The following is a 144,179-nucleotide window of genomic DNA, read 5'->3' as shown; positions in this document are numbered from 1 at the left end:
AGCTATTAAATAGTTAAGAACTATTTAATAGCTAAAATAGTTAAAATAATTACAAATTTACCTGTAAAATAAATCCTAACCTAAGTTACAATTAAACCTAACACTACACTATCAATAAATGAATTAAATACAATATCTACAAATAAATACAATTAAATAAACTAACTAAAGTACAAAAAATAAAAAAGAACTAAGTTACAAAAATAAAAAAATATCTACAAACATTAGAAAAATATTAAAACAATTTTAAACTAATTACACCTACTCTAAGCCCCCTAATAAAATAACAAAGCCCCCCAAAATAAAAAAATGCCCTACCCTATTCTAAATTACAAAAGTTCAAAGCTCTTTTACCTTACCAGCCCTGAACAGGGCCCTTTGCGGGGCATGCCCCAAGAAATTCAGCTCTTTTGCCTGTAAAAAAACACATACAATACCCCCCCCAACATTACAACCCACCACCCACATACCCCTAATCTAACCCAAACCCCCCTTAAATAAACCTAACACTAAGCCCCTGAAGATCTTCCTACCTTATCTTCACCTCACCAGGTATCACCGATCCGTCCTGGCTCCAAAATCTTCATCCAAGCCCAAGCGGGGGCTAGACATCCATCATCCGACGGCTGAAGAAGGCCAGAAGAGGGTCCAAAGTCTTCATCCTATCCGGGAAGAAGAGTAGATCCGGACCGGCAACCATCTTCTTCCAAGCGGCATCTTCTATCTTCATCCGATGAGGACCGGCTCCATCTTGAAGACCTCCATCGCGGATCCATCCTTCTTCTCTGACGACTAGACGACGAATGACGGTTCCTTTAAATGACGTCATCCAAGATGGCGTCCCTCGAATTCCGATTGGCTGATAGGATTCTATCAGCCAATCGGAATTAAGGTAGGAATATTCTGATTGGCTGATGGAATCAGCCAATCAGAATCAAGTTCAATCCGATTGGCTGATCCGATCAGCCAATCAGATTGAGCTCGCATTCTATTGGCTGATCGGAACAGCCAATAGAATGCAAGCTCAATCTGATTGGCTGATTGAATCAGCCAATCGGATTGAACTTGATTCTGATTGGCTGATTCCATCAGCCAATCAGAATTTTCCTACCTTAATTCCGATTGGCTGATAGAATCCTATCAGCCAATCGGAATTCGAGAGACGCCATCTTGGATGACGTCCCTTAAAGGAACCGTCATTCGTCGGGAAGTTGTCGTCGGAAGAAGATGGGTCCGCGGTGGAGGTCTTCAAGATGGAGCCGGTCCTCATCGGATGAAGATAGAAGATGCCGCTTGGAAGATGATGGTTGCCGGTCCGGATCTACTCTTCTTCCCGGATAGGATGAAGACTTTGGAGCCTCTTCTGGACTTCTTCAGCCGTCGCATGATGGATGTCTAGCCCCCGCTTGGGCTTAGATGAAGATTTTGGAGCCAGGACCGATCGGTGATACCTGGTGAGGTGAAGATAAGGTAGGAAGATCTTCAGGGGCTTAGTGTTAGGTTTATTTAAGGGGGTTTTGGGTTAGATTAGGGGTATGTGGGTGGTGGGTTGTAATGTTGGGGGGGTAGTGTATGTTTTTTTTTACAGGCAAAAGAGCTGAATTCTTTGGGGCATGCCCCGCAAAGGGCCCTGTTCAGGGCTGGTAAGGTAAAAGAGCTTTGAACTTTTGTAATTTAGAATAGGGTAGGGCATTTTACCTCGTGACTGCGGGTAATGCTATGGGAGAAATAAAAATAGAACTGGAAGGGTTCAGGAACGCTGTGATTGTCCATTGGCATAAGCAGAAATAAAAGCTAATATGGAAGTAGATATAGCCACTAAATAAGGCAAACAAAGTTTAGTCTCTATGTCGAGCCACAGTCACTCTATACCTGATTTTAGGTAGGCCTTATAAAAGCTCGTAGAAGCGCTAAGACCAAGCGCCTTCACGGTCTGGTTAACCCACTCCGCATCTCTGACAGCCAACTCCAACTTTGATAGCTCTTGTCACACAGAAAGGTATACATACATTGATAGGGAAAAGGCCACTTTGCATATCAGGGGCAGGAAGCATGCTACCACATTGGGTCCCCAAGTATCTTGAATTCTGCCACCCTGGCGCAAGGAATCTCACTTCTTTTTGAGTACTATGAGGCAACAGTATATTGGGCTGCGGATTCTGAGAAATTTCTATGACCTCAGAGCTAGGTAGGGGGACCGCTGCCTGTTTCGCCAGATCCCCGTAGGTCATTGCACCGATCTTAACTGGGTCCCTGGAACCAAATCTGTCACCTTCGATCGCGGACTGCACGGAGCCCCTTATGCATGTCTCAGACACTATGTGTACCTTTGGACTTATGGGCCCTCCATGGCGTCTGTGCGGTAGCGGTGTGGTAAGTTGGTGAACCTGAGTTATCAACATTGTCGTAGTAATGATCAGGGTATCATCTGTCTTTCCTGGGCAAAACCCATAGAGCCTGTCACCCGCGTTGAGAGGATCTCTAGGTTTGGCTCCGGCGTCCTCCACTGTTGGAAGTATATCCCCGCTCGCATCTGTGTCACGCTGCAAGCGTGGCTTTTCACTCTGGCTGTTTAAATGCCTTTTAGGAGACATTTCTTCGAACGCTGCTATCAGCAGTTGTTTCATTCTTTGGAAGTGGTCATCTAGAAGATCACGGATTTCCTCTTCTCTTAAAGGTAGCGCCATCTTAGTGTCCCTTCTATAGAATGTTTGAACTTGCGAAAGGTAATTGCAGTTGTATTTTGTAAAATTGAATTATGCAAGGTAGTAGCAGTAATAATTATCTGAGTCCATTTGGCTGCCTAACCCGTGTTACCGGGGGTGTTGAACTCTTCGTGGTAGGCCGCCGCCTGAAGTTACAACGGTCCAGATCTGGGCTGGAGGGACACAAGCACAGTGATCCTAGGATCGATATATTCAGTGGGGTATAAGCGTACTTCATACACAAGTTTTTTGGGGATATGCTGTAAATTCCCCTAGTTAATCAGCAGATTAATAAGATCTCCTCAGCAGCCTCAAATATTGCGACCGAAGATGGCCGCTGCCCGGACATGCCCCCCTAATTCTCATTTTTTATTAAGTAACTGATATTATCAAATGGTTAATGACCATTGGGCCACTTATTTCACTATGAATATATACAGGGTAGATCTCCCTCCATGACATGCAATTGTTTTTAGCCTGGCCCAATGGTGTTTTGGGCACAGACATTGATGCCAACACTGGCATAGGTGCTCTAATTCTCATTTTTGAACAAGTAACTGATATTTTCAAAGGGTTAATGATGAGTGGGTCACTTATTTCACTATGAATATATACAGGGTAGGTCCCCCTCCATGAGATGCAATTGTTTTTAGACTGGCCCAATTGTGTTTTGGGCACAGAGATTGATGCCAACGCTGACATTGGTGCTGTAATTACCATTTTTGAATCAGCAACATATATTAAGGGTTAATAACCATTGGGCCACTGATTTCACTATGAATATATACAGGGTAGATCCCCCTCCATGACATTCAATTGTTTTTAGCCTGGCCCAATGGTGTTTTGGGCACAGAAATTGATGCCAACACTGGTATTGGTGCTTTAATTACCATTTTTAAATAAGTAACAGATATTTTCAAAGGGTTAATAACCATTGGGCCACTGATTTCACTATGAATATATACAGGGTAGACCCCCCTCCATGACATGCAATTGTTTTTAGCCTGGCCCAATTGTGTTTTTGGCACATAAATTGATGGCAACACTGGAATTTGTACTGTAATTACCATTTTTTAATAAGTAACAGATATTTTCAAAGGGTTAATAACCATTGTGCCACTGATTTCACTATGAATATATACAGGGTAGATTCCCCTCCATGCCATGCAATTGTTTTTAGCCTGGCCCAATGGTGTTTTCGGCACAGAAATCGATGCCAACACTGGCAGAGGTGCTCTAATTCTAATTTTTGAATAAGTAACATATATTTTCAAAGGGTTAATAACCATTGGGCCACTGATTTCCCTATAAATATATACAGGTTAGATGTCCATCCATAAAAAAGAAAATTAGGAGCGCTTAAGGTAAAGGTAGGTGTATTACAAATAGGGTGTATCAACTGAAAATCTAAAATCCCAATATATAGGAGACAATATAAGGCCAAAGAAAGATGAAAAATAGATGAATGGCTATGCCAGATATATTAAAACATATTGAACAATATGTACACATAAGCTAAAACAAAAATAACAATAAAAAACAGACGTCTCCTTTATAAAAAAGTTGCCACCACATAAAATATACCCAAAAAGAAGAAATAAGTCAATACGAGTTCCAAGGAGAAAGTATAAAGTTAACTCCCGAAGAGTTCCAGGTAACACGGTGTCTATTACCTTGTTTGTCCGGATATCGATCCAAATCTCAATGGCTAACCAGAGTAGCACCTCCGTCAAGACACACAAGCGCAACCGTTGACGTCACACGTGTGGGAGCTGTCCCGTTGCTGCAGTCCTATTGGTCCGATCAGCTCTCTCAGCCGGGTAGTGTTCTCTGCCGATTCCGATGCAAATGATGTATCCGCTCTTTAGTGCATACAGCACGCAGGATATCTATGATGTTTGCGAAATCTGTGAGGTTTGACAGAGATGGTCTGTGTCGGTCAAAAAACACTGCAGACTTTGTCAGCAGTCTATTCAGCAGTCGTTTACAATTACAAGCGCCAGGTGTATTTCTCGGTTGTTAGGCTTTCAATTCGCCTATATCGAGCTGTCAGCACACCACGGCAATTATGTGTCAATTACCCAGAAGTCCATAACCAAGTTAGGAATAGTAGATACTGAAAATAATACACATTGTGACGAGACCAATCTCGCCACATTGCATTGGAGAAGCCTGGTTGCCCGCCTGCTGCCTTTAGACTATGGCCCCATGTTGAAACGCTTGATTTTCCTCTGCAAAGACACGAAAGCCGGGTCATTCGGTACTTGCCCTATTTGAACAGTGATATCCCAGATAGCTATGCCATGGAGCCCATTTGTATAACGAAAGACTATGTGAAAGACTTTGGCTCCATGGCAATTGAACTGTATTTTCTGAGACAGGTTTCCTGGCATCAGCTATTGTTTACTGTAATTAGGTTTAGGTGATATGCTTTCACCTTGTTTAATCACAGCCAGAGTCCAGACTGCTAGGTGCCAGGAAAGAATCCATTGTTTTCTTGTGTTTGATTGTTTATTTGTTTACGTAATGTAAGTTTTATGTGAATGTGATGTATATTTTTAAAGTTATGAATAATGTGGAAAAACTGTAATTGTATCGCAGGCAGAGGGGAGGATTTTGTGGGGGAATGTTTGAGTGTATTGTATGTGTTTATTGGTTGTTTTACAAAACACTGTGGGTGCTACTAATGTGTAAGAATGTGTATAAGAACAATATACCCACAGCTCTGAGTGTTCACTGCTTGACCCTCAACACGGTGTGTTGTCTCGTCTTTGGGGGGGGGATTTACTGTATGCTGTTACAGACTGATTGCCAAGAGTGTAAGCCGCTTGGGTGATTTTCCTGTTCGTCTGCTAGCAGCTATTTGTGAGGTTCCAGTTCGGGAGTTTGGTGTTCTGCAATAGCTGTGCCTGTGTATCTGGAAGGGAAGATCTACTAAACGGCGGTTTAACCCCTTGGGTGCAAAACGGTCAGTTACACACATCAACGCATTTCTCCCTTTGCAGGGCTTTTAAAAAAAAAAAAAGCCCTGCAAAGTGAGAAACGCGTTGATGTGTATTAGTTACAGTATCTACTATTCCTAACTTGGTTATGGACTTCTGTGTAACTGACACATAATTGCCGTGGTGTGCTGACAGCTCGATATAGGCAAATTGAAAGCCTAACAACCAACAGAGAAAAACAGACAACTGGCGCTTGTAATTGTAAACGACTGCTGAATAGACCGCTGACAAAGTCTGCAGTGTTTTTTGACTGATACAGACCATCTCTGTCAAACCTCACAGATTTCGCAAACATCATAGATATCCTGCGTGCTGTATGCACTAAAGAGCGGATACATTATTTGCATCAGAATCGGCAGAGGATACTACCTGGCTGAGAGAGCTGATCGGACCAATAGGACTGCAGCAACGGGACAGCTCCCCCAAGTGCGACGTCAACTGTCACGCTTGTGTGTCTTGACAGAGGTGCTACTCTGGTTAGCCGTTGAGATTTGGATCGATATCCGGACAAACAAGGTAATAGACACCGTGTTACCTGGAACTCTTCGGGAGTTAACTTTATACTTAGTCCTTGGAACTCGTATTGACTTATTAAGTCTTTTTGGGTATATTTTATGTGGTGGCAACTTTTTTATAACGGAGACCCGTTTTTTATTGTTATTTTTTATTTAGCTTATGTGTACATATTGTTTGATATGTTTTAATATATCTGGCATAGCCATTCATCTATTTTTCATCTTTCTTTGGCCTTATATTATCTCCTATATATTGGGATTTTAGATTTTCTGTTGATACACCCTATTTGTAATACACCCACTTTCAGCTTAAGCGCTCCTAATTTTCTTTTTTATGGATAGAGATCTAACCTGTATATATTTACAGGGAAATCAGTGGCCCAATGGTTATTATTAAAATATCTGTTCCTTATTAAAAAATTAGAATTAGAGCACCTTTGCCAGTGTTGGCATCAATTTCTGTGCCCAAAACACAATTGGGCCAGGCTAAAAACAATTGCATGTCATGGAGGGAGATCGAACCTGTATATATTTATACTTAAATCAGTGGCCCAATGGTTATTAACCCTTTGAAAATATCTGTTACTTATTCAAAAATGAGAATTATGTCACCTATGCCAGGGTTGGCATCAATTTCTGTGCCCAAAACACCATTGGGCCAGGCTAAAAAAAATTGCATGGCATGGAGGGGGGTCTACCCTGTATATATTAATAGTGAAATCAGTGGTCCAATGGTTATTAATCCTTTGAAAATATCTGTTACTTATTAAAAAATGAGAATTAGAGCACCTATATGCCAGTGTTGGCATCAATTTCTGTGCCCAAAACACCATTGGGCCAGGCTAAAAACAATTGCATGCCATGGAGGGGAATCTACCCTGTATATATTCATAGTGAAATCAGTGGCACAATGGTTATTAACCCTTTGAAAATATATGTTACTTATTCAAAAATGGTAATTACAGCACAAATTCCAGTGTTGCCATCAATTTATGTGCCCAAAACACATTTGGGCCAGGCTAAAAACAATTGCATGTCATGGAGGGGGGTCTACCCCGTATATATTCATAATGAAATCAGTGGCCCAATGGTTATTCACCCTTTGAAAATATATGTTACATATTTAAAAATGGTAATTAAAGCACCAATGCCAGTGTTGGCATCAATTTCTGTGCCCAAAACACCATTGGGCCAGGGTAAAAACAATTGCAGAGCATGGAGGGGGATCTACCCTGTATATATTCATAGTGAAATCAGTGGCCCAAATGTTATTAACCTTAATATCTGTTGCTTATTCAAAAATGGTAATTACAGCACCAATGTCAGTGTTGGCATCAATTTCTGTGCCCAAAACAGAATTGGGCCAGGCTAAAAACAATTGCATCTCATGGAGGGGAATCTACCCTGTATATATTCATAGTGAAATAAGTGGCCCAATCGTCATTAACCCTTTGAAAATATCAGTTACTTATTCAATAATGAGAATTAGAGCACCTATGCCAGTGTTGGCATCGATTTCTGTGCCCAAAACACCATTGGGTCAAGCTAAAGACAATTTCATGTCATGGAGGGTGGTCTACCCTGTATATATTCATAGTGAAATCAGTGGCCCAATGATTATTAACCCTTTGAAAATATATGTTACTTATTGAAAAATGAGAATTAGAGCACCTATGCCGGGGTTGGCATCATTTTCTGTGCCCAAAACACCATTAGGCCAGGCTAAAAACAATTGCATGTCATGGAGGGAGATCTACACTGTATATATTCATAGTGAAATAAGTGGCCCAATGGTCATTAACCCTTTGAAAATATCAGTTACTTAATAAAAAATGAGAATTAGAGCACCGATGCCAGTGTTGGCATCAATTTCTGTGCCCAAAACACCATTGGGCCAGGCTAAAAACAATTGCATGTCATGGAGGGAGATCTAACCTGTATATATTTATACTTAAATCAGTGGCCCAATGGTTATTAACCCTTTGAAAATATCTGTTACTTATTCAAAAATGAGAATTATGTCACCTATGCCAGGGTTGGCATCAATTTCTGTGCCCAAAAAACATTGGGCCAGGCTAAAAACAATTGCATGTCATGGAGGGGGATCTACCCTGTATATATTCATAGTGAAATCAGTGGCACAATGGTTATTAACCCTTTGAAAATATGTTACTTATTCAAAATGGTAATCACAGCACAAATTCCAGTGTTGCCATCAATTTATGTGCCCAAAACACATTTGGGCCAGGCTAAAAACAATTGCATGTCATGGAGGGGGGTCTACCCTGTATATATTCATAGTGAAATCAGTGGCCCAATGGTTATTCACCCTTTGAAAATATATGTTACTTATTTAAAAATGGTAATTAAAGCACCAATGCCAGTGTTGGCATCAATTTATGTGCCCAAAACACCATTGGGCCAGGCTAAAAACAATTGCAGAGCATGGAGGGGGATCTACCCTGTATATATTCATAGTGAAATCAGTGGCCCAATGGTTATTAACCCTTAATATCTGTTGCTTATTCACAAATGGTAATTACAGCACCAATGTCAGTGTTGGCATCAATTTCTGTGCCCAAAACAGAATTGGGCCAGGCTAAAAACAATTGCATCTCATGGAGGGAAATCTACCCTGTATATATTCATAGTGAAATAAGTGGCCCAATCGCCATTAACCCTTTGAAAATATCAGTTACTTATTCAATAATGAGAATTAGAGCACCTATGCCAGTGTTGGCATCAATTTCTGTGCCCAAAACACCATTGGGCCAGGCTAAAAACAATTGCATGGCATGGAGGAGGATCTACCCTGTATATATTCATAGTAAAATCAGTGGCCCAATGGTTATTAACCCTTTGAAAATATCAGTTACTTATTCAATAATGAGAATTAGAGCACCTATGCCAGTGTTGGCATCAATTTCTGTGCCCAAAACACCATTGGGTCAGGCTAAAGACAATTTCATGTCATGGAAGGTAGTCTACCCTGTATATATTCATAGTGAAATCAGTGGCCCAATGATTATTAACCCTTTGAAAATATATGTTACTTATTAAAAAATGAGAATTAGAGCACCTATGCCGGGGTTGGCATAATTTTCTGTGCCCAAAACACCATTGGGCCAGGCTAAAAACAATTGCATGTCATTGAGGGGGATCTACCCTGTATATATTCATAGTGAAATAAGTGGCCCAATGGTCATTAACCCTTTGAAAATATCAGTTACTTAATAAAAAATGAGAATTAGAGCACCTATGCCAGTGTTGGCATCAATTTCTGTGCCCAAAACACCATTGGGCCAGGCTAAAAACAATTGCAAGTCATGGAGGGAGATCTAACCTGTATATATTTATGCTTAAATCAGTGGCCCAAAGGTTATTAACCCTTTGAAAATATCTGTTACTTATTCAAAAATGAGAATTATGTCACCTATGGCAGTGTTGGCATCAATTTCTGTGCCCAAAAAACATTGGGCCAGGCTAAAAACAATTGCATGGCATGGAGGAGGATCTACCCTGTATATATTCATAGTAAAATCAGTAGCCCAATGGTTATTAACCCTTTGAAAATATCTTACTTATTCAAAAATGAGAATTAGAGCACCTATGCCAGTGTTGGCATCAATTTCTGTGCCCAAAAAACATTGGACCAGGCTAAAAACAATTGCATGTCATGGAGGGGGATCTACCCTGTATATATTCATAGTGAAATCAGTGGCCCAATGGTTATTAATCCTTTGAAAATATCTGTTACTTATTCAAAAATGAGAAGTACAGCACCTATGCCAGGGTTGGCATCAATTTCTGCGCCGAAAAACACCATTGGGCCAGGCTAAAAACAATTGCATGTCATGGAGGGGGATCTACCCTGTATATATTCATAGTGAAATCAGTGGCACAATGGTTATTCACCCTTTGAAAATATCTGTTACTTATTCACAAATGAGAATTAGAGCACCTATGCCGGGGGTTGGAATCAATTTATGTCCTCAAAACACCATTGAGCCGGGCTAAAAACAATTGCATGTCATGGAGGGAGATCTAACCTGTATATATTTATAGGGAAATCAGTGGCTCAATGGTTATTAACCATTTATGCTTAAATTTATGCTTACCTGATAAATGAATTTCTTCTATGGTAAGACGAGTCCACGGATTCATCCTTTACTTTTGGGATATTATCCTCCTGCTAACAGGAAGTGGCAAAGCGCACCACAGCAGAGCTGTCTATATAGCTCCTCCCTTAGCTCCACCCCCCAGTCATTCGACCGAAGGTACAGGAAGAAAAAGGAGAAACTACAAGGTGTAGAGGTGACTGAAGTTTAAATAAAAAAAATATAATCTGTCTTAAAATGACAGGGCGGGCCGTGGACTCGTCTTACCATAGAAGAAATTAATTTATCAGGTAAGCATAAATTTAATTTTCTTCTATAAGGTAAGACAAGTCGACGGACTCATCCTTTACTTGTGGAATACAATACCAAAGCTACAGGACACGGATGAACGGGAGGGACAAGACAGATGGTTAAACAGAAGGCACCACTGCTTGAAGAACTTTTCTTCCAAAAATAGCCTCCGAAGAAGCAAAGGTATCAAATTTGTAAAATTTGGAAAAGGTATGAAGCGAAGACCAAGTCGCAGCCTTACAAATCTGTTCAACAGAAGCATCATTTTTAAAAGCCCATGTGGAAGCCACCGCTCTAGTAGAGTGAGCTGTAATTATTTCAGGAGGCTGCTGTCCAGCAGTCTCGTATGCCAAACGGATAATGCTTTTCAGCCAAAAGGCAAGAGAGGTAGCCGTAGCTTTTTGACCTCTACGTTTTCAATAATAGACAACAAACAAAGAAGATGTTTGATGGAAATCTTTGGTCGCTTGCAAGTAAAATTTAAAAGCACGAACCACGTCCAAGTTGTGCAACAGACGCTCCTTCTGAGAAGAAGGATTAGGACACAGAGAAGGAACAACAATTTCCTGATTGATATTCCTATTAGTAACAACCTTAGGAAGGAATCCAGGTTTGGTACGCAAAACCACCTTATCAGCATGGAAAATAAGATAAGGCGAGTCGCATTGCAATGCAGATAGTTCAGAAACTCTTCAAGCCGAAGAGATAGCAACTAAAAACAGAACTTTCCAAGATAGAAGCTTAATATCTATGGAATGCATAGGTTCAAACGGAACCCCTTGAAGAACTTTAAGAACTAAATTCAAACTCCATGGCGGAGCAACAGGTTTAAACACAGGCTTGATTCTAACTAAAGGAAGAAGTAGAGAGCAGCGCAGCTCCAAAAGCCGTCCCCGGGAACTAACAACGGTAACAAACAAACCCACTCTCAAAAGCGTACTGAAGGCGGTCAGCTGGTATTGAAGAGGTGCTCGCCACAAAAAGAAAATAGAAGAAATAGGCGGCACATCAAGTATAATGAAAGCCAAAGTGGAAGTTTATTCCAAGCTTGTAGTCGCTACACACACTAACAACAACGGAGGAAGGGGGGCGTGCCCTTACGCGTTTCGTGCCGTGCGGTGTGCCGCCTATTTCTTCTATTTGATTCTAACTAAAGCCTGACAGAACGACTGAACGTCTGGAACATCTGCCAAACGTTTGTGCAGTAGAATAAAGCTATCAATAAAGTTGATAAAGCAGATATCTGTCCCTTTAAGGAACTAGCTGATAGCCCCATCTCCAATCCTTCTTGGAGAAAGGCCAAAATCCTAGGAATCCTGATCTTACTCCATGAGTAGCCTTTGGATTCACACCAATAAAGATATTTACGCCATATCTTATGATAAATGTTCCTGGTGACAGGCTTTCGAGCCTGAATCAAGGTATCTATGACCAACTCCGAGAAACCCCGCTTGGATAAGATCAAGCGTTCAATCTCCAAGCAGTCAGCCGCAGAGAAACTAGATTTGGATGCTGGAACGGACCTTGAATCAGAAGGTCCTGTCTCAGTGGCAGAGTCCATGGTGGAAGAGATGACATGTCCACCAGGTCTGCATACCAAGTCCTGCGTGGCCACGCAGGTGCTATCAAAATCACCAAAGCTCTCTCCTGTTTGATTCTGGCAATCAAACGAGGAAGCAGAGGAAATGGTGGAAACACATAAGCCAGGCTGAACGACCAGGGTACTGCTAGAGCATCTATCAGTACTGCCTGAGGATCCCTTGACCTGGACCCGTAGTGAGGAAGTTTGGCGTTCTGACGAGACGCCATCAGATCCAATTCTGGTGTGCCCCATTGCCGAATCAATTGTGCAAACACCTCCGGATGGAGTTCCCACTCCCCCGGATGAAAAGTCTTGACGACTTAGAAAATCTGCTTCCCAGTTCTCCACTCCTGGGATATAGATTGCTGATAGATGGCAAGAGTGAGTCTCTGCCCATTGAATTATTTTGGTAACCTCTATTATCGCTAGAGAACTCTTTGTTACCCCCCTGATGATTGATATATGCTACAGTCATGTTATTGTCCGACTGGAATATTATGAATCTGGCCGATGCCAGCTGAGGCCACACCTCAAGCGCGTTGAATATCGCTCTCAGTTCTAGAATATTTATCGGGAGGAGAGCCTCCTCCTGAGTCCACAAACCCTGTACTTTCAGGGAATTCCAGACTGCACCCCAGCCCAATAGGCTGGCGTCCGTCGTCACTATGACCCACGCTGGCCTGCGAAAACACATTCCCTTGGACAGATGATCCTGTGACAACCACCAAAGAAGAGAGTCTCTGGTCTCTTGGTCCAGATTTATCTGAGGAGATAAATATGCATAATCCCCATTCCACTGTTTGAGCATGCATAGTTGCAGTAGTCTGAGATGCAAGCGAGTAAACTGAACTATTTCCATTGCCGCTACCATTAAACTGATTACCTCCATACACTGAGCCACTGACGGCTGAGGAATGGAATGAAGAGCTCGGCAGATGGATAAAATCTTTGATTTCCTGACCTCCGTCGGAAAAATTTTCATGTCCACCGAATCTATCAGAGTTCCCAGGAATGGAACTCTTGTGAGAGGGATAAGTGAACTCTTTTTTTACGTTTACATTCCACCCGTGAGATCTTAGAAAAGCCAACACGATGTCCGTGTGAGACTTGGCTAGTTGGTAAGTCGACGCCTGGATTAAGATATCGTCCAGATAGGGCGCACAGCTATGGCCCGCGGCCTTAGAACCGCCAGAAGGGACCCTAGCACCTTTGTGAAAATTCTGAGAGCTGTGGCCAACCCGAAGGGAAGAGCCACAAACTGGTAATGCTTGTCCAGAAAGGCTAACCTGAGGAACTGGTGATGATCTTTGTGGATAGGGATGTGCAGTCCACGGTGTCCATGGTGGTCATATATTGACCCTCCTGGATCATTGGCAAAATAGTCCGAATGGTCTCCATCTTGAAGGATGGGACTCTGAGGAAATTGTTTAGGATCTTGAGATCCAAAATTGGTCTGAAGGTTCCCTCTTTTTTGGTAACCACAAACAGATTGGAGTAGAACCCTTGCCCCTGTTCTGCTTTCGGAACTGGGCAGATCACTCCCATGGTATATAGGTCTTCTACACAGCGTAAGAACGCCTCTCTTTTTGTCTGGTTTACTGACAATTGAGAAAGATGGAATCTCCCCCTTGGGGGAGAATTTTTGAAATCTAGAAGATACCCCTGGGTTACGATTTCTAAAGCCCATGAGTCCTGAAGTCTCTTGCCCAAGCCTGAGAAAAGAGAGAAAGTCTGCCCCCTACTAGATCCGGTCCCGGATCGGGGGCTACCCCTTCATGCTGTCTTGGTGGCAGCAGCGGGCTTCTTGGCCCGTTTACCCTTGTTCCAAGTCTGATTAGGTCTCCAGAGTGACTTGGATTGAGCAAAATTCTCCTCTTGCTTTGCGGCAGGGGTAGAGGAAGAGGGACCACCTTTGAAGTTCCGAAAGGAACGAAAATTATTTTGTTTGGTCCTCATCTTATTTGTCTTATCCTGAGGAAGGGAATGGCCTTTTCCTCCAGTGATGTCTGAAATGATCTCTTTCAGTTCAGGCCCGAATAGGGGCTTACCCTTGAAAGGGATGGCTAACAGCTTAGCTTTTGATGACACATCAGCAGACCAGGACTTAAGCCATAACGCTCTACGCGCTAAAATGGGAAAACCTGAATTCTTCGCCGCTAATTTAGCTAGTTGAAAAGCGGCATCTGTAATGAAAGAATTAGCTAGCTTGAGAGCCCTAATTCTATCCAGAATATCATCTAATGGGTTCTCAACCTGAAGACCCTCCTCCAAAGCCTCGAACCAAAAGGACGCTGCAGTAGTTACAGGAACAATGCACGCTATAGGTTGCAGAAGAAAACCTTGATGAACAAATATTTTCTTCAGGAGACCCTCTAATTTTTTATCCATAGGATCTTTGAAAGCACAACTGTCCTCAATAGGTATAGTTGTACGCTTAGCCAGGGTAGAAATAGCTCCCTCCACCTTAGGGACCGTCTGCCACGAGTCCCGCATGGTGTCTGATATGGGAAACATTTTCTTAAAAGTAGGAGGGGGAGCGAACGGAATACCTGGTCTATCCCACTTCTTAGTAACAATGTCCGAAATCCTCTTAGGGACCGGAAAAACATCAGTGTAGGCAGGAACCTCTAGAAATCTGTCCATTTTACACAATTTCTCTGGAACTACAATAGGGTCACAATCATCCAGAGTCGCTAAAACCTCCCTGAGCAATAAGCAGAGGTGTTCTAGTTTAAATTTAAAAGCCGTCATATCTGAGTCTGTCTGAAGGAACATATTTCCTGAATCAGAAATCTCTCCCTCAGCCAGCAAATCCCTCACCCCCAACTCAGAGCATTGTGAGGGTACATCGGATATGGCTAATAAATCGTCAGAGGGCTCAGCGTTTGTTCTCACACCAGACCTACTGCGCTTCCCCTGCAACCCAGGCAGCTTAGATAAAACCTCTGTGAGGGTAGTATTCATAACCGCGGCCATATCTTGCAGGGTGAAAGAATTAGACGCACTAGAAGTACTTGTCGTCGCTTGTGCGGGCGTTAATGGTTGTGACACTTGGGGAGAATTAGATGGCATAACCTTATTCCCTTCTGACTGAGAATCATCCTGCGACATACTTTTAGTAGCTAAAATATGTTCTTTGCAATTTATTGACCTTTCAGTGCATGAGGGACACATTCTAAGTGGAGGTTCCACAATGGCTTCTAAACATATTGAACTTCTAAACATATAGAACATTGACTCTCCTCAATGTCGGACATGTTGAACAGGCTAGTAATGACTACAAACAAGCATGAAAACACTTTTTCTTTCATGTAATTGGCAAGAGTCCATGAGCTAGTGACATATGGGATATACAATCCTACCAGGAGGGGCAAAGTTTCCCAAACCTCAAAATGCCTATAAATACACCCCTCACCACACCCACAATTCAGTTTTACAAACTTTGCCTCCTATGGAGGTGGTGAAGTAAGTTTGTGCTAAGATTTCTACGTTGATATGCACTTCTCAGCATTGTTGAAGCACGATTCCTCTCAGAGTTCAGCGAATGTCAGAGGGACATGAAGGGAGTATCACTTATTGAATACGATGATTTCCCTAACGGGGGTCTATTTCATAGGTTCTCTGTTATCGGTCGTAGAGATTCATCTCCTACCTCCCTTTTCAGATCGACGATATACTCTCAATTTACCATTACCTCTACTAATAACTGTTTTAGTACTGGTTTGGCTATCTGCTATATGTGGATGGGTGTCTTTTGGTAAGTATGTTTTTTATTTCTTAAGACACCTCAGCTATGGTTTGGCACTTTATGCATTTATATAAAGTTCTAAATATATGTATTGTACTTACATTTGCCATGAGTCAGGTTCATGTATTTCCTTCTGAAGACTCTCAGTTTCATATTTGGGGAATATAAACATCTTTTAAATATGAAATTTATTTCTTACCTGGGGTTTAGTCTTTTTTTTAATTGACTACTTCTTACAAATTGCGGGCGGTATTAGGCCCGCGGGTGCAACAAATGCTAAACTTTATTGCGTCATTCTTGGTGCGAAATTTTTTTTGGCGCGGAAAAGTACGTCTATGACGCAAGTTCGTCACTTCTGGCGTCATACTTGATGCCGAGACCTTTCACACTGTTGCGTCAATAGTGACGCGAGTGTGTCATTTCCGGTTATTTTTTTGGTGCCAAAAAAAGTTTAGTTACGTTGTGCGTCATACTTGGCGCCAAACTTTTTTTTAGCTAGAAGAGCTTTGTGGCTTAAATCCTGGAATGCTGATATGACAACTAAATCTAGATTACTATCTCTTTCTTTCCAAGGTAATAATTTATTTGGGTCCCAGTTGGATTCTATTATTTCAACTGTTTCTGGGGGAAAGGGAGTTTTTCTGCCTCAGGATAAAAACCTAAGGGTAAATCTAAGGATTCTAACCGTTTTCGTTCCTTTCATCAGAATAAGGAACAAAAACGCAATCCTTCCCCCAAGGAATCTGCCTCCAATTGGAAGCCTTCCTCAAATTGGAATAAATCCAAGCCTTTTAGGAAACCAAAGTCAGCCCCTAAGTCCGCATGAAGGTGCGGCCCTCATTCCAGCTCAGCTGGTAGGGGGCAGATTAAGGTTTTTCAAGGATATTTGGATAAAATCTGTTCAAAATCAATGGATTTAGAGCATTGTCTCTCAAGGGTATCAAATAGGATTCAGAGTAAGACCTCCTGTGAGAAGATTTTTTCTCTCACGTATCCCAGTAAAAGCTCAGGCTTTCCTGAAGTGTGTTTCAGACCTGGAGTCTTCAGGGGTAATCATGCCAGTTCCTCTTCTGGAACAAGGTTTGGGGTTTTATTCAAATCTATTCATTGTACCAAAGAAGGAAAATTTATTCAGACCAGTTCTGGATCTGAAAATTTTGAATCGTTATGTAAGAGTACCAACTTTCAAGATGGTGACTATAAGGACTATTCTGCCTTTTGTTCAGCAAGGACATTATATGTCCACAATAGACTTGCAGGATGCATACCTTCATATTCCGATTCATCCAGAACATTATTAGTTTCTGAGATTCTTTTTTCTAGACAAGCATTACCAATTTGTTGCTCTTCCATTTGGCCTAGCAACAGCTCCAAGAATCTTTTCAAAGGTTCTGGGTGCCCTACTCTCTGTAATCAGGGAACAGGGTATTGCGGTGTTTCCTTATTTGGATGATATCTTGGTACTAGCTCAGTCTTTACGTTCTGCAGAATCTCACACGAATCAACTAGTGTTGTTTCTTCGGAAACATGGTTGGAGGATCAATTTACCAAAGAGTTTCTTGATTCCTCAGACAAGTGTCACCTTTTAAGGCTTCCAGACAGATTCAGTGTCCATGACTCTCTCTCTAACAGACAAGAGACGTTTAAAATTGGTTGCAGCCTGCCAGCACCTTCAGTCTCAGTCATTTCCTTCAGTGGCTATGTGCATGGAAGTTTTAGGTCTCATGACTGCAGCATCGGACGCGATCCCCTTTGCTCGTTTTCACATGAGACCTCTTCAGCTTTGTGTCAGTATATTTATGAAAATCTTAGTAGTGCTCTCCAAATAATATATCAGCTTATGGCAGGGTTATAACACAATACAAATAATAATTATCCTTAAAAATAGAAACCCTTAACCAACATGCATCTACTAGAAACCATACAATTAATATAAATATCTGAATTCTTTTATTTAGTTAATATCCATGAACATTTTTGAAATATATTTGCAATACCAGAATATGACACAATATTATATACGTTAAAACCAACTACTAAGATATGCTATCCTTCTAATAAAATCCAGAAAAATTTACCTTCACAAATCAGCCTTATTTACAAATAGCCTTTTATTTAGTTAACACAATGGGACTAAAACCTTTAACATCCAAGCAATACAATTCTAAACAGTGCTTATAAACAATAGGATAATATATATATTATGCTATTTAAATGCAATTTATCCTAATACAATATTGATTTAAAACACCAGAACTTTCACAGATAAATCACTTAGTCTACCAGATACAAATTTAAACAATAATACAATATACACTTCTGAATTATTATTATATATTTGCATAGATAAACAATTTAAGATTGGGATTAGTTTAACAATACATAGGCTATGAAATGCTAACTTGAAATATAAACTATTTCCTTAAATCTGCTTATTATAATTTAACTGTAGTGACTATGCATATAACTTATCTTACCAATAACCTTGTATACTTTACCAAATAAACCAGACGATATCCAGTTTCCAATGTTTGTCAACAGATCCAATTTCACCTCAGAAATTCAAAATTGGGGATATTGCACATGGAGTCCAATAGTAGGTGTGTGCTTTAATAATAATAACCACAGTAGTTATTCCTTCAGGATTAGCCAGCAACTTCCTCTATCAGTCTCTATGCTTGGGGTTAAATCATCTGATTTCACCTCTCCCCTTTCTTGATCATTATCAGTCATTGGTGAGTATTGGAAACGCCCACGGAAGCCTTGTCTCGGATTGGCCCTCGTGCTTGTCCCGGCTGATTGGTTTATCTGGGAATGTGTTGCCAAGGAGATGCATCCCTGCAACAACCTATCATCTCATGGTTGCAATTCTCGCATCATAACACTGGGTGGCAGCATTACAAACAGACAGCACAAAACAATGCAGCATGACAAACAAATACAGCTACACATTTAAACATCTTTCTTTAAAATGTGTAATAATTGCCATAATTTCTTGTATTAATCTCTCCCAATATTAATTATAGATGGAGCAGCATCAGATCAATTTCCTGATCATTTTGATATGAAACGTCATGTTTTTTTTTTTTTAATATTACATTATATTAAAAGAATTATGCTGCTAATTATTTTGAAATTAATGGCATTTATATATCTAATATGTTTTCAGAGCCGCGTTTAAACTTTCATAACCATCTTGTATATAATCATATGACATGATTCAGGTATCCCATGCAGGCACTCCATCTGAAATAAAGTAATAAGTGTCATTTATTATTTCTTTTTAGGTTCACAAATATCTATTCATATTCTTAAAAACACAGAGGCTGAGGTATTTAGTGCACCTTTTTCTAAGTGCATAAATTGATGCCCATGACCAATGGTTGTCTGCAATAAAAATAGAAATAATTATTAGAAATGATCCAAGCATTCATATGTATTTGATGTAGTCATTACTCAACATAGCAATCATTCATTTAATATAAAATGTCTCAGTCCCATATATATACATATATGGGTTATTTGAATTATTCCAAACAAATATGAAACTAGTATTGTTCCCTTTGCAAAAATGTATTTATTTTTATCTGTGTTATACAGGGGTTGTAAATGTTAATTCTTCAACCCACACTGCTTTCAGTAATTTTAAATTCACACCATAGCATTTGTCTTTTGTTTCCTAAGGTCTTCACTGTCCCACTCACATAGCATGGGATCAATCCACGAGTAGTTGTAAAAGTCACAATACAACATATTTTCTGTTTAGCTAGCAATGCAGAAGTGTATTTGATGTTTAGGGATAACTAACACCTATGTGCATAAAAACTATTTCCCTATGATTTTGACCAGCTTCAAGAGGGTATTCCAGACACCTCGTCTCCATACACTGTGTGGTGTCACCTATCTGACAATCTATCCTCTTAAATTACCTTTTATGACTCATCCTGTTTCAAACTGTAAGTTGATTAGAGCAGATGTTTCAGTTTCAGTGGGAATGTCTTTCTGAATTAAATGAATCTTTTTCTACTGACCAGCCAAACATCTGAATATATATTTATTAACTGTAAACCTTACATGTACCTTGACATTTGTATGCTGAATCAATGGTGCAGGGTCTCTCAGGTTGGGGAGCTGTTTGGGGATCTCTGACAGCACAAGGGGTTTGGAAATCTCAAGAGGCGAGATTACCAATAAATATTTTAGAACTCCGTGCAATTCTCAGAGCTTGTCAGTTTTGGCCTCTGTTAAAGAGAGAACTGTTCATTTGTTTTCAGACAGACAATATCACAACAGTGGCATATGTCAATCATCAGGGTGGGACTCACAGTCCCCAAGATATGAAAGAAGTATCTCGAATACTTGTTTGGGCGGAATCCAGCTCCTGTCTAATCTATGCGGTGCATCTCCCAGGTGTAGACAAATGGGAAGCGGATTATCTCAGCCACCAGACTTTACATCCAGGGGAGTGGTCTCTCCATCCAGATGTGTTTTCTCAGATTGTTCAGATGTGGGGTCTTCCAGAGATAGATCTGATGGCCTCTCATCTAAACAAGAAACTTCCCAGATACCTGTCCAGGTCCAGGGATGTTCAGGCGGAAGCAGTGGATGCGCTGACACTTCCTTGGTGTTATCATCCTGCTTACATCTTCCCGCCTCTAGTTCTCCTTCCAAGAGTGATTTCCAAAATCATCATGGAACAATCATTTGTGTTGCTGGTGGCGCCAGCATGGCCACACAGGTTTTGGTATGCGGATCTGGTTCGGATGTCCAGTTGCCCGCCTTGGCCACTTCCGTTACGGCCAGACCTACTATTTCAAGGTCCGTTTTTCCATCAGGATCGCAAATCATTAAATTTGAAGGTATGGAAATTGAAAGCTTAGTACTAAGTCATAGAGGTTTCTCTGACTCAGTGATTAATACTATGTTACAAGCTCGTAAATCTGTCTCTAGAAAGATTTATTATAGAGTTTGGAAGACTTACATTTCATGGTGTTCTTCTCATAAATTTTCTTGGCATTCTTTTAGAATTCCTAGAATTTTACAGTTTCTTCAGGATGGTTTGGATACGGGTTTGTCTGCAAGTTCCTTGAGAGGACAAATCTCTGCTCTTTCTGTTTTATTTCACAGAAAGATTGCTATACTTCCTGATATACACTGTCTTGTACAGGCTTTAGTTTGTATTAAGCCTGTCATTAAATCAATTTATCCTCCTTGGAGTCTTATTTTGGTTCTGAAGGCTTTATACGCTCCTCCATTTGAGCCTATGCATTCTTAGGGCATTAAACTACTTTCTTGGAAAGTGCTGTTCCTTTTGGCCATCTCTTCTGCTAGAAGAGTTTCTGAGCTATCTGCTCTTTCTTGTGAATCTCTTTTTCTGATTTTTCATCAGGATAAGGCGGTTTTGCAGACTTCTTTTGAATTTTTACCTAAAGTTGTGAATTCTATCAACATTAGTAGAGAAATTGTTGTCCCTTCCTTGTGTCCTAATCCTAAGAATCCTTTGGAAAGATCCTTACATTCTTTGGATGTGGTGAGAGCTTTTAAATATTATGTTGAAGCTACTAAAGATTTCAGGAAGACTTTATAGTCTATTTGTTATATTTTCTGGTCCTAGGAAAGGTCAGAAGGCCTCTGCTATTTCCTTGGCCTCTTGGTTAAAGCTTTTGATTCATCAAGCTTATTTGGAGTCTGGTCAAACCCCGCCTCAGAGAATTACAGCTCATTCTACTAGATCAGTCTCCACTTTGTGGGCTTTTAAGAATGAAGCTTCAGTTGATCAGATTTGCAAAGCAGCAACTTGGTCCTCTTTGCATACATTTACTAAATTCTACCGTTTTGATGTATTTGCTTCTTCGGAAGCAGTTTTTAGTAGAAAAGTTCTTCAGGTAGCTTTTTCAGTTTGATTCTTCTGCTTTTGATTTAAGTTTTTTTCTTTCAAATGGAAGTAAACTTATTTTTTTGGGTTGTGGACTAATTTTTTCACAGGTATATGGCTGTTTTTATTTTATTCCCTCCCTCTCTAGTGACTCTTGAGTGGAGATCCACATCTTGGGTATTGATATCCCATATGTCACTAGCTCATAGACTCTTGCCAATTACATGAAAGAAAACATAATTTATGTAAGAACTTACCTGATAAATTCATTTCTTTCATATTGGCAAGAGTCCATGAGGCCCATCCTTTTTATGGTGGTTATGATTTTTTGTATTAAGCACAATTATTTCCAAATTTCCTTTGTTGATGCTTTCTACTCCTTTCTTTATCACCCCACTGCTTGGCTATTCGTTAAACTGAATTGTGGGTGTGGTGAGGGGTGTATTTATAGGCATTTTGAGGTTTTGGAAACTTTGACCCTCCTGGTAGGATTGTATATCCCATATGTCACTAGCTCATGGACTCTTGCCAATATCAAAGAAATGAATTTATCAGGTAAATTCTTACATAAATTATGTTATTTTGTGAAAAAAATAACAATCTTAAAAAACGGTACTGCGCCTTTAAGAGAAAAAAAGCATACACGTTCTGCAAAACAGCTTTAAAATGCACCAAATTTTTAAAAATTTTGCAAGCAGACACAATATATGTAGTTAAGATTGCCCCACAAGGAATTTTAACATTTAACCCTTTGATGTGCAAACCGGATTGAAATTAGGCCTAAATCCGGAAAAAAAAACTCAGCACCTTGCCACAGCCCTGCTGTGGCCCTACCTGCCCTCAGGGATAGTAAATATGGGGTTAAAGCTTCGATTTGGCCCAAAACATTCACCAGGGCCCTCAGGAGTTAGAGCTTGCTGCCAGAAAATAACTGCGCATCTGAGGCGCGAAAATAGGCCCCGCCTATCTCACTTGATGTCTCTACAGCCTAAAAGAACCGCACCAGAGTGGTTTTCAACTAGCCATGTGGGTTCTGAGACCCAAAAAAATAAGCCAAGTGTACCCTCAAATAAAGTTTCCAAAAACGTTATTGCCCACAAAACGTTAACAGCACTCCCAGTTCATAAAAAGTTTGCCCACAAACATTTACAACTCAGTGTCAACCATTTTTGTAATTAGTCCCTTATGCAAGCTTAGTAATGCCCTTCTTATTAGCTCTTAGGATTACTGCTTACCCATACCCTCATGGGGATACTGTCAGCCTCAAGAAAAATATGACTGACCATACCTCACTGCTGCATAGCATGAAAACGTTCCTCACACTGACGTTTCCTGTACTCCTCAGCCTCTGTGGGAACAGCACTGGATCTTAGTTACAAATGCTAAGATCATCATCCTCTAGGCAGAAGTCTTCATCCATCTGCTGCCTGAGAGTAAATAGTACACACCGGTACCATTTAAAATAACAAACTCTTGCTTGAAGAAATTAAAAACTTGCGCCTAGATTTAGAGTTCTGCGGCCAAAGGGGTGCGTTAGCTACGCTGGCTTTTTTCTGGCCGCACCTTTTAAATACCGCTGGTATTTAGAGTTCACAGAATGGCTGCGTTAGGCTCCAAAAAAGGAGCGTATAGCATATTTACCGCAACTTCAACTCTCGATACCAGCGGTGCTTACGGACGCGGCCAGCTTCAAAAACGTGCTTGTGCACGATTCCCCCATAGAAAACAATGGGGCTGTTTGAGCTGAAAAAAAAAACCTAACACCTGCAAAAAAGCCGCGTTCTGCTCCAAACGCAGTCCCATTGTTTTCTATGTGGAAACACTTCCTAACACTCTAACATGTACCCCGAGTCTAAACACCCCTAACCTTACACTTATTAACCCCTAATCTGCCGCCCCCGCTATCGCTGACCCCTGCATATTATTTTTAACCCCTAATCTGCCGCTTCGTACACCCCCGCCACCTACATTATCCCTATGTACCCCTAATCTGCTGCCCTAACATCGCCGACCCCTATATTATATTTATTAACCACTAATCTGCCGCCCCCAACGTCGCCTCCACCTAACTACACTTATTAACCCCTAATCTGCCGACCGGACCTGAGCGCTACTATAATAAATATATTAACCCCTAATCCGCCTCACTCCCGCCTCAATAACCCTATATAAATAGTATTAACCCCTAATCTGCCCTCCCTAACATTGCCGACACCTAACTTCAATTATTAACCCCTAATCTGCCGACAGGAGCTCACTGCTACTATAATAAATTTATTAACCCCTAAAGCTAAGTCTAACTTTAACCCTAACACCCCCTAAATTAAATATAATTTAAATCTAACGAAATAAATTAACTCTTATTAAATAAATTATTCATATTTAAAGCTAAATACTTACCTGTAAAATAAACCCTAATATAGCTACAATATAACTAATAATTATATTATAGCTATTTTAGGATTTATATTTATTTTACAGGTAACTTTGTATTTATTTTAACCAGGTACAATAGCTATTAAATAGTTAAGAACTATTTAATAGCTAAAATAGTTAAAATAATTACAAAATTACCTGTAAAATAAATCCTAACCTAAGTTACAATTAAACCTAACACTACACTATCAATAAATAAATTAAATAAAATACCTACAATTACCTACAATTAAACCTAACACTACAGTATCAATACATTAATTAAATACCTACAAATAACTACAATTAAATAAACTAACTAAAGTACAAAAAATAAAAAAGAACTAAGTTACAAAAAATAAAAAATATTTACAAACATTAGAAAAATAATACAACAATTTTAAACTAATTACACCTACTCTAAGCCCCCTAATGAAATTACAAAGCCCCCCAAAATAAAAAAATGAACCCAAAAACGGAACAGCCAATAGAATGCGAGCTCAATCTGATTGGCTGATCGGATCAGCCAATCGGATTGAACTTGATTCTGATTGGCTGATTCCATCAGCCAATCAGAATTTTCCTACCTTAATTCCGATTGGCTGATAGAATCCTATCAGCCAATCGGAATTCGAGGGACGCCATCTTGGATGACGTCCCTTAAAGGAACCGTCATTCTTCAGTTGGATGTCGTCGGAAGAAGATTTATCTGCGCTGGAGGTCTTCACGATGGAGCCGGTCCTCATCGGATGAAGATAGAAGATGCCGCTTGGATCAAGATGGTTGCTGGTCTGGATCGCCTCTTCTTCCCGGATAGGATGAAGACTTTGGAGCCTCTTCTGGACCTCTTCAGCCGCAGGATTATGGATCGCCAGCCCCCGCTTGGGTTGGATGAAGATTTTGGAGCCAGGACCGATCGGTGATACCCGGTGAGGTGAAGATAAGGTAGGAAGATCTTCAGGGGCTTAGTGTTAGGTTTATTTAAGGGGGGTTTGGGTTAGATTAGGGGTATGTGGGTGGTGGGTTGTAATGTTGGGGGGGGGGGTATTGTATGTGTTTTTTTACAGGCAAAAGAGCTGAATTTCTTGGGGCATGCCCCGCAAAGGGCCCTGTTCAGGGCTGGTAAGGTAAAAGAGCTTTGAACTTTTGTAATTTAGAATAGGGTAGGGCATTTTTTTTATTTTGGGGGGCTTTGTAATTTCATTAGGGGGCTTAGAGTAGGTGTAATTAGTTTAAAATTGTTGTAATATTTTTCTAATGTTTGTAAATATTTTTTTATTTTTTGTAACTTAGTTCTTTTTTATTTTTTGTACTTTAGTTAGTTTATTTAATTGTAGTTATTTGTAGGTATTGTATTTAATTAATGTATTGATAGTGTAGTGTTAGGTTTAATTGTAGGTAATTGTAGGTATTTAATTTAATTTATTTATTGATAGTGTAGTGTTAGGTTTAATTGTAACTTAGGTTAGGATTTATTTTACAGGTCATTTTGTAATTATTTTAACTATTTTAGCTATTAAGTAGTTCTTAACTATTTAATAGCTATTGTACCTGGTTAAAATAAATACAAAGTTACCTGTAAAATAAATATAAATCCTAAAATAGCTACAATATAATTATAATTTATATTGTAGCTATATTAGGGTTTATTTTACAGGTAAGTACAGGGAGTGCAGAATTATTAGGCAAATTAGTATTTTGACCACATCATCCTCTTTATGCATGTTGTCTTACTCCAAGCTGTATAGGCTCGAAAGCCTACTACCAATTAAGCATATTAGGTGATGTGCATCTCTGTAATGAGAAGGGGTGTGGTCTAATGACTTCAACACCCTATATCAGGTGTGCATAATTATTAGGCAACTTCCTTTCCTTTGGCAAAATGGGTCAAAAGAAGGACTTGACAGGCTTAGAAAAGTCAAAAATAGTGAGATATCTTGCAGAGGGATGCAGCACTCTTAAAATTGCAAAGCTTCTGAAGTGTGATCATCGAACAATCAAGCATTTCATTCAAAATAGTCAACATGGTCGCAAGAAGCGTGTGGAAAAACCAAGGCGCAAAATAACTGCCCATGAACTGAGAAAAGTCAAGCGTGCAGCTGCCAAGATGCCACTTGCCACCAGTTTGGCCATATTTCAGAGCTGCAACATCACTGGAGTGCCCAAAAGCACAAGGTGTGCAATATTCAGAGACATGGCCAAGGTAAGAAAGGCTGAAAGACGACCACCACTGAACAAGACACACAAGCTGAAACGTCAAGACTGGGCCAAGAAATATCTCAAGACTGATTTTTCTAAGGTTTTATGGACTGATGAAATGAGAGTCTTGATGGGCCAGATGGATGGGCCCGTGGCTGGATTGGTAAAGGGCAGAGAGCTCCAGTCCGACTCAGACGCCAGCAAGGTGGAGGTGGAGTACTGGTTTGGGCTGGTATCATCAAAGATGAGCTTGTTGGGCCTTTTCGGGTTGAGGATGGAGTCAAGCTCAACTCCCAGTCCTACTGCCAGTTTCTGGAAGACACCTTCTTCAAGCAGTGGTACAGGAAGAAGTCTGCATCCTTCAAGAAAAACATGATTTTCATGCAGGACAATGCTCCATCACACGCGTCCAAGTACTCCACAGCGTGGCTGGCAAGAAAGGGTATAAAAGAAGAAAATCTAATGACATGGCCTCCTTGTTCACCTGATCTGAACCCCATTGAGAACCTGTGGTCAATCATCAAATGTGAGATTTACAAGGAGGGAAAACAGTACACCTCTCTGAACAGTGTCTGGGAGGCTGTGGTTGCTGCTGCACGCAATGTTGTGAACAGATCAAAACACTGGCAGAATCCATGGATGGCAGGCTTTTGAGTGTCCTTGCAAAGAAAGGTGGCTATATTGGTCACTGATTTGTTTTTGTTTTGTTTTTGAATGTCAGAAATGTATATTTGTGAATGTTGAGATGTTATATTGGTTTCACTGGTAAAAATAAATAATTGAAATGGGTATATATTTGTTTTTTGTTAAGTTGCCTAATAATTATGCACAGTAATAGTCACCTGCACACACAGATATCCCCCTAAAATAGCTATAACTAAAAACAAACTAAAAACTACTTCCAAAACTATTCAGCTTTGATATTAATGAGTTTTTTGGGTTCATTGAGAACATGGTTGTTGTTCAATAATAAAATTAATCCTCAAAAATACAACTTGCCTAATAATTCTGCACTCCCTGTATTTAGCTTTAAATAGGAATAATTTATTTAATAAGAGTTAATTTATTTCGTTAGATTTAAATTATATTTAACTTAGGGGGGTGTTAGGGTTAGACTTAGCTTTAAGGGTTAATCCATTTATTACAGTAGCGGCGAGATTCGGTCGGGAGATTAGGGGTTAATAATTGAAGTTAGGTGTCGGCGATGTTAGGGAGGGCAGATTAGGGGTTAATACTATTTATTATAGGGTTATTGAGGCGGGAGTGAGGCGGATTAGGGGTTAATAACTTTATTATAGTAGCGGTGCGATCCGCTCGGCAGATTAGGGGTTAATAAGTGTAGGCAGGTGGAGGCGACGTTGAGGGGGGCAGATTAGGGGTTAATAAATATAATATAGGGGTTGGCGGTGTTAGGGGCAGCAGATTAGGGGTACATAAGGATAACGTAGGTAGCGGCGCTTTGCGGTCGGCAGATTAGGGGTTAATTATTGTAGGTAGCTGGCGGCGACGTTGTGGGGGGCAGGTTAGGGGTTAATAAATATAATATAGGGGTCGGCGGTGTTAGGGGCAGCAGATTAGGGGTACATAAGTATAAAGTAGGTGGCGGTCGGCAGATTAGGGGTTAAAAAAATTTAATAGAGTGGCGGCGATGTGGGGGGACCTCGGTTTAGGGGTACATAGGTAGTTTATGGGTGTTAGTGTACTTTAGAGCACAGTAGTTAAGAGCTTTATAAACCGGCGTTAGCCCAGAAAGCTCTTAACTACTGACTTTTTTCTGCGGCTGGAGTTTTGTCGTTAGAATTCTAACGCTCACTTCAGACACAACTTTAAATACCGGCGTTAGAAAGATCCCATTGAAAAGATAGGATACGCAATTGACGTAAGGGGATCTGCGGTATGGAAAAGTCACGGCTGCAAAGTGAGCGTTAGACCCTTTCCTGACTGACTCCAAATACCGGCGGTAGCCTAAAACCAGCGTTAGGAGCCTCTAACGCTGGTTTTGACGGCTACCGCCCAACTCTAAATCTAGGCCTAATATTTTATCACCTCTTTCACTTTACCCTTCCTAGTACTTAGAGCAGGCAAAGAGAATGAATGGGGGTGGAGCTAAGGGAGGAGCTATATAGACAGCTCTGCTGTGGTGCTCTTTGCCACTTCCTGTTAGCAGGAGGATAATATCCCACAAGTAAAGGATGAATCAATGGACTCGTCTTAACTTATAGAAGAAATATCTGTTACTTATTAAAAAATGAGAATTAGAGCACATATGCCAGTGTTGGCATCAATTTTTGTGCCCAAAACACCATTGGGCCAGGTCAAAAACAATTGCATGTCATGGAAGGAGATCTAAACTGTACATATTTATAGTGAAATCAGTGGCCCAATAGTTATTAACCTTTTGAAAATGTCTGTTATTTATTAAAAAATTAGAATTATGTCACCTATGCCAGACTTGGCATCAATTTCTGTGCCCAAAACACCATTGGGCCAGGCTAAAAACAATTGCATGGCATGGAGGGAGATCTACCCTGTATATATTCATAGTGAAATCAGTGGCCCAATAGTCATTAACCCTTTGAAAATATATGTTACTTATTAAAAAATGAGAATTAGTGCACCTATGCAAGTTTTGGCATCAATTTATTTGCCAAAAACACAATTGGACCAGGCTAAAAACAATTGCATGTCATGGAGGGGGATCTACCCTGTATATATTCATAGTGAAATCAGTGGCCCAATGGTTATTAACCCTTTGAAAATATCTGCTACTTATTCAAAAGTGGTAATTACACCACAAATGCCAGTGATGCCATCAATTTATGTGCCCAAAACACAATTGGGCCAGGCTAAAAATAATTGCATGTCATGGAGGGGGGTCTACCCTGTATATATTCATAGTGAAATCAGTGGCCCAATGGTTATTAACCCTTTGAAAATATATGTTACTTATTTAAAAATGGTAATTAAAGCACCTATGCCAGCGTTGGCATCAATTTCTGTGCCCAAAACACCATTGGGCCAGGCTAAAAACAATTGCATGTCATGGAGGGGGATCTACCCTATATATCTTAATAGTGAAATCAGTGGCCCAATGGTTATTAACCCTTAATATCTGTTGCTTATTCAAAAATGGTAATTACAGAACCAATGTCAGCATCAATGTCTGTGCCCAAAAACATCATTGGGCCAGGCTAAAAACAATTGCATGGCATGGAGGGGGATCTACCCTGTATATATTCATAGTGAAATACGTGGCCCAATGGTTATTAACCCTTTGAGAATATCTGTTACTTATTAAAAAGTGGTAATTACACCACAAATGCCAGTGATGCCATCAATTTATGTGCCCAAAACACCATTGGGCCAGGCTAAAAACAATTGCATGGCATGGAGGGAGATCTACCCTGTATATATTCATAGTGAAATCAGTGGCCCAGTGGTTATTAACTCTTTGAAAATATCTGTTACTTATTCAAAAATGGTAATTACAGCACAAATGCCAGTGTTGGCATCAATTTCTGTGCCCAAAACATCATTGGGCCAGGCTAAAAACAATTGCATGGCATGGCAGGAGATCTACCCTGTATATATTCATAGTGAAATCAGTGGCCCAATGGTTATTAGCCCTTTGAGAATATCTGTTACTTATTAAAAATTGAGAATTAGAGCACCTATGCCGGGGTTGGCATTATGTTCTGTTCCCAAAACACCATTGGGCGAGGCTAAAAACAATTGCATGTCATGGAGGGGGATCTACCCTGTATATATTCATAGTGAAATAAGTGGCCCAATGGTCATTAACCCTTTGAAAATATATGTTACTTATTCAAAAATGAGAATTAGAGCACCTATGCCAGTGTTGGCATCAATTTTTGTGCCCAAAACACCATTGGGCCAGGCTAAAAACAATTGCATGTCATGGAGGGGGGTCTACCCTGTATATATTCATAGTGAAATCAGTGGCCCAATGGTTATTAACCCTTTGAAAATATATTTGTTACTTATTCAAAAATGAGAATTATGTCACCTATGCCAGGGATGGCATCAATTTCTGTTCCCAAAACACCATTGGGCCAGGCTAAAAACAATTGCATGTCATGGAGGGGGGTCTACCCTGTATATATTCATAGTGAAATCAGTGGGCCAATGGTTATTAATCCTTTGAAAATATCTGTTACTTATTAAAAAATGAGAAGTACAGCACCTATGCCAGGGTTGGCATCAATTTCTGCGCCCAAAAACACAATTGGGCCAGGCTAAAAACAATTGCATGTCATGGAGGAGGATCTACCCTGTATATATATTCATAGTGAAATAAGTGGCCCAATGGTCATTAACCATTTGAAAATATCAGTTACTTATTCAAAAATGAGAATTAGAGCACATATGCCAGTGTTGGCATCAATTTATGTGCCCAAAACACCATTGGGCCAGGCTAAAAACAATTTCATGTCATGGAGGGAGATCTTCCCTGTATATATTTATAGTGAAATCAGTGGCCCAATGGTTATTAACCCTTTGAATATATTTGTAACTTATTCAAAAATGAGAATTATGTCACCTATGCCAGGGATGGCATCAATTTCTGTGCCCAAAACACCATTGGGCCAGGCTAAAAACAATTGCATGGCATGGAAGGGGATCCACCCTGTATATATTCATAGTGAAATTGGTGGCACAATGGTTATTAACCCTTTGAAAATATCTGTTACTTATTCAAAAATGAGAATTAGCACACCAATGCCAGGGGTTGGCATCAATTTCTGTCCTCAAGACACAATTGGAATGGGCTAAAAACAATTGCATGTCATGGAGGGAGATCTAACCTGTATATATTTATAGGGAAATCAGTGGCCCAATGGTTATTAACCCTTTGAAAATATCTTACTTATTCAAAAATGAGAATTAGAGCACATATACCATTGTTGGCATCAATTTCTGTGCCCAAAACACCATTGGGCCAGGCTAAAAACAATTGCATGGCATGGAGGGGGAACTACCCTGTATATATTCATAGTGAAATCAGTGACCCAATGGTTATTAACCCTTTGAAAATATCAGTTACTCATTCAAAAATGAGAATTAGAGCACCTATGGCAGTGTTGGCATCAATATCTGTTACAAAAACACAATTGGGCCAGGCTAAAAACAATTGCATGTCATGGAGGGGGATCTACCCTGTATATATTTATAGTAAAATGAGTGGCCCAATGGTTATTAACCCTTTGAAAATATTTGTTACTTATTAAAAAATGAGAATTATGTCACCTATGCCAGGGATGGCATCAATTTCTGTGCCCAAAACACCATTGGGACAGGCAAAAAACAATTGCATGGCATGGAGGGGGATCTACCCTGTATATATTCATAGTGAAATCAGTGGCCCAATGGTTATTAATTCTTTGAAAATATCTGTTACTTATTCAAAAATGAGAAATACAGCACCTATGCCAGGGTTGGCATCAATTTATGCGCCCAAAAAGCACCATTGCGTCAGGCTAAAAACATTTGCATTTCATGGAGGTATATCTAACCTGTATATATTCATAGTGAAATACGTGGCCCAATGGTTATTAACCCTTTGAGAATATCTGTTACTTATTAAAAAGTGGTAATTACACCACAAATGCCAGTGATGCCATCAATTTATGTGCCCAAAACACCATTGGGCCAGGCTAAAAACAATTGCATGGCATGGAGGGAGATCTACCCTGTATATATTCATAGTGAAATCAGTGGCCCAGTGGTTATTAACTCTTTGAAAATATCTGTTACTTATTCAAAAATGGTAATTACAGCACAAATGCCAGTGTTGGCATCAATTTCTGTGCCCAAAACATCATTGGGCCAGGCTAAAAACAATTGCATGGCATGGCAGGAGATCTACCCTGTATATATTCATAGTGAAATCAGTGGCCCAATGGTTATTAGCCCTTTGAGAATATCTGTTACTTATTAAAAATTGAGAATTAGAGCACCTATGCGGGGGTTGACATTATGTTCTGTTCCCAAAACACCATTGGGCGAGGCTAAAAACAATTGCATGTCATGGAGGGGGATCTACCCTGTATATATTCATAGTGAAATAAGTGGCCCAATGGTCATTAACCCTTTGAAAATATATTTGTTACTTATTCAAAAATGAGAATTATGTCACCTATGCCAGGGATGGCATCAATTTCTGTGCCCAAAACACCATTGGGCCAGGCTAAAAACAATTGCATGTCATGGAGGGGGGTCTACCCTGTATATATTCATAGTGAAATAAGTGGCCCAATGGTCATTAACCATTTGAAAATATCAGTTACTTATTCAAAAATAAGAATTAGAGCACCTATGCCAGTGTTGGCATCAATTTTTGTGCCCAAAACACCATTGGGCCAGGCTAAAAACAATTGCATGTCATGGAGGGGGGTCTACCCTGTATATATTCATAGTGAAATCAGTGGCCCAATGGTTATTAACCCTTTGAAAATATATTTGTTACTTATTCAAAAATGAGAATTATGTCACCTATGCCAGGGATGGCATCAATTTCTGTGCCCAAAACACCATTGGGCCAGGCTAAAAACAATTGCATGTCATGGAGTGGGGTCTACCCTGTATATATTCATAGTGAAATAAGTGGCCCAATGGTCATTAACCATTTGAAAATATCAGTTACTTATTCAAAAATAAGAATTAGAGCACATATGCCAGTGTTGGCATCAATTTCTGTGCCCAAAACACCATTGGGCCAGGCTAAAAACAATTGCATGTCATGGAGGGAGATCTACCCTGTATATATTCATAGTGAAATCAGTGGCCCAATGGTTATTAATTCTTTGAAAATATCTGTTACTTATTCAAAAATGAGAAATACAGCACCTATGCCAGGGTTGGCATCAATTTATGCGCCCAAAAAGCACCATTGCGTCAGGCTAAAAACATTTGCATTTCATGGAGGTATATCTAACCTGTATATATTTATAGTGAAATCAGTAGCCCAATGGTTATTAACCCTTTGAAAATATCTGTTACTTATTCAAAAATGAGAATTATCTCACCTATGCCAGGGTTGGCATCAATTTCTGTGCCCAAAACAACATTGGGACAGGCTAAAAACAATTGCATGGCATGGAGGGGTATCTAAACTGTATATATTCATAGTGAAATCAGTGGCCCAATGGTTATTAACCCTTTGAAAATATCTGTTAATTCAAAAATAAGAATTAGAGCACCTATGCCAGCATTGGCATCAATTTCTGTGCCCAAAACACCATTGGGCCAGGCTAAAAACAATTGCATGGCATGGAGGGAGATCTAACCTGTATATATTGATAGTGAAATCAGTGGCCCAATGGTTATTAACCCTTTGAAAATATCTGTTACTTATTCAAAAATGAGAATTTTTTTTTTTTCTTTATTAAATTTTTTATTGTACAAAAAAAAAGAAAAAAGACAAATACAAGCAACACACACATAACACACATTTCTCCATGCATGGAGATTACAGCATAAGAAAAAACAATATATAAAAAGGGACAAAAGCCAAGTAGCCATGACCCTTTCCCGGACAACTCAATAATAATAATAAAATACAAAAAAAAAAAAAAGGTAGTAGTAATGAAGAATATTCCCTCTCTCCTCTCACCCCCCATATCCCCCCACCCCTCCCCTAATCTAATTTAATGTTGATGATTTGTTCTATATATTGTACGAAGTCGTTTCCCTGAAAGCCCATGAAAACTCTCCACCTTCTACAGGATTTCTCTCCTGAGGGCCCCTCCAATTTTGATTCACATGCTGCTTTAATTGATGAGTCTAATAATGCTTTCCTCACTTCTGGGATAGTGGGTGTCTTACAAGAAATCCAATATTTAAAGAGAAGTGTTCTAATAATTGTTAATGCTATTAGTATAAAATCAACATCTTTATCCCAAGCGGTATGGGATCTTAAAAAAAGAATAGAGTCTCGTGTTAGCTGGATCTTTTTTTTTACTATGTTAGAGAGAAAATATTCTACCTTCATCCAAAATTGATTTACCTTAGGGCATCCCCAGACTAGATGAATCAAGTCAGGGTCATGAAAGTGGCATTTAGAGCAGATATTAAACACATTTTTGTTCCACTTGGCCACTCTCCGAGGAATTAAATAATCTCTGTGTATCACCCTAAACTGAATTTCCCTATAATAAGACGAGGAAAACAACCTCTGTGCAGTTTTCACACTCTTTAACCCCTTAATGACCACAGCACTTTTCCATTTTCTGTCCGTTTGGGACCAAGGCTATTTTTACATTTTTGTGGTGTTTGCGTTTAGCTGTAATTTTCCTCTTACTCGTTTACTGTACCCACACATATTATATACCGTTTTTCTCGCCATTAAATGGACTTTCAAAATATACCATTATTTTCATCATATCTTATAATTTACTATAAAAAATATTATAAAATATGAGGAAAAAATGGAAAAAAACACACTTTTTCTAACTTTGACCCCCAAAATCTGTTACACATCTACAACCACCAAAAAACACCCATGCTAAATAGTTTCTAAATTTTGTCCTGAGTTTAGAAATACCCAATGTTTACATGTTCTTTACTTTTTTTGCAAGTTATAGGGCTATAAGTACAAGTAGCACTTTGCCATTTCCAAACCACTTTTTTTCAAAATTAGCGCTAGTTACATTGGGACACTAATATCTTTCAGGAATCTCTGAATATCCATTGACATGTATATATTTTTTTTTTAGTAGACATCCCAAAGTATTGATCTAGGCCCATTTTGGTATATTTCATGGCACCATTTCACCGCCGAATGCGATCAAATAAAAAAATTATTTTACTTTTTCACAAATTTTTTCACAAACTTTAGGTTTCTCACTGAAATTATTTACAAACAACTCATGAAATTATGGAATAAATGGTTGTAAATGCTTCTCTGGGATCCCCTTTGTTCATAAATAGCAGACATATATGGCTTTGGCTTTGCTTTTTGGTAATTAGAAGGCTGCTAAATGCCACTGCGCACCAACCGTGTATTATGCCCAGCAGTGAATGGGTTAATTAGGGAGCATGTAGGGAGCTTCTAGGGTTAATTTTAGCTCTAGTGTAGTGTAGTAGACAACCCCAAGTATTGATCTAGGCCCATTTTGGTATATTTCATGCCACCATTTCACCGCCAAAAGCAATCAAATAAAAAAAAATTGTTCACTTTTTCAAACTTTAGGTTTTTCACTAAAATTATTTACAAACAGCTTGTGCAATTATGGCACACATGGTTTTAAATGCTTCTCTGGGATCCCCTTTGTTCATAAATAGCAGACATATATGGCTTTGGCGTTGCTTTTTGGTAATTATAAGGCCGCTAAATGCTGCTGCGCATAACATGTGTATTATGGCCAGCAGTGAAGGGGTTAATTAGGTAGTTTGTAGGGAGCTTGCAGGGTTAATTTTAGCTTTAGTGTAGAGATCAGACTCCCACCTGACACATCCCACCCCCTGATCCCTCCCAAACAGCACTCTTCCCTCCCCCACCCCACAATTGTCCCCGCCATCTTAAGTACTGGCAGAAAGTCTGCCAGTACTAAAATAAAAGGTATAAAAAAAAAAAAAAAAAACTTTTTTAAGCATATTTACATATGCTGCTATGTAGGGTCCCCCCTTAGCCCCCAACCTCCCTGATCCCCCCAAAATAGCTCCCTAACCCTCCCCCTCTGCCTTATTGGGGCCATCTTGGGTACTGGCAGCTGTCTGCCAGTACCCAGTTTGCAAATAAAAATGTTTTTTTTTTTATGTTTTACTATTTGTTTCTGTAGTGTAGCTTCCCCCCCACAGTCCAATACCCCACCAGCCAAACCGATCACTAAAAAAACCATAATAACCCTTTGATCCCCACTTCTAAGAAAAACATTTTCTGTAGCTTAGTGGTTCCCACCCGCTCCCTCCCCGTGCACGCGCGCGCGTCCGTGCGCGTCCCCCCGGTCGTCCCCGCCCCCGATCCCGCCCCCCTCCGCATCACAAAGGCCATCGATGGCCGCCACCCACCTCCCACACCGGCTCCCACCCACCAACGAAGGTAGCCGTTAATGTCCGGTGCAGAGAGGGCCACAGAGTGGCTCTCTCTGCACCGGATGGCTACAAATGGTTATTGCAGGATGCCTCGATATCGAGGCATCACTGCAATAACCGGAAAGCAGCTGGAAGCGAGCAGGATCGCTTCCAGCTGCTTTCCAAACCGAGGACGTGCAGGGTACGTTCTCAGGCATTAACTGCCTTTTTTTTGAGGACGTACCCTGCACGTCCTCGGTCATTAAGGGGTTAAGAGTATTGTTTCAAGATCAGGAGAGTCAACCAGTGTTAGCCACTGGGAAGTCAAATCTGCTAGAACCGATGTTTCTTCCAGGGATACCAAAAATTTATAGATAAAGGATAATAATCCCTTCCTAACCTTTACCAGATCCACCAGCGGGTGTTGTTCCCACAACTGGGGATCCAAATTCACTAGTTTAAGTATATAGCCTTTTACTTGAATAAAATAGAATATATGTTTTTTCTGAACTTCCGGAAAAATCTCTTGAAATCTATCAAATGTGAAAACTTTATTTGACTCAGGGTCATAGAAGTCTTTCACTATAAGTGGTCTTCCTGGTGACCATTTTTCAAAAGTGTCCACCATATTGCCTAAAGGAAAGTGTGTATTGCCAGTTATCGGCAACCATTTTGAGATATTCTGCCTCATTCCAATCGATTTAGTTAACCTTCTCCAGACTATTATTGTATCTCTATACAGAGGGTGTTCCATTAATCTCTTTCCTAATTCTTTATTTCAAGCAAATAGGATATAATTTAAGGAGAGCGGGGTACAAACTTGATTCTCGAGAATCTCATCCGAGTATACAAAGGATCTTGTTAGCCAATCTATAGGGAATCTTAAGATGGCAGCCTGATTATATCTCTCTAGATCGGGTAAAGCGAGCCCGCCTTTAAAATAAGGTTGATATAACTTGGCTAGTTTCAATCTTGGCTTTCTCCCGCTCCAAAGAAATGCTCTCAGAGGTTGATTAAAGAGACGTAGATCAGTCTTATTTATTAAGAGAGGAAACATCCTCAAAGTGTACAGAATCTTAGGGACAATGAACATCTTGTAGAGAGCTATCTTACCTGTAAGTGAAACCGGGAGTGAGACCCATGATTTTAATTTTTCTCTGCTATCCCTCAGTGTTGATACAAAATTATCTTTATACCAATCTGCTGTATTAGCAGAGATCTTCAACCCCAGATATTCCAGCGAGTTCGTTTCTATAAACTGAAAAGGTTGTGCTTCCCCTGGATCGTGCTTCAGCCACAAGATTTTGGACTTCAAGAGGTTTGTTTTATACCCTGAAGCTCTACCATATTGTTCAAGCAGATTAATAATAGCACTAATCTGTTTTCTTGGCTCAGCAACAAATAGCAGAAGGTCATCTGCGAATAGAGCAGTTTTAAATTTTACCTGGTCTATATTTATTCCGATCAACATATTCCTTAATTTAATAGCCAGAGGTTCTATTATAAGATCAAACAATAACGGAGACATCGGGTATCCCTGACGGGTGCCTCTAGTTAGCATAAATGAGTTAGACATAGAGTTATTAATCAACAAAGAAGCCTTAATATCTGAATATACCTTAACAATAAAATCCCTAAAGAGGCCCCTAAATCCAAATCTCTCTAGAACCTGGATCAAGAAGGGCCACTCCACCCTGTCGAAGGCCTTCTCTGCATCCAAGGATAGCAGGAAGGCCTCCGGCAGGGCAGTACAGTCTCCCCCAAACCGGTTGATGACCTGAAGAATTTTCCTTACATTAAATTCAGACGCTCTCCCCATAACGAAGCCTGCCTGGTCCTGATGCACTATCGCTGGTAGCAAAGATTTCAGTCTTTCCGCCAGAAGTTTCATCAGTATCTTGTAATCAAGGCCGAGAAGTGAAATGGGCCTATATGAAGTCATATCCGAAGGATCTTTATTGATCTTTGGAATTAAGATTATATTAGCCCTCTTAAAGTTCTCCGAAATTTGTTTATCTGTTCCATAATATGTATTATAAAGATCGGTCAGTACCGGGCCTATCTCTGTTCGCAGGATTTGGTAAAATTCGACCGGTAAACAGTCTGGGCCAGGAGCTTTTCCTCTAGCCATTGAATTGATGGTTCTTTGTATTTCCTTCTCTGTTATTGGTCGATTCAGACCCTCACTATCCTCTCCTGTAATTTTTGGGAAATTGATATCTTCCAAAACTTTTTTAATGTCTTCTAAGTCCAGACATTGTGAAGTATATAAGTTAGTGTAAAACCTCTGAAATAATTGCAGTATTCGGCCTTGATCTGTATATACTTGATCCTTCTCTCTAATTGCTGCTATTGATTTCCTCCTAGACTGTCTTTTAAACAGAGAGGCCATATATTTGCCAACTTTATTTCCATATTTAGCAAATCTAGCACTACTCTTATATGAGAGTACCTGTGCCTCTCCCAGAAGGAACGTCTCTCTTTCTTTCTTTGCCTGGAAGTATTTATCTGTATTCAATTTACAGGGTCTTTCCCTAAACAAGATATATGCCTCCCTCACTTTATCTGAGAGGTCTAAATCTTTCCTCGTGCTCTCTTTCTTTACCTTTGCCACGTAGTTAGAGATTTCCGCTTTTAGATAGGCTTTAGCAGCTTCCCAGAAAAGCTGGACATCCCCTCTGCAGTGGCTGTTAAACGAGCTATAGTCTTCCCACGCTTTAATTAAAAAGTCTTTAAAGCTGGTAGAATCTCGCAGATAAGCTGGAAAGAAAAAAGAATTGAATGAGAACTTCTTTTTTCCCGCGATAGATAAAGTAACCGGAGCATGGTCTGATAGACTAAAATCTCCAATGCTACATTTCTCAACTTTAGAGATTAATGCGTCTGAGATCAAAAAAAGATCTAACCTTGATAACGTATTGTGAGTTTTAGAACAACACGTGTATTCAAGACTATTTGGATTCAATAGTCTCCATATATCAACTAATTTTAGTGAGTTATGAAGTAGATTAAATATTTTCTTCTCGAAATTCAATTGAGCAGATTTGAATTTAATCTCCCCACTTCGGGCCCCCACTTTCCTTCTATCCAAGTATGAGTTTGGTGTGACATTAAAGTCCCCTACCAGTACTATCTTAGCTTTAGGGAATCTGAACATCTTCTTCACTAATAAATTCCAAAATTTCTCATTAGAGACATTAGGACCATAAATATTAACCAACAGGTATTCTTCCCCCTCAATAGAAAACCTAATGATCAAATATCTTCCCTCACTATCTTGAGAGATATTAAGAATTTTATATTCCAACCTTGTGTGGAAAAGAACCATCACTCTAGACGCTTTCGTATATGATGAAAAGAAAGATTCTCCCAGCCAGCGAGCTTTGATCTTTCTATGCTCTTTATCTGATAGGTGAGTTTCCTGTAGACATACTATATTGAAATCTTTTTTCCCTAGTAGGTTCAAGATTGCTTTCCTCTTTATAGGGGAGTGTATCCCCCCTATATTCCAAGTCAGTATTTTAACCATCTAACTTATAAGAGGGGATCCTCGGGGAGAAGGATAGGGGAGGGGGGAGGGAAAGGAGAGGAAGGAGAAGAAAAAACAGGAAGAAGAGGGAGAAAAAAAAAAAGATATAAATGAGTAAATAAATTGTGTTTTTAACACCTTGTGAACAGAATCATACCTTATTTTACCCTTAACTATAATGTATTTCTATCTATACAGATACTAATAAAACTTTTTAGGCATATACCCAATCCTTCTCTACTTAGAGGAGTAGACATGTTTCTCATTCGTCCTAATATTACAGTGATAAACAACATTTCACAAATATCAAACCAGAAATATATAAACCACCTGTGTTCAGCATCATATATTACTTGATACATAGCTATACATTCTTTGTAAGTGTATATAGAAAAAGAGGGCAAAAAAAGTATATTGCCCTTTGTGAGAAAAAAAAAATAATTTTTTTTTTCCTTTTCTTTCTTTTTCTTCCCTTAAAAAAATAAGTAAATTGTGTTTTAACCTCTTGTGATCAGACTCATACCTTATTTTACCTATAGCTATAATGTCTTTTTATCTAAACAAATACTAATAAAACTCTTGGACAAATACACAATCTTTCTCTACTTAGAGGAATAGGCTTGTTTCTCATTCGTCCTAATATTACAGTGATAAGCAACAATTCGCAAATATCAAACCAAAAATATATAAACCACCTGTGTTCAACATCATATATTACTTGATACATAGCTTTAGGTCTATACACAATATTTTCTCTATTTAAAAGAGTGGCCTTGTTCCTTATTCGTCCTAGTATTACATAGTGATACACATCGTTGTGCAAAAAAAAAAAAAAGAAGAAAATTTTTTGATCTCTTGAGCAAACATAGAGAGACCAGAAAAAAATAAAATAATGTTTTCTGTCCGGGGGAGAAGAACAAAAAAAAAATATATTTTCTGTCCGGGGAAGAGGAAAAAAAAAAAAATAGATAGAAAAAAACAAAAAAATCTTTGTTAAATGGCATCTTTAGACACACAAAAACAATTACAAAAACCATATAATGTAAAGAAGACTCTCATTAAGCCATCCCCTTCTTCGATTCATTATCCAAGAATGAAAGGGCTGCTTCTGGGGAGTCAAAAAAGAAAAAGTCCAGGCCTGATTTTATCCTGAGTCTGGCTGGATACAGCAGGGAGAAAAACCTTTTTTCTGCCACTAGGCGAGAGCAGATAGGCGAAAATTGTTTCCTTTTCAACGAAACTTCAGAGGAAAAGTCCTGGAAGAGCAGTATCTTTACTCCTTGATGGTGTAGATTCTGTTGTTTTCCTATAGGCTCTCAAGATCTCACTTTTTCCTTGGAAGTTCAAGAATTTCGCCATGACTGGTCTTGGTCTCCTATCAGTTGTCGTTGATTGGTCTCTTTCTCTTCCCATTCTGTGCACTCTTTCAATTATGAATATGTTCTGCTCTGGATTTAAGCCCAATAACTCAGGAATAGACCATTCCACAAACTTTTTTAAGTCCTGGGGTTTTATTGATTCGGGGATGCCAATCAGGCGTAGATTGTTCCGCCTGGCTCTATTCTCCATCCCATCAATTTTGTTAGATAGTGATAGATTTTGTTTCATTAAGGTCTCCATCTGAAGTTGTGCTTTAATCTGAGTATCTTCGCAATTTGAAATCCGTTGTTCCATCTCTTTTATTCTCTCTGCCTGATTTTTTAACTCCTCCAGTATTATATTTAATCTGGTATGAATCTCTTCCAATTTGGGCCCTATCAGGGCCGAGACCAGTGTTGCAATTTCCCCTGCATAAGAAGTGTCAGGGATCTTTTCTTCCCTAAGTGATTTGTTTGGGGAGTTAATTGAATTGGCAGTCTTATTGCCTTTTTTATCTGTTTGTTTCCTTTTTGGTGACATCTTCCCCTGGTTGAGATACTTCTCCATATATCTGCTGACTTAATTCAGGCTCTGACCTGCTAGCTCCCAGTTGTAATCAACACTCAACAGGGTGTCATCTCACAGGTCTTTTTCACAATGAGTGCAGTTTACAACCAAATCACTTTGAAAGAGGAGGGCTTTGAAAAATAATGAAGAGAGAAAAGAGAAACTTGTACCAGTCCCTGAGCAACTCGAATCTTTATCAAATTCAACTTTTTGAGCAAGAAATTTTTAGGGAAGGTAGGGAGATGAGGAGGGAGAAAAAAAGTAAACCAAGAGCCAAGGAAAAAGTAAGCTGAGCTCCTATACTCTCTGGTTCAACACCCCTTTTACATATGAGGGACAAACAGGAAACAAAAACAGCAGCAGTCAGTAAAATATGTTCCTACCTTCCCTTGTTCCTTCCTTTCTCCTCCATTTACTCCGCTCTGTTCGCCCGCAATTTTTCAGGGCCTCTCTCCTTACTCCTTTCTTTCTTTCAGGGGGGGCGAAGGCCTCCTCTAGGAAGGCAACTCTGTGGCTTCCCAAGTGCACCCCCTCACACCTTCTGCACCCGGAACAAACCTCAGGGTTAGTCGGTAGCCCAATAGATCCTGGGCCCCTAGACCCTTCTTGTGTCGCTGTGGGTAGTAGCTTATCCCAGCCTTGCCGTATCCTGCTGTGGAGGTGCCAGGCCAGGTGTAGCCCACAATTCGAGCCGCCTCCCCTCCTAGCGCTCCTGGCAGAGAAACTTCCCAAGGGCGCTCCAAACCCCAAACTCGGCACTGGACGCGGTTTCCTCCTCAAAAATGAGAATTATGTGACCTATGCCAGGGTTGGCATCAATTTCTGTGCCAAAAAAAACATTGGGCCAGGCTAAAAACAATTGCATGGCATGGAGGGGGATCTACCCTGTATATATTCATAGTGAAATCAGTGGCCCATGTTATTATACCTTTGAAAATATCTGTTACTTATTCAAAATAGTAATATTTGTATTGGTGCCAATGTATGCCCTTTTTCCAGTTTGTATTTTCCAATTGTTGTATAAAGGGATTCCACCTCTGTGTAACTACATTATATGAATCATATTATTATGTAAATAAAACTTTTTTTTTTATTTTAATGTCAATTTAAAGCAGTCTGACAAAAAAAATGAAAGAAACCAACTTCCATGAATAAGAAACAGAATTTCACGAATAAGAAACAGATTGAATAAGAAACCAACTTCCTTGTCGTTTTACTTATGACATTTTTGAGAGGGGCCTGGAACCTATCTCCCTCACTTCCCATTGACTTACATTATAAACTGGGTTTCAATTTACAACGGTTTTGATTCAAAACCATTCCTTCTAGAGCCTAACCCCGGCGTAAACTGAGGGCTACCTGTACTGTAATTTGGGTCATTTCAATTGTGTCGTTATAAACATAATAACATTTCAGATAGAAAGTGTTACAAATACCAACAGCTGCTGAACAAAGCCGCCTAAGAACACGTGACAACGGCCAGCTACCACTCTCACGCTGCTTTGCCTGGGATTTGTTAGACACTTACATGCAGATGCTATCACAATGACAGTTGTGGGTCAATCAAAATTCTTTGAGAAAAAAAACTATCAAATAGTTTAGCTACAAAATTTGCCATATACATTAATTGTGATTTTCTGTAGAAAACCATTAGATGAGTGTTTCTAAAGGATTGTGATCGAACTCAAAGTATATATGGTTTGCAAGTGATTTAGATATCAACCTTCTCTGTCGGCCAATGGTTAAAACGCATTTCGTTGCTCTTGTTATTTTCTGTAGTTTCATGTTGTGATACAGCCAGGTAATCCTGTACATTTCACAAAAGTTGGATAAAATGCGTTTCGTATTAAACGGTAAATGTACAGAGGAATCTACACCCCCCATTGCCTGCCTGATTAAACTTGAGTAGAAGCCATTACAGCACCAACTCCCGCAACGTATTATTTTTATGAATGGAAACAAACCTGTCTCCTATACAACACAACACTATTGTGACGTCATCGCCTCGCCGCCACTGTATAGACACGCTCCTCCCCTATCTGGTTTTACCCTTATGAACCGCGGGAAGAAGGAGCGGTCGCCATTTTGCGAGTTGTCGGTGGATTGGTATTAGATCTGGAAAGAAAATACGCGACGAGAATCTACGTTGAAGAGGGGGGTGCACGCAGATCATTGGAGAGGCAGAACGCCCATATAGTGTTTATTGTTTTGTCCGACTTAAACCTCTGGTAAAGTCGCAGCCATGAGCGATGTTGAGGGCAGAGTAAGTATCTGTAGGCCGACCTCTAATCATTTATAATATAACTAAGTTCGAGTAACAATGGTCGCGTCAGTTACTTTTTTTTCCCCTTCAAATTGAACCTGGTTTTAAATCAATGCTCACCGTTGGTATAGACCAAAGTAATTATAGCGTTATAGTCTGTGTAGCGCAAGATGGCTCCGCTTTGTTCGATTCAAGCAGGAAAGCTGGGGGTGCTTTGTACTGACCAAGTTATATGTGCGTCCGCTTATCGTAAATTGTGCGACACTTGTAATTTTTATTTTTTCATTTCCTTAGACAAGTTATTTTTACCAAGCATGATGAACGGTGGCAGACGTTTTTAGTCACTCAAGATGTTTTTCCCTTGTTCTAAGTTCAATTATGGTAGCCTTTGGGTTAATAGTAACGTAGGTGCCCGTTTTTATATAATAAAAATATAATATAAAATGTTATCATTTCGTTTATAAATTGGGAGAAATTAAACTGGTATGTTTTGACACATTAGCAAAACCAATGGGCACACATAGTGCTAGTGGCTAAGTTTAAAAGCACTTTAGAGGCCCCTATATAACCCAATTAACAATTTCAAGGATTTGTTGTCATTTACAAAGTATCTTTTGTGACATCAGCTCATAATTATCCTTTTAAATTCCTAGTAACACTAACTTATACAGTGAGAGCAGTGCAAGACAACAAATGTTGTCTTCTAACTTGATATTTCCTCTAAGTAATGAAAACGGTCTCTACCAGTTTCAAATCTTTTGTAGTTCTGATATATTAAAAGGGATACCATATTGCTGTAAAAACACATACCACAGGCATGTTTGTTTATACAAATTGTCCTTTGTTACACCATGCCTAATGCAGGTTTGCATTACAAGTGTATAATAATAATGTGATGCAATCTATCAGATATTTAGTGATAAGTGGTGCACTATTTGTAAGTGCCCAAGGAATTACATCTAGTACACTCTGCACTACTTGGCAGCTGCTCCTGCATTGGTCTGCAGTTGTGCATGTGTGAATTTGGAGGGCAGTGGAAGGAGTCAGAGGCAGCAGTGCTCTTGATAAAAGAGATGACTCACATAATTTTTCTCAAAGGTCATGTCATTTTAAAGTGATAGCAAATTGGAGAATTGCAGAAGAAATTGTTGAACAAAATGTTTGTTTTTTTGTATAGTTTATTAATTATTTTTTTTTTAACAAGCCAAACGAAAGCCATACATTAATTTGATGTCCATTTCTTCCCGTACATCTGTCTACACTTCACCAGATTTCTTATGTCGTTTTTGTGCGGCATCCAATCAGATACATTTTTTTAAGTGCTGCACAGCACACAGTATAGTTTCTGCACAAAAACAAAGGGGGAAAAAAGTTGTGACGGTGGATGGAGGTAAGGGAAACAAATGGATGTTTTGATGATTGGTGCATAAAGTTTATCAATGAACCTTATTAAAATCTACTTTTTTTTCAATTAGTGCTACAGTGTGGAAATTTGCTATCACTTTCAGAAGTAGCGCTAGGAGCAGTATTTACTGGTGTGAACTATGGTTACACACCAAATGTGTCTGGCTAGCTCCCAGTAGTGCCGCTCTGAAGCTGACTTTTCAGGAGATATTTAAAGGGACAGTCAACACCAGAATTTTTGTTGTTTAAAAAGATAGATAATCCCTTTATTACCGATTCCCCAGTTTTGCAAAACCAACACTGTTATATTAATACACTTTTTATTTCTGTGACTAACTTGTATCTAAGCATCTTCTGACCGCCCCTAATCACATGACTTTTAGTTATCTATTGACTTGCATTTTAGCCAATTAGTGCAGTGTCTGCCACTAGCCACGAGCGTGATCACAATGCTATCTATATGGCCTACATGAGCTTTCTCTCCCCTGCTGTGAAAAGTAAATAAAATAGAGGCGGCCTTCAAGGGCTTAGAAATTATCATATGCACCTTCCTAGGTTTGCTTTCTACTAGAATACCAAGAGAACAAAGCAAAATTGTTGATAAAAGTAAATTGGAAAGTTGTTTAAAATTACATGCCATATTTGAAAAATGAGTTTTTTGATTTGACTGTCCCTTTAACTGTTTGCATATAACCACATATTTTATAGAATGTTCTAACACCATTTTATTTTTGTATTGCATTGTGGATGTACTTGTGTTACTTATGAGGAGAAACCCCAATGCGGCTTTAGGAGTTATCGCTATCATTATACTGTCATTCAAACATACATTTCCCAGTAAAATATATTTTATGCCATTGCCTAGTTTAAAAAAAAAAATTAAAAAAATTAGTGGTTTTATATTTCCCTGAGATGTTGGGAGCCCATACTTTTAAATGTTTTCAGAGCAGAGGATTTTCAAAACCTTCATTTTTATTCTATCAGTTCTGGGCATGAGCAAATCGAACTGTTATCTATTCACTAGCCTAGAAGTTTTTACATCAGGCTAAGATAGAACTTCCTGCAAAGGCAGCCTCCTCCATGTAGAATTGTGACAGGAAGCACAAAAGTAGTGTGAAAATAAAAGGTATAATTCATTTAAAGGGACAGTAAAGTCCAAAAAATTGAACATGTTTCAAATGGGGCATATGATTTTAAACAACTTTCCAATTTACTTTTATCACCTATTTTGCTTTGTTCTCTTGGTGGCATAAGTTGAAAGCTAAACCTAGGAAGGCTCATATAATTTCTATGCCCTTGAAGGCCGCCTCTTATCACATGCTTTATTTGCTTTTCACAACGGGGGAGCTAGTTCATGTGAGCCATATAGATAACATTGTGATCATGCTTGTGGCAGACACTGTACTAATTGGCTAAAATTAAAGTCAATAGATAATACAATGTAATGTTATCAGGGAGCTGTCAGAAGTTGCTTAGATACAAGGTAATCACAGAGGTAAAAAGTATATTAATATAACAGTTGGTTATGCAAAACCGGTTATCTATCTCTTTAAACAACAAACATTGTGGTGTTGACTGTCCCTTTAAGTAGATAAATACATGTTGCAGTAGAAGCAACTGCTTAGTGCTTTATTACAGCAATTAAACAAACGGTTTCCCTTTTAGCTGACCTGTCAGTGATATGAATGCAATGACCATGTATCAATTGCTTCCAAGTTTCAAATTTGTCATGTAGTGGTTAGTTGCAAATTGCTTTAAAGGGAGATAAAACACCTTTTTTTTTTTTTAATAATTCAGATAGAGCATATCATTTTAAACACTTTTCCAATTTCACTTCCCACTGATTCGCACCAATAGGTTAAGATGATCTGTGACCCACTAGGTATCAACCATGTGATATGCATAGCAGGCAGGCGGAAAGTCGGAAATAAAAAAAAGTTAAAAGAAATTTAGTACTGAAGCAGGGACACACCTACACACTGCTGCCGACACTAACGTGTCACGAAACACCGTTTGGAGAGTACTGCATTTAAAAAAAATAAAAATATTTTTTTTGCTTTATGCACCCGGATAATAATTTATTAAGTAAGGGGGTCCTCAAATACTCTCTACAATAGCAGAACTATGATTCCACAGTAAGGTACGCAATTGCTTTGTTATATGTAGCTTATTTTGTAATGTTTGGGTTACATAATTGTTTTTTTTGTTTTTGCTTCTTCTGGGGACATGGAAAAACTTTAAATTACAAGACCTTTTGATTTTCTATAGGTTAACATCAACCAAAACAAAATCTTTAACTACAATGTTTTTTTCTTCTTCAATTGCTTAAAGGGACAGTCTACCATAGAATTGTTATTTGGTTTTAAAATATAGATAATCCCTTTATTACCCATTCCCCAGTTTTGCACAACCAACAGTTATATTAATATACTTTTTACCTCTGTGATTACCTTGTATCTAGGAACCTTCTTCCAGCCCCCTGATCACATGACTGTGACTGTTTATTATCTATTGTCTTAAATTTAGCATTGTTTTGTGCTAAATCTTAAATAACCCCCTGTGCCTGAACACAGTGTTATCTATGTGGCCCACGTGTACTTTCTGTCTTTGTGTTGAAAAGAGATTTAAAAAGCCTGAGATAAGAGGCAGCCCTCAAAGGTTTAGAAATTGGCATATGATCCTACCTATGTTTAGTTTAACCTAAGAATACCAAGAGAAAAAAGCAAATTTGATGATAAAAGTAAATTGGAAAGTTGATTAAAATTAAGTCCTATCTGAATAATGAAAGTTTAATTTATACTAGATTCTCCCTTTAACTTCACACACCCCTTGCCTTATTTGGAGTAAATTGTTTTGTATTAAGCTTTAAGAAGTCAGCAGGGTGTATTTACAGCTATATTTAGGTAAACCACAATTTTTTTCAGAGCTAAATTACATTAAAAGGGGTAATGCTGCTCGTAATTCACAACTCTGCTGACTGCTGCAGGAAGCAAATGTACCATTTTAAATAGTTACTGCCATGGTACTATAGACTTAGGAAATTAGATCTCAGTAGGGCTCACAAATCCAGCCCATTGTTAATGGGACATAGACCTGCAGTAAGAAAATTATTATACATTAGTGAGTTATGATTGCCTATAATCAGGGCTTGACAAATGTACAATATCTAGGAGCCAACACAAATTTTTAATTAATTTCAGAATCTGACCTTTTCTCAAGGTTGTGTGTGTATATATAGTTTGTGTGATCAATGTAGATATTACACACACACGTACACTTTTACAATCTTCTGTCAGTCTCCTCTCCAGTCCTCCCGCTATCACAACTGACAGACTAACTAGCCGCTTTTTTTAATTGTGCACATGCACATAGGTTTTTTTTTTAGTGATCTGAGAACAGTAGTTCCCAATAATTAACATTAATAGGATGCCCTCACAATCTGGTAGCACATTAAATAAAGCAATGGATGTTTATGCCCATATGTGTGACAAGTAACGTGTCGTTGTAAAGGGTTCCAGGACACATTTATGTGCCAGGCTAATTTTTTAAAGAATCACAGATACCTGGAAAGTCAAGACTTGCCTAAAACTGTTTTATCCACATAAGGGGATTTAAACGCATAGCATCAGAGTGGGATTTCACTTCTGCTTCTGAGCCAGACAAGGGCTAGTTAGCAATAGTTACCCTCTGCCAGGGTTAAACACATTTTCTTATTGCCCCTCTTTCTTGCCTACCATTTGAGACCAATTCTGTATTTCCACTTTGTCAGTTGAGCTTGTCTACCTGCAGTATTGATATGTTTTCCCATAGTGTTAACTAACCTTTTTCATGCCAAAAATATGCCAAAGCTATTCTTATCAAAACTCTGAAATTGCAATAAATACATAATTGGTAGCCTGTGCCTTTAAAAAAAAAACTAAATGTGTATCAGAGTATCCACCATCCTTGTAAGCAGCATTTGTGCCATCTCAGTATTTTCTAAACATCCAAATACAAATAGAAGCACTCACAACACAAGTCAACCCTGTGGGAACAATTACCCCTTAGGGAAAAAATAGTGAGAAAAAATAAAATGTCTCACTCACCACTAATTGCATAATAAAAGGGCAAAAGCACTTTGTTTGAATTTCAAAATAGTAGATTTATTTTCCCTGATAGTCATTTTCCTTAGTAATGCATCATGTGACATCTATCAGCCAATCAAATGTAAATATGTATATCCTGTGAATCTTACACTTGCTCAATAGTAGCTGGTGCCTCAGCGTGCAACTAAAGATTGTGCACATTTAGCTAATGAAAGTGATTTCTAAAGTTTAAAATAGTGTGCTCTATCTGAATCGGTAAATTTTTTTTATTTTTTTTTTGGGTAAAGAAAGAGGTTACGTAACCTGAATGTATGTACATGGCTCACATCACAAGGGTTATACAATGATCCAACACAGTAATACTCCTATGTAGTAGTTTGTACTTTGTATAAATACATGACTTATGCATTTTTAAGTAAAGCATTAAAGATTTAGACCCTGTATCTTAGTCGAAGGTGTGTAAAGTTTGTGTAGTTCTTTTTGCCAGATTATTTCTTTTTGTATAATAAGTCCATAAAATTGATGAACTGTGCTTAGAAGGCAGTCTACATTGGACTTAACAAGGAACACGAGATAAAACAAAGATACAACAAAAATGAAAAATATGCTCCTACGACTGGATGGCTTACAGGATCCAAAAAACATAGCTATATACACTAGTCATTTTATCCTCATTCCAGACCCCATCTTTGACTATTCGGTCTTGTCAGTATATACCAGGGTTATAACGCAATTTATTTATTCTTTAAAATAACCGCCAAATTAAAATGTGTATATACAAAACAATTGAAATTTAATATTTATTCCTAAATTCTTGAGATTAGTTAAATTTATAAACACATTGATATATATAGTAAGCAGAGACTAGCTTATGAATCAATTACACACGTTTATTCAGTTATAATAATCAATACCACAGATCATAAAAATATATCTCTAAAATGAACCTTACTTACAATAAACACCACGCATGAGAATCCCAGCACAGCTTAGTTCACCCCAAATGTGAGAATATGGACTATTTATCTTAACAATGCTTAAACAATATACAAGATACTTGACACAAATTTTACTGGATTTCAATAGATTTAAGATAACCTTCAGACAAGTATAATTAAGCTACTTAGCCCACAAATGTTTCTATATAACTCCAATTAAAAACACAAGAAGTTGTATATATTAATGCAAACAGCCAATTTATATGCCAATATGTCTGATCTGAAATAACCTCTTATTTAGCTACAATAAGGCAAATTCTAAGGTCTGATGAAGGGGAGCATTCCCTGAAACGTCACTAAATAAACTTTGTTTTCTACTATCAAGACCAGAGAGTGCTGTCTTTTGCTTGCTATATTGTACCCCCATTCGTGCACCCTGGCATGTGAAGGACCGTTTGTGAGAGTGCACCTTACTCTTGTGTATATGTGTATATATACATACATCCCTCCGTTTACGCCGGGGTTAGGATCCAGAAGGAATGGTTTTAAATTGAAACCCAGTGTGTAATGTAAGTCAATGGGAAATGAGTTAGGTTCCAGACCCCTCTCAAAATTGTCATAAGTAACACCTAATACATTATTTTTGAAATGAAGACTTTAAATGCTAAACAGCATTATAAACCTAATAAAATAATCACACAACAAAGAATATATAATTAAACTAAGTTAAATGAACAAAAACATTTGCTAAACAGCATTATAAACCTAATAAAATAATCACACAACACAGACTTCACTTGCATTTTTCTGCAAACAGTTCTTTCTATGCATTCCAATCTGGACTGATTTATAGACAGGAAGATCTTGTTCATTTGAAATCTGCTCGATAGCTCAGGTCTGGTTAAACTGATTAATTTCAGCTTGCTTGGCTTTGCTGCAACACAAGCGGACAGCTCCACCTACTGGCTATTTTAATCAATGCACTGCTTCTCAATGCTTTTCAATAGCAGTCACATGACCGGAAAAATATTCTGAAACGGTGTAAATTGAACCGTTTTAAACCGAGGGCCACCTGTATGTCTGTGTGTATATATATATATATATATATATATATATATATATATATATATATATATATATATATATATATATATATATATATATATATATATATATATATATATATATATATATATATATATATATATATATGTATATATATATATATATGTATGTGTATATATATTCTCAATTGCTAATTTATGATACTAAAATACAAAATTCTTTGTAAACATTAATATTTAAAGGACCTGTCAACACAGTAGATTTGCATGATCAGCAAATGCAAGATAACAAGACAATGCAATCACACTTAGTCTGAACTTCAAATGAGTAGTAGGGTTTTTTTTTTTTTCGGACTCAAGTTGTTTTTTTCCACTCCCCCTGTACTATGTGACAGTCATCAGCCAATCACAAATGCATACACGTACCATGTGACAGCCATTCACAAATGCATACACTTATTCTTGCACATGCTCAGTAGGAGCTGGTGACTTAAAGTTTAAATATAAAGACTGCACATTTTATTAATGGAAGTAAATTGGAAAGTTGTTTAAAATGGCATGCTCTATCTGAATAATGAAAGTTTCATTTTGATTGAGTGTCCCTTTAATACCAGTATACTTACTACCCTTGGTCTAATATTAAATATAAGAATACATTCTCCTTTTTAAATCACAACTACGATATAACTATAGTTTTAGAATACCTTTTTGATTTAAAGGACCAGTCAACACAGTAGATTTGCATAATCAACAAATGCAAGATAACAAGACAATGCAATAGCACTTAGTCTGAACTTCAAAATGAGTAGTAGATTTTTTTTTTTTCTGACAATTTTAAAAGTTATGTCTATTTCCACTCCCCCTGTACCATGTGACAGCCATCAGCCAATCACAAATGCATACACACTTATTCTAGCACATGCTCAGTAGGAGCTGGTGACTCAAAAAGTTTAAATATAAAAAGACTGTGCACATTTTGTTAATAGAAGTAAATTGGAAAGTTGTTTAAAACGGCATGCTCTATCTGAATAATAAAAATTTAATTTTGATTGAGTGTCCCTTTAAATATTATATATATATATATTTATTTAATATTGCAGTCGCGTATACTTTACCTAATAACCAATTGAATGTTCAGTTTCTTCTTGTGGGTCATCTAAGAAGGATTTATCCGCCATGCGCAAAGGTACAGGCCTCAAAATTGTTATCGTACTCAAGAAAGTGTCCCAAAATGGCAGAGAATATACTTTGCCAGAGGCATAACTAGAAACCACAGGGCCCAGGTGCAAGAATCTAAGAAGGGCCCCCAACCCCCCCCCCAAAAAAAAAAGTGAAATTGATAAAAAAAATTTTTTTAAATAATATGTAACACAGGAAAAAAGTGAATCGATTTACATTTTGCAAAAGGAGGTACCCTGTGCCCAGTCTGTGAGAATGTCTGACCCCCTATTACTGTATATAGTGACACTGCTCAACACACCAGCACTGTATATAGTGAGTCAGTGACAGTCTGTAATCTGCCGGTGAGATGTCTGACCCTACCCGTCCCAGTACTTTTATAAAGTGACCACAGTAGTCTGTGATATAGTCCAGCGCCCCCCCCATACTTTATATAGTGGTACTGTATAGTGACACTGTTTACCCCCTCCCCCATGCTGTAGTAACAAGGTCTGTAATTTGCTGGTTCCACAAATAAATATAAATATATATATATATATATATATATATATATATATATATATATATATATATATATATATATATATATATATATATATATATATATATATATATATATATATACACACACACGCATAAATACAGTCACATACCCCCCCCCACACACACACACGCATAAATAGTCACATACCCCCACACACATAAACACCAATGGGTAAAACGAAAAAACTAACCCCTTTAGTCAGATACTAGTGAAGCATCATGTCACACTCAAATTATATCAGGTGTGTCCGCTGCGCCCCCTGTAGTCCCCCCCCCCCTGTACTTTGCATAAAACCTGTGTGTTTCTCTAACCAAAAGTTATGCTTCTTTGAGTCGGTCCTGTCTTAGTGTGTATGTGTGTGGGTTCTTATTCAAGATAAAGAATCCCTCCTTTTCTTTAATCATTCCCACAAGATTTTGATAGGCCTTCGGAGCTTGTTTCTTTGATAGGCCCTTAAGAGAACTTTCCCTGATTGGCTCTGGGAATGTAAACATCTCCTAGGCTATTTGGGAAATATATAGGCTCCAACAGTCAATTTGTTTGGCTGTCATACCAGTTTTAGTGCTATAGGGGGCGTCAGATTTCAAATCCTTAAGACTTTTTATGCTTTTGTTAAAATCTTAATTCTCAGGCTTTTAACTTCCCATATTACCCTTCTTAGGCATAGACAATCTCCCAGATTCATATGTTCATATTTAATGTGTCTGAATATATTTTCATCTGAGTATCTTAAACTACATGAAAATTAGGCACAATTCCTTTATCTGAGATTTAGTTTCCCATGTCATACAGAGACTTAAAATGTCAGCTTGTCTGGGAGCTGTGTATTGGAGGCTCAGCATGGGACAGTTTACACCTAGATAAGGGCTATCTCCTCTGAGTATGTTTGTATATTTCTTCCATCAGTTCAGATTGAGCGACTGCTCCTTCCAGGGGGCTGTAAGTTTATTACCCATCTTGGGCAGGAAACCCATATATGGGCATACACATCTGAGGGCTCCATAATGCTAATATTTACTTTGAAGTGGCCCATCGGTCTTATCTGTACAGAGGTCTAAATCCTTTGTTCTCTCCTGTGTAACCAAGAAGAAGGGGGGCTGGTCTGTTGTGGCTACAGCCCACACAACTCATGTCAAGGGAGACATTAGCTGACCTGAAATATCAAAATTTGATACATATGTAGTTTATTTAATGCTATTCACAGGTACCTTGACAGTCCTTGCTTGGAACTGGCAAAATCATTTAAGAAAGATATTGGGTTTAGAGATTAAATAGGTAAGATTAAAAATAAAAATAGTTATACTGTCCAAATCATATGAAGCATACATATATTAAACAAAACTAATTATTCTGAAACCTGTGTATGTATGGCACCTTTGATATAACTTTCTTATGAAGAGTGATTACTGTCTGTAGCAAAGAGAAGATATTAAGCCAAACATGGAAGAGTGTTTTATCTGTAGTTAGAGAATGGAAGTGGTCTAGAGAGACCATAACCTTATGTTTATGACCAAGTGGAATCATATTTTAGAAGAATGCACAAGACAACTTATGAATCTTATTATTAGTGAAAAGAAAAAATTATTGGATGAGGCAAATATAGAAATTAACATGCTGGAACAAAAAATAACTCCCCATATGGAGAGCAAACAATATGGGGAACTTTCACAAAAAGTGGCAGAAAATTTAGATTGTTTAAAAAAAGAGATCAAAGACACTAAGAGAGAAATACTTTAGAGACTATGAGGATTATAAAGAAAGGAAAGAAAGAAATTATAGAGCCAAAAATAGAAGAACACATATTCAAAATACTAGTAATTCCAACAAGGAGCGTTTACAATATAAAGATCAAGACTTTAGATACACACATAGAAATAATTATTATGGCAATACATCAAATCAACACCAACATAATTCTTTAGCACATAGAGAAAGAGAGAGCTACTATAACAAAAGAAAGGAAGATTTTTCCTATGCAGATCACAGATATCCACAGAAAAATCATGATATGACTTATAATAAAAATATGAATTATAGAAACAATCAGGATAGATCTGAACAGTGGGCAAGAGAAGAAAATAATTGGCAACAACCTAGAAATCCTTTTAAAAATCATAAAGAACAATATCCAAAAGAAACCACCACCCATAATAGATTTGGAGCTTTAGCAAGATATAACTCAGAAGAGGAGGAGGTTTTTATAGAGGCTGGAAAAAGAAAATACACAAGAACGGATTCAGATCTGTTCAACAAAAGACGCAAAAACATGGACAGAACGGATTACTAAGTAATAAACACAATAATAAACAAATAAATAAAAAAGATAATGGTATTTTCAATCTGTCGAGTACCACACTATCAGAAGCCCAAACCTCTGTCTTAAACAAAGGGCTAAATTTTGCTCCCAGTTACAGAATGAATAAATTTGAAGCCTTTATAGGAATTCAGAAGTTTATTAGAAATCTATGTATAAAAAAGTTTTTCACTAACAATCCCATAATCGGTAACAGTTCTATAGAAATAAATAAATATAAACATATAGAGGTTCATTAAAAGTCCTCCTTTAATCCCACACAGTGCAAATCAGCACCTATGGAGACATTCTTAGAACTAGTACACAGGGATATTAAAAATATGAAAACTAATTATGGTTCCAATCTCACTAAACTAGAACAAACAGCCTTGGCAGATTTAAAAATGAATGATAAGATAGTCATAAAGCCCGCGGACAAGGGCGGAGGGACAGTTATCATGGATAAAACTAAATACAATGAGGAATGTCTTAGACAACTTAAAAACACTGAGGTATATATCGAACTTGATAGTAATCCAATAATAAAATTTAAAAAAAGACTTGAACTTCACTTAGAAAAAGGCTTAAAAACAGGCATTGTGAATAAAAAAGAATATCAATATCTACAACAAATTTCCAAAAACTCCCACTTTTTATATACTGCCGAAAATACACAAGGATCCATCTAACCCCCCCCGGGTAGACCCATAGTGTCAGGGGTTAATTCCCTCACAAGCAATTTATCGGCGTATATAGACCAATTTTTACAGACTTATGTTGTAAAGACAAAATCATATTTGAAAGATACCTTAAGTATCCTTAACCATTTAGAAAAACTCAAGTGGAATCCAAATTGGTGGTTGGTGACTAGTGATGTCACGTCACTTTATACCATAATAGACAAAAATCTTGGCATAGCATCAGTAAAAAACATCCTAGAAAAAGATGACTTTTTGGATAAAAAACAACTTGAGTTTATTTTAGACAGCATAGCTATAATTCTAGAAACCAACTACTTTTGGTTCAACCACCAATATTATTTGCAAGTAGGAGGCACAGCGATGGGCACCAGATTTGCGCCCAGCTATGCCAATTTATATATGGCTAATTGGGAAAATCAATATATTTACAACTCTAGCTGGGCGCAATATCTGGTGTCTTATCATCGCTACATAGATGACCTTTTCTTCATATGGTCAGGAAGTGAGAACCAATTACTTGAATTCATGGAATATTTGAAAATAAATGAGTTCAAAGTAGCTCTAACTTGGAATTATAGTCAAACCAAGGTAGAATTTTTAGACCTTGAAATATACATTGAGAATGAAATGTTGAAGTCGAAAAACTTTTTTAAGAGCATAGACGTAAACAATTACATAAGCCTCGAAAGTTGTCATCAAAAACATTGGCTTAAAAATGTCCCTAAAGGTCAATTCGTTCGACTGAGACGTAATTGTAAAGAACAAGATATGTATAAGGTTCAATCTCAAATCCTAAAAAAACGTTTTTTAGAGAAAAATTATCCAGCTAATTTTCTAGATGAAAAAATAGAAGAAGTAACCAACATGGACAGGTCAGATTTATTAAAATATAAAATCAAAAATAAGAAATTCACTGATGATAAACTAGCAAATAGACTTATCTTCCAACATAGCACTCAGAGTGGAGAACTTAGGAACATCATACAAAAACACTGGGGAATCCTCACAAGAGATGCAGCATTAAATGAATTTTTAGGCGATGGACCTAACATAATTTTTAGAAAGGTTCCCAACCTTAAATTTCAACTATCCCAATGTATTAAAGAAGTAGACAACAACAAAGTAAAAAATTGGTTGCTACCATCTGAAATGGGTTTTAGAAAGTGTCAATTCTGCAATGCTTGCAAATTTATGAAAAAAACTCCAAAATTCTGTAAAATTCTTTTCTGGAGATAACAAAAGGGAGTACAGTATAGATCAATTTATTACTTGCAATAGCAAAAACGTAATTTACATGTTACGATGCTCATGCAATTTAATCTATATAGGGCGTACCTCTAGACTTCTAAAAATTAGGTTGAATGAGCATATTTACAATATTGAAAAGGGTTATGCTAATCATACAGTATCGTCTCACTTTGATAAAAAGCACAATAGAAATGTAAAGGATTTGGAATTTCTGGGCATTAGGAAATTAGAACTGAATTGGAAGGGAGGAGACACACAGAATAGATTGGGACAATTGGAAATGAAGTGGATCCATATTATGGATAGCTTGATACCCAATGGTCTTAATAAAGATTTTGAAATCCATCACTTTTTGTGAAAGTTATTTATAAGTACAGCTACATATGTATATGTATACAGCTATATATGCCTTGTTTTATTTTTATTTATTTTAAATAAAAAAGGAGAGAAAGAAGGAAAGGAAAGAAAAAAGGAAGAAAAAAAAAGAGATTTTTTTTTTTTAAATTTGTAAGAATTTTTTTTTTTTTTAATTATAATAAATTTTTTTTTTTTTGTTTTAATATTTTTTAATATTATATATATATATATTTTTTTTTAAGTTTTAATATTTTTTTTATATATATTTTTTTTTTTTTTTTTTTTGTCCACACTCATATTGTCAGTGCTAGGTAGTTTTAGAATGTTTCACAAACTTATTTTCAATATATGGAACCCCAAATGTAAAATTACTAACATAGTTAGAAACAGTAACCTCAACATCCTATCATAACTTTTCAGCGCAAACACATACAAGTGCAATATATGTTTTTAAACATGCCACATGCTAACAAATAAAATCTATTTTTGAAAACATTACGATACAACTAGGTTTATAATAAGGCTAGTAGTTTAATTATGGTCCATAGGACATATAGTCAGTAACATCACTTAAACTAAAAAAGATATAACTAATACCTTCACAATAAGGGGTTAAAAAAAAAAAAAAATACCTACATATATCATCAGTATAGACACCAATTGCAGGCACAATGTGATTATGTTTTTTGAAGTTTTGCATATATGTATAAAGCTATAACATTATAATGCATAATTTCCCAATTCTGGTTATCCATCTTAACATCTATGCATATATCAACAAAATGTATAAAACTGAAAGAAGCTGAAAAACATACTAGTTGTTTAATGACAAATTACCTAAATGCCAACTTCCAAAATGGAGGATGTAACTACAAACCTGGCAGAAACTCATCAATGGATTGTTTAAAAGGACTCTTGGACATGCGCACTAACATTCCTTGACAAAGCATACCTGCGAAACGTACGTCGGAACTGTTCTATATTGAGTTTTATCACGTCTCTACACTAGCCAGGACACCTGGGGGCTTAGCGCTACTGTCTTGCTACTAAAGAGGTTTTGGTTTCGGCGGTCACACTCCTGCTGATCCATTTACCTCTTTGCAAGTTTGGCGATTTGAAGCATTTATTACAGCATATCTGCTTTTGTACCCTTACATTGTGGTGTTATCAAGGCTTATGTGACGCTTTTATATATTTTAAAATAAATTTGTATCCAAGTTTTGCCTAGTGTACTGTTTTCCCATCAGTATAAAGTGGGAGTGCGCATATCCTTGAGCTTAGTCGAAAGCTCCAACAAATGTGAGTAGTCATTTGTTATAAAACAACTACTTCCTCAAAGTGCCATTACAGATTCACACTATGTTGCAATTTTCTGTTTCCTTTTTCATGGGATCTCACTGAGGAATGCTAACAAGCTGAAAAACTCATCCAGAGGACACAGACATATCCTTGATTCAGAACTTTATTTGGTTTTCCTTTTATGATTTTTGTTATCACATTTATTTCACAATCTCTAAATGTGGCCAAGGTTTTTTGATAAAGCAATATTGCCATCTATTGGCCAAGAGAGAAATTGAGCCTCAGTAAACATGAGGTAATATATTTTACAGTTGGGGGGGGGGGGGGGAATATTAATGTGCAGGCAACTTCTTTGGTATTAAATCATAATCTCTCCCAATATCTCTGATAAATTTTCTGTCATTTTGCAGCCCTGCCTGAAGGCCACATAAGGGTCAACTGCCATGTAAACTTTGGGGTTATGTCTGCCAGATAAAAAGTAATAAGCACTATTCAAACTGTTTTAAAGGGATTCTCTCCGTTATTATAAACAGACTAAGGTTATGGGCAACTGATAGTGGAAATGGTATGTGTGTATTGTAAAGTAAACGCTTATATAGGGTGACATAAATATCAACTAGAAAGAAACTCAAAGCACAACAAAACAAAGTGAAGCAATGTGTAGCTCCCATCTACTTTTGGTGATATGATGGCGATAATGGATTGTTCATTTATTCTCAGCCACAAGGTACCTTCCGCCGATAAAACCTGTTCTCTGTGTGAATGTGAGAAGCCCTCTGTGGAGGTATTGTGCAAGCCAGATAGTAGGATCTGAGAGATTTATATTTGCATCATCTTGTAATGTTCTTATGAGGTTTTTGGGCAGTGGGATGCAAAAATCATTGATTTTATGGTACAAGAGTCGATCATGGCAGTGTTATGACACAGGAAGCATAACGACTCAACGCTCGTAGCCGTCTGCGAGCTCTCCACACGATTCCTTAGTGGCACATCAAGCTTTGGTTTCAGTCCCGCTTGCAGAAGCATTTTTGGTGCGCTGGTGCTTTCCGTTGGTTATGGGAGCTGCATGTTGCTCGCTAGTATAAGGATGAATAAAAGCGGAGCTTCTAGTGTTGTCAGGTGAGCAACATAGGCTTGATGAAGACTCCATATTGTTGGTTAATTCTCTAGGCCATAAAGTGATGATTTTGGTTGCCCTGGTCTCCATTTCTGGCTAGTTGGCGCTGCTTCGCTCGACATGGCGTAGAAGCCCTCTTGGGTATTTGTTTTGTGCTCCACTGCGAGCCGCCCCTATTGCTCACTGTGTGCAAAATTTGTTCAGCAGAAAGTCAAATGGGGCTTTTTCTTGCTGTTTTAGCATTCTCTCAAAGTTTGCAAATAGTTGGCTGATGTCCTTTTGTGAAGCCATTTCTGTCATGGTAGCTGTTTTCAGGCAGAGTAGAGTATATCCTTTAATGATCTGTTTAGAGAGAGAGAAGATTACAGTGCCAAAACTAAGGCAAAGTACCTCAGCGTACCGAAGGGGGGTGGGTAGCGTTGGCTATGTGTAAGCCGCCTCTTTAGGCGTCAACTGTCCGTTCCTTAGCTCTAGAGTAAAGAATACAGCAAAAACTTTGTACAATTGCACTGCTTAGTAGTGCACTACACACCAAAGATCAGAAGGTGTGATTTTGCTGTGAAATCTGCGGATTAACGAGTCTTCAGCCGGAGCTCTGGAAAAGTGCAACTGCTCTGGATTGCTGTTTGGACACGCCCTCCCTAAATCAGTTTAATTTTGACATGACTATCCCTTTAATAAATTTTGGTCTCCGGACAAATGAATCTTCTGCTCTAGGAAAACAAGTCTTATAAGAAAAAAAAAAAGTTCCCCAACAATACATTGCTTTCTTTCAAGGGACATAGAACCCAATTTTTTCTAGATTCAAACAGAGCATACTGTATTAAAACAATCACTGTACATTTGTGTGTGTATAATAGGGTTGCACGAATGCCATTTTTTTTTTTTTTTAGACCAAGTACTGATACTTATTCTCACCGATACCAATTACCGAAACTTTTTTTTTTTAATGTCATGTGACAGTTTCTCAAGCACAATACACACTGATTTAAGATAGCTTCTTTGTAATTATGAAGAACTGTAAGTTTTATTTGCTTGTTGTCACAGTTGTAAAAACTTGAAGAAATATTACAATAAAATATATAAATACATAACAAATGTAAAATCACAGCCAACCTAAAGTGCAATACAGTAAAAATATATAACAGTGCACTGTTTAATCATGGGGAGCAACATTATGGGATAGATTACGCTATACAAGCTTTACTAATGCTCTCATTACATGTCCAACTCCATTAAAGTCTAAGGAGTTGGAAATGTGAACAGAGCATTGGTAAACTTACCAATCAAATGTAATCTAAATCTAGTCCTATAATTGTAGGATGAGTGTTCATAGGAATTCACTTAATTTGTCCTATGAACACTTCCTGCAATTGTATAAGCAAAGGATGTTCCTCAGAGTACAGTATGTTTTGAGCATAATTGTGCAAGATAACTAGCAGAACAGGCAATCCAGCAATTGGAATACATTTTTCAAAAGTTAGTGGCAAGTTCTTGAGGAACAGAAGCATCTCTGCATGTTCAGCTATAAGTCTGTTTCTGCTATCAGTAAGGACGTTTCATGCTAAGCTGCACAGTCTTTCACTTTTCACACTACTGCATGGGGCAGAAAGATATTTTTGGGCCATTAAATCTGTTTAACTGGTACTGTGATCTCTCCCAGGTAGGCGTCCAAGTGTAAAGTAGCAGCTTTTGGTGCACTGCTCTCAGACGTACAATGATACAAATAACAATTTTTAGTTGTCTCCACTCAAGCTTAAAATGAAATTGGAACATGAAGTTTGAAAAAACGCCACAAGATGGCGTATGGGTAAGATCTGGAGGTATCGGTGCATTTGCTTGAGTACAAGTACTGGTGCCAGTACTTGGTATCGGTACCGATACTTGGTATCGGTACCGATACTAGTATCGGTGCAACCCTAGTGTATAATATATTATAATAGTCGGTCTTTTCCCCAGGACCTTTTTAGTGGGTGCACCAACTGGCTGATTTTACTGACCACCCGGCTAGAATTATAGTCAATATTAAGCTAAAAATAATAAAATGTCCATTTGTTGTTGCAAAATTTTTCACTAAATACATTTGTTAAATTCTGTAATTTGTTCTTTGGATAGCAAAAAATATAATAGAAAATATTACACTGCTCTCACCCAGCTTGCAAAGTTTGCTATGGAGAACACTGTCTTTGTTTTTGTATATATATATATTTACCCACCACCTAGTGTAATTGTATGAAAATTTACCAAATTTGTCTTTTGTATGAGAATTATGTCTGCTTTTTATTATCTTCTAAAAGTTATTTGTGGTTATTTAGCTTATATCTTTAGAAGAAAATGTTCTATCTTCTGAAAACTTTTAGTAATATTACAAAACTGCTGAGGATGAGCGGAAAAGGTAAGTTCTTAAGTAATAAAGTACATCATCCTTGTGATAGGGAGTTATTTATTTATTTTTTTTCTCGCCATTTTGATCAGGGAGGTATTGCTTCCTGGTGTGCTATACACCCACACACACCCACACACAGGTGATTTGACTAAGGTGGATTTTCTTCTTTAAATGGGGGCATTAAATACTGCAGAGCCCATGCCAGATTCTTTTAGTCAGTACTGAAATTGTTTTGTTTATTACCTGCTGGCAGTTTATACTTTTTAGCTAGTGATCAGTACCCAGCAGAATATTTAGTAAAACTATGCTGAAATATACTAAATGTTCTTTTTCCATTAAGGTTAATGTTCGTGAAGAAATTGAAGAGTTTTTTCCAAGAATGTGGAAGATAAAGCAAGATAAAAGAAGGCTAATGAAAAGTTTTTTTAAAGATCAGAAAAATTCAATTGAATGGGGGAAAAAAATTGAACAGAAGATTGGGCAGATAGAAGCACTTGAATTTTTTTTTTTTAATGCTATAATTATTTGAAATGGGGAAGAATACACGAAGTTGAAAAAAAAATATGAAGAATGAAGAAAAGTATAAAGCAAGAGTGACCTAGAGTAAAAAGAATCTGGAAGAATGAATGGGTCCTAGGTTAAGTAAATGTATGGTTTATGTTCCAGTGTCTGTACAATCAGTTTAATGACCTCTGCATGATATTAGCACATTAGAAAAATGGTCATCTGGTTCAAATAGGTAACTGTTGTAGAATATTTCATTTGTTAAATGCACAAATATTTGAGGGTTAACAGGCATAACCAAACCACTTATTTTGCAGGTTTAATTTAAAATTCTCTGAATGCTATACTAAGTGCTAGGGCTTTGCTAAAAAAAGTTAAATTTTTAATTTTATTATCTTTTACATTTTTATTTTTCTTCTATTAGGATTCCCGCTCCCATTCAAAGTCGCCAACTGAAAGTGCTGCTCGTGCAAAATCAGATAGTAGGTCTGCTTCACGCAGTGCATCAAGAGGCTCCAAACGTTCAGAATCTCGCTCTAGGTCAAGATCAAACTCCAGGTAAAACCATAATTCTGTTATTGGCATAAAAAAAAAGAAATTGTTTTTTTTTTCTGATTCCTTCATGCAACCTTAAAGGACCACTCAATGCAATATAATTGCACAAACAAGTGGACAATAAAAAGACAATGATTTAACACCTACTCTGAATTTAAAATAAGCAGTCAATTTTTTTTTTTTTTTTTGGACAAATTAATTTTAGTATTTTACGACCGAATGTACCATGTGACAGACATCAGCCAATCAGACTAGTATACGTTTACCTAGTGGACTTGTGCACATGCTCAGTAGGATCTTGTTCCACTGAGTGTCTTTAATAAGACTGTAATTTTTGAATTCCGGATTTGTACCAAAATAGCATATTGTCTATCTGCTGGGCCTGATAGAAAAAAAACAAATTTTTATGGGTCACTCACTGAAATTTTACTTACAATAGGGTTTAAATGTAGGTAGCAAAAAACTTAAAGGGACAGTATACACCAATTTATTTATCTGCATTTTAATACAATATGCACAGATATACTTAGAAGCTCCCAATTTAGCACTGTTTATGAGCTTAGGACACCCGCTGAAAAGGTCTGAGAGCAGACGGCCCCTTTGCATATGAAAAGAACTATTATACAAACAGAAGCAAGCTAAAATCTGTATACATCTAAAACTTTGGGGCTTGGTTAGGAGTCTGAAAATAAGGAGTTTAAAAATAAGCAAAACTAGATTTCTCTTACTTGGTGTATTCAGTCCACGGATTCATCCTTACTTGTGGGATATTCTCAATCCCTACAGGAAGTGGCAAAGAGAGCACACAACAAAGCTGTCCATATAGCTCCCCTCAGGCTCCGCCCCCCCCCAGTCATTATCTTTGCCGCTCTAACAAGTAGCATCTCCACGGGGGTGGTAAAGAGTATGTGGTGTTAGATTTGTAGTTTTATTTCTTCAATCAAGAGTTTATTTTAAAATAGTGCCGGTTTGTACTATTTACTCTACAACAGAAAGTGATGAAGATTTCTGCTGAGAGGAAAAAGATTTTAGCATGTTGTAACTAAAATCCATTGCTGTTCCCACACAGGACTGTTGAGTACCGGGTAACAGTTTGCAGGCTTAACTGCTTAAGGTATGCTCAGTAATTTTTTTCTAACAAGACCTGGTAATGCTAGAAGACTGATAGAAATCCCCATGTGGGAAAGTAAGCCATATTCTGAGACTCAGTATAGAAGGATGGCTTAGTTTATAGGGCTTAAATCACTGGTGGACACTGTTATGGGTAAAATCGATTATTTTTTAATATAATCTGATGTTTGCACAAGTGTTTATCATGTTTGGAACACTTTTTAGGGGTTTTATTCGCCTGGCATAATTTTAGACACCTAATTTGGCTTAGGAAGGCCTCACAACTCCGGAGTGAAGAGGGGGAGGGCCTAATTTTCGCGCCTCAGTTGCGCAGTTCTTTTACAAGATAGCTTCATGCAGCTTCACATGTAGAGTCCAGAGATTGCAGGAGGACTACAGGGAGGCTTATTTTTGTTCCACAACTAATCCCCAAGGAAGGTAGTGTGTTCAACTGGTGGCCATCTTCAATTTGCTCCGGTTTGGGCAATAAGGGGTTAATTGGCTTGAAACTTGGTGTGCAATCTTTTCAAAGCATTAGGATCATATGGTGTAAATTTCATAAAGATCGGATGTTTTTTTGAGATTTGGTAAAGTGTGTGCTTTTTATTATTTAAAGGCACAGTAACGTTTTTTCAAAAAGTGTTTTTTTCTGTATTTGAGTGCTATCTAAATCTGTCTAACATGTCTGAGCCTACTGATAGACCTTGTTCTATGTGTTTAAAAGCCATGGCGGTACCCCCATTGCATTTGTGTTTAAAGTGTGCTAAGGTATCTAAACATTTTAATGACCATGCATTGACACTTAAAAATGTAGCCCAAGATGATTCTTTGACGGAAGGTAATGAGGATAGTCCTCCTTCCTCTCCCCATGTGTCGACACCAGTTACGCCCGCGCAAGCGTTGCCTAGTACCTCTAGCGCATTGGCCCCTATTACTTTACAACAATTAGCAGCAGTAATGGATAATTCCCTTGCAGCATTTTTATCCAAACTGCCTGTTTTTCCAAAAAAGCGCGATAGCTCAGTTTTAAATAAAAGGATGAGCAATCTGAAGCTTTGGATAATTTATTTGTAGTACCCTCACAAAACTCAAAAGTAGCAGTGAGGGACGGTCTGTCTGAGGGAGAAATTTCTGACACAGGAAAAGTTTCTCAGCAGGCAGAGTCAGATTCCTTAGCGTTTAAATTTAAGCTGGAACACCTCCGCGTCCTGCTCAAGGAGGTTTTAGCTATGCTGGATGATTGTGACCCCATGGTGGTCCCTGAAAAATTGTGTAAAATGGACAGGTTTTTAGAGGTCCCTGTATACACTGAGGCATTTCCGATCCCAAAGAGGGTGGCGGATATTGTGACTAAGGAGTGGGAGAGACCAGGTGTACCCTTTGTTCCCCCCCCTATCTTTAAGAAAATGTTCCCCATAAATGACCCCAGGCGGGACGCGTGGCAGACGGTCCCCAAGGTATAGGGGCTGTTTCAACACTTGCTAAGCGTACAACTATACCAATAGAGGACAGTTGTGCTTTCAAAGATCCTATGGATAAAAAATTGGAAGGTTTTTTTTTTTTTTTTTAATGCAAGGTTTTCTTCTTCAACCAATTGCCTGCATTATTCCAGTAACTACTGCAGCGGTTTTTTGGTTCGAGGCCCTGGAGGAGTTGCTCCAGAGGGAGACTTCATATGATGAGGTCATGAATAGAATTCATGCTCTAAAGCTGGCTAATTCTTTTATCACTGATGCCGCTCTCCAATTAGCTAAGCTAGCGGCGAAAAACTCAGGTTTTGCCATCATGGTGCGAAGATCGCTTTAGCTCAAATCGTGGTCAGCTGATGTGTCGTCCAAAACGAAACTGTTAAATATTCCCTTCAAGGGGAAAACCCTATTTGGCCCAGAGCTGAAAGAAATTATTTCAGATATCACTGGGGGCAAGGGCCATGCCCTGCCACAAGATAAGCCGTTTAAGGCCAAAAACAAGGCTAATTTTCGCTCCTTTCGCAACTTCAGGAGCGGACCTGCCACAACCTCTGCTGCCGCAAAGCAAGATAACTCTTCCCAGCCCAAAGCAACTTGGAAACCCCTGCAGGGCTGGAATAAGGGTAACCAGGCCAAGAAGCCTGCTCCTGCTACCAAGACAGCATGAAGGGGTAGCCCCCGATCCGGGATCGGATCGAGTAGGGGGCAGACTTTCTCTTTTCGCTTGGGCAAGAGATGTTCCAGATCCCTGGGCATTAGAAATAGTTGCTCAGGGGTACCTTCTAGAATTCAAGTATTCTCCCCCAAGGGGAAGGTTCCACATTTCTCATTTGCCAAATAAAGAAACAGGCGTTTTACGCTGTGTAGAAGATCTGCTAAAGATGGGAGTGATACACCCAGTTCCAATTGTAGAACAAGGACTGGGCTTTTACTCAAACCTGTTTGTAGTTCCCAAAAAGGAGGGAACTTTCAGGCCAATCCTGGATCTAAAAATTCTAAACAAATTCCTCAGAGCAAACATTACCAGTTCATGGCCCTTCCTTTTGGGTTGGCCACCGCTCCCAGAATTTTCACAAAGGTGCTAGGGTCCCGTCTAGCGGTACTAAGACCGCAGGGCATTGCAGTAGCACCTTACCTAGACGACATATTAATACAGGCGTCGTCCTTTCACAGAGCCAAGGCTCATACGGACATCGTTCTGGCCTTTCTAAGGTCTCACGGGTGGAAGGTGAACGTAGAAAGGAGTTCTCTGTCCCCGCTCACAAGGGTTCCTTTCCTGGGAACACTAATAGACTCTGTAGAAATGAAAATGTTTCTGACAGTGGTCAGGAAGTCAAAACTGCTGAATACTTGCCGAGTTTTTCATTCCATTCCTCGGCCTTCCGTGGCTCAGTGCATGGAAGTAATTGGTTTAATGGTTGCGGCAATGGACGTAGTCCCTTTTGCCCGAATTCATCTCAGACCACTACAGCTGTGCATGCTCAAACAGTGGAATGGAGATTACGCAGATTAGTCTCCTCAAGTACAAATGGACCAGAAAGCCAGAGACTCTTCTCTGGTGGTTGTCTCAAGATCACCTGTCTCAGGGAATGAGTTTCCGCAGACCGGAGTGGATCATTGTCACGACCGATGCCAGTCTGTTAGGCTGGGGTGCGGTCTGGAACTCCCTGAAGGCTCAGGGACTATGGTCTCGGGAAGAATCTCTTCTTCCGATAAACATTTTGGAGTTGAGAGCGATATTCAATACGCTCCAGGAATGGCCTCAACTAGCGGAGGCCAAATTCATCAGATTTCAGTCGGACAACATCACGACTGTAGCGTACATCAATCGGGGAGGAACAAAAAGTTCCCTAGCGATGAAGGAAGTATCCAAGATCATCAAATGGGCGGACTCCTGCCATCTATCTGCAATTCACATCCCAGGGGTAGACAACTGGGAGGCGGATTTTCTAAGTCGTCAGACTTTCCATCCGGGGGAGTGGGAACTCCACCCGGAGGTTTTTGCTCAGCTGACTCAGCTATGGGGCATTCCAGAATTGGATCTGATGGCGTCCCGTCAGAACACCAAACTTCCCCTTTATGGATCCATATCCAGGGATCCCAAGGCGGCATTGATAGATGCATTAATAGCGCCTTGGTCGTTCAGTCTAGCTTATGTCTTTCCACTGTTTCCTCTTCTCCCTCGGCTAGTAGCCAGAATCAAACAGGAGAAGGCTTTGGTAATTCTGATAGCGCCTGCGTGGCCATGCAGGACTTGGTATGCAGACCTAGTGGACATGTCATCGGTCCCACCATGGAAACTGCCATCGAGGCAGGATCTTCTAATTCAAGGTCCTTTCAAGCATCCAAATCTAGTTTCTCTGCAACAGACTGCTTGGAGATTCAACGCTTAATTCTAGCTAAGCGCGGTTTCTCTGAATCAGTTATAGACACTCTGATACAGGCCAGAAAGCCTGTCACCAGGAAAATTTACCATAAGATATGGCGGAAATATCTTTGTTGGTGTGAATCCAAGGGTTACTCGTGGAGTAAGATTAGGATTCCAAGGATATTATCTTTTCTCCAAGAAGGATTGGAGAAAGGTTTGTCAGCTAGTTCCTTAAAGGGACAGATATCTGCTCTGTCTATTCTGTTACATAAGCGTCTGGCTGCTGTACCAGACGTTCAGGTGTTTGCACAGGCCCTAGTCAGAATCAAGCCTGTTTATAAGCCTGTGGCTCCTCCATGGAGTCTATATTTAGTTCTTTCAGTTCTTCAAGGAGTTCTGTTTGAACCTTTGCATTCCATAGATATTAAGTTATTATTTTGGAAAGTTTTGTTTTTAGTAGCCATTTCTTCTGCTCGAAGAGTTTCTGAATTGTCTGCTTTGCAGTTTAATTCACCCTATCTGGTGTTCCATGCAGATAAGGTTGTTTTGCGCACCAAACCTGGTTTCCTTCCAAAGGTGGTTTCTAATAAGAATATTAACCAGGAAATCATTGTTCCTTCTCTGTGTCCTAATCCAGTTTCTAAGAAGGAACGACTTTTACACAATCTTGACGTGGTTCGTGCTTTAAAATTATATTTAAAAGCAACTAAAGATTTCAGACAAACATCATCCTTGTTTGTTGTCTATTCTGGTAAGAGGAGAGGTCAGAAAGCAACTGCTACCTCTCTTTCCTTTTGGCTGAAAAGCATCATCCGTTTGGCTTATGAGACTGCGGGACAGCAGCCTCCTGAACGAATTACAGCTCATTCCACTAGAGCTGTGGTTTCCACATGGGCTTTCAAGAATGAGGCTTCTGTTGAACAGATTTGTAAGGCAGCGACTTGGTCTTCAGTGCATACATTTGCCAAATTTTACAAATTCGATACTTTTGCTTCTTCGGAGGTTATTTTTGGGAGAAAGGTTTTGCAAGCAGTGGTGCCTTCCGTTTAGGTTACTTGACTTGTTCCCTCCCTTCATCCGTGTCCTATTGCTTTGGTATTGGTATCCCACAAGTAAGGATGAATCCGTGGACTGATTACACCAAGTAAGAGAAAACAGAATTTATGCTTACCTGATAAATTACTTTCTCTTACGGTGTATTCAGTCCACGGCCCGCCCTGACATTTAAGTCAGGTTCAAATTTAATTTATAATAACTACAGTCACCACTGCACCCTATGGTTCTTCTTTTTCTCCTAACCGTCGGTCGAATGACTGGGGGGCGGAGCCTGAGGGGAGCTATATGGACAGCTTTACTGTGTGCTCTCTTTGCCACTTCCTGTAGGGATTGAGAATATCCCACAAGTAAGGATAAATCCGTGGACTGAATACACCGTAAGAGAAAGTAATTTATCAGGTAAGCATAAATTGTTTTTTACACTCCCCCCAGATGAGCTTTATAAATGTATAATCTTCAAAACAATAATGCAAAGAAAAATCTAGTTCAAGTCCCTTTTTAAAATGTAAGTACTGGGTGAAGAAGAAAAACTGAGCAGCAAAAGGGTTAATATGAAATGTTTAGTTGTGTGGTAACTAAAGGGACAGTGTACTCTAAGTTCCTCACCCCCCTCTCTTAAGGTGTTTCCAGTGACTTGTTTTAGCTGCTGCCGAGTACAAAATGTACTATTTTGCTTCTTTGAGTTTATTTTTGTGTATGAAATAGCATGAATTTTGTTTCTCTATACCAAATCCCAGTTCTCAGAACAATTTAAAATTAACATTTTATTGCTTATCCACCCTATACCCCACTGGGAGTATACTTTCTTCTGCTGGCTATGTTCACAAAGCTCTTGTATTGCCAATACTTAAGGAAACAGAGTATAGGTAGGGTTACCACAGGCAAAATCCGATTTCAAGTGTCTATATAAAGGTAGTTTTAGAAGTAAAAAGCATATTAAAGGGATATGAAACCAGTGTTTTTCTTTAATGATTCAGAGCATGCAACTTTCTAATTTAACTCCTATTTTTTCTTATCTTTATTTGAAAAAGCAGGGATGTAAAGCTTAGGAGTTGTGTGTTTTTTTTTTTTTTTAGTTCAGCTTCCTGGGTAGCTCTTGCTGATTGTCTACGTTTAGCCACCAATCAGCAAGTGCTACCCAGGTGCTGAACCAAAAATGTGTTGGTTATGCAAAACTGGGGAAAGGTAATTAAAGTAATTTATTTTTTAAACAAAGTTTTTGGTGTTTACTGTCACTTTAAAGGGCCAATTAATAGATTAAAGGACCACTAAATACAGTGAAATATATAGAGTAGGTGTTGAATCATTGTCTTTATGAGGCACTTGTTAATTATGCAATTCTAAATAAGCAGTTATTTTTTTTTATTCCCGCTCCTTGCATCACGTGGCAGACATTAGCCAATCAGACTAATATATGTATACCCTGTGAGCTTGTAAAATTTGATAATGGAAGTAATTTGGAAAGTCTAAAAACGGCATGCTCATTCTGAATTGTAAGTTTTTTATTTGGACGCGAGTTTCCCTTTTATTAGTTAATGGTTTTACTATATATTGAGATAAGGGGGATTTTGTCTAAATTTAGAGAAACTGAGGTCTGCAATCCATGCAAGTTTAGCCAATTTTATTGGGTCTTGATTTCAATTAACAAAGGTTATTTGATATAAATCTACTTTTTAAGGAGCAATTTCCCTTTACATTTTATACTTTACAACTGATATAACCAGTCATTGGAAATACATTTTACTGTACTCTGACCCTTGTAATAAAGACATATTATGAGCAAAAGTACTCATAGTGCACTTCTAGTTAAACAAATGGGCAATTATACAAAGCACACATTTAAAATTAAGAAAATAGATTAATTTCCCCATATATTTTCTACTACCTCTAGTTTTCAACGGTGAACTTAATCTATGATTACATTTTTCATTTAAGATCCTCTTTCACACTTCCAGGATTTCCCAGTTTCTAAATTAAAAAATTAAATGGTTAAATCGCTACCAGGGGTAGTAGAACAAGGTTTTATGTTTTTAAAATCATGGTTCGCATTTAGATAGGTCCTTTCCTTTATTCTATATCATAAACACAGTAGAAAAATTAGACCCTCCTCCTAAATTTGAAGCTCTGTTTGAAAACTCCACCGCTATCCTACATTCTGGCCTTAGGAGACATATTACCACAGTTGGCCCGAACTATTATGAATACAATTAAATCTTCAATATCTATATCTGTTAGAGATAAATTATAAGCTTATATTACGCTGGTGCTATTCCCAGCAAAAACTAAAGATATTCTGAATACTATCAAATAGATGCTTGCATTGCACACACACAAATGACTTGGTTCATGTGGTGTTAGTGCCCTTTGATTCAGACTTTATGTACATCTGTTATAGGAAATATAGAACAAATTTTTAATATACAGTGTACACCAGGTCCCCTGATTAAGCTACTAAATAAACAACCTAATATTCGATGAAAACCAGATCTTAAACCTTCGAACCATGACGAATAGCATTGCATTTTTTGTTAGCTAAAAACTGTCAAACTGTGCCTACACGCTTTTAAGGTTGAAGGCATCAGAATTGTTGGACCTTGAATATTTATGAAAAGTAATATAATGGATTATTTTGCAATTTAAAACAACCACATGGGAACAGTGTATTAAAAACCTAAAATGCAGATGTAATCAACCCCTAAGTACATTTTTGGCTGAGGTACAGTTTCTGGCTAGTACCCCCTCAGAAGAAACAATACACTTATGACTAATCACATCATGGAACAAAGGGTATTTTAATACCAAACATGATAGTTGTCAGATTTGGTCACCCAGTAACGTTTATTGATTAAAATGTATCCTGAGAGATTCTAGTTTCTCGTATGTTGGGGATGTGTAGTTGGTGATACCTGTTGTTGTCTGTTACCTCACACTTTTACATTAGTCCAGCAAAGAAGATACATTCCTTCATATCAATAAGTTACTGACACTTTATATATTCACCAGATTTTGCTGAAGCAATTTGTCTTCTTAAAGGGAAATTGAACACATTTTATTGTGTGATTTAGGCAGACCATTGGCAATATGGTGGGCTGATTTTGGCTTTTAAAAAAACAAAAAACAATTTTTTTTGTAGCAGACTGTATTTAATATCCTTAAGATTTTTTTTTAATGCTTTAAGTAGATTTATGGAATGCTATTTCCTGTTTGTATCTACCAGTTTCTGACTAGCCTTTATGTAACGGTTTCTTTTAGGTCAAGGTCCCGAAAACATTCCCATAAAAGGTATTCACGCTCCAGGTCTAGATCCCATTCACATAGGAGGAGATCAAAAAGCAGATCATACACGCCTGAATACAGGAGGAGGAGGAGCCGCAGTCACTCCCCAATGTCTAACCGAAGAAGGCATGCTGGTAGCAGAGTGAGTGTTGCAAAAACCATAATACACTGAAACTCTGTACGGTTGAGTAAATCACATGGTATAACATTCTAGGATAGATATATAGATCTGATATACTTTTTGCATACTCGTCAAATTTTAATAAGCACACTTTCCTGGCAATTGAGTGTTAATTTGGCTACCATGTTTTCATCTTCTGGTCTTGCCTAACGCTACTTTTCCAGAATATCCTACAGTAGTCGAGACATCTTAGTTTTCCACTTCGTTTTGGTGAGATGTGTTGGAAGGGCTCTACACCAGTGTTTCTTAACCGCTGTCCTCAAGTACCCCCAACAGTCCAGGTTTTCATTATAGCTGAACCAGTGCACAGGTGAAATAATCAGCTGATGGCTGAGAGCAGGTTAGTAACCATGGTTACTGATCAGCTGAATACTCCAGCTGTGCACTGGTTCAGCTATAATGAAAACCTGACCTGTTGGGTCTACTTGAGGACTGCGGTTGAGAAACACTGCTCTACCCGATCTAATGCACTGTTTGGGTTTTAAACTTAGTTCCTCCTTGGCACAGCACCAGTATAAAAGTCTGTCTTTAAAATGTTTTTCTTCTATAAGATACGACGAGTCCACGGATTCATCCTTTATTTGTGGGATATTATCCTCCTGCTAACAGGAAGTGGCAAAGAGCACCACAGCAGAGCTGTCTATATAGCTCTTCCCTTGACTCCACCCCCCAGTCATTCTCTTTTACTACTCTAAGTACTAGGAAGGGAAAGAGGTGATAAAATGTTGTTATTTATTTTTTTTCAGCAAGTTTTTTCTCTTGTTAGGTGTATCCAGTCCACGGATCATCCATTACTTGTGGGATATTCTCCTTCCCAACAGGAAGTTGCAAGAGGATCACCCACAGCAGAGCTGCTATATAGCTCCTCCCCTCACTGCCATATCCAGTCATTCTCTTGCAAGCTCTCAACATAGCTGGAGGTAGTTAGAGGAAAGTGGTAAAATATAGTTAGTTTTTTCTTCAATCAAAAGTTTATTGTTTTTAAATGCTACCGGAGTGTACTGTTTTATCTCAGGCAGCATTTAGAAGAAGAATCTGCCTGCGTTTTTCTATGATCTTAGCAGAAGTAACTAAGATCCACTGCCGTTCTCACATATGTCTGAGGAGTGAGGTAACTTCAGAGGGAGAATGGCGTGCAGGGTATCCTGCAATAAGGTATGTGCAGTTAAGTTTTTCTAGGGATGGAATTTGCTAGAAAAGGCTGCTGATACCGGATTAATGTAAGTTAAAGCCTAAATACAGTGATTTAATAGCGACTAGTATCAGGCTTGCTATCAGAGGTATATACTCCTGATTAATGTGCAATATAAAACGTTTGCTGGCATGTTTAATCGTTTTTATATATGCTTTGGTGATAAAACTTATTGGGGCCTAGTTTTTTTCCACATGGCTGGCTTTATTTTTGCCTAGAAACAGTTTCCTGAGGCTTTCCACTGTTATAGTATAAAAGTTACAGTTGGTGCAGTTAAAATTACAAACTGTGACATTCAGCTTCCCTCAACAGTCCCCTGCATGCGATAGGCCATCTCTGAAGGGCTCAAAAGGCTTCAAAAGTAGGAGTTCAGTTGTTATGACTGTTTAAAAAACATATTTTTCGTTTTGTTAATCTGTTTTTTGTATTAAGGGGTTAATCATCCATTTGCAAGTGGGTGCAATGCTCTGCTAACTTGTTACATACACTGTAAAAATTTCGTTGGTTTAACTGCATTTTTTCACTGTTATTTCAAGTTTTGGCAAAATTTGTTTCTCTTAAAGGCACAGTAACGTTTTTTTATATTGCTTGTTAACTTGATTTAAAGTGTTTTCCAAGCTTGCTAGTCTCATTGCTAGTCTGTATAAACATGTCTGACATAGAGGAAACTCCTTGTTCATTATGTTTAAAAGCCATGGTGGAACCCCATAGGAGAATGTGTACTAAATGTATTGATTTCACTTTAAACAATAAAGATCAGCTGTTATCTTTAAAAGAATTATCACCAGAGGATTCTGACGAGGGGGAAGTTATGCCGACTAACTCTCCCCACGTGTCGGACCCTTTGACTCCCGCTCAAGGGACTCACGCTAAAATGGCGCCAAGTACATCAGACGCCCATAGCGATTACTTTGCAGGACATGGCGGCAATCATGGATAATACCCTGTCAGCGGTATTAGCCAGACTGCCTGAATTCAGAGGAAAGCGCGATAGCTCTGGGGTTAGACGTAATACAGAGCGTGCAGATGTTTTAAGGCCCATGTCTGATACTGCGTCACAATATGCAGAAGCTGAGGAAGAGCTTCAGTCTGTGGGTGACGTCTCTGACTCGGGGAAACCTGATTCAGATATGTCTACTATTAAATTTAAGCTCGAGAACCTCCGGGTGTTGCTTGGAGAGGTTTTAGCTGCAGTGCCAGAGAAATTGTGTAGACTGGATAAATACTACGCGGTGCTGGTGTGTACTGACTATTTTCCAATACCTAAAAGGTTTACAGAAATTATTACTAAGGAGTGGGACAGACCCGGTGTGCCGTTTCCCCCCCCTCCTATTTTTAGAAAAATGTTTCCAATAGACGCCACCACACGGGACTTATGGCAGACGGTCCCTAAGGTGGAGGGAGCAGTTTCTACTTTAGCAAAGCGTACCACTATCCCTGTCGAGGACAGTTGTGCTTTTTCAGATCCAATGGATAAAAAATTAGGTTACCTTAAGAAAATGTTTATTTAACAAGGTTTTATCCTGTAGCCCCTTGCATGCATTGCTCCTGTCACTGCTGCTGCGGCGTTCTGGTTTGAGTCTCTGGAAGAGGCCTTTCAGACAGCTACTCCATTGACTGAAATACTTGACAAGCTTAGAACACTTAAGCTAGCTAATTCTTTTGTTTCTGATGCCATTGTTCATTTGACTAAACGAACGGCTAGGAATTCTGGATTCGCCATCCAGGCGCGTAGGGCGCTATGGCTTAAATCTTGGTCAGCTGACGTGACTTCAAAGTCTAAATTACTTAACATTCCCTTCAAGGGGCAGACCCTATTCGGGCCTGGTTTGAAGGAAATATTGCTGACATTACTGGAGGTAAGGGTCATACCCTTCCTCAGGACAGGGCCAAATCAAGGGCCAAACAGTCTAATTTTCGTGCCTTTCGAAACTTCAAGGCAGGTGCAGCATCAACTTCCTCTGCTACAAAACAAGAGGGAACTTTTGCGCAATCCAAGCCAGCCTGGAAATCTAACCAGGCCTGGAGCAAAGGCAAGCAGGCCAGAAAGCCTGCTGCTGCCTCTAAGACAGCATGAAGGAACGGCCCCCTATTCGGTAACGGATCTAGTAGGGGGCAGACTTTCTCTCTTCGCCCAGGCGTGGGCAAGATATGTTCAGGATCCCTGGGCGTTGGAGATCATATCGCAGGGATATCTTCTGGACTTCAAAGCTTCCCCCCCACAAGGGAGATTTCACCTTTCGAGATTATCTGTAAACCAGATAAAGAAAGAGGCATTCTTACGCTGTGTGCAAGACCTCCTAATAATGGGAGTGATCCATCCAGTTCCACAGATGGAACAAGGACAGGGATTTTATTCAAATCTGTTTGTGGTTCCCAAAAAAGAGGGAACCTTCAGACCAATTTTGGATCTAAAGATCTTAAACAAATTCCTCAGAGTTCCATTGTTCAAAATGGAAACTATTCGGACAATCCTACCTATGATCCAGGAGGGTCAGTACATGACCACAGTGGATTTGAAGGATGCTTACCTTCACATACCGATTCACAAAGATCATCATCGGTTCCTAAGGTTTGCATTTCTAGACAGGCATTACCAGTTTGTGGCTCTTCCTTTGGGTTAGCTACAGCCCCAAGAATTTTTACAATGGTTCTGGGGTCTCTTCTGGCGGTCCTAAGACCACGGGGCATAGCAGTGGCCCCTTATCTAGACGACATCCTGATACAGGCGTCATACTTCCAAATTGCCAAATCTCATACGGACATAGTGTTGGCATTTGAGGTCGCATGGGTGGAAAGTGAACGAGGGAAAGAGTTCTGTATCACCCCTCACAAGGGTTTCATTCCTAGGAACTCTGAGATTCTGTAGAAATAATAATTTTCCTTACGGAGTCCAGGTTATCAAAGCTTCTAAATTCCTGCCATGTTCTTCACTACATTCTGCGCCCTTCGGTGGCTCAGTGCATGGAAGTGATCGGCTTAATGGTAGCGGCGATGGACATAGTGCCATTTGCGCGCCTACATCTCAGACCGCTGCAATTATGCATGCTCAGTCAGTGGAATGGGGATTACACAGATTTGTCCCCTCTGCTAAATCTGGATCAAGAGACAAGAGATTCTCTTCTCTGGTGGCTATCTCGGGTTGATCTGTCCAAAGGTATGACCTTTCGCAGGCCAGATTGGACAATTGTAACAGATGCCAGCCTTCTAGGTTGGAGTGCAGTCTGGAATTCCCTGAAGGCTCGGGGATCGTGGACTCAGGAGGAGAAACTCCTCCCAATAAATATTCTGGAGTTAAAAGCAATATTCAATGCTCTTCTAGCTTGGCCTCAGTTAGCAACCCTGAGGTTCATCGGATTTCAGTCAGACAACATCACGACAGGAACAGGAGCTCCCTAGCGATGTTAGAAGTCTCCAAGATAATTCGCTGGGCAGAGACTAACTCTTGCCATCTATCAGCGATCCATATCCCAGGTGTAGAGAACTGGGAGGCGGATTTTCTAAGTCAGACTTTTCATCCGGGGTAGTGGGAACTCCATCCGGAGGTGTTTGCTCAATTGGTTCATCGTTGGGGCAAACCAGAGTTGGATCTCATGGCGTCTCGCCAGAACGCCAAGCTTCCTTGTTACGGGTCCAGGTCCAGGGACCCAGAAGCGACGCTGATAGATGCTCTAGCAGCACCGTGCTTCAACCTGGCTTATGTGTTTCCACCGTTTCTTCTGCTCCCTCGACTGATTGCCAAAATCAAACAGGAGAGAGCATCGGTGATCTTGATCGCGCCTGCGTGGCCACGCAGGACCTGGTATGCAGACCTGGTGGACATGTCATCCTTTCCACCTTGGCCTCTGCCTCTGAGACAAGACCACCTACTACAAGGTCCTTTCAATCATCCAAATCTAATTTTTCTGAGACTGACTGCCTGGAGATTGAACTCTTGATTTTATCAAGGCGTGGCTTCTCCTAGTCAGTCATTGATACCTTAATACAGGCACGAAAGCCTGTAACCAGGAAAATCTACCATAAGATATGGCGCAAATATCTTCATTAGTGCGAATCCAAGAATTACTCATGGAGTAAGGTTAGGATTCCTAGGATATTGTCCTTTCTGCAAGAGGGTTTGGATAAAGGATTATCAGCTAGTTCTTTAAAGGGACAGATTTCTGCTCTGTCTATCCTTTTGCACAAGCGTCTGGCACAAGTTCCAGACGTCCAGGCATTTTGTCAGGCTTTGGTTAGAATTAAGCCTGTATTTAAACCTGTTGCTCATCCATGGAGCTTAAACTTGGTTCTTAAGGTTCTTCAAGGAGTTCCGTTTGAACCCCTTCATTCCATTGATATCAAACTTTTATCTTTGAAAGTTCTGTTTTTGATGGCTATTTCCTCGGCTCGTAGAGTCTCTGAGTTATCAGCTTTACAATGTGATTCTCCTTATCTGATTTTCCATACAGATAAAGTAGTTCTGCGTACAAAACCTGGGTTTTTACCTAAGGTAGTTTCCAAAAAGAATATCAATCAAGAGATTGTTGTTCCATCATTGTGTCCTAATCCTCCTTCAAAGAAGGAAAGTCTTTTACATAATTTGGACTTAGTCCGTGCTTTAAAGTTTTACTTACAAGCGACTAAAGATTTTCGTCAAACATCTTCCCTGTTTGTTGTTTACTCTGGACAGAGTAGAGGTCAAAAGGCTTCGGCAACCTCTTTCTTTTTGGCTGGACAGCAGCCCCCTGAAAGGATTACAGCTCATTCTACTAGAGCTGTGGCTTCCACCTGGGCCTTTAAAAATGAGGCTTCTGTTGAACAGATTTGCAAAGCGGCGACTTGGTCTTCGCTTCATACCTTTTCAAAATTTTACAAATATTATACTTTTGCTTCTTCGGAGGCTATTTTTGGGAGAAAGGTTCTACAGGCAGTGGTCCCTTCCGTTTAAGTACCTGCCTTGTCCCTCCCTTCATCCGTGTACTTTAGCTTTGGTATTGGTATCCCACAAGTAATGGATGATCCGTGGACTGGATACACCACAAGAAAAATAAATTTATCAGGTAAGCATAAATTATGTTTTTATTTTAAATGCTACCGGTGTGTACTATTTTCCCTCAGACAGCAGATGGATGAAGACTTCTGCCTGGAGGCTGATGATCTTACTAAGATCCAGTGCAGTTCCCACAGAATGGCTGAGGAGTACTTAAGAAACTTCAGTGTGAGTAACGTTTTCATGCTATAAGCAGTGAGGTATGTTCAGTCATTTTTTTTCTGGAGAGACTGTTATTTCAGAATTGGCTGACAGTGTCCCCATGAGGGAGAGGGTAAGCAGTATTCCTAAAGTATAGAGAGGGGTATTACTGAGCTTGCATATATGGGCTATATACAAATCGTTGACACTGATGTTTGAATGTTTGTGGGCAAACGTTTACATGTTTGGGAGTGCAGTTAACGTTTTTAAAAGAGACTTTTTTATGCTTTATTTAAGAAGGGTACACATGGCTTCATTTCTGGGTTTCTGAACCCACATGGCTAGGTTTTTAGACCGCTCTGGTGCGGTTAATTTGGGCTGTGAGACATCGAGGGAGATGGGCGGGGTCTATTTTCACGCCTCAGTTGCACAGTTGTTTTTCTCAAGCAAGCTCCAAATATTGGGCCAAAACAAAGGTTTAACCTGGTTTTACAGACCCCTGAGGGCAGGTAGGCGCCACAGCAGGTGCTTTTCATTGAAATAAACGTTTTGTATTTTTCCGTTTTTTCCTGTAAGGGTTAAGTATTCCTTTCCTTGTGGGGCAAACTTAGCTGCAGAATTGGGATCCTTCAACCATAAAATTGGGACAATTTTTATTGTTTTTAAGCAGTTTTGGAAAAATTTTATGCTTTTTTTTTTCTTTTAAAGGCGCAGTACCGTTTTTTAAGATTATTTTTTCAAGCCTTTTTTGTGGTCATTACTAGCCTGTTTAACATGTCAGACATTGAGGAAAGCCAATGTTCCATGTGTTTAGAAGCCATTGTGGAACCCCCACTTAAAATGTGTCCCTCATGTACTGAAAGGGCCTTACATTGCAAAGAACATATTTTAGATGATAAAAGTATGTTGCAGGATGATTCTCAGTCAGAAGAGAATCAGGTTTTGCCATCTACTTCTCCCCAAGTGTCACAACCTTTAACGCCTGCACAAGCGACGCCAAGTACTTCTAGTGCGTTTAATCCTTTCACCCTGCAAGATATGGCCGCAGTTATGTCTACTACCCTCACAGAGGTATTATCTAAACTGCCTGATTTGCAGGGGAAGCACAGTAGGTCCGGTATATGAGTAAATGCTGAGCCCTCTGACACTTTATTAGCCATCTCCGATGTATCCTCACAATGCTCTGAATAGGGGGTAGGGGAATTGCTGTCTGAGGGAGAGCTTTCTGATTCCGGAAAGATGTTCCAAACAGACTCAGATATGACGGCTTTTAAGTTTAAGCTTGAACACCTCCGCTTGTTACTCAGGGAGGTTTTAGCGACTGGATGACTGTGACCCTATTGTAATTCCTCCAGAGAAATTGTGTAAAATGGATAGATATCTAGAGGTTCCTTCTTGCACTGTTTTCCCGGTCCCTAAGAGGATTTTGGACATTGTTATTAAGGAATGGGATAGACCAGGCATTCCGTTCTCTCCCCCTCCTACTTTTAATAAAATGTTTCCTATATCCGACACCATTCGGGATTAGTGGCAGACGGTCCCTAAGGTGGAGGGAGCCGTTTCTACCCTAGCTAAGTGTACAACTATACCTATTGAGGACAGTTGTGCTTTCAAAGATCCTATGGATAAAAAAATAGAGGGTCTTCTAAAGAAAATATTTATTCATCAGGGTTTTCTTCTGCAACCTATAGCGTGCATTGTTCCTGTAACTACTGCAGCTGCTTTTTGGTTCGAGGCTCTTGAGGAGGCTCTTAAGGTTGAAATCCTATTGGATGAGATTTTAGATAGAATTAAGGCTCTCAAGCTAGCTAATTCTTTTATTACAGATGCCGCTTTTCAACTGGCTGAATTAGTGGAAAATTCAGGCTTTGCCATTTTGGCGCGTAGAGCGTTATGACTTAAGTCTTGGTCTGCTGATGTGTCATCAAAATCTAAGCTATTAGCTATTCCTTTCAAGGTTAAGACCCTATTCGGGCCTGAACTGAAGGAGATAATTTCCGACATCACTGGAGGAAAAGGCCATGCCCTTCCTCAGGATAAGACAAATAGAATGAGGGCCAAACAGAATAATTTTCGTTCCTTTCGAAACCTCAAAGGTGGTCCCGCTACCTCCTCCCCTGCCACAAAGCAGGAGGGGAATTTTGCTCAATCCAAGTCAGTCTGGAGACCTAACCAGACCTGGAATAAAGGTAAACAGGCCAAGAAGCCTGCTGCTGCTACCAAGACAGCATGAAGGGGCAGCCCCCGATCCGGGACCGGATCTAGTGGGGGGCAGACTTTCTCTCTTCGCTCAGGCTTGGGCAAGAGACGTTCAGGATTCCTGGGCATTAGAAATTGTGACCCAGGGGTTTATCTTCTAGAATTCAAAGATTCTCCTCCAAGGGGGAGATTTAATCTTTCACGGTTGTCTGTAAACCAGACAAAAAGAGGCGTTCTTACGCTGTGTAGAAGACCTATATACTATGGGGGTAATCTGCCCAGTTCCAAAAGCAGAACAGGGGCAGGGGTTTTACTCCAATCTGTTTGTGGTTCCCAAAAAAGAGGGAACCTTCAGACTGATTTTAGATCTCAAGATCCTAAACAAATTTCTCAGTGTCCCATCCTTCAAGATGGAGACCATTCGGACAATTTTACCAATGATCCAGGAGGATCAATATATGACCACCGTGGATTTGAAGGATGCGTATCTTCACATTCCTATCCGCAAAGATCGTCACCAGTTCCTCAGGTTCGCCTTCCTGGACAAGCATTACCAGTTTGTGGCTCTTCCTTTCGGGTTGGCCACAGCTCCCAGAATTTTCACAAAGGTACTAGGGTCCCTTCTGGCGGTTCTAAGGCCCCGGGGCATAGAAGTGGCGCCCTATCTGGACGATATCTTGATTCAGGTGTCAACTTACCAACTAGCCAAATCTCACACGGACATCATGTTGGCTTTTCTAAGATCTCACGGGTGGAAGGTGAACATAAAGAAGAGTTCACTTGTCCCTCTCACAAGAGTTCCATTCCTAGGAACTCTGATAGACTCGGTAGACATGAAAATTTTTCTGACAGAGGTCAGAAAATCAAAGATTTTAACCACCTGTCGAGCACTTCATTTCATTCCTCGGCCGTCAGTGGCTCAGTGTATGGAGGTAATTGGACTAATGATAGCGGCAATGGACACCGTTCCGTTTGCTCGCTTGCATCTCAGACCACTGCAACTATGCATGCTCAGAAAGTGGAATGGGGACTATGCAAATTTATCTCCTCATAAATCTGAATAAAGAGACCAGAGACTCTCTCCTTTGGTGGTTGTCACAGGATCATCTGCCCCAGGGAATGTTTCCACAGGCCAGCATCGGTCATAGTGACGACGGACGCCAGCCTATTGGGCTGGGGTGCAGTCTGGAATTCCCTTAAAGGCACAGGGTGTGTGGACTCAGGAGGAGGCTCTCCTTCCAATAAATATTCTAGAACTGAGAGCGATATTAAACGCGCTTCAGGCGTGGCCTCATCTGGCTTCGGCCAAATTTATAAGATTCCAGTCGGACAATATCACGACTGTGGCATATATCAATCATCAAGGGGGAACAAGAGTTCTCTAGCGATGATAGAAGTTTCCAAAATAATTTGATGGGCAGAGACTCACTCTTGCCATCTATCAGCAATCTATATCCCAAGAGTGGAGAACTGGGAAGCGGATTTTCTAAGTCGACATACTTTTCGTCCGGGGGAGTGGGAGCTCCATCCGGAGGTGTTTACACAATTGATTCGTCAATGGGGCACACCAGAATTGGATCTTATGGCATCTCGTCAGAATGCCAAACTTCCTTGTTACAGGTCCAGATCGAGGGATCCCCAAGCAGTACTGATAGATGCCCTAGCAGTACCTTGGTCGTTCAACCTGGCTTATGTGTTTCCTCTTTTTCCTCTCCTTCCTCGTCTGATTGCCAGAATCAAACAGGAGAGGGCTTCGGTAATTTTGATAGCACCTGCGTGGCCATGCAGGACTTGGTATGCAGACCTGGTGGAAATGTCATCTCTGCCACCGTGGAAACTGCCACTGAGACAGGACCTTCTCATTCAAGGTCCTTTCCAGCATCCAGATCTAGTTTCTCTGCGGCTGACTGCCTGGAGATTGAACGCTTGATTTTATCTAAGCGGGGATTCTCTGAGTCGGTCATAGATACCTTGATTCAGGCTCGAAAGCCTGTCACTAGGAAAATTTAGTATAAGATATGGCGTAAATATCTTTATTGGTGCGAATCCAAAGGCTACTCATGGAGTAAAATCAGGATTCCTAGGATTTTGTCCTTTCTCCAAGAAGGATTGGAGAAGGTTTTATAAGCTAGTTCCCTAAAGGGACAGAGATTTGCTCTATCAATTTTACTGCACAAGCGGCTGGTGGATGTTCCAGTCGTTTTGTCAGGCTTTGGTTAGAATCAAGCCATTGTTTAAACCTATTGCTCCGCCATGGAGTTTGAAATTAGTTCAAGGGGTTCCGTTTGAACCTATGCATTCCGTAGATATTACGCTTCTATCTTGGAAAGTTCTGTTTTTAGTTGCTATCTCTTCGGCTCAAAGAGTTTCTGAACTATCTGCATTGCAATGCGACTCGCCTTATCTTGTTTTCCATTCTGATAAGGTGGTTTTGCGAACCAAACCTGGATTCTTCCCTAAGGTTGTTACTAATAAGAATATTAATCAGGAAATTGTTGTTCCTTCTGTGTCCTAACCCTTCTTGTTAGAAGGAGCGTCTTTTACACAACTTGGACGTGGTTCGTGCTTTGACGGAAATCTTTGGTCGCTTGTAAGCTGGACAGCAGCCTTCTGAAAGGATTACAGCGCACTCTACTAGAGCGGTGGCTTCCACATGGGCTTTTAAAAACGATGCTTCTGTTGAACAGATTTGTAAGGCTGCGACTTGGTCTTCATACCTTTTCCAAATTTTACAAATTGGATACTTTTGCTTCTTCTGAGGCTATTTTTGGGAGAAAAGTTCGTCAAGCAGTGGTGCCTTCTGTTTAGGCATCTGTCTTGTCCCTCCAGTTCATCTGTGTCCTGTAGCTTTGGCATTGTATCCCACAAGTAAAGGATGAATCCGTGGACTCTTTGTATCTTATAGAAGAAAAGTAAATTTATGCTTACCTGATAAATTGATTTCTTCTATGATACGACGAGTCCACGGCCCGCCCTGTCATTTTAAGACAGATTATATTTTTTGATTTAAAACTTCAGTCACCTCTGCACCTTTTAGTTTCTCCTTTTTCTTTCTATACCTTCCGTCGAATGACTGGGGGGTGGAGTCAAGGGAGGAGCTATATAGACAGCTCTGCTGTGGTTTTCTTTGCCACTTCCTGTTAGCAGGAGGATAATATCCCACAAGTAAAGGATGAATCTGTAGACTCGTCGTATCATAGAAGAAATCAATTTATCAGGTAAGCATACATTTACTTTTTACACACTTATTTTTAATTTTTTTTAAATACCCAGGTAGCCCTCAGTTTACGCCGGGGTTAGGTTCCAGAAGGAATGGTTGTAAATCGAAACCATTGTAAATTGAAACCCAGTTTATAATGTAAGTCAATGGGAAGTGAGGGAGTTAGGTTCCAGGCCCCTCTCAAAATTGTCATAAGTAACACCTAATACATTATTTTTAAAGCTTTGAAATGAAGACTTTAAATGCTAAACAGCATTATAAACTTAAGAAAATAATCACACAACACAGAATATATAATTAAACTAAGTTAAATTAACAAACATTTGCTAAACAGCATTATAAACCTAATAAAATAATCACACAACACAGACTTCACTTGCATTTTTCTGCAAACAGTTATTTCTATGCATTCCAATCTGGACTGATTTATAGACAGGAAGATCTTGTTCCTTTGAAGTCTGCTCGATAGCTTAGGTCTGGTTAAAATGATTAATTTCAGCTTGCTTGGCTTTGCTGCAACACAAGCGGACAGCTTCACCTACTGGCTACTTTAATAAATGCACTGCTTCTCAATGCTTTTTAATAGCAGTCACATGACTGGGAAAAAAAGGTTGTTATTCTGAAACGGTGTAAATTGAACCGTTGTAAAACGAGGGCCACCTGTATAGGATTTTATGGTCTCCATTAAATCTGCTTTGCTCATGTGTGATACTTTTGAGTCCAACATCCCTTTGAATGTTACTTGCATGCAAACATGACATTAAAGCCAGCAGGAGGTGTATTTGTGCTCGGCTGAAATTCACATCCCATGTCTGCTCGCTGTTATGGGATATCCCATGACTATTACATTTATAAACATTTTGAAAGCTTATTGTAAAATCTAAATATATCGTTGTTTTCCTTCTCCAGTCAAATCCAGATCCAAACTGTTGCGTTGGTGTCTTCGGCTTAAGTTTATACACAACAGAAAGAGACATACGAGAAGTGTTTTCCCGTTATGGCCCACTTGCTGGTGTCAATGTAGTTTATGACCAACGGACTGGACGTTCAAGGGGATTTGCCTTTGTCTACTTCGAGCGCATTGAAGATTCCAGAGAGGTATTGGGGGCTCGTAGTGTTAACATTTAAAACTATATTTAGAAATGTGCATTGCAGGGAAGTGAGGGTGGGACATAATTTTACCTGCAACACCTTATATGGTATACAGTTGCCAATTTTAAAATTGCATTTTCTAGAAATAGTTATAAAAAATTATACCTTGTTCTTGTATTATAAAGTATTTTGATTTTTCTAAATAGGATTAAATATTAAATATTAAGTGACCAGCAGTATTCTTAAAGGGACAGTCAATTCCAAAAAAACTCATTTTTCAAATAGGGCATGTAATTTTAAACAACTTTCCAATTTACTTTTATTAACAATTTTGCTTTGTTCTCTTGGTATTCTAGTTGAAAGCAAATTTAGGAAGACTCATATGATAATTTCTAAGCCCTTGAAGCTCGCCTCTATTTACTTTTCACAGCAGGGGAGAGCAAGCTCATGTAGGCCATATAGATAGCATTGTGATCACGCCCGTGGCTAGTGGCAGACACTGCACCAATTGGCCAAAATGCAACTATATGCAAAATAACTAAGTCATGTGATTAGGGGCGGTCAGAAGATGCTTAGATACAAGTTAGTCACAGAAGTAAAAAGTGTATTAATATAACAGTGTTGGTTTTGCAAAAAACTGGGGAATGGGTAATAAAGGGATTATCTATCTTTTTAAACAACAAAAAATCTGCTGTTGACTGTCCCTTTAAGTATTGACTTAACCATATATATCTTGCTTTGGACACTATGCAAAGCTTTTACATGCTTAGTAACCTGCATGACCTTATTAGCCCAAATAAGCATGTGCAGCCCTCTACGTCCGCTTTTTATAAATAGCCATGTCTATCACTAAACTATTACAGGTTTGAGTGGAAGCCATGATGAATGCTCTGTGAAACCCAAACTGGTTGTGTGTAAACCTTTCCAAAGCAAATTTAACACCTAGTTTGCTGCACGTTTCCATGGGTAGACGATGCAAGTCATGGTCATTATGTTAACCTACTGCAAAGCAATGCTTGTACGCATCAGGGGTTACACTTGTGAAGTCTACAGGGTCAGGTTGTGTTTCTGTGGACTGGAAAACTGTTCAGGGTTGAGGCATACAAATGCATAGGAACAAAAACTATATAATTATTCCTTTTAAACATTTTATATTACAATCTCATTGTTTACTCACTGACTTTTTGCCTCTTTACAATTAAGGGACATGAAACCAACTTTTTTTTTTTTTTTTTTTCCTTCATGATTTAGAGCATTAATTTAAAACAAGTTGTATTTTCTTTTGCTTCATTCTCTTGATATCCTCTGAAGAATCAGCAGTTCATTACTGGGAGGTAGCTGTACACAGCAGGCGAGGAAATGACAATGTGTTTAACCCCTTCATGCCGGGGGCAAGTGTATATTGTAAACACTTGCTGTAGAAACAAAATCATGTGTTCGTCAATGCGATCACATGATTTTAAGGCCGGGATTTGATCATGAGGGACTTTCTATGATACTAGGCTCACCCCATAGTCTGGTTTTTCAATTTACTCTGAGGAGTCTGCAGGACACCATATAAGGTGGGACGTTCCATGCCATCCTAACAGTTTTAAAGCCAGGAGCTGTCAGGATGGCATGGAACATCTTAACGGCATGATACCCTTAAGAAGCAAGCTTATTTTCTGTCTACATGTCACCTTGAAAATATATAGTTTTTGCACATTTTAAATAATGGAAGTGAATTGGAAAGTTGTTCAAAATTGTGTGCTCTATCTGAATCCTGAATTTTTAATTTTGACTTTCTTGTTCCTTTTTAAAAGGGCCATGTACTTAAAAGCTGATGCAGGAAAACACTTTATAAAGTACTGGGCTCTTTACAGTATACTGTGCCTTTTTAAAGAGATGATAAACTCCTTTCAATTAAAAGACCCTTTCTACTGCTATTGAATAACAAATCGTCTTAATTTCTTATAATGAAATTAACATTTTTTTTAATGCAATTATTTAATAGCCAAACTCTAGCCACCATTTGCCTTACCAATCAGCAAGCGCTACCCAGTGTCCTGAACCAAAAATGGGCCTGCTGGTAAGCTTACTTTCTTGCTGTTTCAAATAGATTCCAAGAGAACAAAGAAAAATTAATAGGAGTAAATTAGAAAGTTGCTTAAAATTGCATGCGCCTATCTGAATCCTGAAAAAAAAATGGGTTTAGTGTCCCTTTTATTGTATGAGCCTACAAAGGTTTAGCTTCCCACAAAGAATACCATGAGAGCAAAGCAAACTTAATCATAAAAATAAATTGGAAAGTTGTTTAAAATAGCATGAAAATTAAATTTTACTCGGCTGTCCTTAAAGGGACACTCAAGTCCAAATAACTCATTATTCAGAGCATGCAGTTTTAAACAACTTTCCAATTTACTTCCATTAACTTAATGTGCACAGTCTTTTTATAGTTGAACTTTTTGAGTCACCAGCTCCTACTGAGCATGTGCAAGAATAAGTGTGTATGCATTTGTGATTGGCTGATGGCAGTCACATGGTGTGTGTATGCATTTGTGATTGGCTGATGGCAGTCACATGGTGTGTGTATGCATTTGTGATTGGCTGATGGCAGTCACATGGTGTGTGTATGCATTTGTGATTGGCTGATGGCAGTCACATGGTGTGTGTATGCATTTGTGATTGGCTGATGGCAGTCACATGGTACGTGTATGCATTTGTGATTGGCTGATGGCAGTCACATGGTACGTGTATGCATTTGTGATTGGCTGATGGCAGTCACATGGTACGTGTATGCATTTGTGATTGGCTGATGGCAGTCACATGGTACGTGTATGCATTTGTGATTGGCTGATGGCAGTCACATGGTACAGGGGGAGTGGAAATAGACATAACTTTTAAAATTGTCAGAAAAAAAATCTACTACTCATTTCAAGTTTAGACTAAGTGCTATTGTATTGTCTTATCTTGCATTAATTGATTATGCAAATCTACTGTGTTGACTGGTCCTTTAACTGTCTGCCAGTACCCAAGATGGTGGTGACCCAGTGGGGAGTGAGAGAGGTAAGATAGCTATTTTATGAGGGATCAGGGGTGGAATGGTAATCTCTACACTAAAGCTTAAATTAACCTTACAAGCTACCTGATTAACCCATTTACTGCTGGGAATTGAAGTGTTGTGCGCAGCAAGAATCCAAAGTGTGTGAAAATTAACTTTTTTTTTCTCCCTCTGGGCTGGCTAGTAGCTTAGGGCTTGATATTTTGATATATAGATATAGATAGATATATATTCAAGTCAAAATTAAACTGTCATTCAGATAGACCATGCTATTTTAAACAACTTTCCAATTTTACATCAATTAACTAAATGCAGTTTTTATATTTACACTTTTTGCGTTGCCAGTTCCTACTGAGCAATGTGCAAGAATTCACAGAATATACATATATCTATTTGTGATTGGCTAATGGCTATCACGTTTATACAGGAGGAGTGGAAATGTAGAGAACTCAACTTTGTCAGAAAAAAAAATCTACTCATTTGAAGTTCTGACTAAATGCTTTTGCAATGTCTTGTCTTATGCATTTCTTGGTTATGCTAATCTACTGTATTAACTGGTCCTTTTAATAAAAAAAAGGCTCTATTTCTGTTTAAATGGAGTTATGACAAAAATGCAAAAACATTTCTAGTATTTTGGGCATGTTCTTTTCTGAAAGTCCCAGTAGTGAAGGGGTTAAGTGTTTTTATATTTTTTTTTAAATCATTGTACAAATTTATTCCACCTATTTATTAATTTGTTTACAATGAATTATTTTAAAGGGACAGTATAGGCCAAATTCAGATAGAGCATGTCATTTTAAACAATTTTCCAATTTACTTTTATCACCAATTTTGCTTTGTTCTCTTGGTATTCTTAGTTGAAAGCTTAACCTAGGAGGTTCATATGCTAATTTCTTAGACCTTGAAGGCCACCTTTTCAAAATGCATTTTAACAGTTTTTCACCACTAGAGGGTGTTAGTTCACGTATTTCATATAGATAACTTCTCGTGCACGAGCACGGTGTTATCTGGGAGCAGGCACTGATTGGCTAGACTGCAAGTCTGTCAAACGAACTGAAAAAAGGGGCAGTCTGCAGAGGCTTAGATACAAGATAATCACAGAGGTTAAAAGTATATTCATATAACTGTGTTGGTTATGCAAAACTGGGGAATGGGTAATAAAGGGATTATCTATCTTTTACAACAATAACAATTCTGGTGTAGACTGTCCCTTTAATAAAAAATAGTGTATTGCATCCAACTTTTCTTCTTGGACCTCCATTATCTTGAAAGCAATAGATTACTAGGTATTTGATCCCCTTTGTTTTAAAGGGGCAGTAGACCTAAAAAAAAAGTTATATAATTCTGCACATTTATCTTAGCGCTACCTTTCTACATGAAAACATTGCCCAGATGCCCTTAAAAAAAAAAAACCTGCTCAGTAGAGCAAGGAGCTTTGGTCTGTAAAATTGTAAGTCATAATAAAATATTGCTGCAGTATTTTGATGACGAAAGTTAGCGCTAAGAATCTATAATTCTGCACTATGTTCAGAATTATATAACATTTGTTAGGTTTGACCCTTTAATACATTTTACACACACACTTTTTTTAATGGTAAAAACAGTTTAAATTTGTTTAACATTACCTGTTGGGCTTTCATAAACCTGAAATGGACTAGTGTCCCCATAAAGGGCCGGTAAATGCAATACATTTGCATAATCAGCAAAGATTAAAGACACAATGTAATAGCAATTGGTCTCAACTTAAAATGAGTAGTAGTTCTCCCCCCCCCCCCTCCACCTTGACAAATTTCAGTTATGTCTGTTTCCATTCTCTCTTCCTGTATTATGACAGCCATCATACAATTAAAAATGCATATACTGTATGTATATTCTGTGAATTCTTGCACATGCTCAGTAATGGAGATTTAGTCTGGATTCATATGGTAACATATGAAGGCAGGTATCTGCAACCAGGAAGATCAAGTCTCTTGTCACTTTATAACAGACTGCTGGAGCTTCCTCAAGGTTGGACGTAGGTATACATTATGCGGTACGATTTACTATGTACTGCATGAGTTATATTTACGTCTGATTGTCCAAAGTGGTTAAACTCGGCTCCCTGGAAAAATGTAACATCCCTTTCTAATGACACGAGTCCACGGATCATCTAATTACTATTGGGAATATCACTCCTGCCCAGCAGGAGGAGGCAAAGAGCACCTCAGCAAAGCTGTTAAATATCACCTCCCTTCCCTCCAACCCCAGTCATTCTTTGCCTACGTTAAAGCAAGGAAGTGGTAAAGTTAGGTGTTGGTAAAAGATTCTTCATGCAAGATTTTATTATTTTTTAAGTAGTGCAAGATTGTGCTGCTTTGTTCTAGGGTGTAGCTGTAGTCCATATCAGTCTTCAGTAGAGCAGTGGTGGCTTTAGAGCAATGGGAACTTGTGGGACATAATTCTCACTCCACCTCCCATGTAGTTTATGCTGCCCTAATTCTGAAAGCCTGAGTAAGATTACTCAGTCTATCTTTTTTTGCACAGGTCCATGTGAGGGAGAAGACCTCTCAAACTTAGTGAACTGCCTTGCTGCCTGGCAGACTTATGAGGTAAGTGTTCAAATTATTTTTTCTGGTACTAGTAAAAAAAAAAGGACCCTTTATTATGGGCACTTTATTCATTAAGGAAAAAATATGGCTATTTTTTCCCTGGAACGGGATGTTTGATAAATGAATCCTAATGTCTTAAGGGGATTATGTAAGGCAGCATTTGCAGGCACTGGGGACTTGAGGAGAATGGGATTTTTTTTACAGAGCTTCACATAAAATGTCGACTGACATGTTATTTTTGACACACCCACAATGGGCGGTGCTTGTGTGGCAGTAGAATTATCTGCTACGCACATTTTCTCACAATTACGGTACATGAATGAGAAATCTTGCAGCTTGCCATTTTTTAGTTAAAACTGATTAACGATTGTTTACTTGCAACAGCTCTGTTTTGGTTCCGGTTTTTACACATCTCCCGTAATCCAGCAAGGTTGACAACTCGGCTAAAGCTGAGGTGTAGAAGCTGTTTGAAGTGTGTTGAATCATTTTTTTGCATTACATTAAAAATTTATTTGTTTTTATAGTTCATCAAAAATAAAGCCTTTACTTTTTAAAATTTTAAAGAAACAGTAACGTTTTTTTTCTGCATAAAATTTTAGTAAAATTTTTATATATTTTTTTTTATTATTTCTGTTAAGAGGGATCAAGACTCTGTTATAGATTACAGATATCCTTTCTTTAAATGCTAATATAGTCTGCCAATCCTTTCTGTTCTTTGTGTTGAGAGAACACTAAATTTTAGGTATAGACTTTTTGAGCCAATATTGTCTAGGACTGATGCTGTCCAGGAGTCTTTTGACAATGTTCAAAATATGCCGCAGTTTTTTCTCCTCGGGTGTTCCAAATTTTTATTAGTTAATACAGTGCCAAGCTTTTCCTCCCAATTCCCTTGCTACAGGGAAAGCGCAAGAGGAAATGTAAAGAATTGGTGTGTGTGGTTTCCGTCACGTCTGTATCTATTCCGAAAGTTCCATCTCATAAGTTTGAAGAGGATATTTCGGTAGCACCTGAGGGTAAGATCTCAGATTCTGACAGTGTAATTCCTTCCTCTGATGCTGAAGTTGTATCCTTCAGATTTAAGCTAGGCAGCTCAGTTTACTAAAGGAGTTTTAGCTACCCTAAACGACTCCGACACTATTGTCTGAGTCAATCCCAAGAAGTCTTGTAAACTAAACAAGTATTTTGGTATACCTTCCATGGTGGAGGTTTTTTCCTGTACCAGATAGAGCTATAGAGATTATAACTAGGGAATGGGAGAGACTGGGTATCCCTTTTTCTTCATCCCCTATATTTAAGATGTTTCCTATAGCAAGACGTTACCCAAGGTGTAAGGGGCAATTTCCATGCTAGCTAAGAGGTCTACTATTCCCCTTGGAAGTTAGTTGTTCCTTGAAGGATCCTATGGACAAGAAAAAGAGGGGCTACTAAAGTAAATATATGTACACCAGGTTTTACAAAGGCAACCTGCGGTGTGTATTGCTACAGTCGCTAGTGTGGCAGCATGCTGGTTTGATGCGTTGTCTGATTCTATTCAAACAGACACTACCCTCTAAGAAATCCAGGATAGGATCAAGGCCCTTAAGTTGGCCAATTCCTTTATTACGTATGCTTCCCTATAGGTTTTTAAACTGGGAGCAAAGATTTCCGGTTTTGCCGTACTGGCCCGCAGAGCTTTATGGTTAAAATCTAATCTTTTGGCGATCCCTTACAAGAGAAGGACCTTGTTTGGGCCGGGTTTGACGGAAATAATTTCTGACATTACGGGAGAAAAGGGTCATTTCCTCCCTCAGGATAAGAGGAATAAACAGAAGGGACGTCAGAGTAATTTTCGTTCCTTTTGAAACTTCAAGGGTAAGCCTTCTCCTTCCAAGCAGGAACAGTCCAGGACTTCCTAGAGGCCCAACCAGTCTTGGAACAAGGGAAAGCAATTCAAGAAGCCCGCTATTGACTCAAAAGCAGCATGAAGGGTCTGCCCCTGATCTGGGACCGGATTTTGTAGGGGGCAGACTTGCCTTTACTCAGGCTTGGGTTCGGGATGTTGAGGATCCCTGTGCGGTGGACATTGTGTCCAGGGATGCAAACTAGAGTTAAAGACCTTCCTCCCAGGGGCAGGTTTCTGCTTTCATGATTATCTGTAGTCCAGATAAAGAGTCGTTTTTAATCTGTGTTTAGAATCTTTCTAACCTGGGAGTGATCGTTCTCTTCCCAATGCTCCAATCTGTTCATGGTTCTCGAAAAAGAGGGAACCTTCAGACCAATTTTAGATCTCAAAAGTAAACAAATTGCTCAGAGTACCGTCTTTCAAGATGAAAGCTATTTGTTCCATTCTTCCCTTGGTTCAAGAGGATCAATTTATGACAACAAGGGACCATCACAGGTTTCTGAGGTTTGCATTTCTAGACAAATATTCCAGTTTGTGGCTCTTCCTTTTTGCCTTGCCACAACTCCCAGAATTTTTTCGAAGGTTCTGGGATCCCTGTTGGCGGTGCTTCTGATTGCGATGCATTGCAGTGGCGCCTTATCTGGACGACATTCTGGTTCATGTGCCATCCTTTCAACAAGCAAGTTCCCACTCGGTAATGTTATCTTTCCTGCAATCTCTTGGATGGAAGGTGAATTTGGAAAAATTTCTTGGTTCCACCTACAAGGGTAATTTTCTTGGTAACCATAATAAATTCCTTATCAATGAAGATTTTTCTGACAGAAGTCAGGAGATCAAAAATTTTGATTCCTGTCTAGCGCTTCCGTGTCCTCCTTGGCCATCAGTGGCAAGATGCATGGAGGTAATCGGTCTGATAGTAGCAGTCATGGACATCATACCGTTTACCCATTTTCCACCTCAGACCTCTGCAGTTATACATGCTCAGGCAGTGGAACGGAGATTATGCAGATCTATCTCCACAAAATACTTCTGGAGCAGGAGACAAGGGAATCTCTTTGGTGGTTATCTCAGGAACCTCTCCCAGGGAAACTGCTTTTGCAGACCCACCTGGGTGATTGTGACGATGGACGCCAGCCTTCTGGGAGGGGAGCAGTCTGGGGCTCTCTAAGGGCTCAGGGGACATGGAGTCAGTCTGTTTTACCCATAAACATTCTGGAGCTGAGAGCAATCTTCAATGCTCTTCGTAAACATAACTTCAGTGGCTTACATCAACCATCAAGAGGGAAATCGGAGTTCCTTGGTCATGACAGAGGTAGCCAAGATTATTCAGTGGGCGGAATCCCACAACTGCTGCCTGTCGGACAACTAGGAGACAGATTTTCTGAGCAGACGGCCCTTTCACCCGTGGAGTGGGAACTCCATCCGGAAGTGTTGTCCAGCTTGTTTCTCAAATTGGGACAGCAGGAGTTGTATCTCATGGCATCTCAGTAGAATGCCAAGCTTCCGAGGTACGGGTCAAGGGATCCTCAGGCGACTCTGATAGACGCTCTGACGGTACCTTGGATTTCAGCCTCTCATACCTATTTTCCCCCCATTCGCTTTACTTCCACGAGTCATTGCTAGAGTCAAACAAGAAAGGGTGTCAGTGATTCTCATAGCACAGGCGTGGCCTCGCAGGATCTGGTATGCAGACCTGGTGGAGATGTCATCTCTTCCACCTTGGAGGTTTCCGTGGAGAATGGACCTTCTACTTCAAGGGCCCTTCCTTCATCTAAATTTAGTTTGTCTGTAGCTGACTGCTTGGAGATTGGTCGCTTACTTTTATCTAAGCGTGGATTTTCAGTCGGTCATTAAGACCATGTTTCAGGCTTGTAAGCCTGTGACTAGAAAGATTTACCATAAGATATGGCGCAAATATCTGCATTGGTGTGAATCCTAAGGCTACTCTTGGAGTAGAGTACGGATTCCTAGAATTTTGTCTCTTCTCAAAGAGGGTTTTGAGAAGGGTGTATCGGCAAGTTCCCTAAAGGATCAAATATCTGCCTTATCTATTTTGTTACATATACGTCTGGCAGATGTACCAGACATGCAATCGTTCGGTTAGGCCTTGGTCAAAATCAGGCTTGTGTTTAAACTGTTTACTCCTCCTTGGAGTCTTAATCTAGTTCTTAAAGTTTTTCAACAGGCTCCGTTTGAGCCTATGCATTCCTTAGATATTAGGTTATCTTGGAAGGTTTTGTTTCTTGCTGCTTTTTCAACTGCTCGTAGAGTTTCAGAGCTCTCTGCATTACAGTATGAGTCGTCTTACCTTATTTTTAATTTGGTTAAAGTAGTTTTGCATACTAAGTTAGGGTTTCTCCCTAATGTGGTTTCAGATCGGAACATTTATCAGGAAATTGTTGTTCCGTCCTTGTGTCCTAACCCTTCTAATCAGAAGGAACGTCTGCTGCACAATCTGGACGTGGTGCATGCATTGAAATTCTATTTGCAGGCGACTAAGGATTTTCCTCAGTCTTCTACTCTGTGTTTTTCTCTGGAAACATAAAGGACAGCTACGGCTACTTCTCTTTCTTGGTGACTGAAGAGTATCATTCGCTTGGCCTATGATTCTGCTGGACATCAACCTCCTGAGAGAGTTACGGCTTATTCTAAGAAGGCTGTTTCCTCTTCCTGGGCATTCAAAAATGATGCTTCTGTGGAACAGATTTGCAAGGCTGCAACTTGGTCCTCTCCACACTTTTTTTTTTCTAAATTGTATAAATTTGTTGTTTTTTTTTTTTGCCTCGGCTGAGGCTTCCTTTGGAAGAAAGGTTCTTCAAGCAGTGGTGTCTTCAGTTTAGGTTCCCTGTCTTGTCCCTGCCTTATCTGTTTACTTTAGCTTAGGTATTGATTCCCAATAGTAATTAGATGATCCGTGGACTTAGAAAGAAAACAAAATTTATGCTTACCTGATAGATTTTTTTCTTTCTTGACATGAGTCCACGGCCCGCCCTGTTTCTTAAGGACAGGGTTTTTTGTTATAAATTTCAGACACCTCTGCACCTTGTTGCTTCCTTTCTCTCCTTTGCTCCGGTCGAATGACTGGGGTTGGAGGGAAGGGAGGTGATATTTACCAGCTTTGCTATGGTGCTCTTTGCCACCTCTTGCTGTGCAGGATTGATATTCCCTATAGTAATTAGATGATCCGTGGACTCATCGTGCCAAGAAATAAATAAATTTATCAGGTAAGCATACATTTTTGTTTTCAACTACACCTTGATCTTTGACCACAATAACCAGCATTTTTGAGATTGGGATGTAAAATGTTACTTGTATATTAAAAAAACAAAAAAAAAAACCAGGTTGCCAATGCACATGGCATGGACCAATACAGAACAGGTTCAGGCTTCTAAAACCTGCCATGTGCACCGACAACTTGACTTTGTTTTAATACACACACGCACGCACGCACACACACACTACACTTAAAGGAATAGTCTAGTCAAAATTAAACTTTCATGATTCAGAGCATGCAATTTTAAGCAACTTTCTAATTTTACTCAAATTAAATTTTCTACATTCTTTTGATATCTTTATTTGAATGTAAGCTTCGAAGCCAGACCATTTTTGGTTAAGCACCTGGGTAGCACTTTGCTGATTGGTGGCTATATTTAGACACCAATCAGAAAGTGCTACCCAGGTCTGAACCAAAAATGGGCTGACATTCTTGCTTTTTTGCAAATAACGATAGCAATAGCAAGGTAGCTATTGCGTCTCGTCGCCACAAGATGGCAAACGGGTTTGTTCTGTAGGGAGCATTGTTTTGCACTACTAGAGCTGTCGGCAAAGCCTACATTGACAAATTCTGTTGAAGATATTAGTCATCGCTCGGAACGATACATTAGCATTTTCAGTGGCTTACAATGCTGCATTCACTGTGTACAATAGGCACGCTGCGCTAAGTCAGCACTCCTACGTGATACTTTAGGTTCTCGCAGTGAAACGATGTGCCTAGAATGTATCAACAAAGGGATAAACCTTTAGAAATCTAGTTATGTATTGTTATAAACGGCAGTTGTTTACATTAACAATTTAGCGCATGTTGCAGCAGTAAGATTGGAGGTAGAGGTTCTGCTTCACATGATTCAGGCTGAAATGTGTGTTGGTTGCTTTTAAATTTTAAAGCCCCACTATCACACTGCAATGTATTAGTGACAACTAGAAAAGCGATCTTTATCATCATATGCACAAGAATGGTCGTTTGAAGCACAATATCATTTTGTGCAGTGTAATAAACTGTATAAGGAAAAAAAGGTGTAGTGGGTCAGCGCTAATAGTAGCTAGGGGAATCTATTAACATTTACTGTATTGTTGTTAGACTATATAGAGATGTATCCAAATACACTAAATAGGGACGCTACAATCTCAAAAGTGAAAGCAATGTATGAATCTGTAAAATGCTGGCAGGCAATACTCTATTAGTAATGATAAAGTGCTGTCCTAAAATCCAAAAAGGGTAATAGTTTCTATCACCTCAATGGATAATATGAAAATATCTTCAAATGTTAAAAACTGTTTATTATTAAAATATATATATATATGTATATATATATATATATATATATATATATATATATATATATATATATATATTATAAAATATGTTCAAGCTTATTGACATAAAATTCGTTCAAGCTTATTAACATAAATACTCTAAATACAGTGACCGGTCACTTAGATGTCATCTTAAAAATGCAGGGTCATATCACGTAAAAATCTGGCGTAGCATAAGCATACAAAGCTTAAAAATACGAGCCGTTTGTCTTTCAGTATGCACACATCTCCCAAGCTAGTGGGTATAAGTCAAAATAACCCTCGGCAGGCACAGTTCAAATATGTATAAAGAAATTGACACCCGATGTTAATGTGGATATTTTGCCTCCTCCAATACAGATCCGATTGTTCTCCTCGGTCTCCTACTGTGCAGGTGGAGGGTAAAAAAAGGAAAAGTATGTCCTCAAATTTGAGTACCTTATACTCTGTTGTATCTTCCGACGCTCCTGCGTCTGTAACACTGTGTGATAGAGATATATATATATATATATATATATATATATATATATATATATATATATATATATATATATATATATACATATATACATATATACATATATACATATATACATATATACATATATACATATATACATATATACATATATACATATATACATATATACACACATACACACATACACACATACACACATACATACACACATACACACATACATACACACATACACACATACACATATACACATATACATATATACATATATACATATATACATATACATATATACATACATATACATATATATATATACATACATACATATACATATATATATACATACATATACATATATATACATACATATATATATATACATACATACATACATACATACATACATACATACATACATACATACATACATACATACATACATACATACATACATACATACATACATACATACATACATACATACATACATACATACATACATACATACATACATACATACATACATATATATATACATATATATACATATATATACATACATACATACATACATACATACATACATACATACATACATACATACATACATACATACATACATACATACATACATACATACATACATACATACATACAAACTTCCGCGTTCTGTCACGTGTTTGCGGATTGGCCAATAGGATGCTCTTACAGACGGAACGTTCCAAAGGAGTGTATACGGCAATTTCGATACTCTGCGCAGAGTTTGGCCTTTTTCCTTTACTGGGCTCTTGCTTTACAACACACGGTCGCTCATCAACATGTTTCGCCTGACTCGCAGGCTTTGTCAAGAGTCAGGCGAAACATGTTGATGAGTGACAGTGTGTTGTAAAGCAAGAGCCCAGTAAAGGAAAAAGGCCAAACTCTGCGCAGATTATCGACATTGGCGTATAACTGAAGTATACACTCCTTTGGAACGTTCCGTCTGTAAGAGCATCCTATTGGCCAATCCGCAAACACGTGACAGAACGCGGATGTAACGGCCGGCCAGACAGACGAGGTAGAGAAGCTCCGTATATATCAGTGTTACAGACGCAGGAGCATCGGAAGATACAACAGCGTATAAGGTACTCAAATTTGGGGACATACTTTTCCTTTTTTTACCCTCCACCTGCACAGTAGGAGACAGAGGAGAACAATCGGATCTGTATTGGAGGAGGCAAAATATCCACATTAACATCGGGTGTCACTTTCTTTATACATATTTGAACTGTGCCCGCCAAGGCTTATTTTGACTTATACCCACTAGCTTGGGAGATGTGTGCATACTGACAAACGGCTTGTATTTTTCAGCTTTGTATGCTTGTGTTATGTGCTTATGCTATGCCAGATTTTTACGTAATATGACCCTACATTTTTAAGTTGACATAAGTGACCGGTCACTGTATTTAGAGTATTTATGTCAATAAGCTTGAACATATTTTATAATATGAAAATATCTTCAAATGTTAACTGTTTATTATGTATGTATGTATATGTATGTATGTATATATGTGTGTGTGTGTGTGTATATGTATATATATATATATATGTTTGTATATGTGATAGAAACTATTACCCTTTTTTGGGTTTTAGGACAGCACTTTTTCATTACTAATAGAGTTTTGCCTGCCAGCGTTTTACAGATTCATACATTGCTTTCACTGTACAGAGATTGTAGCGTCCCTATTTAGTGTATTTGGATACATCTCTATTGTTAGATTCCTCTAGCTACTATTTGCGCTGACCCACTACACCCTTTTGTTAGACTATTAACCTTTGACACTTTTTGGGGAAGAGTTGTCACTTTGGATCAGCCTGAGGTATCTATAGGGTAAGCGCAGTTTATTATTCTCTGTTGTATACTGTAATAAACTGTATATCACAATAAGCATTTTCCATTGTAACATTTCATATATGCAAAGCAATGACTATCTATTTAACTTGCTTATTTCATTGAGTATACGGAGTAAGTTGCGATATGGTGGCTTCGAAGTTGAACACATTCCTGATACAACCTTGGTATCTGCAAATATAGTTCAGCCGCTAATAAAGTTCTCTTCATTTTAAGTGGGTAAATGTTGGACTTTTACTGATGCACGTGCTGTCAGCTACATACGGTTGTGCATTAGTCTGCCATTTTAGCATTGGAGCAGTCAGGTTTGGGGGAGCAGTGAGATGCCCGCCGCAAGGCGGGGAACTGCGAAATAGCATTCTGACAACGTGTTGGGAGCACGCACCATATACTATGGAGACTCGCACCAGAGGAGTGCAAGTGGCTTAGGGTGGGTTAACCACAACCATGTAATCGCACAGCTTGATGTAAATAGTAAGGGTTGCGCTGGGAGTGACGGAGAGTATTTCATAAGGTCTGGCTAGACAGGTTTCTTGTCTCTTTGCTCTGAAATATATTTAGAATTTAAATAATTTTAGACATTAAAATCGGCACTATCTAAAGGTGTTTTTTTTGTTTGTTTTTTGTAGTTTTTTATTTAAAAATATAACATTTATTTTTAATCTGACCTTTTTATAATTTTTTTTTTTTTTATATTGGAATATAATTTTGTAGTTTTGCCATATAAATAAGTCTGCAAACCTGTTTAATATGGGTGTTGATAGTTTTTCACCATTTCTTCAGGCAATGGAGCATGCAAATGGAATGGAACTGGATGGAAGAAGAATTCGGGTGGATTACTCTATAACAAAAAGAGCACATACCCCTACTCCTGGCATTTATATGGGAAGGCCAACTCAGTAAGTAATAATAGAAATTCTTTAACGTTGTAGAAAAATTGCATGCTCTTACTTGGTAGTTATTCTTGTACTACCTTACCCTGGAACTCTTTTCTCCCTGCAAAGGGGTTAAACATGCATCCCGCTCAATAGCTGCAGAGAACTGCTGGTTCCAAGGAGGAAACGGTCATAACCAATTGGCCTATGCATTACCTGCAAATCTCTGGTTGTTAATTTTAGGAGCTACAAACTTTTCACCCTTTTGTGGGGGGCTAAATGCAGGGTTCAACGGTGAGTAGTGTAAAAGTGGAAAGATACATGATCTGATTAGAGCATACCATTAACAGGTACTTTAAAGTCCTATTGTTTTTGTAATTTTTTTTATTTACTCCTAAGTAGCAGTTTCACACGCTGCCTTTTGTTTTATTATACACGCTGTTGTCCATGCAAATAACTCTAAAGTCTACCACAAGAGGGCAGTCAAAATGCACTTGTATGTTTAAAATTGTCACTTTATAATGTAAAATGTAGATTCCATGGCTTGCTAAGTCTAGGATTTGTGTTTTTTTTGTTTTCTCTCTCCCCATTTTCAACACTTCCACTTAAATCTTAATTATGTTTGTATTCCTTTCTCATCTTGTGCAATAGCATCTCGGCTTTTGTAGGCCTAAACTTCAAATTTTTTTGACTATGGAGTAAATAGGGTACTGGTAACTGATGTATTAACTGAATTATTGTGATACTCATTTCAGAAGCAACAAAAATGTGTCCCTACTTTGATTAAAGGGAAAGCAAATCAAAATATCTTTTGTCTTTCTTCCATACTCTTAAAGGGACAGTTTACTTAAAAATTGTCTCCCCTTTAATTTGTTCCCAATGATCCATTTTACCTGCTGGAGTTTATTATATTAAGTATTTCCATTACCCTTATATTGGCATTTGAAATAGTTTTTTTTAAGCCTGTGATATCCCCACCCATCCTGAAAGTTTTTGGCCTCATGGCCAAGCTATAGATTAACTGTGTAAACACATCCAGCAGAAGAAATTACACTCCCAGTGGGTTATAAAAGAGATACGGTAATAAAATGTTAATTTTCCATTGTTCTCTACAAGTATTAGTGATTGGTTTATAGACAGATATAAGATAAAGAAGCAGGTATATGTACACAATGTGATAAAGAAATGAGATCTGATTAATACCTATTAGCTTGTGGCTTCAAAACACAAAATCAGTTAATTTATAAACACAAATAAGCCTTAAAGCTAATCTCATACATTTTTATCCTTTGCTGCTAATAAAAAAAAAAGTAATTGGAAACACATTAAGGGAAAACATTTTTTTACAGTATACTGTCCCTTTGAAATAGATGTGCTGTTCCCATGGTCACAGGCAGTTAACCCCAGACAAGTGTCGGTGCAAGGGCCATAGGGAAAATTACAAAATAATTTAATACAACACTCAGATTGTTTAAAAAGAAAACCTTTTCTTGCAAACTTGGGAATTCTTACTGTAGCACTTGCTTGTGATTCGAAAATTTTTGCAACTTGTTTCCTTCTGGCAGTTCTGAGCTTGAACAAACCTGACTGTTTATCTAGTTTATTGACTTAATATTAAACCAACTCGGGAAGTGTATGACCTTGTACTAGATAAGCCTCCTTGTAGTTCTGTGAACGGAAGTAATTGGCACTGCACAATGAAACAGACTGTTTTAATATCCATTTTAATGTGAGTAGGGAGAAAATGTTTATTATGAGTAGTTTCTCATGGTAATGTATTTCTTTTTGAAAGAGTTAGTGTGCATTGGCTATCTTGCTAAAGATTTTTATTAAACACAAATTTCTTTTGTAAATTCAGACAGGTAAATTGGAAGCGCTTTTAAAATGTTATGCTCTATTAAATCATCTTTGTTTCCATGGTATTCTTTGTTGAATAGGTAGGTGTCTGGATCACTACATGGCAGGAAATAGGGCTTCCATCTAGTGCTCTTGCTAATAAGTTTTGCAAAACTGCTGCCATATAGTACTTCCAACATGTGCATGCTCCAGATACCAATAGAATGAAGTAAATTTGATAGCGTAAATTAGAGTAAATATTAAACTTTCTATCTGAATCATGAAATAAAAACATTTTGGGTTTTATGTACCTTTATAAAAAAATACTTTTAGAGGGACAGTATACACCTATTTTCATATAACTGCATGCAATAGACACTCCTCTAAAGAATATGCACAGATACTGATCTGAAAATCCTGTAAAAAAACAAAACCTTTTCTCTTGTAAGATGTATCGAGTCCATGGATTCATCCATACTTGTGGGGATATTCTCCTTCCCTACAGGAAGTGGCAAAGAGAGCACCCACAGCAGAGCTGTCTATATAGCTCCTCCCTTAGCTCCACCCCCCAGTCATTCTCTTTGCCTACTCTAAGTACTAGGAAGGGTAAAGTGAGTGTGGTGACAAAAATGTTAGTTATTATTTTCTCAAGCAAAAGTTTGTTGTTTTAAATGGTACCGGTGTGTACTATTTACTCTCTGGCAGAAAAGGGATGAAGAGTTCTGCAGGGAGGATGATGATCTTAGCACTTTGTAACTAAGATCCACTGCTGTTCTCACAAGGGGTGAAGAGTACAGGAAAACTTCAGTTGGGGGAGCGGTTTGCAGGCTAAACTGCATTGAGGTATGTTCAGTCTATTTTTTTCTAGACAGACTGTTAATTCTAGAAAAGCCTGGCAATATCCCCATGAGGGAAGGGTAAGCTGTATTCAGACACTTAGTAGGAATCCCAGCTTTCATGAAAGGCTCATTCGTTACTGGTGACACTGGTGATAGCAAAAAACGTTTTGTTTATTTATAAAAAAAAATGCAACTAACGTTTTTTTGAGGGACTTTAAGAGGTCATTGTGGCTTGTTTAAGGGTTTTTAACCCACATGGCTAGTTTAAGAAACACTCTGTGTTTCTTTTAGGCCCCAAAACATCGAGTGAAGTGGGATCGGCCTATTTTCGCGCCTCGGTTGCGCAGTTTCTTTTTCTCAGACATCCAGCTGCTTCTCCAGAGGTTCCTACTGTGTTTGAGGGCTGTAAAGAAGAATTTTTCCCCACAAATCGTTCCTAAAGGGCAGGTAGGCGCCACAGCAGAACTGTGGCAAGGTGCTAAACGTTTTTTTTTTTTACTGGTTTTTGACGTTTTGTCAATCCGGTTTTTACATTAAGGGGTTAGGATGCTACTGTAAAAATTTCGTTGAGTTTACTGCTTTTTTACACTGTTTTGCAGAGTTTGTGCAGCTTTTTTTCTCTTAAAGGCACAGTACCGTTTTTTTTCTAAGTGTTATTTGCTTTGATTAAAGTGTTTTCCAAGCTTGCTTGTTACATTACTTGCCTGTTTAACATGTCTGATACCATGGAAAATACTTGTTCAATGTGTTTAGAAGCCATTGTGGAACCCCCTCTTAGAATGTGTCCCACTTGCACTGATATGTCTATAAATTATAAAGAACATATATTAGCACTTAAAAATATTGCAATAGATGATTCTCAGACAGAAGGAAATGAGGGTTTGCCATCTAGCTCTCCCCAAGTGTCACAACCAGTAACGCCCGCACAAGTGACGCCAAGTACCTCTAGTGCGTCTAATTCATTTACTTTACAAGACATGGCCACAGTTATGAATACAACCCTCACAGAGGTTTTATCCAAACTGCCTGGTTTACAAGGAAAGCTTGACAGCTCTGGGTTAAGAACAAATGCTTAGCCGTCTGACGCTTTAGTAGCCGTATCAGATATACCCTCACAATGTTCTGAGGTAAGGGATTTGTTATCTGAGGGAGAAATTTCTGATTCAGGAAAGACGCTTCCTCAGACAGATTCTGATATGACGGCATTTAAATTTAAGCTTGAACACCTCCGCTTATTGCTCAGGGAGGTATTAGTGACTCTAGATTGTGACCCTATAGTGGTCCCTAGTGGTCCCTATTGTGTAAAATGGACAAATACTTAGAGGTTCCTGTTTACACTTATGCTTTTCCAGTCCCTAAGAGGATTGTGAATATTGTTACTAAGGAGTGGGATAGACCAGGTATTCCGTTCGCTCCCCCTCCTGTTTTAAAGAAAATGTTTCCCATATCTGACACCATAAGGGACTCATGGCAGACAGTTCCTAAGGTGGAGGGAGCTATTTCTACTCTGGGTATGCGTACAACTATACCTATCGAAGACAGTTGTGCTTTCAAAGATCCTATGGATAAAAAATTAGAGGGTCTCCTGAAGAAAATTTTTGTTCATCAAAGTTTTCTTCTCCAACCTATTGCGTGCATTGTTCCTGTAACTACTGCAGCTGCTTTCTGGTTCGAGGCTCTAGAAGTGGCTCTTCAGATGGAGACTCCATTTTTGGATATTATGGACAGAATTAAGGCCCTTAAGTTGGCTAATTCTTTCATTACAGATGCCGCTTTCCAACTGGCTAAATTAGCGGCAAAGAATTCAGGTTTTGCCATTTTAGCACGCAGGGCGTTATGGCTTAAGTCCTGCTCTGCTGTTGTCATCAAAATCTAAACTTTTGAACATCCCTTTCAAAGGAAAGACCCTGTTTGGGCCTGAACTGAAAGATTATTTCAGACATCACTGGAGGGAAATGCCATGCCCTCCCTCAGGATAGAACAAATAAAATGAAAACCAAACAAGATAATTTTCGTTCCTTTCGGAACTTCAAGGGTGGTCCCGCTTCAGCTTCCCCTGCAGCAAAGCAAGAGGGGAATTTTGCTCAATCCAAGTCAGTCTGGAGACCTAACCAGGCTTGGAACAAGGGTAAACAGGCCAAGAAGCCTTCAGCTTCCTCTTAGACAGCATGAAGGGGTAGCCCCCGATCCGGGACCGGATCTAGTAGGGGGCAGACTCTCTTTGCTCAGGCTTGGGCAAGAGATGTTCACGATTCTTGGGCCTTAGAAATTGTGTCCCAGGGATATCTTCTGGACTTCAAAGACTCTCCCCCAAGGGGGAGATTTGACATTTCTCAATTGTCTGCAAACCAGACAAAGAGAGAGGCGTTCTTACGCTGTGTAGAAGACCTACATACCATGGGAGTAATCCGCCCAGTTCCAAAAGTGGAACAAGGGCTAGGGTTTTACTCAAACCTTTTTGTGGTTCCCAAAAAAGAGGCAACTTTCAGACCAATCTTGGATCTCAAAATTCTAAACAAATTCCTCAGTCCCATCATTCAAGATGGAGACTATTTGGACTATTCTACCGTTGATCCAGGAGGGTCAATATATGACTACCGTGGACTTAAAGGATGCGTATCTACACATCCCTATTCACAGAGATCATCAATTCCTCAGATTCGCCATTCAGGACAGGCATTACCAGTTTGTGGCCCTTCCCTTTGGGTTGGCCACGGCTCCCAGAATTTTCACAAAGGTGCTGGTATCCCTTTTGGCGGTTCTAAGACCGCGGGGCATAGCAGTGGCGCCTTATCTAGAAGACAGATAGCCAAGCCTCACACGGACATTGTGTTGGCTTTTCTGAGATCTCACGGGTGGAAGGTGAACATAAAAAAGAGTTCTCTCTTCCCTCTCACAAGAGTTTCCTTCCTAGGGACTCAGACTCGGTAGAAATGAAAATATTTCTGACGGAGGTCAAAAAATCAAAGCTCTTAACCACTTGCCGAGCTCTTCATTCCATTCCTCAGCCATCAGTGGCTCAGTGTATGGCGGTAATCAGACTCATGGTAGCGGCAATGGACATAGTTCCTTTTGCCTGCCTACACTCAGACCACTGCAACTATGCATGCTCAAACAGTGGAATGGGGATTATGCAGATTTATCTCCTCAACTGCATATGGACCAGGAAACCAGAGATTCTCTTCTCTGGTGGTTGTCTCAGGACCACCTGTCTCAGGGAATGTGTTTCCGCAGGCCGGAGTGGCTCATAGTAACGACAGATGCCAGCCTGCTAGGCTGGGGTGCAGTCTGGAACTCTCTGAAAGCACAGTGCTTATGGTCTCGGGAGGAAACTCTACTCCCGCTAAACATTTTAGAACTGAGAGCGATATTCAATGCGCTTCAGGCGTGGCCTCAGCTAGCTGCGGCCAAATTCATCAAATTTCAGTCGGACAACATCACGACTGTAGCTTATATCAATCAAGGAGGAACACGGAGTTCTCTAGCGATGATGGAGGTAACCAAAATAATCCGATGGTCGGAGGATCACTCTTGCCATCTCTCAGCAATCCATATCCCAGGGGTAGAGAACTGGGAGGCGGATTTCCTAAGTCATCAGACTTTTCATCCGGGGGAGTGGGAGCTCCATCCGGAGGTATTTGCCCAGCTGACTCTGCTATGGGGTACACCAGAATTGGCTCTGATGGCGTCCCGTTACGGGTCCAGGTCCCGGGATCCCCAGGCGGTACTGATAGATGCTCTAGCAGTGCCCTGGTCTTTCAATCTGGCCTATGTATTTCCACCGTTTCCTCTCCTCCCACGTCTGGTTGCCAGAATCAAGCAGGAAAGAGCTTTGGCAATTCTGATAGCACCTGCGTGGCCACGCAGGACTTGGTATGCAGACCTAGTGTACATGTCATCGGTTCCACCATGGACTCTGCCAATGAGGCAGGACCTTCTAATCCAAGGTCCATTCACGCATCCAAATCGAATTTCTCTGCGTCTGACTGCTTGGAGATTGAACGCCTGATTCTATCAAAGCGTGGTTTCTCTGAGTCGGTCATTGATACCCTGATTCAAGCTAGAAAGCCTGTCACCAGGAAGATTTATCATAAGATTTGGCGCAAATATTTTTATTGGTGTGAATCCAAGGGTTACTCATGGAGTAAGATTAGGATTCCTAGAATATTGTCCTTTCTCCAAGAAGGATTGGAGAAGGGATTATCAGCTAGTTCCTTAAAAGGACAAATATCTGCTTTGTCTATTCTTTTACTCAAAAGTCTGGCAGGTGTCCCAGACGTTCAAGCGTTTAGTCAGACCTTGGTCAGGATCAAGCCTGTATTTAAACCTTTTGCTCCACCATGGAGCCTAAACTTAGTCCTTAAAGTTCTTCAAGGGGTTCCGTTTGAACCTGTGCATTCCATAGATATTAAGCTTCTATCTTGGAAAGTTTTGTTTTTAGTAGCTATCTCTTCGGCTTGAAGAGTTTCCGAGCTATCTGCTTTACAGTATGACTCGCCTTACCTTGTTTTCCATGCAGATAGGGTGGTTTTGCGTACTAAACCTGGGTTTCTTCCTAAGGTTGTTTCTAATAGGAATATCAATCGGGAGATTGTTGTTCCTTCACTGTGTCCTAATTCTTCATCAAAGAAGGAACGTCTGTTGCACAATCTTGATGTGGTTCGTGCTTTAAAGTTCTACTTACAAACAACTAAAGATTTCCGTCAAACATCTTCATTGTTTGTCGTTTACTCTGGTAAACGGAGAGGTCAAAAAGCTACGGCTACCTCTTTCCTTTTTAGCTGAAAAGCATCATACGTTTGGCTTATGAGACTGCTGGCCAGCAGCCTCCTGAAAGAATTACTGCTCATTCTACTAGAGCAGTGGCTTCCACATGGGCTTTTAAAAATGAGGCTTCTGTTGAACAGATTTGTACGGCGGCAACTTGGTCTTCGCTTCATACTTTTTCCAAATTCAATACTTTTGCTTCTTCGGAGGCTATTTTTGGGAGATGGGTTCTACAAGCAGTGGTGCCTTCCGTTTAAGGTACCGGTCTTGTCCCTCGCTTCATCCGTGTCCTAAAGCTTTGGTATTGGTATCCCACAAGTATGGATGAATCCGTGGACTCGATGCATCTTACAAGAGAAAACATAATTTATGCTTACCTGATAAATGTATTTCTCTTTTGATGTATCGAGTCCACGGCCCGCCCTGTTTATTTAAGACAGGCAGTATATTTTTATTTTAAAAAATCTTCAGTCACCACTGCACCCTATAGTTTCTCCTTTTTCTTCCTTGCCTTCGGTCGAATGACTGGGGGGTGGAGTTAAGGGAGGAGCTATATAGACAGCTCTGCTGTGGGTGCTCTTTGCCACTTCCTGTAGGGAAGGAGAATATCCCCACAAGTATGGATGAATCCGTGGACTCGATACATCACAAGGGAAATAAATGTATCAGGTAAGCATAAATTATGTTTTCCATCTTAATGGGAGGAGTCAACTGCTTCATTCATTTCTTGTGGGAATTAAGAACCTGGCCACCAGGAGGAGGCAAAGACACCCCAGCCAACGGCTTAAATACCTCCCCCACTCCCCTGATCCCCCAGTCATTCTTTCGTCACAGGAGGTTGACAGAGAAGTGTCGGAAGATTCGGGGTAGTCTATTATGGTGGGTAGTACTCTTTTGAAATGGGACTGGAGTTTTAAGTAGGTTTGTCAGCCTCTCAGTGAGAGCATGGATGGTGAAAGTTAGAGTCCCAAGATGCAGGGAGTGTCGTCTCTGTGAAACCATCCGGACCCATATTTACAGCTCCTGGGCAATCTTTCGCTGCCTGCCTTTGTTCACTCAAGTCCATGTCAGGAGCGATGCTACTAACCTGTCGCACTTGAAGGGCCATGTTCTTATTCCACGGCATAGATTCTGGTAAGATCGTTTCATTTATACACATATAACGCAAGAAGACAGGGTCACATATGTGTCTCCATTTATCTGTATAGAATCATGGATTAATATCCCTAGATAGGGGATTTATGCATAATCTTTTATTTCTAATGACACAATGAGTCCACGGATCATCTAAACACTATTGGGAATATCACTCCTGCCCAGCAGGAGGCAGCAAAGAGCACCACAGCAAAGCTGTTAAATATCACCTCCCTTCCCTCTAACCCCATTCATTCTCTTTGCCTACATTAGAGCAAGGAAGTGGTACAGTTAGGTGTTAGGAAATATTTTTCAAGCAAGATTTTATTATTTTTCAGCAGTGCAAGATTGTGCTGTTTTTGTTTTAGGGTGTAGCCGTAGTACATATCGGTCTCTTCAGTAGAGCAGTAGTGGCTTTATTGCAATGGGAACTTGTGGGGTATAATCCTCACTGCGCCTCCCATATATTTATGCTGCCTTAACCGTGCAAGCCTGAGTAAGATTACTCACTTTGTTTCTGTCCACAGGTCCATGTAAGGGAACTGGCCTCTCAAACCTAGTGAGCTGCCTTGCAGAAGTCTTAAGGTAAGTGCTAACTTTGATTTTTTCTGGGTCACACATACAGAGAAAAAGATAGCACTTTCACATTTAAAAATTTGTGGCAAGTCACATTCAACTATGATAGGGGAATGTTTATTAGGGCAGCAGAGCAGGCACTGGGGATAAGGGGAATCTGGCTCAGTTGATGGTGGTGTATGTTTTTTTAATTTTACTCCCGACGGTCGTGGTAATACATTTAGCTGATCGGGAGTTTCTTGTGGTTACGCCCACGGTGGGCGGAGTTAGATTCGGCGGCAGTTCCTATTGACTGCCTTTTTTCTGGCCCTGTGTCACTTCCTGTGTTAAGCATTGGAAATCGGCTGCGTCACAGATTAAGCAGCTTTGCGGTTACGGACCATAATAGTTAAAACATTTGAGTCCGGATCAACTGCAAGTGATATACTTCGTTAGTAGGCAGGCAGGTAAGCACATCATAGTTGTCTGAGGTGCTATTTTGGGGGCCATTGTTTATTTCAGATGACAGAAAAATAAAGCGGTTATTTTTTTTTTTCGTTTAAAATTTAGAGACACAGTAACTATTTTTTTTGTTTGGGGGGAGGGCTATTTTCTAAATAAAAATCTTTTGTCTGTTGGTGAATAAAGATGGACCAAGAAACCCTGTAAGATGTTACATGTTTGTTTTGATGCTAATGTAGAATCACCAATCCCTTTCTGTTTCTCATGTATTGAGAGAACTTTACATTACAGGGATAGGTTTTTTCCAGAGCCAACATTGTCTAAGGAGGATACTGTTCAGGAGTTTTCTGACAATGTTCAAGATATGCCGCAGCTTTCTCCTCATGCGTCCCAAAATGTATTGTCCATATAGCCAGTACCCTGCGCTTCCTCTATTACTCCACCTGGAGTTACCTTGCAAGATATCACTTCCCTAATGTCATCAGCTTTATCTGATGTTGTCTGCTTTTCCTATGCTGCAGGGAAAGCGCAAGAGGAAATGTAATCAATCAGTGAATAAGGTTGCTGACACAGTAGTGGCTATTCCGAATGTTTCTTCCCAGAAACCTGAAGAGGAAGATACTTCGGTAGCATCTGAGGGTGAAATCTCAGATTCAGACAGTGTAGTACCTTTATCTGATACTGAAGTTGTTTCTTTCAGGTTTAAGCTTGAACACCTCCGTTTGTTACTTAAGGAGGTTTTAGCTACCCTGGACGACTTGGACACTACCGTCGTAGTCAATCCTACGAAGTCCAGTAAACTAAACAAGTATTTTGACGTGCCCTCCATGTTGGAGGTATTTCCTGTACCAGATAAGGCTACAGAGATTATTGCTAAGGAATGGGAGAGACCGGTATCCCTTTTTCTCCATCCCCTATATTTAAAAAAGTTTCCTATAGCAGATGCTATCAAGGAGTCTTGGCAGACGGTACCTAAAGTGGAAGGGGCAATTTCCACGCTAGCCAAGACCAAGAGAACTACTATTCCCATAGAGGATAGTTGTTCCTTTAATGATCCTATGGATAAGAAGTTAGAGGGGTTACTCAAGAAAATGTATGTACACCAGGGTTTACAATTGCCATCCGCGGTTTGTAGCTCAAGCTTAGATATTAAATTGTTAACTTGGAAAGTTTTGTTTCTTGTTATTTCATCTGCTCGTTGAGTGTCAGAACTCTCGGTATTACAGTAAGAGTCTCCTTACCTTATTTTTCATTTGGATAAGGTGGTTTTGCGTACTATGTTAGGGTTTCTCCCTAAAGTGGTTTCATAACGGAACAATAATCAGATTATTGTTCCTTCCTTGTGTCCTAATCCTTCTTAAAAGGAACGGCTTTTGCACAATCTGGATGTGGTGCGTGCATGAAAATTCTATTTAGACGACTAAGGATATTCGTCCGTCTTCTACTCTGTCTGTGGTTTTCACTGGGAAACGTAAGGGGCAGAAAGCTACGGCTACTTTTTCTTTGTGGCTGAGTTAAATCTCATTCTACGAGGGCTGTTTTCTCCTCCTGAGCATTCAAAAATGAAGCTTCTGTGGAACAGATTTGCAAGGCTGCAACTTGGTCCTCTCCACACTTTTTCAAAATTCTATAAATTTGACGCTTGCCTCGGCTGAGGCCTCTTTTGGGAGAAAGGTTCTTCAAGCAGTGGTGCCTTCCGTTTAGGTTCCCTGTCTTGTCCCTCCCTTATCTGTGTACTCTAACTTGGGTATAGATCCCCAATAGTAATTGGAAGATCCGTGGACTCATCGTGTCATTAGAAAGAAAAGAAAATTTATGCTTTCCTGATTTATTTATTTGTTGACACAAGTCCACGGCCCGCCATGTACTTTGGACAGGTTTGTTGGTATGTTACAAACTTCAGACACACCTGTACCTTGTTGCTTCCTTTCTCTCTTTTGTGTCGGTCGAATGACTGCGTTGGGGGGGAAGGGAGGTGATATTTAACAGCTTTGCTGTGGTGCACTTTGCCGCCTCTTGCTGGGCAGGAGTTATATTCCCAATAGTAATTAAATGATCCGTGGACTCATCGTGACAAGAAAGAAATACATTTATCAGGTAAGCATAAATTTAGCTTTTTGTGTTAATGCTACGTCATGTGTGAGATGAGGCTCAAGCAATGTGTGAACAGTCAGGTGAAGATCGTCGCAGCCTTTTTTGGCGCATTTTTTTTTTCTATAGTGCAGGGGTTGTCCTGCATGGCACTCCATGTGACCGGGTGTGACCTCTTCTTCAACTTCCTCTTTTCTGATTGGCAGGGAGATGTAACGGTTTCTCTGTGGTCCGGGTCATAGGAGGTGGTGAGTTCCCTGGCCATTGGTGTATAAAGGTGCCTTTTAGTCTATCACAGTCTGCATTAAAGCTGAAAGCTATGGAGGACTCTGTTAGAGGATACTCCCTCTTTAGTTAAATCTAATACCTGTTTATTGTGAGGAGGTTCAGGTTGATCCGTCTGCTCAACTGTGTTCTACAAGCTTTTATAAGATTGCAATTTCTAAAGAGAATAAGATTTAGCACTACTGAGCCGTCAACCTGAGGGTTCTCAGTCACGCGAGGTAAGTTTCCAACAATCGTGTCCGATTATACATGTAGCTCCCCAAGGCCCTACTAATCCTTCTGCAGGAGGGGCCTTGTGGCCACCAGATTTGCTGCCCACTTATAAGAGGCGGTTTCTGCGGCCTTCCATGCCCTGCAAAGTGCAAACGAAGGAAAAGACATAGCCTCCTGTCCCAGGGGTCATCTACTCTGTTGGATGTCTCAGATTATAGACCTCTCGCTATGGAGGAGCCAGACTTAAAGTTTAAGATTGAGTATTTGCGCTTTTTACTGAAAGTGCTTGCTACGTTGGAGGTTCCGGAACCGTAACTTCCGGAAGAACCTTTGATCCCTAAGCTAGATAGGGTTAACGAGAACAGGGTGGTACCTCAGATGTTCCCAGTTCCTGTGAAGATGGCTGCAATTATTAAGAGTCTGAGAAACTGGACTCGTCCTTTTCTCCCTCTACATCTTTTAAAAAGCTGTTCCCTGTTCCGGACTCTAAGTTTGAGCTATAGGGGGCCATTCCTAAGGTGGATGGAGCTATCTCCTCGCTAGCTAAGCGTACGACTATTCCCCTCGAAGATAGTTCGTCCAAGGAGCCCATGGATAAAAAATTAAAATCAATGTTGTGAAAGAAAGAGGTTTTAGTTTTTTTCTAACTCACAGGGTTTGTTTTCCAACCGGCAGAGGCGATCGCTGCAGTGGCTGGAGTGGCTACCTATTGGTGTGACACTCTGTCAGCTATGGTCAAGGTTGAGACTCCCCTCGGAGATACAGGAAAAGATTTAGGCCTTAAGAGTTGCAATTTCTTATCTGTGATACAAATATGTTGTTCGCCTGAATGCTAAGACATCAGGTTTCTCCGTTCTAGCCCATAGGGCTCTGTTATTCTTCGTCTGCTTACATGACCTCCAGGTCTAGATTACTATCCCTTCAGTTTCAGGGGAAGTTCTTTTTGGTCCAGGCCTGGACTCTATCATATCCATGGTTACGGGAGGCAAGGGTGCTTTCCTTCCGCAGGTTAAGAATAAGCCTAAGAGCTCTACTTTTCGTCCCTTTCGTTTGGACAAGTCTCAACGTCAGTAGCCTGCTGCAAACACTGAGCAGTCCAAGGGATCTTGGAAGCCATCCCAATCTTGGAACCAAGTCCAAGCAGAGCAAGAAGCCCCTCGAGACAAAGTCAGCATGAAGGGGCGACCCCCGATCCGTCGCTGGATTGCGTCGGGGGCAGACTATCTCTGTTCGCAGAGGCTTGGATGAGACGTGCATGATCCTTGGGTTCTGGAGGTTATTACCCAGGGTTACAGGATAGGGTTCAAGACTCATCCGCCCAGGGGCAGATTCCTCCTGTCAAACCTATCCTCAAGTCCAGAGAAGAGACGCCTAGAGTGTGTAAGGGATCTCTCCTCTCTGAGTGAGTAATCGTTCCAGTACCTCTAGCAGAAATATGTCTAGGGTACTATTCAAACCTTTTCGTGGTCCCAAAGAAGGGCACATTCCACCCAATTTTAGACCTAAAGTGCCTAAACAAGTTTCGGTCAGTCCCATCCGTTCAAAATGGAGACAATCTGATTCTGCCCCTAGTTCAAGAGGAGCAATTTATGACAATAGACTTGAAGGATGTCTACCTTCACGTGCCAATCCACAAGGACCACGTCTGGTTCCTACGATTCCCATTGTACCTACTTATCCTGGTGTGAGGAACGTGGATATCCCTGGCACAAGGTTAGGGTATCCAGGTTTCTGGCCTTTCTCCAGGATGGACTTGGATAAGGGTCTTGCAGCCAGTTCCTTAAGGGGACAGATTTTGGCGTTGTCGGTGCTGTTTATCAAGAAGCTAGCGGAGCTTCCTGATATTCAGTCCTTTGTTCAGACTGTCTAGGATCAGACCTGTCTTTAGAAATTCTGCTCCTCCTTGGAGCTTAAACATGGTTCTTAAGGTCTTGCAGAGGGCTCCGTTTGAGCCTATGCATGCGCTTGACATTAAGATCATTTCCTGAAAGGTTTTACTTCTTCTGGCTATTGCCCCCTTACCTGGTTTTCACGCTGATAAGGCTGTACTTCGCGCTGGGTTGGGATTTCTTCCCAAGGTAGTGTCAGATCATAACATTAATCAGGAGATAGTAGTTCCTTCCTTGTGTCCTAACCCTTCATCTAAGGAAAGGTTACTGCATAACTTGGATGAGGTTCGAACCTTGAAGTTCTATCTTCAGGCCTCAAATGATTTCAGACAGACTTCGTCCTTATTTGTGGTGTATTCAGGGAAGCGTACCCTAATTATTTAATTTCCAACTGTGGGAGGAGAGTCCACTGCGCCTGCCCGTTTGCTCCGGTGGGCGGACCTTAATTTAATAATAATCTTCTGGCAGAATTTTATACCCTGATATTTCTTCTACTGTTCCTTGTTCCCTTGGCAGAATGACTGTGGATGAGGAGTGGGGGAGGTATTTAAGTTTTTGGCTGGGGTGTCTTTGCCGCATCCTGGTGGCCAGGTTCTTAATTCCCACAAGTAATGAATGAAGCAGTGGACTCTCATCCCACAGATGGAAATTATGGAAATGAAATTATCAGGTAAGCTTTTTTTTTTTTTTTTTTTACTTCCTTAGAAGCTCACAGTTTAGCACTGTTGAAAAGGTAAGGCTGGGATACACTGAAATGGGCTGGAAAACAAAGAGCAGAAACTTCCCCCCTCTACCTACTCCAGCTTGCTCCTGTTTGTGTAAAGGGTCTTTTCATATGCAGACAAGTCTACTTCTAAAACTTTGGGGATTTGTTAGAAGTCTAAAAATCAGTACAATGTTTAAAAATAAGCTAAACTAAACAACCTGTATGGGCTATATAAATGGATCCTCTACAAAACATTTATGCTAAGAAAAATCTTAGTGTACAATGTTACTTTTCTCTTACATTGGTGTATCCGGTCCACGGCTTCATCCTTACTTGTGGGATATTCTCAATCCTTACAGGAAGTGGCAAAGAGAGCACACAGCAGAGCTGTCCATATAGCTCCCCTCAGGCTCTGCCCCCCCTAGTCATTCTCTTTGCCGCTCTAACAAGTAGCATCTCCACGGGAGGGTAAAGAGTTTGTGGTGTTAGATTTTGTAGTTTATTTCTTCTATCAAAAGTTTATTTTAAAATAGTGCCGGCTTGTACTATTTACTACTCTGAATCAGAAAGAGATGAAGATTTCTGCTGAGAGGAATATGATTTTAGCACCAGTAACTAAAATCCATTGCTGTTCCCACGCAGGACTGTTGAATACCGGAGAACTTCAGTTGGGGGGAACAGTTTGCAGGCTTAAAGGGACAGTCTACACCAGAATTTTTATTGTTTTAAAAGATAGATAATCCCTTTATTACCCATTTCCCAGTTTTGCATAACTAACACAGTTATAATACTATACTTTTAACCTCTGCGATTATCTTGTATCTAAGCCTCGGCAAACTGCCCCTTTTTTCAGTTCTTTTGACAGACTTGCAGTCTAGCCAATCAGTGCCTGCTCTCAGATAACTTCTCGTGCACGAGCACAGTGTTATCTATATGAAATACGTGAACTAACACCCTCTAGTGGTGAAAAACTGTTAAAATGCAATCTGAAAGAGGTGGGCTTCAAGGTCTAAGAAATTAGCATATGAACCTCCTAGGTTAAGCTTTCAACTTAGAATACCAAGAGAACAAAGCAAAATTGGTGATAATAGTAAATTGGAAAATTGTTTAAAATTACATGCTCTATCTGAATCATGAAAGTTTATTTTGGCCTAGACTGTCCCTTTAACTGCTTCAGGTATGATCAGTCATTTTTCTAACAAGACCCAGTAATGCTAGAAGACTGTCAGAAATCCCCACAGGGGTAGGTAAGCCATTTTTTCTCAGACTCTAAGTATAAAATGATTGCTTAAATTAAGGGCTTAATCGATTGCTTATTAGCATGATTTAAGAATGGATATGCTGTTTTTGACACTTATAAAACGCTTATGGGGTTTTTTATTTTGCCTGGTACTTGATTAGACACCTAATCTACCTCAAAGGCCCCATCACTCTGGAATGGAGAGGGAGGGGGCCTCATTTTCACGCCTCAGTTGCGCAGTTGTTTTTGCTAAGACAGTTCATGCAGCTTCACGTGTGGAGTCCAGAGACCTCAGAGGGGACTTCAGAGAGGCTTATTTCTTCATCAAATAATCCCTAAGGAAGGTAAAAGCCACAGTAGAGGCTGTGGCATCGTGCTGTAGAGTTTATAACCGGTTAATTGCAGTTTTTAGCTCCGGTTTGGGCATTAAGGGGTTAATTGATCTGAAAATTTGTGTGCAATCTTTTCAAAGCATTGGGATAATGTGGTGAAAATTTCATTAAGATCGGATGTTTGTTTGAGGGTTTTGATGTTTTGGTAATAAAGTGTGCACTTTTATTATTTAAAGACACAGTAACGTTTTTTAAAAAAAAGTATTTTTTCTTGCATTATAGTGCTGTCTAAGTCTGTCAAACATGTCTGAGCCTTCAGATAGCCCTTGTTCTATATGTTTAAAAGCCATGGCGGTACCCCCATTGAATTTATGCTTGAAGTGTGCTATAGTGTCCAAGCAGTTTAAGGACCATACAGTGACACTTAAAAATGTAGCCCAAGATGTTGCTTTAGCTGAAGGTAGTGAGGATAGTACTCTATCCTCTCCTGTGTCGACACCAGTTATGCCCGCGCAAGCGATGCCCAGTACCTCTAGCGCATCGATCCCTATTACTTTGCAGCAGTAATGGATAATTCTCTCGCAGCATTTTTATCCAAACTGCCAGCGTTTCCAAGGAAGCGCGATAGCTCAGTTTTAAATACAGAAAATGAGCAATCGGACGCAGCGGATAATTTATCTGTAGTGCCCTCACAACAATCTGACTTGGCGGTGAGGGAGGGCCTGTCTGAGGGAGAAATTTCTGACACAGGAAAAGTTTCTCAGCAGGCAGAGCCAGATACCATAGCATTTAAATTTAAGCTAGAACACCACCGCGCCCTGCTTAAGGAGGTCCTGGCTACACTTGATGATTGTGACCCCTTAGTGGTCCCAGAAAAATTGTGTAAAATGGACATATTCTTAGAGGTCCCGGTACACACTGATGCGTTTCCGATACCTAAGAGGGACGCGTGGCAGACGGTCCCTAAGGTAGAGGGGGCAGTTTCAACTCTAGCTAAGCCAATAGAAGATAGTTGCGCTTTCAAAGATCCTATGGATAAAAAAATAGGTTTACTTAAGAAAATATTTGTTCAACAAGGTTTCCTTCTTCAACCAATTTCTTGCATTATTCGTCTAACCACTGCAGCGGCTTTTTGGTTTGAGGAACTAGAAAACTCACTCCAGAAGGAGACTTCTTATGACTAGGTTATGGACAGAATTCACGCCCTGAAGTTGGCTAATTCTTTCATCACAGATGCCGCTTTTCAGTTGGCTAAATTAGCGGCGAAAATTTCTGGTTTTGCAATTGTGGCGCGCAGAGCGCTTTGGCTAAAATCTTGGTCGGCGGATGTGTCGTCCAAAACAAAACTGCTTAATGTTCCTTTCAAGGGTAAGACCCTATTTGGGCCAGAGTTGAAAGAGATTATTTCAGATATCACTGGGGGAAAGGGCCATTCCCTTCCACAAGATAGACCTTTCAAAGCTAAAAACAAGTCTAATTTTCGTTCCTTTTGCAATTTTAGGAACGGACCTGCTTCTACCTCTTCAGCCACTAAGCAAAAGGGTAACGCTTCCCAGCCCAAACCAGCATGGAAACCCCTGCAAGGCTGGAACAAGGGTAAACAGGCCAAGAAGCCTGCTGCTGCTACCAAAACAGCATGAAGGGGTATCCCCCGATCCGGGACCGGATCTAGTAGGGGGCAGACTTTCTCTCTTTGCTCAGGCTTGGGCAAGAGATGTGCCGGATCCCTGGGCGTTAGAAATTGTCACTCAGGGGTACCTTCTGGAATTCAAGGACCTTCCTCCAAAGGGTAGGTTCCACATTTCTCGCTCGTCTTTAGACCAGATAAAGAGACAGGCATTCTTACGTTGCGTAGAAGACCTTCTAAAAATGGGAGTGATACACCCAGTTCCAACAGCATAACAAGTACTGGGTTTTTACTCAAACCTGTTTGTAGTTCCAAAAAAGGAAGGAACTTTCAGGCCAATCCTGGACTTAAAAATCCTAAACAAATTCCTCAGAGTTCCATCATTCAAAATGGAAACCATTCGGACAATCTTACCAATGATCCAGGAGGGTCAATATATGACTACCGCAGATTTAAAGGATGCGTACCTGCATATTCCTATCCACAAATATCACCATCAGTTCCTGAGGTTTGCCTTTCTGGACAAGCATTACCAGTTCGTAGCTCTTCCCTTCGGATTGGCCACTGCTCCCAGAATTTTCACAAAGGTGCTAGGGTCCCTTCTAGCGGTGCTAAGACCAAGGGGCATTGCAGTAGCACCTTACTTAGACGACATCTTAATTCAAGCATCGTCCTTTCACAAGGCAAAGGCTCATACGGACATTGTTCTGGCCTTTCTAAGATCTCACGGGTGGAAGGTGAATGTAGAAAAGAGTTCTATGTCCCCGTTCACAAGGGTTCCCTTCCTGGGAACAATAATAGACTCGGTAGAGATGAAAATCTTTGACAGAGGTCAGGAAGTTAAAACTTTCAAACACTTGTCGAGTTCTTCATGCCATTCCTCATCCCTCCGTGGCTCAATGCATGGAGGTAATAGGACTAATGGTTGCGGCAATGGACGTGGTTCCTTTTGCTCGAATTAATCTAAGACCACTGCAGCTGTGCATGCTCAAACAGTGGAATGGGGATTATGCGGTTTTGTCTCCCCAAATACAAATGGACCAAAAAACCAGAGACTCACTCCTCTGGTGGTTGTCTCAGGATCACCTGTCTCAGGGAATGAGCTTCCGCAGACCAGTGTGGATCATTGTCACGACCGACGCCAGTCTCTTAGGTTGGGGCGCGGTCTGGGAAACCCTGAAAGCTCAGGGTCTATGGTCTTGGGAAGAATCTCTTCTCCCTATAAACATTTTGGAATTGAGAGCGATATTCAATGCGCTCCAGGCCTGGCCTCAGCTAGCAGAGGCCAAATTCATCAGATTTCAGTCGGACAACATCACGACTGTAGCGTACATCAATTATCAGGGAGGAACAAAGAGTTCCCTGGAGATGAGGGAGGTATCCAAGATCATCAAATGGGCAGAGGATCACTCCTGCCATCTATCAGCAATTCACATCCCAGGAGTAGACAACTGGGAGGCGGATTATCTGAGTCAGACTTTCCATCCGGGGGAGTGGGAACTTCACCCGGAAGTTTTTGCCCAGTTAACCCAACTATGGGGTCTTCCAGATCTGGATCTGATGGCGTCACGACAGAACTCCAAAGTTCCACGTTACAGGTCCAGGGATCCCAAGGCGACATTGGTAGATGCCTTAGTGGTGCCTTGGTCGTTCAATCTAGCTTATGTCTTTCCACCGTTTCCTCTTCTCCCGCGGCTAGTAGCCAGGATCAAGCAGGAGAAGGCTTCGGTAATTCTGATAGCTCCTGCGTGGCCACGCAGGACTTGGTATGCAGACCTGGTGAATATGTCATCTGCTCCACCATGGAAGCTACCTTTGAGGCAGGACCTTCTAATCCAAGGTCCATTCAAGCATCCAAATCTAGTTTCTCTGCAACGGACTGGTTGGAGATTGAACGCTTAGTTCTAGCTAAGCGTGGGTTCTCTGAATCCGTTATAGATACTCTGATCCAGGCTAGAAAGCCTGTTACCAGGAAAATTTACCATAAGATATGGCGGAAATATCTTTGTTGGTGTGAATCCAAGGGTTACTCATGGAGTAAGATTAGGATTCCAAGGTTACTATCTTTTCTCCAAGAAGGATTGAAGAAAGGTCTGTCAGCTTGTTCCTTAAAAGGACAGATATCTGCTCTGTCTGTTTTGTTACACAAGCGTCTGGCAGCCGTGCCAGATGTTCAGACGTTTGTACAGGCTTTAGTCAGAATCAAGCCTGTCTACAGATTTGTGACTCCTCCATGGAGTCTAAATTTAGTTCTTTCAGTTCTTCAAAGGGTTCCGTTTGAACCTCTACATTCCATAGATATTAAGTTGCTATCTTGGAAAGTTTTGTTTTTGGTAGCTATTTCTTTTGCTAGAAGAGTTTCTGAATTGTCTGCTTTGCAGTGTAATTCACCCTATCTGGTGTTCCATACAGATAATGTCGTTTTACGTACCAAACCTGATTTTCTTCCAAAAGTGGTTTCCAATAAGAATATTAACCAGGAAATAGTTGTTCCTTCTCTATGTCCTAATCCAGTTTCTAACAAGGAACGTCTGTTACACAACCTTGATGTAGTTCGTGCTTTAAAGTTTTATCTAAAAGCAACTAAAGACTTCAGACAAACATCTTCCTTGTTTGTCGTCTATTCTGGCAAGAGGAGAGGTCAAAAAGCAACTGCTACCTCTCTGTCTTTCTGGCTGAAAAGCATCATCCGATTGGCTTATGAGACTGCTGGAAGGCAGCCTCCCGAACGTATTACTGCTCATTCCACTAGAGCTGTGGCTTCCACATGGGCTTTCAAGAATGAGGCTTCTGTTGAACAGAGCTGTAAGGCAGCGACTTGGTCTTCACTGCATACATTTGCCAAATTTTACAAATTCGATACTTTTGCTTCTTCGGAGGCTATTTTTGGGAGAGAGGTTTTGCAAGCAGTGGTGCGTTCCGTTTAGGTAACCTGACTTGTTCCCTCCCTTCATCCGTGTCCTAAAGCTTTGGTATTGGTTCCCACAAGTAAGGATGAAGCCCTGGACCGGATACACCAATGTAAGAGAAAACAGAGTTTATGCTTACCTGATAAATTTCTTTCTCTTACGGTGTATCCGGTCCACGGTCCACGGCCCACCCTGGCAGTTTAGTCAGGTTTAAAATTTATTTTTGTTAACTACAGTCACCACTTCACCCTATGGTTCTCCTTTTTCTCCTAACCGTCGGTCGAATGACTAGGGGGGCGGAGCCTGAGGGGAGCTATATGAACAGCTCTGCTGTGTGCTCTCTTTGCCACTTCCTGTAGGGATTGAGAATATCCCACAAGTAAGGATGAAGCCGTGGACCGGATACACCGTAAGAGAAAGAAATTTATCAGGTAAGAATAAATTCTGTTTTTTAAATGGTGCACATAAAGTTGACAGTGCTGAAGTGATGACAGAACTCATGTGAAACAATTTAATATTTGAGTATTAAAAGGCAAGCAAACAGTTTAGAAGTAGGACATTTATTGCAGTCGCAAATTTCTCAATTTATGTATGAGTAATTTTATTTTGTGTTAAGTTGTAAATATTCCACTGTCCTAAACTTTTAAATATAATTCCAGTGGTGGTGGCGGCGGCGGCGGCGGAAGCAGTGGGGGCAGTGGAGGAAGTCGGCGGCGGGACTCTTTTTATGATAGGAGTTATGACAGGAGTTATGACAGATATGAAGAATATGACTACAGATACCGGTAAGTTTGTTGGTCTTCACTGCTGTTTATTAAAGCAATGATTTATGCTAGAAAGCTTAGGCTTTCTTAAATAGTTAAAAAAAAACAAAAAAAAAAACTCTTCTTCTAACCATTTCTTTCATGTAATTAGCAAGAGTCCATGAGCTAGTGACGTATGGGATATACATTCCTACCAGGAGGGGCAAAGTTTCCCAAACCTCAAAATGCCTATAAATACACCCCTCACCACACCCACAATTCAGTTTTACAAACTTTGCCTCCGATGGAGGTGGTGAAGTAAGTTTGTGCTAGATTCTACGTTGATATGCGCTCCGCAGCAAGTTGGAGCCCGGTTTTCCTCTCAGCGTGCAGTGAATGTCAGAGGGATGTGAGGAGAGTATTGCCTATTTGAATGCAGTGATCTCCTTCTACGGGGTCTATTTCATAGGTTCTCTGTTATCGGTCGTAGAGATTAATCTCTTACCTCCCTTTTCAGATCGACGATATACTCTTATATATACCATTACCTCTGCTGATTCTCGTTTCAGTACTGGTTTGGCTATCTGCTATATGTAGATGAGTGTCCTGGGGTAAGGAAGTCTTATTTTCTGTGACACTCCAAGCTATGGTTGGGCACTTTGTTTATAAAGTTCTAAATATATGTATTCAAACATTTATTTGCCTTGACTCAGAATGTTCAACTTTCCTTATTTTCAGACAGTCAGTTTCATATTTGGGATAATGCATTTTGATTTAACCATTTTTTCTTACCTTCAAAAATTTGACTCTTCCCTGTGGGCTGTTAGGCTCGCGGGGGCTGAAAATGCTTCATTTTATTGCGTCATTCTTGGCGCAGACTTTTTTGGCGCAAAAATTCTATTTCCGTTTCCGGCGTCATACGTGTCGCCGGAAGTTGCGTCATTTTTTTTACGTTATTTCGCGCCAAAAATGTCGGCGTTCCGGATGTGGCGTCATTTTTGGCGCCAAAAAGCATTTAGGCGCCAAATAATGTGGGCGTCTTATTTGGCGCGAAAAAATATGGGCGTCGTTTTTGTCTCCACATTATTTAAGTCTCATTTTTTATTGCTTCTGGTTGCTAGAAGCTTGTTCTTTGGCATTTTTTCCCATTCCTGAAACTGTCATTTAAGGAATTTGATCAATTTTGCTTTATATATATGTTGTTTTTTCTCTTACATATTGCAAGATGTCTCACGTTGCATCTGAGTCAGAAGATACTACAGGAAAATCGCTGTCAAGTGCTGAATCTACCAAAGCTAAGTGTATCTGCTGTAAACTTTTGGTAGCTATTTCTCCAGCTGTTGTTTGTATTGATTGTCATGACAAACTTGTTAAAGCAGATAATATTTCCTTTAGTAAAGTACCATTGCCTGTTGCAGTTCCCTCAACATCTAAGGTGCAGAATGTTCCTGATAATATAAGAGATTTTGTTTCTGAATCCATAAAGAAGGCTATGTCTGTTATTTCTCCTTCTAGTAAACGTAAAAAATCTTTTAAAACTTCTCTCCCTACAGATGAATTTTTAAATGAACATCATCATTCTGATTCTGATGACTCCTCTGGTTCAGAGGATTCTGTCTCTGAGGATGATGCTGATAAATCTTCATATTTATTTAAAATGGAATTTATTCGTTCTTTACTTAAAGAAGTCCTAATTGCATTAGAAATAGAGGATTCTGGTCCTCTTGATACTAATTCTAAACGTTTGGATAAGGTATTTAAAGCTCCTGTGGTTATTCCAGAAGTTTTTCCTGTTCCTAATGCTATTTCTGCAGTAATTTCCAAAGAATGGGATAAATTGGGTAATTCATTTACTACTCCTAAACGTTTTAAGCATTTATATCCTGTGCCGTCTGACAGATTAGAATTTTGGGACAAAATCCCTAAAGTTGATGGGGCTATTTCTACCCTTGCTAAACGTACTACTATTCCTACATCAGATGGTACTTCGTTTAAGGATCCTCTAGATAGGAAAATTGAGTCCTTTCTAAGAAAAGCTTATCTGTGTTCAGGTAATCTTCTTAGACCTGCTATATCTTTGGCTGATGTTGCTGCAGCTTCAACTTTTTGGTTGGAAACTTTAGCGCAACAAGTAACACATCGTGATTCTCATGACATTATTATTCTTCTTCAGCATGCTAATAATTTTATCTGTGATGCCATTTTTGATATTATCAGAGTTGATGTCAGGTTTATGTCTCTAGCTATTTTAGCTAGAAGAGCTTTATGGCTTAAAACTTGGAATGCTGATATGGCTTCTAAATCAACTTTACTTTCTGTTTCTTTCCAGGGTAACAAATTATTTGGTTCTCAGTTGGATTCCATCATTTCAACTGTTACTGGTGGGAAAGGAACTTTTTTACCACAGGATAAAAAATCTAAAGGTAAAAGCAGGGCTAATCGTTTTCGTTCCTTTCGTTTCAACAAAGAACAAAAGCCTGATCCTTCATCCTCAGGAGCAGTTTCAGTTTGGAAACCATCTCCAGTCTGGAATAAATCCATGCCAGCTAGAAAGGCAAAGCCTGCTTCTAAGTCCACATGAAGGTGCGGCCCTCATTCCAGCTCAGCTGGTAGGGGGCAGGTTACGTTTTTTCAAGGAAATTTGGATCAATTCTGTTCACAATCTTTGGATTCAGAACATTATTTCAGAAGGGTACAGAATTGGTTTCAAGATGAGACCTCCTGCAAAGAGATTTTTTCTTTCCCGTGTCCCAGTAAAAGCTCAAGCATTTCTGAAATGTGTTTCAGATCTAGAGTTGACTGGAGTAATTATGCCAGTTCCAGTTCAGGAACAGGGGATGGGGTTTTATTCAAATCTCTTCATTGTACCAAAGAAGGAGAATTCCTTCAGACCAGTTCTGGATCTAAAAATATTGAATCGTTATGTAAGGATACCAACGTTCAAAATGGTAACTGTAAGGACTATCTTGCCTTTTGTTCAGCAAGGGAATTATATGTCCACAATAGATTTACAGGATGCATATCTGCATATTCTGATTCATCCAGATCATTATCAGTTCCTGAGATTCTCTTTTCTGGACAAGCATTACCAGTTTGTGGCTCTGCCGTTTGGCCTAGCTACAGCTCCAAGAATTTTTACAAAGGTTCTCGGTGCCCTTCTGTCTGTAATCAGAGAACAGGGTATTGTGGTATTTCCTTATTTGGACGATATCTTGGTACTTGCTCAGTCTTTACATTTAGCAGAATCTCATACGAATCGACTTGTGTTGTTTCTTCAAGATCATGGTTGGAGGATCAATTTACCAAAAAGTTCTTTGATTCCTCAGACAAGGGTAACCTTTCTGGGTTTCCAGATGGATTCAGTGTCCATGACTCTGTCTTTAACAGACAAGAGACGTCTAAAATTGATTGCAGCTTGTCGAAACCTTCAGTCACAATCATTCCCTTCGGTAGCCTTATGCATGGAAATTCTAGGTCTTATGACTGCTGCATCGGACGCGATCCCCTTTGCTCGTTTTCACATGCGACCTCTTCAGCTCTGTATGCTGAAGCAATGGTGCAAGGATTACACGAAGATATCTCAAACAATATCTTTAAAACCGATTGTTCGACACTCTCTAACATGGTGGACAGATCACCATCGTTTAATTCAGGGGGCTTCTTTTGTGCTTCCGACCTGGACTGTAATTTCAACAGATGCAAGTCTCACGGGTTGGGGAGCTGTGTGGGGATCTCTGACGGCACAGGGAGTTTGGGAATCTCAGGAGGTGAGATTACCTATCAATATCTTGGAACTCCGTGCAATTTTCAGAGCTCTTCAGTTTTGGCCTCTTCTGAAGAGAGAATCGTTCATTTGTTTTCAGACAGACAATGTCACAACTGTGGCATACATCAATCATCAAGGAGGGACTCACAGTCCTCTGGCTATGAAAGAAGTATCTCGAATTTTGGTTTGGGCGGAATCCAGCTCCTGTCTAATCTCTGCGGTTCATATCCCAGGTGTAGACAATTGGGAAGCGGATTATCTCAGTCGCCAAATGTTGCATCCGGGCGAATGGTCTCTTCACCCAGAGGTATTTCTTCAGATTGTTCAAATGTGGGAACTTCCAGAAATAGATCTGATGGCGTCCCATCTAAACAAGAAACTTCCCAGGTATCTGTCCAGATCCCGGGATCCTCAGGCGGAGGCAGTGGATGCATTATCACTTCCTTGGAAGTATCATCCTGCCTATATCTTTCCGCCTCTAGTTCTTCTTCCAAGAGTAATCTCCAAGATTCTGAAGGAATGCTCGTTTGTTCTGCTGGTAGCTCCGGCATGGCCTCACAGGTTTTGGTATGCGGATCTTGTCCGGATGGCCTCTTGCCAACCGTGGACTCTTCCGTTAAGACCAGACCTTCTGTCACAAGGTCCTTTTTTCCATCAGGATCTGAAATCCTTAAATTTAAAGGTATGGAGATTGAACGCTTGATTCTTGGTCAAAGAGGTTTCTCTGACTCTGTGATTAATACTATGTTACAGGCTCGTAAATCTGTATCTCGAGAGATATATTATAGAGTCTGGAAGACTTATATTTCTTGGTGTCTTACTCATCATTTTTCTTGGCATTCTTTTAGAATACAGAGAATTTTACAGTTTCTTCAGGATGGTTTAGATAAGGGTTTGTCCGCAAGTTCTTTGAAAGGACAAATCTCTGCTCTTTCTGTTCTTTTTCTCAGAAAGATTGCTATTCTTCCTGATATTCATTGTTTTGTACAAGCTTTGGTTCGTATAAAACCTGTCATTAAGTCAATTTCTCCCCTTGGAGTTTGAATTTGGTTCTGGGAGCTCTTCAAGCTCCTCCGTTTGAACCTATGCATTCATTGGACATTAAATTACTTTCTTGGAAAGTTTTGTTCCTTTTGGCCATCTCTTCTGCCAGAAGAGTTTCTGAATTATCTGCTCTTTCTTGTGAGTCTCCTTTTCTGATTTTTCATCAGGATAAGGCGGTGTTGCGAACTTCTTTTGAATTTTTACCTAAAGTTGTGAATTCCAACAACATTAGTAGAGAAATTGTGGTTCCTTCATTATGTCCTAATCCTAAGAATTCTAAGGAGAAATCGTTGCATTCTTTGGATGTTGTTAGAGCTTTGAAATATTATGTTGAAGCTACGAAATCTTTCCGTAAGACTTCTAGTCTATTATCTTTTCCGGTTCTAGAAAAGGCCAGAAAGCTTCTGCCATTTCTTTGGCATCTTGGTTGAAATCTTTAATTCATCTTGCCTATGTTGAGTCGGGTAAAATTCCGCCTCAGAGAATTACAGCTCATTCTACTAGGTCAGTTTCTACTTCCTGGGCGTTTAGGAATGAAGCTTCGGTTGACCAGATCTGCAAAGCAGCAACTTGGTCCTCTTTGCATACTTTTACTAAATTCTACCATTTTGATGTATTTTCTTCTTCTGAAGCAGTTTTTGGTAGAAAAGTACTTCAGGCAGCGGTTTCAGTTTGAATCTTCTGCTTCTGTTTTTCGTTAAACTTTATTTTGGGTGTGGATTATTTTCAGCAGGAATTGGCTGTCTTTATTTTATCCCTCCCTCTCTAGTGACTCTTGTGTGGAAAGATCCACATCTTGGGTAGTCATTATCCCATACGTCACTAGCTCATGGACTCTTGCTATTTACATGAAAGAAAACATAATTTATGTAAGAACTTACCTGATAAATTCATTTCTTTCATATTAGCAAGAGTCCATGAGGCCCGCCCTTTTTTTGTGGTGGTTATGATTTTGTATAAAGCACAATTATTCCAATTCCTTATTTTATATGCTTTCGCACTTTTTTCTTATCACCCCACTTCTTGGCTATTCGTTAAACTGAATTGTGGGTGTGGTGAGGGGTGTATTTATAGGCATTTTGAGGTTTGGGAAACTTTGCCCCTCCTGGTAGGAATGTATATCCCATACGTCACTAGCTCATGGACTCTTGCTAATATGAAAGAAATTAATTTATCAGGTAAGTTCTTACATAAATTATGTTTTTGTTACAGTACACTTAATTCTCTTGCTTTATTTTTAAATTGAATTAAAAAAATCTTTCAGGAGGCGATCTCCTTCACCCTACTACAGCCGTTACAGATCTAGGTCCAGATCACGTTCTTACAGTCCTCGTGAGTATCAAGTCTTTATAAAAAAAGCTATTCCCAAATCTACATTATCCTGTTGCTTAAAGGGATAGGAAAATCTAAATTAAACTTGCATTATTGGGATAGAGTATGTAATTTTAAGAGCCTTTTAAATTCACTTCTATTTCCAAATGTTTTATTCTCTTGGTATCCCTTGTTGGAAAAATATGCACATATCCTACACTAGTGGGAGCTGCTGCTGAGTTGGTGCCTGCACACATTTTGTCTTTTGTGATTGGCTGACTAGATGTGTTAATCTTGCTGCCAGTAGTGCAATGATGTTCCTTCAGCAAAGGATAACAAAAGAACATAGCAAATTTGATATTGGAAGTTAATTAGAAAGTTGTTTAAAACTGTATTTTCACTCCAAATCATGACAGAAAATTTTAGGGTTTCCTGTCCCTTTTTAACGTGTAATTTTAGTGAGAACAAATCACATGTATTGAACATTTTTATAGCTAATTTTACCTTAAAGGGACACTGAAGTCAAAATTAAACTTTCATGATTCAATATATTTTACTTCTTTTTTGGGGGAGGTTAAGAACAAATCTAAAATTGCCAAAAACCATCAGTCAACACACGATTACATACATCAGTTTGAAGTTAAATATCCTTCAGGAGGATTGCTACTACAAATAACATTCTAATATACCATTGTTTCATATAGAACAGAAGGAATCAATTGCCAGAGGCCCAGCGATTCTGCCTTATATTTCCTTAAAGTGTAAACTTGTCTAGTTCGTTAGATAGCCTTTTATGCTTATCCAAGGCATTCTTAACTACAATGTTTCATTACTACCTCTTGTGAAAGTTTATTCCACAAATCAATCACCCTTTCTGTAAAGTGCTTCCTCAAATTACTCCTGAATATACTACCCTTTAGCTTGAGATCATGACCCCTTGTTCTTGAATTTCTTTTAATGTAAAATACTCACAGCTTTAGCTTTACTAAGCCCCTTTAATATACTTGAAAGTTGCTATCATATCACCTCTTTCCCTTCTCTAAGCTATACATATTTGGGTAATTGACTCTCCTGGTACATTTTTTTAGACCATGTACCAATTTGGTAGCCCTCTTTTTTTTGCACAAACAACTTTACAATTTACTTATCAATTTTGCTTAGTTCTTTATATACTTTGTTAAATACTAATCCTAGGTGAGCTCAGTGTGCACGTTTATTTAGCCATCTGTCAGTAGTGTTTGCAACACTGTTTATAGCAAAGTTATACATAGTTGCAAACGCAGCTTCTATAGATTGCTATAGACACGTGCATGCTACTAAGCTTTCAGCCTACCTAGGTTTTCTCTAAACAGCAAGTCAGCATAAGGTATTCACTGCTTACTGGTTATGAGAAACTACCATGCGAATATTGGTAAATAGACCTGCCTCAAGCATGCTTGGAAATTCATATATTTTTATTATTAAATACAGTAAAATTGAATAATCAATAAGTAAATTCGAATTTTTAAAATTTGCCAGCCCTTTGTATTGTGACAGCCATAAGCTAACCACAGACTTGCACCTGCTCAGTGAGCATTAATAAACACCCCACAATTTGATAATGGAAATACAAATTAAATGTTTCTTAAAACTGCATGCTTTATCTGAATCATAATTATTTAATTTTGACTTGTGTCCCTAAGTGATGCACTATGTAAAAAACAGCTATTGACATAATACAAGGCTATGATACATTTCACCTCAACATTCAGCCCTATGTACATAAACATTTTTAAGTATATGAACTGTTTAACGGTTTCTTCTGAAGTGTTGATATATATTTTTTTTCTTTTAACAGGTCGCTATTAAAGCTGTCGAAGCAGACATTAAAACCGGAGTACCCATTTTTAAAGATTTCTTAGAATCTCTTTACAGCTTTCTGTTTAAAAGTATTCTTTTATGAAACTCGACAAACTGTATCGCTGTAGTATTTTGTGTAAATAGTAAGAAGCTGTTAAATACAAGTTGCTAGAAGTAAAATGCTGTGGCTGTTTCTAAACTTCATGTATTCTGTTTTTCAGAAAAAAAAAAATCTTTTTCCTTGTTTTTTTTATTTGAAACAGTGCTGATTGCTGCATTAATTATTTGTCAGTACTGAAGTTACACTTATATATATTCTCCAAACTTGTTCATCTAACTGTAAGGGACATATTTTGTGATAGCAGCAAAGTGTAATAAAACTGTTTAAAACAAAAATGGTGTGACCTTTTTTAAGAATTTAAGAAAATAACTTTTTTTGCCTTGTAATGACAGCAAAAAGTCACTTTCATTGGTGAGAGAGCTACATATAAAACAGTATGAGATTGTAATATAAAATGTTTAATTGTTATTTTAAACTATGCTTAAAGTGATGGTAAACTTTAATGATGCCTTTATTCATGAAATGCATTATAAATGCTAAATTATTTAAATATATACCCTTTCGTGTTTTTAGAAATTGCACTGTTCCTCTGCCAGTAACGCATACTCTAATATTTCTGTTCGATTATTCAGGCTGTAGCCAATCGGATCACGCGCCCTTTGGCATCCAGCAAGTTCATAACTCTCCTCCTTGTTTAGTTTGCGCATGCGTTATTAAAACTTGCTGGACGCCAAAGGGGGTGAGATACGATTGGCTACAGCCTAAATCGTAATTTAACACAGAAAATAAATGAAAGGGTAATAATTTTAAATTTAGCGTTTTATAATGTATTTCATGAATTAAAGTGCCAATCATTTACTTTGTGATTACAAATATTGATATAGTCAAAGTTTAATATTTTAATTTATTCCATTTTCCTTCAGTTTAAGTCTGAAAAGAATTTTTTTTCTAAATTCCACTGTCAATCTAAAAAGTAATTGGTGTCGCCATATTTGTACGCAAGTTGCCCCTTATTGGTTTCCCCTGCTGAATGGACAAATCTAAAAGGAATTTCACACAGCATTTTTGCAAACAGATATAAATACAACACTAGCTCAAACATGGCAGTACCCATTACTTTTTAGACTTAGTGATGGTACAGCGAATGTCAGAGGGACGTGAAGGGAGTATCACTTATTGAATACGATGATTTCCCTAACGGGGGTCTATTTAATAGGTTCTCTGTTATCGGTCGTAGAGATTCATCTCCTACCTCCCTTTTCAGATCGACGATATACTCTCAATTTACCATTACCTCTACTGATAACTTTCAGTACTGGTTTGGCTATCTGCTATATGTGGATGGCTGTCTTTTGATGTCTCAATCTGATCCTGCCTCAGAAGTTTCTGCTGGAACATTGCTGCCTGACATCAGTTCTACCAAAGCTAAGTGCATTTGTAAGATTGTGGAAATTATTTTGCTGAATGTCATTTGTAATAGTTGTCATGATAAACTTTTACATGCAGTACATTGCCAGTTGCAGTTCTTTCAACTTCTAACGTACATGATATACCTATGAATTTTAAAGAATTTGTTTCTGATTCTATCTAGAAGGCTTTGTCTGCATTTCCACCTTCTAATAAACGTAAAAGGTCTTTTAAAACTTCTCATTCAGTTGATGAAATTTCAAATGACCAACAACATAATAATTTTATCCTCTTCTGATGAGGATCTATCTGATACAGAAGATCCTTCCTCAGACATTGACACTGACAAATCTACTTTTTTATTTAAAATAGAGTATATGCGTTTTTTATTAAAAGTGTTAATTACTTTGGATATTGAGGTAAACAGTCCTCTTGACGTTCAGTCTAATAAACGTTTAAATGCTGTTTTTAAACCTCTTGTGGTTTCTCCAGGTTTTTCCTATTCCTGAGGCTATTTCTCCAACATTGGTGTGTCCGGTCCACGGCGTCATCCTTACTTGTGGGATATCTCTTCCCCAACAGGAAATGGCAAAGAGTCCCAGCAAAGCTGGCCATATAGTCCCTCCTAGGCTCCGCCCACCCCAGTCATTCTTTTTGCCGTTGCACAGGCAACATCTCCACGGAGATGGTTAAGAGTTTTTTTGGTGTTTAAAAGGAACTACCCCCAAGGGGAAGGTTCCACATATCTCACTTATCCTCAAACCAAATAAAGAGACAGGCGTTCTTACATTGTGTAGAAGACCTGTTAAAGATGGGAGTGATACACCCAGTTCCAATAAAGGAACAGGGAATGGGATTTCTCCAACATTGGTGTGTCCGGTCCACGGCGTCATCCTTACTTGTGGGATATTCTCTTCCCCAACAGGAAATGGCAAAGAGTCCCAGCAAAGCTGGTCACATGATCCCTCCTATGCTCCGCCCACCCCAGTTATTCTCTTTGCCGTTGCACAGGCAACATCTCCACGGAGATGGTTAAGAGTTTTTTGGTGTTTAAATGTAGTTTTTATTCTTCTATCAAGTGTTTGTTATTTTAAAATAGTGCTGGTATGTACTATTTACTCTGAAACAGAAAAGGATGAAGATTTCTGTTTGTAAGAGGAAGATGATTTTAGCAGTCAGTAACTAAAATCGATTGCTGTTTCCACACAGGACTGTTGAGATGAAGTAACTTCAGTTGGGGGAAACAGTTAGCAGACTTTTCTGCTTAAGGTATGACTAGCCATATTTCTAAAAAGACCATGTAATGCTGGAAGGCTGTCATTTCCCCTCATGGGGACCGGTAAGCCATTTTCTTAGTCAAACATAAAAGAATAAAGGGCTTAAAAAAGGGCTTAAAAACTGGTAGACATTTTTATGGGCTAAAACGATTGCTTTATTGGGGCATATTATGCAGATTCTAGCTAATAATTGGCATTATAATCTTGGGGAACGTTTAAAAAACGGCAGGCACTGTGTTGGACACCTTTTTTAGTCTGGGGGCCTTTCTAGTTATAGACTGAGCCTCATTTTCGCGCCATTACTGCGCAGTTGTTTTTGGAGAGCAAGGCATGCAGATGCATGTGTGAGGATCTAAGAATCACTAAAAAAGCTTCTAGAAGGCGTCATTTGGTATCTTATTCCCCTCTGGGCTTGGTTGGGTCTCAGCAAAGCATATAGCTGGGACTGTATAGGGGTTAAATTTAAAAACGGCTCCGGTTCCGTTATTTTAAGGGTTAAAGCTCTGAAATTTGGTGTGCAATACTTTTAATGCTTTAAGACACTGTGGTAAAATTTTGGTAATTTTTGAACAATTCCTTCATACTTTTTCACATATTCAGTAATAAAGTGTTTTCAGTTTGAAATTTAAAGTGACGGTAACGGTTTTATTTTAAAACGTTTTTTGTGCTTTGTTGACAAGTTTAAGCCTGTTTAACATGTCTGTACCATCAGATAAGCTATGTTCTATATGTATGAAAGCCAATGTGTCTCCCCATTTAAATTTATGTGATAATTGTGCCATAGTGTCCAAACAAAGTAAGGACAGTAATGCCACAGATAATGATATTGCCCAAGATGATTCCTCAAATGAGGGGAGTAAACATGATACTACATCATCCCCTACTGTGTCTACACCAGTTTTGCCCACACTGGAGGCCCCTAGTACATCTAGTGCGCCAATACTTATTACCATGCAACAATTAACGGCTGTAATGGATAACTCCATAGCAAATCTTTTATCCAAAATGCCTACTTATCAGAGAAAGCGCGATTGCTCTGTTTTAAACACTGAAGAGCAAGAGGGCGCTGATGATAACTGTTCTGACATACCCTCACACCAATCTCAAGGGGCCATGAGGGAGGTTTTGTCTGATGGAGAAATCTCAGATTCAGAAAAAAATTCTCATCAAGCTGAACCTGATGTTGTGACATTTAAATTTAAATTAGAACATCTCCGCGCACTGCTTAAGGAGGTGTTATCTACTCTGGATGATTGTGACAATTTGGTCATTCCAGAGAAATTATGTAAGATGGACAAGTTCCTAGAGGTTCCGGTGCCCCCCGACGCTTTTCCTATACCCAAGCGGGTGGCGGACATAGTAAATAAAGAGTGGGAAAAGCCCAGCATACCTTTTGTTCCCCCCCCTATATTTATGAAATTATTTCCCATAGTCGACCCCAGAAAGGACTTATGGCAGACAGTCCCCAAGGTCGAGGGGGCGGTTTTTACTCTAAACAAACGCACTACTATTCCTATCGAAGATAGTTGTGCTTTCAAAGATCCTATGGATAAAAAATTAGAGGCTTTGCTTAAAAAGATTTTTGTACAGCAAGGTTACCTTCTACAACCAATTTCATGCATTGTTCCTGTCACTACGGCAGCGTGTTTCTGGTTCGAGGAACTAGAAAAGTCGCTCAGTAAAGAATCTTCGTATGAGGAGGTTATGGGCAGAGTTCAAGCACTTAAATTGGCTAACTCTTTTGTTTTAGATGCCGCTTTGCAATTAGCTAGATTAGCGGCGAAAACTTCAGGGTTTGCTATCGTGGCGCGCAGAGCGCTTTGGCTAAAGTCTTGGTCAGCGGATGTGTCTTCCAAGACAAAATTGCTTAACATTCCTTTCAAAGGTAAAACATTATTTGGACCAGATTTGAAAGAGATTATTTCAGACATCACTGGGGGAAAGGGCCACGCCCTCCCACAGGATAGGTCTTTTAAGGCTAAAAATAAGCCTAATTTTCGTCCCTTTCTCAGAAACGGACCAGCCTCTAATTCTGCATCCTCTAAGCAAGAGGGTAATACTTCACAACCCAAACCAGCCTGGAAACCAATGCAAGGCTGGAACAAGGGTAAGCAGGCCAAGAAGCCTACCACTGCTACCAAAACAGCATGAAGGGATAGCCCCCGATCCGGGACCGGATCTAGTGGGGGGCAGACTCTCTCTCTTTGCTCAGGCTTGGGCAAGAGATGTTCAGGATCCTTGGGCGCTAGAAATAGTTTCTCAAGGTTATCTCCTGGAATTCTAGGAACTACCCCCAAGGGGAAGGTTCCACAGGTCTCACTTATCTTCAAACCAAATAAAGAGACAGGCATTCTTACATTGTGTAGAAGACCTGTTAAAGATGGGAGTGATACATCCAGTTCCAATAAGAGAACAAGGAATGGTATTTTATTCCAATCTGTTCATAGTTCCCAAAAAAGAGGGAACATTCAGACCAATTTTGGATCTGAAGATCCTAAACAAATTTCTCAGGGTACCATCGTTCAAAATGGAAACTATTCGAACGATCCTACCCACCATCCAGGAAAGTCAATTTATGACTACCGTGGATTTAAAGGTTGCGTACCTACATATTCCTATCCACAAGGAACATCATCAGTTCCTAAGGTTCGCTTTTCTGGGCAAGCATTACCAGTTTGTGGCACTTCCATTCGGATTAGCCACTGCTCCAAGGATTTTCACAAAGGTACTAGGGTCCCTTCTAGCGGTTCTAAGACCAAGGGGCATTGCAGTAGTACCTTACTTGGACGACATTCTAATTCAAGCGTCGTCCCTGTCAAAAGCAAAGGCTCATACGGACATCGTCCTAGCCTTTCTCAGGTCTCACGGATGGAAGGTGAACAAAGAAAAAAGTTCTCTGTCCCCGTCAACAAGAGTTCCCTTCTTGAACAATAATAGATTCCTTAGAAATGAGGATTTTTCTGACAGAGGTCAGAAAATCAAAACTTCTAAGCTCTTGTCAAGTACTTCATTCTGTTCCTCGTCCTTCCATAGCGCAGTGCATGGAAGTAATAGGATTGATGGTTGCAACAATGGACATAGTTCCTTTTGCACGAATTCATCTAAGACCATTACAACTGTGCATGCTTAGACAGTGGAATGCGGATTATACAGACTTGTCTCCGATGATTCAAGTAGATCAAAAGACCAGAGATTCACTCCGTTGGTGGCTGACCCTGGACAATCTGTCACAGGGAATGAGCTTCCGCAGACCAGAGTGGGTCATTGTCACGACCGACGCCAGTCTAGTGGGCTGGGGCGCGGTCTGGGAATCCCTGAAAGCTCAGGGTCTATGGTCTCGGGAAGAGTCTCTTCTCCCGATAAACATTCTGGAACTGAGAGCGATATTCAATGCTCTCAGAGCTTGGCCTCAACTAGCAAAGGCCAAATTCATAAGGTTTCAATCAGACAACATGACGACCGTTGCATATATCAATCATCAGGGGGGAACAAGGAGTTCCCTGGCGATGAAAGAAGTGACCAAGATAATTCAATGGGCGGAAGATCACTCCTGCCACTTGTCTGCGATCCACATTCCAGGAGTGGAAAATTGGGAAGCGGATTTTCTGAGTCGTCAGACATTCCATCCGGGGGAGTGGGAACTCCATCCGGAAATCTTTGCCCAAATAACTCAATTATGGGGCATTCCAGACATGGATCTGATGGCGTCTCGTCAGAACTTCAAGGTTCCTTGCTACGGGTCCAGATCCAGGGATCCCAAGGCGACTCTAGTAGATGCACTAGTAGCACCTTGGACCTTCAACCTAGCTTATGTATTCCCACTGTTTCCTCTCATTCCCAGGCTGGTAGCCAGGATCAATCAGGAGAGGGCCTAGGTGATCTTGATAGCTCCTGCGTGGCCACGCAGGACTTGGTATGCAGACCTGGTGAATATGTCATCGGCTCCACCATGGAAGCTACCTTTGAGACAGGACCTTCTTGTTCAAGGTCCATTCGAACATCCGAATCTGGTTTCCCTCCAACTGACGGCTTGGAGATTGAACGCTTGATTTTATCAAAGCGTGGGTTTTCAGATTCTGTAATAGATACTCTGATTCAGGCTAGAAAGCCTGTAACTAGAAAAATTTACCATAAAATATGGAAAAAATATATCTGTTGGTGTGAATCTAAAGGATTCCCATGGAACAAGATAAAAATTCCTAAGATTCTATCCTTTCTACAAGAAGGTTTGGAGAAAGGATTATCTGCAAGTTCTCTGAAGGGACAGATCTCTGCTTTATCTGTTTTACTTCACAAAAGACTGGCAGCTGTGCCAGATGTTCAAGCATTTGTTCAGGCTCTGGTTAGGATCAAGCCTGTTTACAGACCTTTGACTCCTCCCTGGAGTCTAAATCTAGTTCTTTCAGTTCTTCAAGGGGTTCCGTTTGAACCTTTACATTCCATAGATATTAAGTTACTATCTTGGAAAGTTTTGTTTTTAGTTGCAGTTTCTTCTGCTAGAAGAGTTTCAGAGTTATCTGCTCTGCAGTGTTCTCCGCCCTATCTGGTGTTCCATGCAGATAAGGTGGTTTTGCGTACTAAGCCTGGTTTTCCTCCGAAAGTTGTTTCTAACAAAAATATTAACCAGGAGATAGTTGTACCTTCTTTGTGTCCGAATCCAGTTTCAAAGAAGGAACGTTTGTTACACAATTTGGACGTAGTCCGTGCTCTAAAATTCTATTTAGAGGCTACAAAAGATTTCAGACAAACATCTTCTTTGTTTGTTGTTTATTCTGGTAAAAGAGGTCAAAAAGCGACTTCTACCTCTCTTTCCTTTTGGCTTAAAAGCCTCATCCGATTGGCTTATGAGACTGCCGGACGGCAGCCTCCTGAAAGAATCACAGCTCACTCCACTAGGGCTGTGGCTTCCACATGGGCCTTCAAGAACGAGGCTTCTGTTGACCAGATATGTAAGGCAGCGACTTGGTCTTCACTGCACACTTTTGCTAAATTTTACAAATTTGATACTTTTGCTTCTTCGGAGGCTATTTTTGGGAGAAAGGTTTTGCAAGCCGTGGTGCCTTCCGTTTAGGTAACCTGATTTGCTCCCTCCCTTCATCCGTGTCCTAAAGCTTTGGTATTGGTTCCCACAAGTAAGGATGACGCCGTGGACCGGACACACCAATGTTGGAGAAAACAGAATTTATGCTTACCTGATAAATTACTTTCTCCAACGGTGTGTCCGGTCCACGGCCCGCCCTGGTTTTTTAATCAGGTCTGATGAATTATTTTCTCTAACTACAGTCACCACGGTACCATATGGTTTCTCCTATATATTTCCTCCTGTCCGTCGGTCGAATGACTGGGGTGGGCGGAGCCTAGGAGGGACTATATGGCCAGCTTTGCTGGGACTCTTTGCCATTTCCTGTTGGGGAAGAGATATCCCACAAGTAAGGATGACGCCGTGGACCGGACACACCGTTGGAGAAAGTAATTTATCAGGTAAGCATAAATTCTGTTTTCTGATATGATTTCTAAGGAATGGAATAAGCCAGGTACTTATTTTATTCCTTCAAGGTTTAAAAAATTGTATCCTTTACCAGCAAATTCTATAGAGTTTTGGGAAAAAAAATCCCCAAAGTTGATGGGGCTATTTCTACTCTTGCTAAACGTACCACTATTCCTATGGAAGATGGTACTTCCTTTAAGGATCCTTTAGATAGGAAGCTTGAATCTTATCTAAGGAAGGCCTATTTATATTCAGGTCATCTTCTCAGACCTGCAATTTCTTTGGCTGATGTTGCGGCTGCATCAACTTTCTGGTTGGAGAATTTAGCACAACAAGAATTGGATTCTGACATATCTAGCATTATTAGCTTACTGCAATATGCTAATCATTTTATTTGTGATGCCATTTTTTATATAAAAATTGATGTTAGATCCATGTCTTTAGCTATATTAGCTAGAAGAGCTTTGTGTCTTAAATCTTGGAATGCTGATATGACATCTAAATCTAGATTACTATCTCTATCTTTCCAAGGTAATTTATTTGGTTCTCAGTTGGATTCTATTATTTCAGCTGTCACTGAGGGAAAGGGAGTTTTTCTGCCTCAGGATAAAAAAACCTAAGGGTTAATCCTAAGGCTTCTAACCGTTTTCGTTCCTTTCGTCAAAATTAGGAACAAAAACTTAATCCTTCCCCCAATGAATCTGTTTCCAATTGGAAGCCTTCCTCAAATTGGAATAAATCCAAGCCATTTAAGAAACCAAAGTCAGCCACTAAGTCCGCATGAAGGTGCGGCCCTCATTCCAGCTCAGCTGGTAGGGGGCAGATTAAGGTTTTTCAAGGATATTTGGATAAATTCTGTCCAAAATCAGTGGATTCAGAGCATTGTCTCAAGGGTATCGAATAGGATTCAGAGTAAGACCTCCTGTGAGAATTTTTTCTTTAACGTATCCCAGCAAATCCAGTAAAAGCTCAGGCTTTCCTGAAGTGTGTTTCATACCTGGAGTCTTCAGGGGTAATCATGCCAGTTCCTTTTCAGGAACAAGGTTTGGGGTTTTATTCAGATATATTGTCCCAAATAATGAAAATTTATTCAGACCAGTCTTGGATCTGAAAATTAATATCCTTAAATCCCAATGTACGACTCTCTGAAGTGGTGGATAGATCACCATCGTTTAGTTCAAGGGGCTTTTGTTTGGCCAACCTGGACTGTGATCTCAACAGATGCGAGTCTTTCAGGTTGGGGAGTTGTTTGGGGATCTCTGACAGCACAAGGGGTTTGGAAATCTCAAGAGGCGAGATTACCAATCAATATTTTAGAACTCCGTGCTATTCTCAGAGCTTTTCAGCTTTGGCCTCTGTTAAAGAGAGAACAGTTCATTTGTTTTCAGACAGACAATATCACAACAGTGGCATATGTCAATCATCAGGGTGGGACTCACAGTCCCCAAGCTATGACAGAAGTATCTCGGATACTTGCTTGGGCGTAATCCAGCTCCTGTCTAATCTCTGCGGTGCATATCCCAGGTGTAGACTACTGGGAGGCGGATTATCTCAGCCATCAGACTTTACATCCAGGGGAGGTGTCTCTCCATCCAGATGTGTTATCTCAGATTGTTCAGATGTGGGGTCTTCCAGAGCTAGATCTCATGGCCTCTCATCTTAAAAAGAAACTTCCCAGATACCTGTCCAGGGATGTTCAGGCGGAAGCAGTGGATGCGCTGACACTTCCTTGGTATTATCATCCTGCTTACATTTTCCCGCCTCTAGTTCTCCTTCCAAGAGTGATCTCCAAAATCATCATGGAACAATTGTTTGTGTTGCTGGTGGCTCCAGCATGGCCACACAGGTTTTGGTATGCGGATCTGGTTCGGATGTCCAGTTTCCAGCCTTGGCCACTTCTGTTAAGGCCGGACCTACTGTCTCAAGGTCCGTTTTTCCATCAGGATCTCAAATCATTAAATTTGAAGGTATGGAAATTGAGCGCTTAGTACGAAGTCATAGAGGTTTCTCTCAGTGATTAATACTACGTTACAAGCTCGTAAATCTGTCTCTAGAAAGATTTATTATAGAGCTTAGAAGACTTACATTTCATGGTGTTCTTCTCATAAATTCTCTTGGCATTCTTTTAGAATTCCTAGAATTTTTACAGTTTCTTCAGGATGGTTTGGGTAAGGGTTTGTCTGCAAGTTCCTTGAAGGGACAACTCTCTGCTCTTTCTGTTTTATTTCACAGAAAGATTGCTATATTTCCTGATATTCACTGTTTTGTACAGGCTTTAGTTCGTATTAAGCCTGTCATTAAATAAATTTCTCCTCCTTGGAGTCTTAATTTTGGTTCTGAAGGCTTTACAGGCTCCTCCATTTGAGCCTATGCATTCTTTGGACATTAAACTACTTTCTTGGAAAGTGTTGTTCCTTTTGGCTATCTCTTCTGCTAGAAGAGTTTCTGAGCTATCTGCTCTTTCTTGTGAGTCTCCTTTTCTGATTTTTCATCAGGATAAGGCAGTTTTGCGGACTTCTTTTCAATTTTTACCTAAGGTTGTAATTCTAACAACATTAGTAGAGAAATTGTCCCTTCCTTGTGTCCTAATCCTAAGAATTCTTTGGAAAGATCTTTACATTCTTTAGATGTGGTAAGAGCTTTGAAATATTATGTGAAAGCTACTAAAGATTTCAGGAAGACTTCTAGTCTAGGTTTTATTTTCTGGTCCTAGGAAAGGTCAGAAGGCTTCTGCTATTTCCTTGGCTTCTTGGTTGAAACTTTTGATTCATCAAGCTTATTTGGAGTCGGGTCAGGCCCCGCCTCAGAATTACAGCTCATTCTACTAGATCAGTTTCCACTTCGTGGGCCTTAAAGAATGAAGCTTCAGTTGATCAGATTTGCAAAGCGGCAACTTGGTCCTCTTTGCATACATTTACTAAATTCTACCGTTTTTATGTATTTGCTTCTTCAAAAGCGGTTTTTGGTAGAAAAGTTCTTCAGGCAGCTGTTTCAGTTTGATTATTCTGCTTTTGATTTAAGTTTTTCTTTCTTTTATGAGAAATTTAATTTTTTGGGTTGTGGATTAATTTTTTCAGCGGAAAATGGCTGTTTTTATTTTTATCCCTCCCTCTCTAGTGACTCTTGCGTGGAGTTCCACATCTTGGGTATTGCTATCCCATACGTCACTAGCTCATGGATTCTTGCCAATTACATGAAAGAAAACCATAATTTATGTAAGAACTTACCTGATAAATTCATTTCTCTTGTAAGGTGTATCCAGTCCACGGATTCATCAATTACTTGTGGGATATTCTCCTTCCCAACAGGAAGCTGCAAGAGGATCACCCACAGCAGAGCTGTCTATATAGCTCCTCCCCCTAACTGCCACCCCCAGTCATTCTCTTGCAGCTCTCGACAAGGGAAGTAGCTAGAGAGATGTGAATTAGTGTAGTTCATCTTCAAGCAAAAGTTTGTTATTTTTAAACGGTGCCTGCGTTGTACTGTTTTTTTACCTCGGGCAGAAATTAGAAGAATTTGCCTGAGGTTTTTGATGATCTTAGGTTGTAACTAAGGTCCACTGCTGTTCTCACACATAACTGAAGAGTATGGGGAAACTTCAGCTGGGAGAACGGCCTGCAGAATTAACTGCCCTGAGGTATATTCAGTATATTTTTTTCTAGAGGATAAGAACTAGAAAATGCTGACAGTGCCTGATATAGTTAAGGTAAGCCTGATGCTTGCAGTAAAGGGTAATTTTCATATTAATTTCTATTATGGCTTAGTATGTAAAACGTGTATATATATATATATATATATATATATATAGTGTGTTATTGCTATTCATGAACTCCTTTCACATTAGTGAACTGGTCCTTTAAATAATAAAATGATGATTTTCTATTGCTCCGTCTACGCACTGAGTTCTGATTTTACAGACAAATATAAGATAAGGATTATCCAAAATTCAACCCATTATAAATTACATCAGCTATACACAGACTTACAAATGCAACTTCTCCTACATTTTATACTAATGCAGCTTGTATAACAAGTCATTAAAAATACACTAATATAAAATCAATTGTACAGTGGTCTGTCCCTTTAAGGACTAACCATTCATCACGTAAATTACATATGTATATCCCAACCATAATTTAGGCTGCTTGTATGATTTACCACACAAATTCCACCTCTGTACTGTAGCATGACCTGCAGATTAATTTACTTGCAACAAAAACGGACGCACTTTTAGATAAACTTTCAATTACAGCCTATAACTATATTTCTTTTTTTTTTTTGCACTAACTCCGTGCACAGACCTTACAAATACAACATACGTTGACCCATTAATCATAGATTAAGATATGATTAACCATATTTACCAGAGCGTGACAAAAAAATCACACACCATCGCACTTTCAAAGCCGTTACTTCACTTGCAAAAACAATATCATATATTTACATGCCGAAAAACAATTGTCGCTTAAAACTAAAACTGCTTATTAATACCACATACTTAAAACATGCTGCTGACTTTAAAATACAGGTATATAAAAATAACACTACAAAATACCTCCTTACAACGTCTGATTTCCCAGCAGAGAAACAGAAAGAAACATTTTTACAGCGATAGACACACAAGCTCATTCCATCTCGCATACCAGAGATTCACTCCTTTTTTTCTTTCTCAGAAAAACATCTATTTCATAGCGTACCAAATATAAAAAGACCTCAAGATTAACTTGTCACCAAGTTCAAAATGTATTTCATTCCGAATCCCCGCAAGATGGCCATTTTCTGCATGGATTGGGACAATCATTTTCAAATAATACATTCT

At 39.5% G+C, this 144,179-nt stretch overlaps 1 protein-coding gene across 1 annotated transcript; it reads left to right on the top strand.

The window, feature by feature from the left end:
- The first annotated feature begins 43,994 nt into the window (after positions 1-43,994).
- Positions 43,995-131,523, top strand: TRA2A (transformer 2 alpha homolog). The gene is made up of 8 exons (XM_053714147.1): positions 43,995-44,200; positions 63,744-63,877; positions 73,130-73,295; positions 86,025-86,213; positions 101,448-101,563; positions 123,084-123,209; positions 129,242-129,309; positions 131,126-131,523. Exons 1-8 carry the CDS (start codon positions 44,180-44,182, stop codon positions 131,134-131,136), a joined length of 831 nt encoding a protein of 276 aa, XP_053570122.1. The 5' UTR covers positions 43,995-44,179; the 3' UTR covers positions 131,137-131,523.
- The last annotated feature ends 12,656 nt before the right edge of the window (positions 131,524-144,179 follow it).

This window comes from Bombina bombina, chromosome 5, assembly GCF_027579735.1.
Source record: "Bombina bombina isolate aBomBom1 chromosome 5, aBomBom1.pri, whole genome shotgun sequence".
NCBI classification, from domain to species: Eukaryota; Metazoa; Chordata; class Amphibia; order Anura; family Bombinatoridae; genus Bombina; species Bombina bombina.
The sequence above is the reverse complement of the archived record's forward strand: the minus strand, read 5'-3'. Positions and strand labels throughout refer to the sequence as shown.

What these genes read in the sequence shown, in the direction of transcription:
- TRA2A (XM_053714147.1), top strand. Translation starts at nt 44,180, where the DNA reads ATGAGCGATGTTGAGGGCAGA. An exon ending in GAAGGCATGCTGGTAGCAGA is followed by an intron (nt 73,296 to 86,024) that starts GTGAGTGTTGCA and finishes TTCCTTCTCCAG; the next exon opens with TCAAATCCAGATCCAAACTG. An exon ending in GAATATGACTACAGATACCG is followed by an intron (nt 123,210 to 129,241) that starts GTAAGTTTGTTG and finishes AAAATCTTTCAG; the next exon opens with GAGGCGATCTCCTTCACCCT.